The sequence below is a fragment of the Pseudonaja textilis genome, chromosome 1 (assembly GCF_049901715.1).
Source record: "Pseudonaja textilis isolate UNSWEBS1 chromosome 1, rPseTex1.2, whole genome shotgun sequence".
NCBI lineage: Eukaryota > Metazoa > Chordata > Lepidosauria > Squamata > Elapidae > Pseudonaja > Pseudonaja textilis.
The window spans coordinates 4,574,534-4,694,295 of record NC_141990.1 but is presented as its reverse complement, the minus strand read 5'-3'; the positions used below and the strand labels follow the sequence as shown (position 1 = coordinate 4,694,295).

Here is a 119,762-nt window from a genome sequence, read left to right as displayed (position 1 = left end):
AAATATTATAAATATTTATGTAAATATTGATTTTTTTATTTTTTACAAAAGCAACTTTTACCCAAAATCAAGCAAAGCCGGAAGGCAGATTGAGCTGCTCACAGAATCACAGATTCACTCAGAGATCTACCTTTCTGCAATCTGCTACCTGAGTCAGCACTGAAAAATAGAAGCTTCAGTCCTAAGGAAGGTTCAGCTCTGCTTTTAGATTAGCTAGAAAGCAAGAAATCCAAGGATTTCCTGCTTTCTAGCTAATCTAAATCTCCCAGCACAGCAGAACAGCTGATGGTTGGTGAAGAAGGAAAAATAGCAACTTACCAAACGCAGGCAAATTGGATGGCATGTATGCCAGGTAAGGAGTGACTGGGTGGGGAAGGCAGGGGAGGGGCCAGCCAGTGGTGTGATTTGCTGGTTCTCCGAACTGCGCAGAATCGTAACAACTGGTACTATAGAACCGATCCGAACAGAAAATAAATTGACCCCCTCCTCTTTGGGGCAGCCTCTCAAATATTGGAACCACTGCTATTATGTGCCTCCTAGTCCTTCTCTTCTCTAGACTAGCCAAACCCAAAATCTGCATCAGTTCTTCATATGATTTAATCTCCGGGCCTTTAATCATCTTAGTTGCTCTTCTTTGCACTTTTTCCAAAATCTTAACATCTTTTTGTCATGTGGGGACCAAAAGTGGATGTAGTATTCCAGGTGTGGCCTTACTAAGGTTTTACAAAGCGGTATTAATGCTTCACGTAATTTTGATTCTGTGCCGCTGTTTATACAACCAAGGATCGTATTGAGGGTATTTTGGACTGCTGCCGCACACGATTGATTGATGTTTAAGTGATCATCCACTAGGATTCATTGTGTATTGATCAGTGGTGGGATTTAAATATTTTTGCCACCGGTTCAGTGGGCGTGGTTTGGTGGGTGCATACACTTTGCTTGCATGCGTGCGCCAAACACACACTTTGCACAGGCGTTACACAGGAGCAGAGGTGTTCTAACTTGCCTCCTGCAAGATCCTGGTCGCTTCAGCAGCTGATTCTTCTGTGCCGCGCAAAGCAGCTGCGCTTCCAATTCAGCGGATAAAACTGATTATAGGAGCCTGGGCGGGTGGGAGGACCCAACAGCAGAACAGCAGAGAGAATCGATTTGGTCTCCGCTGCTCATCGCTGCTACCGGCTCACCAGAACCGGACAGAACCGGTCGAATACCACCACTGGTCTTGATGAGCAGGCAAATGATAGTTTTCTAACGTCACAGGCAGGGGTAGGATTCAAATTTTTTAACAACCGATTCTGTGGGCGTCGCTTAGTTGGTGGGCGTGGCTTGGTGGTCATGTGACTGAATGGCCGTGGCCAACTCAACATCACTCACATCGAGGCACGCATCTCCTCCCATGGCCTCTCATGACTGTGGGGATGCTGCAACAGTCGTAAGTGTGAAAAATGGTCATAAGTCACTTTTTTCAGTGCCACTGTAACTTTGAATGGTCACTCCACACAAGCAAAGTAACAGCAAAGGAGGGGAAAAAAACTCCAGAGAAGTTCCAGAGACAGGAGGTCTAGTCCTGCCAAGAATGTAATAAGGGTTAACGGAGAGGCCGTTTCTGTAAGCAACCCCAGAATGTTTCCTTCCTGCCTTCCTTACAGGATTAGGCCAGTAATTTCTTCTAACAACCGGTTCTCCGAACTGCTTAAAGTGTAAACAACCGGTTCTAGCGAATAGGTGCAAACTGGTAGAATCCCACCCCTGGTCACAGGCTGTTCTCCAAACTGTAGTTAGATTGGAGAAATATATCCTTGGAAAAGTAGTCCTCGACATATGACTGGTCACTTAACAACCCAATGTCAACTCATAAAATATTTTTCTGGTCTTTTTAGAGTTGCCAAAAGAAAGAGAGGGAGGAGCAGTGAAGCAGTTTGCAAAACCAAAAGTGCATTCCAAAAATGTTTTCAGAGATAGTAACCAGGTGACTGAAGATTCTGCCAGGCAAATATCTAACTGGAGAGCATGATTGATGACTCTGGGCTATGGATGTGTCCCATTGGAGAATATGAATTATGATACACCCAGGGGGTGCAGGGAAAACCAGGGTCAAGGGTGACAATGAATGATGTGTCTCAGAGTCGGCTACACCCAGGCAATGCCGGCAGGTTAACTCCCAATAAATCCTTTTTAAGTTTTGGAAGTTTGGCTGGAGACTCAGGATTTAATTGGAAATAACTGCCGGAATCCTGACTTCCAAGTTAGACATGTCCCCAAAAAAGCGACTTCCACAGGTAATCCTCGACTTACGACTGCAACTCAGCCCAATCTTTCTGTTGCTGAGAGTTGTGAGTTTGGCCTCATTTTATGATTTTCTTTCCATTGTTGTTAAGTGAATCGCTGCAGTTGTTAAGTTAGTAACATGCTGTTAAATGAAGTTGGCTTCCCCATTGACTTGGCTCGACAGATGGTTGCAAAAGCGGATCACCCTGGACACTGCCACCATCATAAATGTGAGCCACTGGTCAAGCATCTGAATGTAAATCAGGTGACCATGTGGGTGCTGAAACGGTCGTTAAGTATGAAAAACGGTCATAAGTCACTTCTGTCAGCGTTGTAGCTTGAACGGTCACTAAGTGAAACTGTCATAAGTCAAGAACTACCTGTACTTTTGATTTCTGCATTCTATTGTTCGGCTTCACACTGGATGTTTGAATCTAAGGCCTTTTCCTGAACACTGTGTCAGGATTCCAGCAATTTGCCCTAATTAAATCATGATTCTCGAGCCAAACTTCAAAAAACTTCAAAGGATTCATTAGAGGCGACATACTGGCACTGCCCTGTGTGAAGCCAACTCTGGCATAGATCATTTATAGCCACCTGTAACCCTGTTTACCCCCTCCCTCCCTTGGTGTCTCCTAAACCAGATTCTCCAATTGAGCACGGTTCACAGGCTGGGTGTCATCAATCACATTCTCCAATTAAGGGATTTTCCCAGGCAGAAGATTCGGTAGCTTAGTTACAATCTTTGTAAGATAAATGTGGAGTGTACTTGCGCTTCCAAACCGCTGCACTGCTCTTTCAGATTTCCTTCCTCCCCCCGACCCCCACTTTTTTTACGACAACTAATAAAACAGGCATAGGAATGTTTTATGAGTTAACACATTGTTGGCGCTCTCCTTTTTGTATGAGGCTAGTCCTCAACTTACGACCGTAATGGCCCCTGCGCATCACAATTGCAAACGGTTTGCAGGGTGTTTGGGGAGGGTGTCATATGATCTCCTTTTGCAACCTTCTTACCAGAAAATTCAATGGGGAAGCCAGATTGACTTAACCAACCGCGTTACTAACGTAATAACTGCAGCGATCCACTTCACAACGGTGGCAAGAACGGTCCTAAAATGGGGTCAAAACTCACTTAACGAATATGTTCATTAGCCATGGAAATGCTGGGCTCAGTTGTGGCCATAAATCAAGGACTGCCTGTACTAGCAACAATAATATGATGCATGTGAAATCCAACACCAGCTGTAGTACTGACAGCTGTGATTTCACATTGTTGGGCATCTATATATATATATAAAAGCGAAATACCACTCACGCGTCATCACAAAATCTCCAGAACTGTAAAGCCTACAAACTTGAAGTCTGGCACATATGTTCCTCTCGGCTTCTAGGTGCTCACTAAGAAAGGATTTTTCCAAATGACCCTCCAAGCATTAGTATTTCCTATATTATTATTATTATTAACAGGGTCTAATGCTAAGGAGTTCTACTCCCTCTCCCCACCTGGAAAAAAATCTCTTCTAAATGCAAAACACAAGCAAGAGAAGAGGAGTTTTAGTTTCAGTTTTAGTTTCACAGCACCAATCAGCTTTGGTACAGAACAGTTGAGCTAAGCCACGCCCAGGCTCCTTGTTGTCTCCTTGCTCACACAGCAAATGCTGTTTCAGTTTCCAAGCAGCCCTCAACTCTCTCACTCCCCACCTGAAAAGAAATTTGTTCCAACTGCAGTTGAGCTAAGCCACGCCCAGGCTCCTTGCTGTCTCTTTGTTGCTCACACAGCAAATACTGTTTCAGTTTCCAAACAGCCCTCAACATTCTCACACACTGACAGGACGCTAGCCAGATGAATACCGATGGATGCTGGTAGGCAGAGGCAGAATTCCGCCCCCCTTATTTTCCTCCAAAAACACTTGCCTGATCACATAGTTTCGTAGTGAAGCATGGGTACCCTGGTAGTATAATAATAGTAATATTTCTGTGCTGAGCAGAGCGGAGGACTTAGCCCAAAATAATATAAATGCCCCCTTTCCGTTTGAAGATTTTGAGACTAAATATCCTCTCTGCCAAATGATTCCTGCTTCTAAACTATAGTTATTTCACCACCAAACCAAGGTCGAGGTTTCTGGCCTGCTGCGTTCAACCAGGCCTAACCCTGCAGTTGCCATGGCAACCTTCATCTCTCAAGTGGTCCCCTTCGGTTACCAGCCAGAATGATGGACAGGGATGTACAGAGGATGCTCATCCTTCTCAGATAACCTATTCAGGGGTTGGTGGAGGGGAGGGTTGACACCTTTTTTGCACCCTTTTGCAACCAATTTATTTCTTTCCACCAAATGGTTTTACTTTCTGGTGTATTTGTGAAGCGTGAAAGAGAATTTGGTGTCTTCCAGTAAAATCTGATTGTTGCTTTACTTTTCAGAGTTGGGGTTTGTTTTTTTTCCCTTTCATTTTAATCCCACCATGGTTCATCTCTGCCAATGAAGATATTTTAATTTGCAGCCGGCCAAGCTTGGCTGAGCTTAAAAAGCTGGTTTTCTGCTTAGATGGGAGACCACTAAGAGATCCTGTGCAATCCACCAAGGATTGTTTAGTTTAGTTTACTTTATTGTCATTGCACATTGTACAACAAAATTAAACACCATATTCAGTGTACTATACAGTAGAATTCAAGAGAGCTACTGCCCTGGGATAGAAGCTGTTTTTCAGCCTATTTGTCCTTGTTTTTTATTATTATCCTGTACCAGTTGCCAGATGGTAATAGTTAAAAAAAAAAGGGTGCCCAGGATGAGATGGATTTTTAAAGATGTTTTGAACTTTCTTAAGGCAGCGGGAGCTATAAAGCTTTTCCAAAGAGGGGAGAGGGCAACCCAAGATCCTCTGAAGGGCAATGACTTTAACCCTCTGGAGCGCTGCCCTGTCTGCCTCGGTGCAATTGGCAAACCCTACAGAGGTGCAGGAAGTTAAAATGCTCTCTATGGTGCAGCGGTAGAAGGTCACCAGCAGTTTTCCATCCAGTTGTTGTTTTCTGAGAAGTCTCAGGTAGTATAATTTCTGCTGGGCTCTTTTGACCAGGGCTGCAACCCAGGTCAGGTCTTCTTTTAGGGTAACACCCAGAAACTTAAAACTGGCCACTTGCTCCTCTCGGTCTCCACTGATAAGCCAGGGTTGGATGTCTGATCTGTTCCTTCTATAGTCCACTATAAGCTCCTTAAGTCTTATTGGTGTTGAGGACCAAGTTATTGTCTCCACCCCACATTGTAGGTCGATCTGGATTATAGGTCCAGAAGGGGATGGGAAATTGGAGTTAAATTATCCAGAAAACAATATTGACGTGTCTGTGAAATTTCTTCCACTAGATTTTCCTTTGTTGGGCCCCCTACAACAACCCTGTGAGGTAGGCTGGTTATAAGGGAAAATGATCATCCCAAAGTCATCCAAGGAGTTTGCCTGCTGAGATGGGCTTGAATCTGGGTCTAATCTCTTCCCTACTCTATTACAGGGAGTCCTTGACTTACAGCCATTCGCTTAGTGGCCGTTCAAAGTTTCAACGGCACGGAAAAAGGCAGGGGTGGGGTGCAAATTTTAAAATTACTGGTTCTGTGGGCATGACTAGGTGGGGGTGGCCAGGTGGGTGTGACTGGGTGGGCGTGTTCCCCACACCACACCCCGAGGCTTCCCTAAGGCCCCGTAAGCAAAGAAAATTTTAAAAAAAATTTGGGGGGGCCTACTGGGCCTCAGGGAAGCCTCCTGGGAGCAAAAACGGGGTGTGGGGGGCCTTGCACAGCACCCCACACACATACCGTTTTTTGTCACCTGGAAGTGAGGAAAGCCACCGGGCAAAACAGTGCAACAGTGGGGTGGGAGGGAAATCAGCTGTGCTGCGTGATTTAGATTAGCTAGAAAGCAAGAAATCTGACAATTTCCCGCTTTCTAGCTAATCTAAATCGTGGGACACAACTGATCTTCGGAAAACAGCTGATCAGTGGGGGAGAGGAAAAGGAAATACCTTGATCTTCTGGAACCGTTTCGCTCCTAGCTGTTTTTCACACTTAATGACCATGGCCAACATTCCCATTGTTTACATTCAGATGCTTGAGAGCTGACTCACCTTTATGACGGTTGCAGTGTCCTGGAGTTACGGGATCCCCTTTTTGCGACCTTATGAACAGCCAAGTCCACAGGGAAGCCCGATTCACTTAATAACTGGGTGACTAATGGAACAACTGCAGCGATTCGCTTAACAAATGTGGCAAGGAAAGTCGTAAAATGGGACCCAAAACTCACTTAACATATTTCTCACTTGGCAACATAAACTTTGGGCTTGATTGTGGTCGTAAATTGAGGACTACCTGTATTTATGAGAGTTCCGGGGTCCGTCCTTCCTTCCTTTCCCTCTTTCCTTCCCCCTTCTTCTTTTCTTCCTTCCTTCTTCCTTTCTCTCTCCCTCAATCTTCTCCATTCTCCTTCCTTCCATTTCTCCTTCTCTTCCTCTTCACTTTTCCTTCCTTCCTTCCTTCCTTCCCTGTTCTCCTTCCCTTTGTTTCTTCCTCTCTTTAATTTTCCTTCCTTCCTCCCTCCTCCCTCCCTCCCCTCCTTTTCCTCCCTTCCTCCCTCCATTCGCCTTTCTTTCTTCCTTCCTTCCCTTCCTTCCTCTTCTCCATCCTCCTTCCTTCCATTTCTCCTTCTCTTCCTCTTCACTTTTCTCCTTCCTTCCTTCCTTCCCTTTGTTTCTTCCTCTCTTTAATTTTCCTTCCTTCCTCCCTCCCTCCCCCTCCCTCTTCCTTCCTTCCTCCATTCCCCTTTCTTTCTTCCTTCCTTCCCTTCCTTCCTCTTCTCCATTCTCCTTCCCTTCGTTTCTCCCTCTCTTCCTCTTCACTTTTCCTTCCTTCCTTCCTTCTTTCCCTGTTCTCCTTCCCTTTGTTTCTTCCTCTCTTTAATTTTCCTTCCTTCCTCCTCCCTCCCCCCTCCCTCCCCTCCTCTTCCTTCCTTCCTCCCTCCATTCCTCTTTCTTTCTCTTTCTTTCTTTCTTTCTTTCTTTCTTTCTTTCTTTCTTTCTTTCTTTCTTTCTTTCTTTCTTCTTCCTTTTCCTTCCCTTCCCTTCCCTTCCTTCCCTTCCCTTCCTCTTCTCCATTCTCCTTCCTTCGTTTCTCCCTCCTTCCTCTTCACTTTTCCTTCCTCCTTCCCTTCCCTCCTTCTTCCTCCCTCCCTCCATTCCCTCCCCTCTCTCCCTCCCTCCTTCCTTCTTTCCTTCCTTCCTCCCTACAGGTCTGAACCACAGAGATGCAGGTGATGGCAGCAGGGTACCACAGAAAGCTCTCGTTCAGCATCCAGTTGATCGTCGCACACCTTTGCAAACCAAATCTGGTAACGTCGCCTGCCTAGTCGGCTTCCCGGCCGGCTCCCAACCCTTCACACGTGTCCTACACAAACTACGGTCTTTTCCCCTCCGCCTCATCGCGTTGCGAAGGTCCCAGCCTCTCCTGCGCGGCGCTGCTGCCCTCTAGCGGCTGTTACCGTTTTCGAGGCAGAGGTGCGACGCGCCTGGCTCGCATTCAGAAAACACGCGGCGGGGAAAATCTACCCTTAAGGAGCCCGGGCCCCTCTTCCCGAACTGGAGCGAACACAGTTTCGAGAGATCCGTGGTCCACATTCCGCTGGTTTGCGAGTTTCACGCTTGGAAGCTTGCTGATTTGGCGTGCGAAGTGCAAGCTTGGAAGCTGCCGTTCACACGACCGGCGCTCACACGACTCATTAGGCGTAGGAGTTTCAAGGTTGGCAGTTGTGTTCACACGGGTTAGGCTTGGAAGCTGCGTTCACACGACTCGTTAGGTGTGCAAGGCTCGGAAGCTGCGTTCACACGACTCGTTAGGTGTGCAAGGCTTGGAAGCTGCATTCGCACTACTCGTTAGGCATGCAAGTTTCAAGTTTGGAAGCTCTGTTCACAGGACTCATTTGGCTTGCGAGGTGCATGCTTGGAAGTGACTTTCACACGATCTGCTAGGCTAGCATAGGGTTGGCTAGTTTTGTGATTTGTGCAAGTGGAGGCAAGGCAGTAACTTGAATAACTGGGTGTGCAATGATGGAAAGCGGTATGCTTCAATGAAGAGTCACAAGAAGTATCCTGGGTAAATGTTGTGTGATTGTGTGTACACACATTGTGTTTGTGTACACACACAGAGAGAGAGAGGCATGGATTTCTTGCCTGGTCTTCATTAAAGACTTTGGACAAGACCTTGCTAGATACTGATACGTGCAACACATTTGTGGTCACAAATCAGCTTATTCAATTTCTTGAGTGGTTACATTCCTATGCTATTGTAGGACACACACACACACACACACACACACACACACACAAATGTTTTGGGGAATATTAAAAGTCTTTTTGTCCTGGTTTGGACAAAATTCAGCAGCACTTTTTGTGCGTTTGTTGATAAAAATAGGATCACCAACATGATCGCCAATGTCTGATGATGGATATGGCAGAAGAAGAAGGAGAAGAGGAAGAGGAAGAGGAGGAGGAGGAAGAAGAAAGAAAGAAAGAAAGAAAGAAGAAGAAGAAGAAGAAGAAGAAGAAGAAGAAGTCTGAATATTATATTTCCCCAAAGAAGAAATGGAGAAACGTGTTCTTAAAGGCAGAAAGCAACACCCAATAGCCTACAGCAGATGCCCAAAGTCTTTAGAGATGGAATTTTTGGCTCCATTAAGAAATCCAGGCCAGTCTATTCACAAACCAAACATCTTCTGCTCCAAATGATGGGATTAAGAATTTACATCCCCCTCCACCCAAATTCTAAGAACAGGACAGGATCTTTAGGACATAATAGGATTAACCCACCACCATTACAATAGCAAAAGGCACAAGACTTAACTACATTGCAAACCCCCTGAAGCATCTCAGAACCCCGTAACAATCCATGTACTCGTCAAGCAAATTTGTCAGCTGTTCCAGAACTACAAGCTGTGGTTGGTTATCCTCATCAGTAAACAGAGTCTTTCATTCCAATCAGCGTCCATTTTATTTCCAGCGCCTTATTCCCACCTTATAACTGAACCGGATTTTTCTTCCAGAACTAATTAATTTTGGTTTATTCCAAAGCAGTTTTGAGGGTCCCATGGCTACCCTTCACCATAAACCCCTCCCAGAGTCGCACTGTGCAACCGCTGAGCTAAAATATTGGTGGTACGATCGATTGCATATGATTAAAAACATGAGGATTGAAATGATCCTAGAGGTCACTTAGTCTAACCCTGTGCCCAACAGAGGAATGTGTAGTTCTAGGGACCAAAATTCCCATTGCTAAGCAAGGCAGTTGTGAAGGGAGTTTTGCCCCGTTTTATGATCTTTCTTGCCATGGTTGTTAAGTGAATCAGTGTAGGTCAGTGGTTCCCAAACTTTTTCAGTCCACTGCCCCCTTGGTGCTACAAACTCATCCTCGGTAAACCCCCCCCAGGGGTGGGATTCAAATGTATGTGGGTGGGGGTCAGCGCATTGAAGGACCTGTATCCTGCATGAGTCAAAAAGAGGGCTGTGAAAATATCTACAGACCCCTCACATCCCAGACATAAACGGTTTCAACTCCTTCCTTCAAAACGATGCACACCAGAAGAACTAGACACAAGGACAGTTTTCCCCCGAACGCCATCACTGTGCTAACCAAATAATTCCCTCAACACTGTCCAACTATTTACAAAGTCTGCACTATTATTACTATTAATCTCATCACTCCTTATCGCCCATCCCCTCCCACTTGTGACTGTATGACTGTAACTTTGTCGCTTGTGACTGTTTCCTAGTATTATTTGATCGCTTATTGTACCCTCTGACTATCATTAAGTGTTGTACCTGATGATTTTTGACTTTGACGAATGTATCTTTTATGAACACTGAGACCATTTGCACCAAGACAATTTCCTTGTGTGTCCAATCACACTTGGCCAATAAAGAATTCTATTCTATTCTATTCGCACCAAGACAAATTCCTTGTGTGTCCAATCACACTTGGCCAAGAAAGTATTCTATATTCTATTCTGTTCTGTTCTGTTCTATTCTATTCTCTGTTCTGTTCTGTTCTATTTGCACCAAGACAAATTCTTGTGTGTCCAATCACACTTGGCCAATAAAGAATTCTATTCTATTCTATTCTATTTGCACCAAGACAAATTCCTTGTGTGTCCAATCACACTTGGCCAATAAAGAATTCTATTCTATTCTATTCGCACCAAGACAAATTCCTGTGTGTCCAATCACACTTGGCCAAGAAAGTATTCTATATTCTATTCTGTTCTGTTCTGTTCTATTCTATTCTCTGTTCTGTTCTGTTCTATTTGCACCAAGACAAATTCCTTGTGTGTCCAATCACACTTGGCCAATAAAGAATTCTATTCTATTCTATTCTATTTGCACCAAGACAAATTCCTTGTGTGTCCAATCACACTTGGCCAATAAAGAATTCTATTCTATTCTATTCTATTTGCACCAAGACAAATTCCTTGTGTGTCCAATCACACTTGGCCAATAAAGAATTCTATTCTATTCTATTCTATTTGCACCAAGACAAATTCCTTGTGTGTCCAATCACACTTGGCCAATAAAGAATTCTATTCTATTCTATTCTATTTGCACCAAGACAAATTCCTTGTGTGTCCAATCACACTTGGCCAATAAAGAATTCTATTCTATTCTATTCGCACCAAGACAAATTCCTTGTGTGTCCAATCACACTTGGCCAAGAAAGTATTCTATATTCTATTCTGTTCTGTTCTGTTCTATTCTATTCTCTGTTCTGTTCTGTTCTATTTGCACCAAGACAAATTCCTTGTGTGTCCAATCACACTTGGCCAATAAAGAATTCTATTCTATTCTATTCTATTTGCACCAAGACAAATTCCTTGTGTGTCCAATCACACTTGGCCAATAAAGAATTCTATTCTATTCTATTCTATTTGCACCAAGACAAATTCCTTGTGTGTCCAATCACACTTGGCCAATAAAGAATTCTATTCTATTCTATTCTATTTGCACCAAGACAAATTCCTTGTGTGTCCAATCACACTTGGCCAATAAAGAATTCTATTCTGTTCTATTCTATTTGCACCAAGACAAATTCCTTGTGTGTCCAATCACACTTGGCCAATAAAGAATTCTATTCTATTCTATTCTATTTGCACCAAGACAAATTCCTTGTGTGTCCAATCACACTTGGCCAATAAAGAATTCTATTCTGTTCTATCTGTGGGTATACTTTCATATTTCCAGTTTTGTGCATATGTGATTCTAGCTGCTGTTATTGACATGTAACCTTAAGTACGCAATTCTTTTTTATTCTATTTCCCCAGCAGTATACCTAATTAAAAAAAAAACCCGTTCTGTTTTACATCTATATGTTGGGCTGTCATTTCTTCTAACCACCTTTTTTTTTAATCTTTCTCGGGCCCGCGTGCGAATCCCCGGGCGTCGAGAAAACAAAAAACAAAAAAACCCAAAGGGTTTGTCTGTCTGCCGGGACTACTTTCTGTCAGTTCCCGCTGCGCGGATGGAGTCTCCAGAGGGCGGTTTCAAAGCCAGACGCAGCACCGTCGCCTTGGAGACGCATCGCCGTGGAGACGCGACGACCCACCGACAGGCGGCGAAAGAGCGCTGCGCCGGCGGAGGAAGGAGAGCCGAGAGGAGGGGAGACCCCCCCCACCCCGCGCGAGCCTGTAATTCCCGCGGGGGGGGGGAAGGGGAGCAGGGGGAGGGGTGGTCTCCGAAATCTTCTAGGGGGGAGGGGGAGGAGAGACGCCCCCCCCGCCTAGGGGGGGGGGGAAGGGAGCCATTGTGTTTTAATCAATAAAAATGTAATCCATAAAATGTAATTAAAAAGCGACGATGGATAAAAGTAATAAACAATAATGAATATAATAATGTTCTGAATATAATAATGAATATAATAATGTATGGTTATAACAATAATGAAGGTTGAATATAAAGAAAGCAATAAATAAAATACAGATTTGATAGCACGAGTAACACAATGACGAATATTTAATTTAAAATGAAAAAAAGTAACCAAAAAACTGTTATTAGCAATATTATTTATTAATTACTACTTTATAACAATTGGAAATTAATACTAATGACTAATATAATATGAGGGCCCAGATTGTTGGGGGCAAGAGGCTGACTCTAAACTGTGAAGACGTATATAAGGCCAAGTGCTACTTATTATAATGATAAAATGTATAATTCGGTTATACGTTTTAAAACCAAACAATAGCCAAGCTTTGTGGGCAGTTTACAGTGGAAGAGGAAGGAAGGAGTAGAGAGGGAGGGAAGAAGGAAAGGAGAGGAAGGGAAAAAGGAAAAAGGGAAGGAGGAAGCAAGAAGTGGAAAGAAGGAAGGAAAAGGGAGGGAGGGAGGAGAGAGGGAGAGAAGAAAGGAAGGAAGGAAAAAAGGAAAAGGGGAAGGAGAAAGCAAGGAAGGGAAGGAGGGAGAAAAGGGAAGGAAGGAAAAAGGGAAAGAGGAAGCAAGGAGGAAAGAAGGAAGGGAAGGAGGGAGGAGATGGAGAGAAGAAGGAAAGGGAAGGAAGGGGAAAAAGGAAAAGGAAGGAAGCAAGGAGAGGAAGGAAAAGAAAGGGAAGGAGGGAGGGAGGAGAGGGAGAGAAGAAGGGAAGGAAGGAAAAAAGGAAAAGGGGAAGGAGAAAGCAAGGAAAGGAAGGAAGGAATAGGAAGGGAAGGAGGGAAAAAAGAAGGCAAGGAAGGAAAAAGGGAAGGAGGAAGCAAGGAGAGGAAGGAAAAGAAAGGGAAGGGGGAGGAGAGAGAAGGGAAGGAAGGAAAAGAAAGGAAGGAAAAAGAAAAGGAAGGAAAAGGAGGGGGAAAAGAGGAAGGCAGGCAGGAAAATGGGAGCACAGAAAAGATAAATGGAAAGAGGGAGGGAAAGGAAGAAGAAAGGAACAAAAATAGAAAAAAGAATGAAAAATTAAAGAAATCTATTTGAATTAAAACCTACCCAGTAAAACCAAATTTAAAAAAAAACAATAAAGACACTAGGCCAATTTACCCACTGCAAAATAGGCACCTAAAAGCTAAAACTTTTAAAACTTAAACCTGAATTAAAATGCAATTTAAAAAAAAAAAGAAAGCCTGGGGAAATTTTAAAAGCCTTCACCAGGCACTGAAAGGGTGCTAATGTTGGAGACCAGGCAGGCCTTTATGGGTCGAAACACCCATCCATGGGTCCTCAGCCCCAGAGAGCTGCTGTGCATAGCCACTGGCTGGCTGTACAGGCCAGTTGCCAAGCATCTAAATTTTGATCACTGAATTTTTGAAGGTCGTAAGCGTGGAGAACGGTCCTAAGTCACTTTTTTCAGTGCCGTTGTAACTTTGAACGGTCACTAAGGGAACTGTTGTAAGTTGAGGACTACCTGTATAATAGCAACAGCGACAATGTCCGCTAGTTGGTGGTTTAGGGGGTGCTTCACCAGTCTACATAATTACTCCGTTCTTGTGCAGATTTTTTTGTAACTTAACGGAATTTGACACCCCATTTCTTTAAAAGAGTTACGGCTACAGCGCCAGAGTTGTGAGAGAGGAAAAATAACCACACATCTGTCCTGGTTGTTTGTCTTGGGTTCAAGCTCAGCGGCCGACAACGGTTTCCCGGAAGGATGGAGGCGGGCCGGCAGGATGCCATGTCTGATGGGGAGGGAGCAAAAGGCAACAAGCTGGCGGTAGCAAAATTGCCCCCATCGCCTAGCAAGAAGAAAGTCAGCAAGAAAAAGAAGAAAAAGAAAACCGTTCCAGGTATATAAAATCTAAGTGATGTTTCAGTCATTGTCTTCCAATATCTTAGGGGTTGCCCCAAAGAATAGGGGATCCACCTATTCTCCAAAGCACCATAAGGCAGGACACGAAGCAACAGATGGAAACTAATCAAGGAGAGAAGCAACCTAGAACTAAGGAGGGATTTAGTCACAATAAGAACAATTAACCAGTGGAACAACTTGCCACCAGAAGTTGTAGGTGCTCCAATACTGGAGGCTTTTAAGAAGAGATTGGACAGCCACCAATCTGAAATGGTATAGGGTTTCCTGCTTGAGCAGGGGGTTGGACTAGAAGACCTCTAAGGTCCCTTCTAAACCTATTATTCTGTTATTCTGAAGGGGCCATTAGCAATCCTGTTTTTTTAGCTCAGCAACCTCTAGGATCGCACAGAGTCGTTGGCTGTACTACCTGCATGGCAGGAAGAGGTAGGCTTCGACTTACGACCCCTGTGGAGCCCAAAATTTCCATTGCTAAGCAAAAAAAAAGTTTTGAAGTGAGTTTTGCCCCATTTTACGACCGTTCTTGCCAGAGTTGTTAAGTGAATCCCAGCAGTTCTTAAATGAGTCACCGGGTTGTTGAGTGAATCTGGCTTCCCCATTGACTTTGCTTGTCAAAAGGTTGCAAAAAGGGGATCACATGACCACCCCGGGACACTGCAACCGTCATAAATACGAGTCAGTTGCCAAGCGTCCGAATTTTGATCATGCCACCATGGGGATGCTGCAATGGTTGTAATTGTGAAAAATGGTCGTGTCACTTTTTCCAGTAACTTCAAACGGTCACTAAATGAATGGTTATAAGTCAAGAAGAATTACCTGTAATTCAGTAATCGGGGACTGGGGGAAATTTATTATGGAAGCTCACAGATCCATCCCTTTGGCATGGTCCAGAGGGATACCTACAGGCTCTGGAAACTGATGGTTGGCCCGGGTGATAAGCGAAACGGATACCACAGAAATGCAGGTATTCCTCCACTTATGACCACCATTGAACCCAAAGTTTATGTTGCTAAGCAAGACAGTTGTTAAGATATTTAAATTTAGTAGCTGGAACAGTGGAGTTGTGCAGTGAGCCAGAACACACAATTGTGATTGATTAGTTGGAGAGCGCTGGCTCCTGTGTTAGGCAATCTGCGCTGTGATTGTTGTGGTAGATGTAAAGGGGGAGTTTCCCTTTTTCCCTGCCTTTTTCTTCTGTGTGTCCTTTTGTGCTCTGTGATTTACCTCAGGATGCTCCTGCTGTGTGGATTTACCTCAGGATGCTCCTGCTGTGTCAATTTACCTCAGGATGCTCCTGCTGTGTGGATTTACCTCAGGATGCTTCTGCTGTGTGGATTCACCTCAGGATGCTCCTGCTGTGTGGGTTCACCTCAGGATGCTCCTGCTGTGTGCATTTACCTCAGGATGCTCCTGCTGTGTGGATTTACCTCAGGATGCTCCTGCTGTGTCGATTTACCTCAGGATGCTCCTGCTGTGTGGATTCACCTCAGGATGCTCCTGCTGTGTGGGTTCACCTCAGGATGCTCCTGCTGTGTGGATTTACCTCAGGATGCTCCTGCTGTGTGGATTTACCTCAGGATGCTCCTGCTGTGTCAATCTACCTCAGGATGCTCCTGCTGTGTGGATTTACCTCAGGATGCTCCTGCTGTGTCAGTTTACCTCAGGATGCTCCTGCTGTGTGGATTTACCTCAGGATGCTCCTGCTGTGTGGATTTACCTCAGGATGCTCCTGCTGTGTGGATTTACCTCAGGATGCTCCTGCTGTGTCGATTACCTCAGGATGCTCCTGCTGTGTCGATTTACCCCAGGATGCTCCTGCTGTGTGGATTCACCTCAGGATGCTCCTGCTGTGTGGGTTCACCTCAGGATGCTCCTGCTGTGTGGATTTACCTCAGGATGCTCCTGCTGTGTCGATTTACCTCAGGATGCTCCAGCTGTGTGGATTTACCTCAGGATGCTCCTGCTGTGTCGATTTACCTCAGGATGCTCCTGTTTGTTTGACTATCTAGTTTGCTCTATATGTGGTTGTAAAATATATTTATTTTGTGTCAATGTCTCTGACTTCATTTGGACACTTACTCTGCAATTGTGAATTTTGCCCCATTTAAGCAAATGAGCATCTGATCCTTTTAAGTTTATGGAGATTCTTAGTGATCCAGCAATATTCTGATTGATTGATCTCCAGGGTCACTTGATCCTAATTCAGGAGCTTGGCAACTGGCGTATATTTACAACAATTGCAGTGTTCCAGAGCCACATAATCACTATTTGTAATCTTCCCAATGGCTTCTGACAAGCAAAGTCAGTGGGGAAGCCGGATTCGCTTAATGACTGCATGATTCCCTTAACAAATGCAATTCTTTCTTTATTCATGTCAGAAGCCCCTACAAATTATAGAGGCATAACATTCAACTCTGAATAAAACAAAAGTACCACAGCGATTTATTTGCTTAATAATAGCCATGCCAAAAAAGGTAAAATTGGGCAGGATTGACTTAACATCCACCTTACTTAGAAGTGGAAATTTTGGTCCCACTTATGGTCGTAAGTTGAGGACTCCTATCCTGTAAAAGTTCAAAATTGCTCCCAATCACTTTTCATTTTGATTTTTTTTTTAAAAAACAAACAGACAAGCATTCCAGCCAAGTCAAGAAAAAATCCATCTTTGCCATATTTCCTCTGGATTTGCTCCAGCGCTGGAAATATGAAGCGCAGGAAAGTCACAGCAAGCGAGGACCAGGCAAAGCTACCAGGAACTCGCTCTCGGCCTGCTCCTCGGCCACTTCGGTCTCTGCTCCAGGAGACACCATCCTGCCCAACGAGAGCCTTCGCTGGGACGGTGTGTTGGACGACCCCATAGCCGAAGAGGAGAGGCTGTGCAACTATCGGTTGAGCCGAAGAAAACGCTATGGTGAATTCTTGCAGCGAAACCCCCGGTTGGATTCTCCCTTTCCGTGCCAGCAGCTGCCCGATCTGGACAAAGTCGCTGAGGCGGAGAAAGAGCGTTCCTTACACAAGAGTAAATCATCTTCTCTTATGGCCTCCAAAAACAAAAAGCGTCCAAGTTCGAAGCAAGGCAGCAAAACCCCAATGCGGCCACTGTCGGCGTCGTCCAGTAAACCTCAGGGTGTTCTGTGAAACACCCCGAATTTGAGCATGGTTTTTATTTTTATTTTACAGCCATAGTGAAAGTTCAGAGTTATTATTTTTGGCCTGAGGGTCTTGCAATGATCCAGGTGTATCTTTCGGTTTTTGCAAATTCTGTGTTGGAGAATAAAACGCTGTGTTTGACAGTCGCACCTGCTCGTGTTTGCATAAAGGGAACGTGTGAAATTCGTACAAAAGGGATATTCTTCACAGGTGTGTTCAGGATGGCAAACAGGTTGGAGGACCCGAACTAACAAATTTATTTGCATAAATAGAGCAAGAGATAAAATCTAAGGGCTCAGGTGCGTATTTTTTTATTCAAAAATGCAAATACTTCCTGGAATTACACAGTAATCTTCGATTTATGACCACAACTGAGTCCAACATTTCTGTTGCTCAGCGAAGCAGCTGTTGAGTTTTGCCCCATTTGATGAGCTATCTTCCCGCGGTTGTTAATGTTAAGTGAATCACCACAGCTGTTAAGTTAGTAACACGGTTGTTAAGTGAATCCGGCTTCCCCGTTGACTTTGTTTGTCAGAAGGTCACAAAAGCAGATCACATGACCTCGGGACACTGCAACCGCCACAAATATGGGTCAGTTGCCAACGTCTGAGCACAGGGATGCTGCAACTGCCGTAAGTGTGAAAAACGGTCATATGTCACTTTTTTCAGTAATGTAATTTTGAACATTCACTAAATGAACTGTTGTAAGTCGAGGATTACTGGTAGTCCTGGGAAGGGGAAGAATAAAAAATCTCAGGACAGGTTTCCCTCAAACTCTCTTTCCCTCTTCTGGGAAATGTTCCTTATACAGGTAGTCCTTCACTTATGACCACAATTGAGGCCAAATTTCCCACTGCTGAGCAAGACAGTTGAGTGAGTTTTGCCCCATTTTACAATTCTTTTTGCCACAGTTGTTAAATGAATCACTGCAGTTATTCAGTTAGTAACACGATTGTTAAGGGAATCTGGCTTCCTCATTGACTTGGCTTGTTAGAAATTCGCAAAATGGGATCACGTGACCCCGGGACACTACAACCGTCATAAATATGAAACCAGTCGCCAAGAATTTTGATCATGTGACCAAGGGGATGCTGCAACAGCCATAAGTGTGAAAATCGGTCATTATGTTACTTTTTTCAGTGCCATTGTAACTTTGAATGGTCACTAAACAAATGACTGTAAGTCAAGAACTACCTATAAACCATGGAATTCTGGGAGTTGAAGTCCATGCTGTTGTGGTTCGCCGGCAGCCTGTGCAGACAGCAGCAGAATCGGACAGTGGGGAAGAACGGGGACCAGTCTGGGAGTCTGGAGAGGACTCGGACGAAGGTCCTATGCCCGATGCGGAGATGGGGCCAGGACTATCTGGGAGTGGGGTGCTAACTCCGGAGCCTCCGGAGTCTGGCAGCAGCGAGGCTGAGGAACAACGGGAGCCTGTTCCCAGTGCGCGTGTGCGCAGAGCTGCCAGAAGGCAAGAGCAGCTGAGGGAAAAGCAACTCAGGAGTAAGGCTGGGAGGTGATTGCCCCTCTCATAAGGTATAAAGGACAGGCAAAGGTGAAGAACCCTTTGCAGGAAGCAAAGTCGTTCATTCTGTTCAGATTAATCCTTGAAGCTCTGTGTGGACTTTGTACTTCGGTTGATTTTTTTATAATTCATTTGGCACTCTAGTTGTTGGCAGCAATTCAAAGGAAAGAAAGGTGGGTGCTTATCTCGAGGGACTGTTTGGGACTCATTCCCGGCAGGGAATGAAAATAATTCCCAGCGTTGAAATAAAACGAGTTGTTTTAACTAAGCATGTGCTTAATTACGGTCTCAGGAAGCCTTGGTCAGGACACACACATCTTAAAGTTGAGTAAGTCGCTAAGCAATTTAACCCACCACCATCACACAACAGCACAGCTCAGGATATTTTCTTCATATAATTTATTATGGCATGAAAAAGAGGAATTTCAAAAGCAAATTATCTTTGGCCTGACAAGCTTTAAATCACACATTCGAAACCTTTAAAAAGTACGCAATTATTTCAAAGCATTCTTGTTGAAAAATGACACAAGTGAGACTTTTTTCTTTAAAAAGAAACAAGGATTTATACAAAGGATTCAATTTTATACATGCAACTTAAAAAGAGCCCAGAGCACACCTACTCCAGAGTACTATTGCAAGACAGACATATTTTTTTTAAATCTACTCTGTATCCTATGAAAACTGATGCTGTCTTTAGGGAAATTCATGCTGGGAAAATGCCAGATTGTGAAAAACCTTGCCAGGTGTGTGTTTTGTGTATGCAAAACGCACACCAGGAGGCCACAGAAGACCATTGTTACAACATGTCAAATGAACATGGATTTTTTTTTATTGTTTTTGTTGCAGGATCTAAGGTCTCTTTCAGATAATTTATGATCCCTGGCTTCCAAGTTTAGCTGGGCAGGTAAACCCCCCCAAGTTCTATTTTTTTAAAGTAATTTGGCAGGACAAAGTATCATGGCAAAGAATTTTAACCTGGGGAAACAACCCAATACAATGAAACGCAAAAGCTGGCCAAGAATGCAACAATTCAAATTTCTTAACATGAAAAGCAAAAACCAACCCTGTCTCCTTTGTATTCCTAAAGTATTCCTTGACCCGCTTTTAAACAATATTTTTTTTTAATAAACTCCCAACCAATCCTGCCATCAGCACAATTTCTTAAACTTGACTTATGGTGGTTTTCAGTTCGGGATATGTAGGTAGTTCTTGATTTACAAAGAATTCCCATTGCTAACCAGTTCTTGAGTAAGCTGTGCCCGATTTTATGACTTTTTTTTTTTTGCCAGGGTGGTTAAGCAAATCACTGCAGTTGTTAAGTGAATCAGGCAGTTGTTAAGTGAATCCAACTCCCTCCCATTGACTTTGCTTGTCGAAAGCTGGATGGAAAAGTCACAAATATCGATCACGTACCGCTTACGACCGTCGTAAATATAAATCCGTTGACGAGTGTCCAAAGTCTGATCACAGTACCGTAAGAATGCTACAACAATCTTGAGTGTGAGAATTGGCCATAAGTCACCTTTTTCAGGGCCGTGGCAACTTCAAACAGTCGCTAAGTGATGTTCGTAAGTCGAGGATTACCCAAAATTCAGAGAAGAGCAACTAAGATGATCAAAGGCTTGGAGATTAAAACACATGAGGAATGGTAGCAGGAACTGGGTTTGGCTAGTCTAGAGAAAAGAAGGTCCGGGGGATGACATGATAGCAGTCTTCCAGTATTTGAGGGGCTGCCCCAAAGACAAGGGGGTCAACTTATTCTCCAAAGCACCAAAAGGCAAGACAAGAAACAAGAATTAATGGAAACTAATTAAGGAAAGAAGCAACCTAGAATTAAGGACAAATTTCCTAACAAGTGTGGGCAATTAATGGAACAGCTTGCAACCAGAAGTTGGTGCTCCAACACAGGAGGTTTTTAAGAAGAGACTGGACTGTCACTTATCTGAAATGGTATAGGATCTCCTGCTAGAGCAGGGGGCTGGACTAGAAGACCTCCAAGGTCCCTTCCAGCTCTATTCTATTCTAAATTTTAAAAAGAAAGCAGAAAGCCATTTTGCTTTTGTTTTTGTTTTTTTGCACAGTGCAAATAATAAGTTTTGCTCTCCCGCAAAACTTGCAGTAGCATAACAAACTGTTATTTTTAATTTTTCCATCCCCGGATCGTTTTACAGATTTTTTTTTTTTAAAAAATTATTATTAAACGTTGCTGGAATGCACCGCAGATGACTTGAGTTATGTTCCTTTACAAGGAACACTGTGCCCTACTAAAATATTCCTTGTTTAAACCCGAGTGCGCGAGAGACAATAGCTGGCGGGTCCCAAACAGGTCCTTTCACAAATTTAAGGAATTCCTTTCTGCTGCCAGATTTTTTTTATTATTATTTTTTTAAAATCAAGGCAGTTGGCTTGAAATATCGCTGGTGTCAGCAATTCAGAGCAACTTTTAAAGTTTTGGCTGATTTACAAAACAGCCCACGACGGTTTCCCTAACATGCTCCTTTCATGAATGTTTGCTTTTCAAAGAATAACTCTATTATTCTCCACTTTGGCAATGTTGAAACCGCACGTGATGGCTAGATGAGATTTCATAATTTAATTGCGCCCTGTTCTGGGTTCGAGGACTTCCAAAAACTGGAGTTCTCTTTCAGCCAAAGACTATTTTAGGAAAACTGCCTGGAGAAATGCAATGTTTGCATAAAGGAATGTGCTTTCCCTATAATGTGCTTCCCTCCCCCTTCTTTCTTTACTTCTCAAGTTTCCTATCCAGCAAAAAAAAACAAAATAAAATAAAAATAAATCAGTTCTAACAAGTTCAAAATCCTCCCGTGAGTGAAACAAATTTGACTCAAAGGTAGAGATTTTCCAGGTTTTGTGACCGGTAAATAGTGTGATTTTGTTAAAAGGCTGACAAAAGATTTTAATTTAAAAAAATGGGCTTAGAAAGTCCTGATTTTTGGTGGGTACTATAGATCAGCATTTTTCAAAGTTGGCCATTTTAACTATGGCCTTGGAAGGCTGGCTGGGGGATTCTGGGAGTTGAAGTCCACCCATTTTAAGGTTGCCAATATTGGAAAAAAAATGGAATAAATTAACACAGCTTCGCTCCAACAAAATCCTCCTCACGAATCAGACTTAACACAAATATCACAAAATACTTCTCCATTCTTATTATCACTTTCAAAGAACTTTCTCAATGAAAGCTAAGCATTGTGTCCCTCTCAACATTTTAGATTATTTATATTCCATCCATTAAATCTGTTTGCGCCAGGTTGTGTTGTTTTTTTAAAAAACATTTTCTTCAAATGTGTGACTACCATTTTTACGGAATATTTTCTGGATTTACCAAAAGTGCCTAAACCATGGCTTACAGTCCAGCGTGCGGTAAGAATGCGTCCACTGTGGCTTCTCTTACAAACCATGATTAACCCAACCTTAACTTAGTTATGCAACTGCCAATGCAAAACCTTGTCTGAATTTTTCTTCCTTTTTGTGATTAAGGATTATTGATCCTGAAAGCACAAAAGCAAATATTTGTTTTTTAACCTGTGCTTAATTTTTCTCTCATTTTATGATTAGGGATTATTGATCCCGAACACATACAAAAGCAAATATCTCTTTTCAACCTTTTGCTGATATTTTTTTCCTCGCATGTGGTATTGATCCTCAAACCACAACTTATTTCACACAGGAAAACAGGTGGAAGACAATAAAATTACATTTAATCAGATGTAAAAACTTCATCCTGGGGGAAATTTGGCTGCTGTCCCTTTCTCAAAGTTAATGGCCAATTCCCCAAAGTGCACAAAATTCCCTACTTTTCCTCTCTTCTGCCTTGTCTATATAAATTATCCCATGATAAGTACATTTTTCTATCAAAAGTGAAGCATTTAATGGTCTCATTGCTTAGAATTAATTATTAAAAGGCCTGCCTGAAACAAACTGCTTTTATTCAATCATTACAAGCAGAACTTAGCAAAAGTCACAGGGAAAGAATGGAGAGGTAATTTTTCAGCAAATAGGATACGTTAAAGTACATCTACTCTATATTCTATAATATCTCATTGGTCTTTTTCTTTAAATGTAAAAATCACTTCAAATAACTGTCTGGAGGCATTCTGAATTCTTCAAATATCCTGAATTGAATCACAGATTTTTTTATTTTTAAATTCTACATCAATCTAAAATTAGGAACTGCTCCAGGCAAAATCTATATATTATACTTTAGTTCTACGTTTTTCAAAGTTGGGAATGTTAAGATGGGTGGACTTCTGCTCCCAGAATTCCCCAGCCAGCCATACTGGCTGGGGAATTCTGGGAATTGAAGCCCGCCTCTTTTAAAGCGCCCATGTTCGAAAAACACTGCTTTAACTTAACAAAGGAAGTGCTGAATTTAGCCATAAAATCACAATAAAAGATGAGATTTTTTTTAAAAAAAGGTTTGTTTTTTAAACTCTCCGAATCAGGAAAACCATTATCAGCCAAAATCAGTTTCTACAATCTGTTAAAAGTTCTTACTTTAAGAGGAAAATTAAGTTAAATTTATTTAAGATGAGTTCCCTCTGGAAAAAAAAAACAAATCCTGATTTTCACCCCATAAAAGAAAAACATCAGAACCACCAATAAAGTGGTTTTTTTTTTTAAAAAAAAAAGGAAAGCAAATAAAAGAAAAGAGAGCGGGGAAATTGCTATTTTTATACATAAAAGAAAAAATGAAGTACGGGAACTTTTAAGCAAAACGGGACATGTTAGAAGGGAACTGACTTTTAATGTGACTGTGGGTGAAACTTGAGATCCTTTACTATTCCATGCTGGTTTAAAGTAGCTCTTGATTTTTATTTTTATTTTTTTCAATTCCACCACATCAGTGGTGGGTGGTAGCTGATTTATTTCTGGCGTTATTCGAGATGTATTTGAAAATCTACATAAAAGTAGTGCTTTCTCTTCCAAAGACTCTGAAATGCCATTTCTCTCTTCTCCCATATTTCCATCCAAGGAAACATTCTTTCTTCCTACCCTTCTTGGCCTTCGGCTAACTTCGCAGATCCTTTCATAGGAATGGCGGCTTGACGGCTTTGCAATCGCGCCCAATCAACCATCCAGATTTTATTTTTTTCTCCCATTGAACTCAACAAGATGAGAAATAAGAACATGGATAAAGGGAGGGAAATTTGTGTTTGTTTGTTTGTTTTAATTTCATTTTTTGGAGCAATCAGAGATTAGAGGATTATTATTTTCTTAACTCCGTGGCTTGTAACAAGTAGCAGGAAGCAAAGCACCCGTTGATTGATGCTCTCCTTTCCTCGTTCCTGTTGCCTGTTGAACCCATATTTGGTGCAACAAGTCCCTCCGATGCTATTTTTTTTAGTTTTGAGCGTGAAAAAAGATGGCGGTGTGTAGAAGCCGCCTGAATTTCAGCAAGAGAGAAATGGAAGTCAGGAGCTTTCCGGGACGTTCTCATTGCCAGACGATTCCAACTCCACGCTAGACAAGAATTTCCGGTTGAACTTTTTGCAATTGTAATCCAGGGTGGTGGTGTACACAGTCTTGGTGTGCTTTGGGTACACAATGGTGGTGCTTTTGAAATTCCCGGGTCGGTTGCAAAGGTGGAATTGCACCTCCGCTTTGTAACTGCGCCACGTGCTGTCGGGAACACAGATGATGGTTTGGCTGCAAGACGACACCCCAAGCCGGACTGGCATGTAAATATTATTAATGAAGTGTTTTTCAGAGTCATACTTAACCGAGGACGTATATCTGGGCAAAGAAGAAAATAAATACTGGTTAACATCGTTCTCTTAGGAGGAAAAAAACACAGGACCTCCTCAACTTACAACAACAATTCACCATCATCATAATCTCATAATCCCTTACAGGGTGAAGTATGAGCAACTGAATGGAGCTAATAGAATGTTTACTGGCCGGATGCCCTTCCTGTCTCCACTGAGGAGTTTTGTTCAGCAGATATATTCTCATTGTGCCCAGAGAGAGCAATATTTGCCTCTACCTAGGATCGAACTCACAGCCTCCTAATTGTGAGGTGAGAGCTACACCTCTAGGCCATCGCACCACTCCTTTACAACCACAACTGAGCCCAAAAATGTTGCTAAATGAGACATTTGTGAAGTGAGTGTTGCCCCATCTTAGGATCTTCCTTGCTACAGTTGTTAACTGAATCAATGAAATTGTTAGGTTAGTAGGATTGTCGTTAAGTGAATCTGGTCAGAAGGCCGCAAAAAGGGGGTTGCGTGACCCCAGGAAAACTACAACCTTCATAAATACGAGTCAAAAGCAGCTGAATTTTGATCACCTGACCACGGGAATGCTGCGGGCGGTCATAAGTGTGGAAAAAACTGTCATAAGTCACTTTTTTCAGTGCTGCTGTAATTTTGAATCTGTACTTAGAGGTAGGGTAGTCCTTCACTGAATGACTGTTGCGAAGTTACAACGGCATTGAAAAAACGAATTACGCCTTTTTTTCACACTTAACGACCGTTGCGTCTTCCCCAGGGGTCACATGATCAAAATTTCAGACGCTTGGCAACTGACTCATCTTTATGACAGTTGCACGATCCCCTTTTCTGACAAAGTCAATGGGCAAGCCAGATTCGCTTAACAGCCATGTTCCTAGCTGCAGTGGTTCACTTAACAATGGCAGGAAGACAGGTGGGAAAATGGCGGGAAAGTCACTGACACCACCACTGTCTCACTTAGCCACAGAAATTTTGGGCTTAATTGTGGTCGTTAAGTCGAGGACTCCCCGTAGTTGAAGATTTCTGTTGTGTCTTTTTATCACATTTTGGGCCGGTTTAACTGACTATTATGGGAGATTTTTTTAAAATGTGGGATTCCATGCGGAGAGACTTTGAAACCAATCCCATCTCCAAAGGCTGACGATTTCAAGGGAGATGTTTAATTCACACAGCTGTTCTTCTAGCAAAGAAATCTGTTTTTATTATCTATTTAAAGCTGTAACGTGAGACGAGACCCATTTCCTTTTCATCCCGACGGAGACTCATTCCACGGCGCTGCTTAATGTTTTTCAAACATGGCAACTTTGAGAATTGGTGGACTTCAATTCCCAGCATTCCTTAGACAGGATGCTGAGTTGGCTCAGTGGGACGTGAAGTCCTGTGTTTTAAAGCAGGGGTCTTCAAACTTGACAGCTTTAAAGACGTGTGGACTTCAACTCCCAGAGTTCCTCCTCCAGTCATGTTAGCTCGGGAATTCTGGGAGTCGAAGTCCACAAGTCTTAAACTTGCCAAGTTCGAAGACTCTTGTTTTAAATCATGCTGGCTGGGGAATTCTGGGTATTGAAGTCCACTGATCTTAAATCTGGTTGACTGAATAATTCTAGGAGTGGAAGTCCACCCCTCTTAAAGTATGCTGGCTAGGGAATTCTGGGAAGTGAAGTCACCTCCTTTACAACATGCTGGCTAAGGAATTCTGGGAGTTGAGTTCCCACATCTTAAAGCAGGTTGACTGAAGAATTCTGGGAGTTGAAGTCCCACATCTTAAAACATGCTGGCTTGGGAATTCTGGGAGTGGAAGTCCATCAATCTTAAAACATGCTGGCTTGGGAATTCTGGGAAGTGAAGTCCGTTCCTTTACAACATGCTGGCTAAGGAATTCTGGGAGTTGAAGTCCCACGTCTTAAAGTAGGTTGACTGAAGAATTCTGGGAGTTGAAGTCCACCCATCTTAAAACATGCTGGCTTGGGAATTGTGGAAGTCTATCCATCTTAAAGCAGGCTGGCTGGGAATTCTGGGAATTGAAGTCCACAGGTCTTAAACTTTGGACACATTCAACAGTCCTTCAGCTATTTCCTTTTCAACCTCGCTTCTTGTTCTCTTTCCAAAGAATTCCCTAAAAAGCCAAAGCAATATAAAAAACAGACAAACTACCTTACATCCTTGGGTGGCAACGGATCAAAGGCCACTCCTTCGCCAAAGGAGAGGGGGCAGAGCCGCAAAGGGTTGGGAGAAGAAGACCAGGACTCCTGCAAAACAACCAATACAAGGAGGTCTTTGAACTCTGAATTCTTTATTGGCCAAGTGTAATTGGACACACAAGGACTTTGTCTTGGTGCAAATGCTCTCAGTGTACATAAAAGAAAGACAAAATATATGTGGAAAAAAAAAACAGACTTAAAAGTAAAAAGTCATGTCTAACTCAAGAGCAAGGAAAACCCAGCCAAACGAAGTATCTGATCCTTGACTTCTGAGCATTTTTCACACTTATGACCATTGCAGCAACCCCATCATCAGGTGGATCAAAATTCTGGGATTCTGGGAGTGGAAGTCCACCCCTCTTAAAGCATCTTGGCTGGGGGATTCTGGGAGCGGAAGTCCCCCCATCTTAAAGCAGGCTGGCTGGAGAATTCTTGGAGTTGAAGTCCACCCCTCTTAAAGCATCCTGGCTGGGGGATTCTGGGAGGGGAAGTCCCCCCATCTTAAAACATCCTGGCTGGGGGATTCTGGGAGTTGAAGTCCACCCTCTTAAAGCATCCTGGCTGGGGATTCTGGGAGCTGAAGTCACCCTCTTAAAGCATCCTGGCTGGGGATTCTGGGAGCTGAAGTCCACCCCTCTTAAAGCATCCTGGCTGGGGATTCTGGGAGCTGAAGTCCACACCTCATAAAGCCTGCTGGCTGGGGAATTGTGGGAGTTGAAGTCTGCCCATCTTAAAGTTGCTGTGTTTAGATCATCTGCTCTCCGAACTAACTAAACCAGTATCGGCAAAATACGTTGAGGTATTACTAGTGGGAATCCCAACCCACGTAGAAAAAGGGTGAGTGAGATGGGAGATAAGTTATTTAGTGTCTTCTGCATGGCCAGCATATTTACTTGCAGGTCATGGGTCAGGACATACCAGCAATACTCCACATCCAACTCAACAGCTGCCTCTAATCCACTTTCTGGGAGAAGAAATAAAATAGCTTTGCAGCATCTCAGGCGGTTTGTATTTCCCAGCAGGCATAATGTACATTCCTTCAGGGAAACCCCAGCCGGAGATGCTCTCTGACTTTTGATGTGCAGCTTTGTAGATTTCCTGTGGGGCTGGCCCATATTTGTCCCAGGTTGTTTGCAGCAACTAAACCAGGGTTTCTCAACTGTGGAAGCTTTGAGATAGGTGGGCTTCCACTCCCAGAATCCCCCAGCTAGCATGCTTTAAGAGGGATGGGCTTCCACTCCCAGAATTCCCCAGCCAGCCTGCTTTAAGAGGGGTGGGTTTCCACTCCCAAAATTCCCAGCCAGCATGCTTTAAGAGGGGTGGACTTCCATTCCTGGAATCCCCCAGCCAGCCTGCTTTAAGAGGTGTGGACGTCCACTCCCAGAATCCCCCAGCCAGCCTGCTTTAAGAGGGGTGGACTTCCATTACTGGAATCCCCCAGCCAGCCTGCTTTAAGAGGGGTGGACTTCCACTCCCAGAATCCCCCAGCCAGCCTGCTTTAAGAGGTATGGATGTCCACTCCCAGAATCCCCCACCCAGCCTGCTTTAAGAGGGGTGGACTTCCACTCCCAGAATCCCTCAGCCAGCCTGCTTTAAGAGGTATGGACTTCCACTCCCAGAATCCCCAGACAGCCTGCTTTAAGAGGTGTGGACTTCCACTCCCAGAATCCCCCAGACAGCCTGGTTTAAGAGGGTGGACTTCCACTCCCAGAATCCCCAGACAGCCTGGTTTAAGAGGTGTGGACTTCCACTCCCAGAATCCCCCAGACAGCCTGCTTTAAGAGGTATGGACTTCCACTCCCAGAATCCCCCAGACAGCCTGCTTTAAGAGGTATGGACTTCCACTCCCAGAATCCCCCAGACAGCCTGCTTTAAGAGGTGTGGACTTCCACTCCCAGAATCCCCAGACAGCCTGGTTTAAGAGGTATGGACTTCCACTCCCAGAATCCCCAGACAGCCTGCTTTAAGAGGTATGGACTTCCACTCCCAGAATCCCCAGACAGCCTGCTTTAAGAGGTGTGGACTTCCACTCCCAGAATCCCCAGACAGCCTGGTTTAAGAGGTATGGACTTCCACTCCCAGAATCCCCCACCCAGCCTGCTTTAAGAGGGGCGGACTTCCACTCCCAGAATCCCCCAGCCAGCCTGTATTAAGAGGGGTGGACTTCCACTCCCAGAATCCCCAGCCAGGATGCTTTAAGGGGGGAGGACTTCCACTCCCAGAATCCCCCAGCCAGGATGCTTTAAGAGGGGCGGACTTCCACTCCCAGAATCCCCCAGCCAGCCTGTATTAAGAGGGGTGGACTTCCACTCCCAGAATCCCCCAGCCAGCAGGCTTTAAAGGTAATCCTCCACTTTCAGCCACTTGTTTGGCAAGAGCATAGAAAAAAACCCCGACTTACATCCGCTCCTTACCCTGATGGCCATCGCAGCATCCCTAAGGTCACGTGATGGAAACTGCGAGTGAACGATGAACTCCGCAATGTTGGACTGAGCCGGCTCTCCGAAGCAGGGAGCCGAAAGGGCTACTGTCTTGGCACGGTGGGGGAGAGGTTGGAACCGGTTGCTAACCACTCCCTGACCTTAATTCGATCCAGTCCTCCAGCTGCGTTAGGAACCATTTTAGTTTCTGCCTGAGCCAGGGCCAAACGCAGCCGCATCCCCACCCGTGCCAGACCGTTCCTGTTTCCCCGATTAGGAAAAACTGCCATTTCAGGAGAAAAACGATGCCTCAAAGAGGGCACCGAAGAGAGCCTGGAAAATCCTCTTCGTCTGCCATTTGGCTTTGCCATTCTGCTAAAAAAAGGAGGCGCTGAGCAGCAGTGGAAGGTTAGGGAGCGAACCACGAGGTCCTCAGTGCTCTCTGAGCTGGGTGGTTTCCTTGCAGATGTTGCATTACCCAACTGGGTACCGTTAGCAATGCTAGAAGGGTTTGTAGGGGTGAAGAGGAGGAGGAGGAGGAGGAGGAGGAGGAAGAGGAGGAGGAGGAGGAGGAAGAGGAGGAGGAAGAGGAGGAAGAGGAGGAGGAAGGAGGAGGAGGAGGAGGATCGTGGCCTCCTTGGTGTTCTCTGAGTTTGGTTGTTTACTTGCAGATGTTTCATTACCCAACTAGGTATTATCATCAGTTCTAGAAAAGGAGGAGGAAGAGGACTGTGGGGACCTTGATGCTCCCTAAACTGGGTGGTTTTCTTGTAGATGTTTCATTACCAAACTAGGTAGCATCAGCAGTGCGAGGAGGAGGAGGAGGAAGAGGAAGAGGAGGAGGGCTGTGTGGTCTTTGGTGCTCTCAGAGCTTGACTGTTTCCTTGCAGACATTTCAGTACCCAACTAGGTAACATAATCAGGGATAGAAGCAAGAGGGGGAAGAAGAGGAGGGGGGAGGAAGAGAAGGAGGGAGAGGAAAAGGAGGAGGAGGAGGAGGAGGACGGTAAAGTCCTTGGTGCTCTCTGAGCTTGGCTGTTTTCTTACAGACATTTCATGACCCAACCAGATAATGTCATCAGTGCTAGAAGGGAAGGAGGAGTGGGGGAGGAAGAGGAAAAGGAAGAAAAGGAGGAGGAGGAGGAGGCCTATGGGGTCTTTGGTGGTCTCTGAGCTTGGCTGTTCTCTTGTAGACATTTCATGACCCAACTAGGTAATGTCATCAGTGCTAGAAGGGAAGAAGGAGGAGTGGGGGAAAAAGAGGAAAAGGAAGAAAAGGAGGAGGAGGAGGAGGCCCACAGGGTGTTTGGTGGTCCCTGAGCTTAGCTGTTTTCTTGCCGACATTTCATGACCCAACTAGGTAACGTCATCAGTGCGATCCACGTTCAGAGAACACAAAAGATCTCTCAGTTCAACCCTAACCTGCGAATATTCCGTTTGACAGAAAGTAAAGTTTAGGGGTGATTCTCCAGCTTGGAATGGGCAGCACGGACAGGGGACGCTCCAAAAGGATTTGGCGGCAGCAGGGGGGGGATGAAGTTGGTGCAGAAAATTATGGGGCGTTGTAAAAGGGGGCATTTGCTAGGTGAACCCCAAACCTTTCTGTTTATAGCATTTGTGGGACGGTGCCTATGTTAGTCGATAAGAGTCCAAAATCAGGAGGAGTCAGAGAGCATCCTCTCAGACCAATATATACATTCATTTATATTAGATTTGTATCCCGCCTTTATTACTTTATAAACAACTGAAGGCAGCAAACATACCTTTCTTCGGAGGAGAAAGATTTTCCGATTTTCCCTGCCTACAACAACAACCTTATGAGGCGGGCAGGGCTGAAGAAGAGAGAGGCTGACCCAAAGTCACCTAGTCAGCTTCCATGCCTAAAACAGGACTAGAATTCACTGTCTCCTAGTGATTGGCCTAAAGTCAATCCCTCACTTTCACAGCTAAAGCAGGACTAGAACTCACCAGCTCCTGGTGATTGTCCCAAGGTCACCCAGCTGCCTTTCATGCCTAAGGCAGAACTAGAACTCACAGTTTTCTTGTGATTGGCTCAAAGTCACCCAGCCAGCTTTCATACCTAATATGAGACTAGAACTCAACATCGCCTGGTGACTGGCTCAAAGTTCCCAATCTGTCTTTCATCCCTAATGTGAAACTAGAACTCACAGTCTCCTGGTGATTGGCCCAATGTCCCCCAGCTGGCTTTCTTGCCTAACATGAGACTAGAATTCACTGTCTCCTGGTGATTGACCTAAAGTCACCTAGCTTGACTTTCAGGCCTAATATGAAACTAGAATTCACTGTCTCCTGATGATTGACCTAAAGTCACCTAGCTGACTTTCAGGCCTAATATGAAACTAGAATTCACTGTCTCCTGGTGATTGACCTAAAGTCACCTAGCGGACTTTCAGGCCTAATATGAAACTAGAATTCACTGTCTCCTTGTGATTGACCTAAAGTCACCTAGCTTGACTTTCAGGCCTAATATGAAACTAGAATTCACTGCCTCCTGATGATTGACCCAAAGTCACCGAGTTGGCTTTCAGGCCTAAGGCAGAACTAGAACTCACCATCTCCTGGTGACTGGCCCAAAGTCCCCCAGCTGACTTTCATTCCTAGTGCGAGACTAGAACTCACAGTCTCCTGGTGACTGGCCTGCTTTCACACCTAGGGTGGGACTAGAACTCACAGCCTCCCAGTTTCTGGCCTGGTGCCTTCCCCACTACCCCAAACCGGCTCTCCGATTAAGCCGTGGCCCACCCGTACGACCATTTTTAGCCTCAATTCATGGCCCCCTCTGCTCGTGGGCGCCTTCGCCGCCCCACTCCACTGTGAAATAAGAAACTTGACTTTGTTGTTGTAATCCAGAGTTTTAACCGGGAAGGGGAGAGGAAGTGGCTACGGTACAATTTGAAATTTGTCTATCTTTCCTTCCTGCCCCCCACCCACACACACCCCACACTCCACAGCTGATCTACAATTGTGGTTGCAACACCCCCAACCTCCTGCAAAAAAACAACAACGAAAAAAAACCCCATCCTACCCCTTTGCAACCGAAATCCGGTTACGCATGTTGGTTGACACAGCAGCTGCCCGCCAAATGTTGCTTGCAGCTGTGAAGGTGACCGAGAGATTGCACAGACATTGTATTTCCTGGTGGGGGAAAGGGGATCGCATGGGTGGAGGGGCTAGAGGCTTAAGGGACAAAGCTCAGGGCCTGAAACTACAGCCCACCCCCCGCTAAAAATTCCCAAAAGAGAGTTTGGAAAAGGCTACACTGACTTGAGTTTTTTTGCACTGTGAAAAAAGTTTTGGATTCTTAAACAAAAATGCACGTTGGGAGACAGGCAGACCTCAGCTTAACATCCCACGACAGAGCTCCAAATTGCTGCTGCTAAGCAAAACTGTTGCTGAGTTAGTTTTGCCCTGTTTTACGACCTTCCACGCCACCGCCATTAAAGTGCATCGCTGCAGTCAGTAACGTGTTTGTTGAGCACATCTGGCTTTGCTAGTCAGAAGGTCGCAAAAGGGAATGACGTGACCCCTGGAACACTGCGGCCGTCGTAAATACAAGTCAGCGGCCAAAGCACCTGAATATCGATCAGGGGGCCACTCAGAGCCACAGAGGATGGACTTTGTAATACTTGAAACATGGTTTTTGTAATACTGTTGCACAGACTAACGCACCTGGATTCTCTTGGATTTTAAATCTGCTTTTCAATTTAAACCCGTGTTCATTAGCCAGTGCAACGGTATTACAAGAACCATGTTTCAAGTATCACAAAGTCCATCCTCTGTGGCTCTCACCAAGGGGATGCTGCAGCCGTTGCAAGAATGAAAAGTGGTCTAACTTTGGTCACTCAACAAGCTGTCAAAAGTCAAGGACTACCTGTTTAAGCTAGGCAGCTGGTGTGGTTTCCTGGTTACAGTCCTGGGAGGGATGTGGATCGCATTATGACCCCCTCTTATATTTGGGGGGTTGAAATCCAGGGGCCTTTCCTGCTTTCTTCCTCTCCGTGCACCCAAGAAAGGTAGATTCATATGATAGATGATTAGGGGACTGGAGGCTAAAACATACGACGGACGGTTGCAGGAACTGGGCCTGGCTACTTTAGGGAAGAGAAGGACCAGGGGAGACAGGAGAGCAGCCTTCCAATATTTGAGGGGCTGCCACGGAGAGGAGGGGATCAAACTATTTTCTAAAGCAAAGGGAAGGAAGGAAGGAAGGAAGGAAGGAAGGAAAAGAAAGAAAGAAAGAAAGAAAGAAAGAAAGAAAGAAAGAAAGAAAGAAAGAAAGAAAGAAAGAAAGAAAGAAAGAAAGAAAAGATGAGAGAGAAAGAGAGAGAGAGAAAGAAAGAAAGAAAGGAAAAGAAAGGAAGAAAGACATCTGAGCAAACCATGGATGAACAGAAGACATGCTTAGTTTAAGGAAAAGAAGGATGGGGTGACATGATAGCAGTCTTCCAATATCTCAGTGCTTGCCGTGAAGAAGAGATGTCAAAAAAGGTGTTGAGACTCTAGAAAAAGTGCAGAGAAGAGCAACCAGGATGATGAAGGGACTGGAAGCTCAAACATATGAAGAACGGTTGCAGGAACTGGGCCTGGAGAGGGGGGGGGAGGGGGGACAGAGAGAGAGCGGGAGAGAAAATCGTAGGAAGGAAGGAAGGAAGGAAGGAAGAAAAGAAAGAAAGAAAGAAAGAAAGAAAGAAAGAAAGAAAGAAAGAAAGAAAGAAAGAAAGAAAGAAAGAAAGAAAGAAAGAAAGAAAGAAAGAAAGAAAGACACAGAGATACAGAACTGGAGAGACAGAGAGAGGGATAGCAGAGAGATGGAGGGATAGATGATAGATGATAGATAGCTGGAGATATATGATAGATTAGATAGACAGATGACAGAGAGAGATTGAGAGAGAGATAGTAGAGAGAGGGTGATAGTTGATAGCTAGATAGAGATAGATGACAGATTAGATACAGATGATAGCCAGGTAAAGAGATAGAAATAAATCGATAGATAGATAGACAGGCAGGCAGGCAGGCAGACAGACAGATAGAAAGACAGAGAGATAGGAATATAGGTGGAATTAGAAAAATGATAGAGACGGAGTGATAGCTGGAGAGATAGATAGCTTGATAGATAAACAGATGGAGAGATAGAGATACATAAATAAGTCCAGAAATATTTCACAAGAAGAGTTCTCCACTCCTCTACTCGTTGCAGAATACCTTATGTCACCAGACTCGAAATTCTAGACCTAGAAAACCTAGAACTACGCCGCCTTCAGTCCGATCTAAGTATAGTATATAAAATCATACATTGCAATGTCCTACCTGTCAATGAATACTTCAGCTTCAACCATAACAACACAAGAGCAAACAATAGATTCAAACTCAAGGTAAACCGCACCAAACTTGATTGTAGGAAATACGACTTCAGCCACAGAGTGGTCAATGTCTGGAATACTCTACCTGACTCTGTGGTTTCTTCCCCAAACCCCCACTTTCTACTATTGACCTCACCCCTTTCCTAAGAGGTCTGTTGGGGGCCTGCGCACCAACGTGCCTATTGTCCCTGTCCTATTGTTTCTTTTTATATTTTTTATTTTTCTTATATGTATCCATGTATTCATAACTATGTTTTTACTTATACCTATCTTCTTGTAAGCAATTGACAAACCAAATAAATAGAGAGAGAGAGAAAGATTGAGAGACAGATGGCAAGAGACAGAGAATTTATAGAGGTAATCCTCCACTTACAAGCACAATAGAGCCCAAAATTTCTGTTGCTAAGTGAGACATTTTTTTTAAGTGGGTTTTGCCCTATTTTACAACCCCTTTTGCCACAATGGTGAAGCAGATCTGGCTTCCCACGTTGAGTTCACTTGTCAGAAGGTCTCAAAACTTTTTCTTGGCTTGTGACAAGTAATCGCACGCCAACCGTCATAAATACGAGTCAGTTGCCTTTGATTACCTGACCAGAGTTAAGGCCGCAATGGGGGCAAGCGAGTAAGACAGACCCAAGTCGCTTTTTTAAAGAGCCGTTGCAACTTCAAACGGTCACTAAACAAACTCCTGTAAGTGGAAGAGAAACTTAGTACACCTATCCCTCAATCGAGCAACTCCAGGAAGTTGACATTACAACACCCTCAAAGCCAACGGGCAAAACATGAAAACAGGTTTAAGTATTGAAACAAAGAAAGATTAAATAAGTGAAAAACCAGAATCCAACCCGGTGGAAGGAAAGTTCTCCCCGGTCCAGTTTCAAGCTGGAAATTTGGATTTGGGTTTAGCCAACCTAGAGAAAAGGACCAGCCAGGACGTGATAGCAGTCTTCCAACGTTTGAGGGGCTGCCCCAAAGAAGAGGGAGTCAAGCCATTCTCCCAAGGGCAGCTCCGGTGGCCTAGAGGTCCCTCCTCACAATCAGGAGGCTGTGAGCTCAATCCTAGGTAGAGACTCATATTTGGAATAGACTCTCCTGGCTCGAGCGGGAGGGTTGGACTAGATGACCTCCAAGGTTCCTTCCGACTCTGTTATTCTAGGATTCAAAAGCACCAGAAAGGAAGGACAAGAAACAACGGAGGAAGGAGAGAAGCAACCTGGAATGACGGAGAAACTTCCTTGCAGTGAGGACCATTAACCAGTGGAACCGCTTGCCACCAGAACTTGTGGGTTGTGCCCCAATACAGGAGGCTCCCACAACTTCCGAAGGGAAATTCTGTTCCATCGGTTGATTGTTCTCACTTTCAGAAAGTTTCTCCTTATTTCCAGGTTGAATCTCTCCCCTTGTTCAGTTTCCATCCGTTATTCCTTGTCTGGCCTTTGGGTGCTTTGGAAAATAGCTTGACCCCTTCCTCCTCTCTGGGGCAGCCCCTCAAATATTGGAAGATGCTATCATGTCTCCCCTGGTCCTTCTCTTCACTGGACTAGCCAGGCCCAGTTCCTGCAACCGTTCTTCATATGTTTTAGCCTCCAGTCCCCTCATCATCCTGGTTGCTCTTCTCTGCACTCTTTCTAGAGTCTCAACATCCTTTTTTATGATGTGGTGACCAAAATTGGATGCAGTACTCTAGGTGCGGCCTTACTAAGGCTTTGTAGAGTGGTATTAGTCCTTCCCTCGATCTTTTAAGAAGAGAACTGGACAGCCCCTTGTCTGGAATGGTGAGCCCCAAAAGTTTCGCCATCCCTGGTAGAGGCTCTCTTGCTTGAGCTGGGGTGGGGTTGGTCTAAAGGATCTCGAAGGTTCCTCCCAGCTCTCTTCTGATTCTGATGGATTGAACTCCTTTCGCTCCGTTTCGCTTTGTTTGTGCCCGGCAAAATCCGGAGGGAGAGCCGTCGCCTCCAACACCCCCCCCAAATCCTCTTCCACGCTTAAATCGGATTAAGATTTCTTTTGGGGGTGGGGGGTTAAATTCACCCCCTTCCCAACCGAGTGCCCCCTCCCCCGTCCCGTAGCATTCCCCCCCATTCAATTCCTCTTCAAACCCGCCCAGCTGTCATCGCTCCCTTGCTGGGAGGGGGGGGGAGGGAGCTGTGCGATCCCGGCTCGATCCCCAGGAGATCGGCTTCGTTGCGGGGATCCGCTTGCCAAGCGCGGCGGCCGGCTCCCTTTGGCTAGTGGGGAAGGGGGGTGCCGATCGGCATCTGGGGTTGCCAAAAATTCCCCTTTCCCCCCTCCAAAAAAAAAAAAAAGAAGAAGCCAGGCTGGATCGCGCGCAAACCCCGCGCAAGGAGCCGCCACCTTCTCCGGCCCCCGCGCGCGCGGCTCTTTCCACCCGTTTCTTCCTCCGCTCACCTTGGTCGTCGGCTTGACGGCTCCCTCCGGCTCCGGCAGCCCCTGAGCGAGCCAGCTGGCCGGGCTGGGGCTGGGAGGCAAGCCGGAGTCGGGACTGTCCAGCGCTCGCTCGGCCCGACGCTTGGAGTCCGGCAGCTCCGGCGCCTCCGGCAAGCTCAGCCGCCCCACCATCTCGCTGCGCGGCGCGGCGCTGCCCTGCCCGGCCCTGCCCGGCTCTTCTGCCCGCTCGCTCAGCCGCTGCAATGCCAGGCTGGTCCCGGGAATGGGGGCGGAGCCTCCCCGGGCCACGCCCCTCGCCAAGAGTTGGGGGGCGGAGGGGGAGGGGGAGGGAATCCCAGGGCTGGAGAGGAGGAGGAGGGGAGGGTCATCCACAAGAGGGATCCCCGATCTTGGCCATTTTAAGACTGGCGGGCTTTTTTAGAGCAGAGTAGGATAGTATTGCATAGCATAGCATAGCATAGCATTGGAATAGGAATAGGAATAGGAATAAGAATAGAATAGAATAGAATAGAATAGAATAGAATAGAATAGAATAGAATTTGGAATAGAATTTGGAATAGAATTATAGGAATAGGAATAGAATAGAAATAGAATAGAATACAATAGAATAGAATAGTAGAATAGAATAGAATAGAATTTGGAATAGAATTATAGGAATAGGAATAGAATAGAAATAGAATAGAATAGAATAATAGAATAGAAAAGAATAGAATAGAATAGAATAGAATAGAATAGAATAGAATTTGGAATAGAATTTGGAATAGAATTATAGGAATAGGAATAGAATAGAAATAGAATAGAATACAATAGAATAGAATAGTAGAATAGAATAGAATTTGGAATAGAATTATAGGAATAGGAATAGAATAGAAATAGAATAGAATAGAATAATAGAATAGAAAAGAATAGAATAGAATAGAATAGAATAGAATTAGATTAGAATTAGATTAGAATAGGATAGGATAGGATAGGATAGAATAGAATAGAATAGAATAGAATAGAATAGAATAGAATAGAATAGAATAGAATAGAATAGTGATTGGAGTGGAATTAGAATAAAATGGAATGGAATGGAATTAAATGGAATAGATTTTGGATAGGATAGGACAGAATATAGAATAGGAAAAAAGGAAAATAGAACAGAAGAGAAATGAATAGAATAGAAATCAGAATAGAAATCAGAATAGAAATCAGAATAGAATAGAAATTAGAATATATTGAGAATAGAACAGAAATTAGAATAGAATAGAAATTAGAACAGAATAGAATCTATTGAAAACATAATAGAAATGAATAGAGTAGAAATGGATAGAATAGAATAGAAATTAATATAGAAATTAGAATTATAATATAATAGAGTACAGTACAATACAATACAATACAATACAATACAATACAATACAGTGAGTTGGAAGAGACCTTGGAGGTCTTCTAGTCCAGCCCTCCAGTTCTCAACTTACAACAATTCATTTAGTGACCAAAGTTACCATGGCATCAAAAAAAAAAGCGACTTACAACCACTTTTAACACTTAATGACTGTTGCAGCACCCCCATGGTCCCATGATCAAAATTCAGACACTTGGCAACCGGCTCATATTTATGACGGTCGCAGTGTCCCAGAGTCCTTGTGTCCTTGTGACCTTCTGACAAGCAAGATGAACGGGGAAAGCCAGATTCGCTTAACAATTGTGTTACTAACTTAACAGCTGCAGCGATTCACTTAACAACAGTGGCAAGAAAGGGCATAAAATTGGGCCAAACCCCCACCTGACAACTCTCGCTTAGCAATGAGAATTTGGGGGCTCCATTTTGGTCATAAATCGGGGACTGCCTGTAATAGCACTTTTGCAAGTTGAACCACTTTAGTTCTGGTTCATAGGAAAAAAAAAATTGTCTAAGTTTAACGTAGCTAGAACTTCTGACTAAGACTGTTTAGGACGCCCGCCAGACATACAGACCTAGATGAAACCATGGCTTGCTTCAGCTTGAGAGAAAAGCATCTTTGCTTGCTCGTATGTCAGGGAGTGCATTGGTGGGAACTAGGACTAGAATCCGATTTTTTTTTCACAATTAGGAACGATCCTGCCCAAAAGCTGAAGAGATTTTTTATTTTTGAAGTTCTTGAGAAAGGTTGACGAATCGTATTTTTACTCAGAATCTCCTTTGTACATTTTGCAAGGAGTTAAAAGAAATTAAAGGTGAGTCGGGAGATTTGAAGATTGTAGTGTTTTGAGATGCAAGAAATAACGCCGAAACACGTTCCCCTTAGAGTCAAAAGTTGAGGTAATTTTTTTTTTAAACTTATATCTTTACCCAGGGAAAGACAGACATTGTTGCTGGTCATTTCGTTTTTTCTCTTTTTTGACTCTTCTTTTCCTTGCTTATCTTTTCATTTTTAAAAACCAATAAATATATATATATATATATATATATATATATATATATATATATATATATATATATATTATTTTTAAAAAGGGGAAAAGGGCTCTCGGAGGAGGACATTGGCGCAAAGGGCAAGCCATCTGAAAGCACAAATAATTCAAATTGAAAACAGGCCTTCTTCACCAGCCAGCTGGGAGCGGTATGGAATTTGCACTTTTCAGTGAATCACACAACCATCCCTCCTCATGGAAAAGGTGGGGTGTGTTTTTTTTTAAAGGTCCAAAGCACTTTATTACTATTCTACATTTTACTAACTAGATGGAGTCACTTTGGTGAAGGTACCGTGCATTCAGGATTTTAAAGTCCAACTATCCTCTCTAAGCTGTTTTTCTGAGATTTTAACAGACAGAATAACAGTCGGAAGGGACCTTGGAGGTCATTTAGTCCAACCGTCTTCCCCTCCCCCCACTCAAGCAGGAGACCCTACACCAATTTCTGATGGGTGGCAGTCCCTTATGAAAGCTCATTTGGTCTATCTATCTATCATCTCTATATCTATCTATCTATCTATCTATCTATCTATCTATCTATCTATCATCTATCTATCTATCTATCTATCTATCATCTATATCTAATCTATCATCTCTATATCTATCATCTCTCTCTCTCTCTCTCTCTCTCTCTCTCTATCTATCCTCTATATCTTTCTATCTATCTATCTATCTATCTATCTATCTATCTATCTATCTATCTATCTATCTCTATCTATCTATCATCTCTATATCTTTCTATCTGTCTATCTATCTATCTATCATCTCTATATCTATCTATCTAGCTATCTATCATCTCTATATCTATCTATCATCTATCTATCTATCTATCTCTCTATCTATCTATCTATCTATCTATCTATCTATCTATCTATCTATCTATCTATCTATCTATCTATCTATCTATCTATATCTATCTATCTAGCTATCTATCATCTCTATATCTATCTATCATCTATCTATCTATCTCTTCTTCTCTATCTATCTCTTATATCTATCTATCTATCTATCTATCTATCTATCTATCTCTATATCTATCTATCTATCTATCTATCTATCTATCTATCTATCTATCTATCTATCTATCTATCTATCTATCATCTCTATATCTATCTATCTAGCTATCTATCATCTCTATATCTATCTATCATCTATCTATCTATCTTTCTCTATCTTTCTCTATATCTATCTATCTATCATCTCTATATCTATCTATCTATCATCTATCTATCTATCTATCTATCTATCTATCTATCTATCTATCTATCTATATCATCTATCTATCTATCTATCTATCTATCTATCTATCTATCTATCTATCTATCTATCTATCTATCTATCGATATATATTATCTATCTATCTATCTATCTATCTATCTATCTATCTATCTATCTATCTTTCTCTATCATCTATCTATCTATCTATCTATCTATCTATCTATCTATCTATCTATCTATCTATGCATATCATAACTTTGTGTTTTACTTCCCTCCTTTTTGCCTTGTGTGCAGTACTTCCCATTCAATCTCTTGCAATCTTTTGTGTCCAGCACAAATGAGGGCTTGAAGAGGGCAAAAGCTAAACCCCGCCCCCCTCTGAACAAGGGTGTGCCATTCCCATGTTCCCCGTTGCCCAGGGAGCTCTTCTGCGTTCAGTCTTGATGGTTTCCAAGCAGAGGCGACGGAGCCTCTCCAGAGGTGAGCATCTCTCGGAGCTGGTTTCCCGTCAGGAACGCTCTCGAGGCCAGAAAGGTTCCCATCGTGGGATTGGAACTCGGCGCCCACACGGGGGACTGGCAGCGGGATTCATACAAAAAGGTCAATCCTTTTCCAATGATATAAAATATATAATTGCTGCAACCAGCCTCCTTTCCCTAGAAGACCTGCTTATTACACAAGTGTACAGGAAAGCTGAGAAAATAACTACAGACCCCTCACATCCTGGACATAAACTGTTTCAATAACTCCCCTCAGGATGGCGCTATAGGGGAGGGGTCTCCAAGCTGGCTAGGGAATTCTGGGAGTTGAAGTCCACAAGTCTTAAATTTGTCAAGCGCCGGCTAGGGAATTCTGGGAGTTGAAGTCCACAAGTCTTAAATTTGTCAAGCGCTGGCTGGGGAATTCTGGGAGTTGAAGTCCACAAGTCTTAAATTTGTCAAGCGCTGGCTAGGGAATTCTGGGAGTCCACAAATCTTAAAAATTGCTAAATTTGAGACTCCTGCTATAGGAGCTATAAGACCCTGCTATAAGGCCCTGCAGGCCAAGACAACTAGACACAGGGACAGTTTTTCCCCCCCTCAGGCCATCTCTCTGCTGAACACCTAATTCTCTCAGTGTTTTCTAATGTCATGTATGCTAACCCATGTCGTATAACTGTAGTATTATTATTTATCCTTATTCTTTACTCCCCATTTTATTGGTATTATGTTTCGACACACACAGTCAAAGATGTTTAGACTGGATTTGGCATTTTTGTCCACCTATGGGGTCCTCCTTCCGAAGGATCTGAGATAGGCAGATGTGGCTCATCATCACCGGAGTTGGAAGGGACCTTGGAGGTCATCTAGTCCAACCCCTCCCCCCAACACGCTCATGTAGACCCTATATATTTCTATAATGGTTGTCCAGTCTCTTCTTTAAGAATCTCCAATGATGAAGCACCCACAACTTCTGGAGACAAGTCGTTCCACTGATTAACCGTTCTGTCAGGAAGTTTCTCCTCAGTTCTAGGTTGCTCCTCTCCTGGATGAGTTTCCATCCGTTGCTTCTTCTCCTGCCTTCAGGGGCTTTGGAGAATAGCTTGACTCCCTCTCTTCTTTGGGGCAGCCCCTCAGATATTGCTATCATGTCATCCCTGGTCCTTCTCTTTGTTAGACTAGACATACCCAATTCCAACAACCATTCTTTATTTGTTTCAGCTTCCTTGTCCTATTTATGTAGTGAAAATTGGAGGCGGTGACCCTTTAAGAGCTGTATGCAACGAAATTTGATTTTTAATGTGTGCCAATTAGTGTACATTTCAAAGTGACAAAGTTATTCTATTCTATTCTATTCTATTCTATTCTATTCTATTCTATTCTATTCTATTCTATTCTATTCTATTCTATTCTACATTCCAATATTCTATTCTATTCTATATTCCAATATTCTATGCTATTCTACATTCCAATATTCTATTCTATTCTATTCTATTTGCACCAAGACAAATTCCTTGTTGTCTTGTTGTCTTCCTATTCCTATTCTACTCTATATACTCTACTCCGATTCTATTCTATTCTATTCTATTCTATTCTATTCTATTCTATTCTACATTCCAATATTCTATTCTATTCTATATTCCAATATTCTATGCTATTCTACATTCCAATATTCTATTCTATTCTATTCTATTTGCACCAAGACAAATTCCTTGTTGTCTTGTTGTCTTCCTATTCCTATTCTACTCTATATACTCTACTCTATTCTATTCTATTCTATTCTATTCTATTCTATTCTATTCTATTCTATTCTATTCTATTCTATTTGCACCAAGACAAATTCCTTGTTGTCTTGTTGTCTTCCTATTCTATTCTACTCTATATACTCTACTTCTATTCTATTCTATTCTATTCTATTCTATTCTATTCTATTCTAATTCCTATTCCTATTCCTATTCTTATTCCTGCCCTGTTTTATTCTTCCTATTCCTATTCCATTCCATTATATTCTATTTCTATTCTATTCATTCCCCAAGAGATGTCAGTCAGCAGAAATTGAAGGGATACGGGTCCTCCTCTGCTTCCCTGGCCAAACTCCCCCACCCAGGATGCAGGGGGCACCCACTTAAGGAAGTCCCCTCTGCCCTTTGCAGGGGAGGCCTGGGGCTAAGGCAAGCAGGCCCCCGGTGCCTGAGCCAGCCCGTCCGATTGGCATTCTGTTCTTCCGGGAATGGAAAAGGGGCCGAGCAAGAGCCTTGGTGTCTGGGATCCCGGCCGGGGATCTTCCACGGACCGGCTCCCAGTTGCTGCCCCCAGTAGAAATGCCACATTCTCTAGCCCGGAAGGATCAGCCCGCCTTGGATGACCCCAGCTTTGCATCCATCAGGACGCCTGAAGAGCAGACGAAAAGCCGCTTTGAGCATTGGAGTTATTTAGTGGGATTTATTTTGCTGGGTGTTTCCATCCAAGACCGAGACAGGTGGAAGCAGGAGAGCCAAAGGAGCCTGGAGCCTAAAATATATCAAGAACAGTTGCAGGATTTGGGTAGGGCCAGTCTAGCGAAAAGAAGTGGTGGTGGGGGGGGAACGTGACAGCAGCGGCCATCCAATATTTGAGAGGTTGCCACAAAGAAGAAGGGGGGTTGGGGTCAACTTATTTTCCAAAGCACCTGAAGGCAAGAGAAGAAAGAGTGGATGGAAACTACTCAAGGAGAGAAGCAACCTGGAACTAAGGAGAACTTTCCTAAACAGTGAGGACAATTAACCAGTGGAACAGCTTGCCACCAGAAGTTATCTCAATGGAGGTTTTTTTAAGAAGAGGCCGGGCAGCCCCTGGTCTGAAACGGTATAGAGCCGTGATGGCGAACCTTATGGCATGCGGAGCCATTTGTGTGGGCACGTGAGACCCAGGCAAACTTACCTCACTGCGCATGCAGGCGCCTCCCAGCTGATTTTGTAGTAAAAACAAAAACGTTTCCTTGTGGGAACCAAGGTCATTCCAGCAAGTAGCTGGGGAGGGGAGGAGCGAAGTAACCAATCGACCGGCCAGCATCTCGATTGGACCATGTGACTGATGACTTGGGGTGGGGGGAAGGGGGAAGAGTTTCTCTTTTAATGAGATAAAAACTGTGGGAACTTTCAATCGGTTTTCACCGGTTTTGCCAATAGGATATAGCCAAAAAATTTGTTCTTTGAGGAATCTACCAAAAATAAGACCCTGTCTTATAAATTTTTTTTGCCACCAAAAACGGTACCAGGTCTTATTTTGGGGGGATGTCATCTACAGACTTTCGTGCATCGCCCCGGCCTCTTTTTCGCGGTCAGAGGCCTTTAGGAACTTCTTCTGCGGCCAGCAAGGCTTTACTGAAGGCCTCTGCAGCCAGTAACAGAGCTCAGGATCGATCCAGAGCTTTGTTATCAGCTACAGAGGCCTTCAGGAAAGCCTTGCCAGCCTTGCTGGCTGCAGAAGAAATGGGCCGGCAAGGCAGGTGTCAGGGTGTGCGAGGCCTGGCTACAACTATCCAAATGTAAGTAGTAGGGCAGCTCCACCCCTGCATCTCCACCCTGGCTTAATTTTTACCTGTGCACCCTGGAGTGGGCAGGATCTTAATTAGGGCTTATTTTGGGGGGTAGGGCTTATATTGGGCTCACATGTAAAAAAAATCAAGCTAGGACTTACTTTCAGAGTATTTTCAGGGGAAGACGGTATGCCTCTCCAAGTTTTGCTTTTGATGGATGCATTACTTGGAACGTTCACACATACACTTATACACACAGTGTCACGGGATCACATTTGGGGGACTTGGCAATGGGGACTGTGCAGCCATTTGGTTTCTTCGGCAGTCAGCTGACCACAATTTTAAATGTTTTTTTTTTTTTTTAACGGTGGTGGTTTCTGGCGTTTCCTTCCTGTGACTGGAAAAAAACTACCCAATGCTATTTGCTTAATGCCCGTCTCACAAAACGCCAAAAAAACTGGATTCAGTCATGTGTGATGATGCCTCGGGCTTATGACCAGAATGACTTATGACCATAATTCCCATCTTAATTATGGTCATAAGTTGAGGGCTACCTGTTGCCGGGTTTATTTCTTATTTTCATTGGCCGTATGGATTGAAACAGCCGCCTGCCCGGCCTGGGAGAGACCAGGACAAGAATAAAAAGGAAGAGAACAAAAGAGCAGAATAAGAACAAATAACAAACAAATAAGAATAAAACGGCCGCTGAGCTCAGTCTAATCTTCCGTCTCCCAACCCAATTTCATCTTTCATGGAAAAACCCGACAAACGGAAACCAAACTCATTAAGAGACTGGAGAATCCACTTTATTAACAGGAAATGTACAACTTGAGGAGTCTTAATTATTAGAATTAATTACTTATAATTAATTACTAGAATTATTTGGGTCTAGTAAATTAGGCAACCGTTTAAAAATCAATGGGAAGGAAGGAAGGGGAGGGAAGGAGGAGAGAAAGGAAAAATAGGAAGAATAGATGGATGGATGGATAGATGGATGGATGGATGGAACAAAGGAAGGAAGGAAGGAAAGACGGAAAAAGGAAGGACGGAAAGGAAAAATAGGGAAAGAAGATAGATGGATGGATGGATGGATGGATGGATGGATGGATGGAAGGAAGGAACAAAGGAGGAAGGAGGGAGGGAAGAAGAAGGAACAATAGAGAAGGAAGAAAGGAAAGAAAGAGGAAGGAAGGAAGAATGGAAGGAAGGGAAGGAAAAATAGGGAGAGAAAATGGATGGAAGGAAGGAAGGGGAAGGAATAATAGAGAAGAAAGAAAGAAAGAAAGAAAGAAAGAAAGAAAGAAAGAAAGAAAGAAAGAAAGAAAGAAAGAAAGAAAGAAAGAAAGAAAGAAAGAAAGAAAGGAAGGAAGGAAGGAAGGAAGGAACGACAGATAGGAAGGAAAGGAAAAATAGGAAGAGAAAAAAGAAAGAAAAAAGGAAGAAAAGAAGAGGAAAGGAACGGAAGAGAAGACAGACAGACATTACTATTCTTACAAGGCAGCAGATTTCTCAAGAGGGCAAACCCTCTTCCTGTTTGTTCAACCTTTCTGCTATTCGATGGCTGAGGGGGGGTGGGTGGGGTGGGGGAGGGGAAGGCCGAGATGCCAACCGGCCAAATGATCTCCTGGGAGGTCCATAAAACCAGGCAGGTCCAGGTTACACCTTCCTTGATTAGACTCTGCCTGCCTTTCACAAGCCAAGCACGGGCAAACATTGCTCACCCAGGAATCGCAACCCATGGGGGCAAAGGGCCAAGGGAACGAACGGCACCCTGCCCCACACTTCCTGGGGACATGAATGGCCTTTGGCTTTGAAGGTGCATGCACAGAGGTGCATGCGTGTGTGTGTGTGTGTCAGCCACTGGCTGTCCCTCAACCCCCCCACCCTCAATTTGCAAACGGGATCCACCTCCGAAGGCCCCTTGTGGAAGAAGAAAACCCCTTGCCTTTTTTTTAAATAAAAAAAAAACCCACTTGCAAACTTTGGCAACCGCAAGAATTTGGGGGGAAGGAGAAACCTCGACCCCGCCCTTGGCATTAAAATGCAAAGAAGCCTGGGTTTTGTAGGAGTGAAATTTGGGGGGTGGGGGTTGTTCCCTAGCATGGAGTGATACCCCAGGCCAAAAACTGCGGAGTGCGAGATCTCAAAAGCTTTTTCGTCTCTGGAAAGCAGAAAGGAAAAACTCGAAACCCAGCAGATGTTGAAAAACACCCGCAGGGCACATTCCAGATCCAGAAATTCTCAGGAAGGAAAAAGGATCTTTTAAAAAAAAATAAAATAAAAATAAAAATCAAAACATCCAGGAATTCAGGAAGTTTTAAAAAAAAAAGAAAAGACAGCCTTGTTCCGCTCAGGGACAAATAAAGGGCAGAGGAAGCAAAATTTTAAATAATCATCATCAGCAGGCGGTTTTGAAAAACACGCACGGAGACACGCCAAGAGCACACAGAGAAAGAACAAGGGCTGTGCACAATCTGAATTTGGGAAAACCTAACAGCCTCCCAAGTGGCTTTTGTTAAAAAATAATAATAATAATAATAATAATGGGGAATGTTTCATCCTGGCAAAGACCAGTAGCTACCGTGCTTCCCTGAAAATAAGGCCAGGTCTTATATTAAATTTTTGCTCCAAAAGAGGGCTTATTAGGGCTTACTTTCTAGTTAGGTCATATTTTCTGGGAAATAACAGTACTAAATGCGTCCGTCTGGCTGACAATCTTAACTGGAGCTTATTTTTGAGGCAGGGCTTATATTACGAGCTTATATTACGATTCTGGAAAATGATGCTAGGGCTGTCATGACGAACCTATGGCATGCATGCCACAGGTGACACACAGAGCCATTTGTGCGGGCACGCGAACCCCAGCCAAAAGTACCACCACTGAGCATGTGCACACCTCCCAGCTGATTTTCGGCCCATTTGAGGCTGTTTTTGCCCTCCCAGAGGCTCAAGGGAAGCCTCTGCAGCCTCGGGAGGCCGAAAAATGGGCCTTCCGGAAAAACAGGCCCATTTCTCGGCCTCCCGAGGCTGCAGAGGCTTCCGTCAAGCCTCTGGGAGGGCGAAAACTGCCTCAAACGGGCTGAAAATCAGCTGGGAGGGCGCGCACATGCGTAGTGCAAGTAAGGGGGCGGGGGTGTTGTACGTGCATGTGGGGGTGGGGTGGGGCGCACTGCATTGTGGGTGCCAGCACGCGCACTTTTGACATATCACAACAAAAAGGTTCGCCATCGCTGTGCTAGGACTTTTCCAGTTGGGTCTTATTTTGGGGGGAAACGGGGTAATAACATTTGGCTGGAGGAGAGAGTTTTCATTGTTTGGACTGAATCCAAGGTAGGTGAGAATCTTGGTGAGGATTTCTGCTTGGGTCAGGTTAGTCAGCAAAAAGGGAGATGTTTAGTTTCTGCTCCCCGATTGCAAAAACATGAGAGGAGGGGTGATGTGGGGTAGAAGGAACCCAATAAGGGATTATTAATTTGTCAAGTGGGTTTATTGAGTGTGGGACTGATGAATGAAATGTAAACTTTGAAGTTTATTTCTCCCATTTAAGGAGTTGTAGCTTTTCCCCCCTGAAACTGACTATGAAATTTTTCCGGAATTGACTCTGAAATTGACTGACATTTCTTCTGGAATTGACGCTTTCTGAAATTGACTGACATTTCTTCTGGAATTGACGCTTTCTGAAATTGACTGAAATTTCTTCTGGAATTGACGCTTTCTGAAATTGACTTGGCCCAATGAGTTTTGTTGTGAGCTAGTTAAAAAGACTGCGTGTGTCACTTTTTTCCAACCTCGGCAACTTTCAACTTTGCGGACTTCAACTCCCAGAATTCTCCAGCCAGCTGGGAGTTGGAAGTCCACATAATTGAAAGTTACTGAGGTTGGGAAACAGTGCTTTATGTAATGAAGCCGATAAAACCATCACAGTGCTACGTCGGAAAACAGCTCGGAGAAAAATACCCATGGAAAGAAGAAAGAGTGAGGGAATCTACGATGAAGGAGGAACCCTCTGTCCCTGGGGGAAAAATTTTTTTGCATTTGGAACACTGCAAAAGGAAATTCCAACATGCACAGAGACAGAGATCAGCCATCTTACAGGGCTACCCCTTAAATATAAAATTAACCCTTGCAAAAATTCCAGGGATCTCATTTTTGAGATAAAGTCCTTGGAAAATATCAACTTCCTGCCAAAAATTAGGACTGTCCTGCGATTTGGGGCATGCTCAAATTCATCGGGGAGACCTGCCAGAGACAGCTGGTGTCTGATTTCTGCTACCCAGAAGGCCCTCGATGGGGGAGGAACGCAACCTGCAACCAACGATTACGTTTGGACCACGATGCCTTCAAACAGCTGGAGAAGAAGATGGCAGCTGGATAACGGCTAGAGTCTCTTCTTGATCAGTTTTTCCAGTTTGCGGATACGGGAAGACTCCTGCTCGGGCGTGGGGGCCACCAGGGAGACGCAGCTGCCGGTTTCGGCGCCCGAGGGAAGAGCCGGGAGCCGCTGACGGAATAAGTCCAACATGCTACTTTGCTCACTTCGCTTGAGACCCTGCGGAGGCGGAGGGAGGAAGAGGAGGCGGGGGTCACCATAGGAGGCAAAACTCGGGAGCCACATTTGGCTTCAGAGCTGCAGCTAAGATGGGCTTTGCAGGATCTCCAAGGCTGTGGTTTTGTCAGGATTCTGGCAGTTACCCACCCCAATTAAATCCTGAGTCTCGAGCCAAACTTCCAAAACTTCAGGAGGATTTATTGGGAGTTAACATGCCAGCACTGCCTGGGTACAGCCAACTCTGAGGCACATCATTCATTGTCACCCTTGACCCTGGTTTTCCCCACCACTCTGGGTGTATCATAATTCATATTCTCCAATGGGACACCTCCCTAGCCCAGAGTCATCAATCATGCTCTCCGGTTAGAATTTTGTGGGGTAGAAACTTCAGTCACCTGGTTACTATCTTTGAAAAACTACTTATGGAGTGCACTTTCGATTTCCAAACTGCTGTACTGCTCTTTCAACCCCCTTTCTGTTGGCAACTCTAAAAAGACCATAGAAATATTTTATGAGTTGACAGGTTTGTTGTGTCATTGTGGATTGATGGAGAAGGCCACACAGAAAGTGAGAGGATGGTAAGGAGGGGTTGTGTTCCTGCAGAACATCTGGAAGCTGTGCCCCAGAGCCTGGAAAACACATCCTAAAACATCTGGAAGATATGTCCCAGAGTATCTGGAAGACATGCCTCCAGCACAACTGGAAGACACATCCAGAGTATGTGGAAGATGTGCCTCTGGAACACCTAGAAGACATGTCCCAGAACATCTGGGAGACATAGCCCCAGCATGTCTGGAAGACACACTCCGTTACATCTGGAAAACACTCCTCCAGAACATCTGGACAATGCCCCAGAGCATCTGGAAGATGCACCTCAGTCTAGACCATCTAGAAGACATGCCCCAGAACATCTGGGACACATACCTCCAGTATATCTGGATGACATACCCCAGAACTTCAAGATAGGTCTCCAGAACACCTGGAAGACACATCTGCAAGACAACCAGACTATCTGGAAGATGTGCCTCCAGAAGATTGCCCATAATATCTGGAAGGTATGTGTCCATAACATCTGGAAGACACAGACCAGAACATCTGGAAGATGTGCCTCCAGAACACAGGGACAACCCCAAAATATCTGGAAGGCACAACCTAGAACATCTGGAAGACAGGCCTCTAGATATATCAGGGAAATTTGCCTGGGAAATTTGACAGCTGTAGTCCTACTTAAGCTACCCAGATATTTAAAGGGATGTCTGGAAGGTTGAATTACAGGGAATCAAAATGTTTGCAAAATGAAGGGCAGGTTTGGACAAGCTGACTTGGTCCCGGATAATTTTAAGTCCTTCAGCACCCATCGACCCAATTTTTTTTTTTACATGCTCCAGAGCAAGTGGAAGAGCTCTGGTCTTTCCCGCTGCCCACCTGCCTGGCTCACCTTCATCTCCAGAACCTTCTGGAACGTGTCAGTGGCGCAGTCAGAGAGGAGTTTGATGTAGTTGTCCACAAAGACCACCGCGGGCTCGTGGGGCGCCATCACGACCTGCAGGGACAGAAGAGCAGCTGATCAGGAGAGCCCATGCCGGCAGCGTGGTTAGAATTTAGGATTGCAGGAAAACTCTGCCCACTGCCAGGAGTTCGATCTTGACCGGTTCAAGGTTGACTCAGCCTTCCGTCCTTTCTAGGTCGGTAAAACAAGGACCCAGATTGTTGGGGGCAAGAGGCTGACTCTGTAAACCGCTTAGAGAGGGCTGTACAGCACTGTGAAGTGGTATATACATCTAAGGGCTTCTGCGGAGGGAGGGAGGGAAGGAGGAAGGAAAGGAGGAAGGAAGGAAGGAAGGAGGGGAGGAGGGAGGAGGGAGGGAGGGAGGAGGAAGGAAGGAAGGAAGGAAGGAAGGAGGGAGGGAGGGGAAGGAAGGAAGGAGGAGGGAGGGAGGAGGAAGGAAAGGGAGGAGGGAGGGAAGGAAAGGAGGAAGGAAGGAAGGAGGGAGGGAGGAAGGAAGGAAGGAAGGAGGAGGGGAGGAAGGAAGGAAGGAAGGAAGGAAGGAAGGAAGGAGGGAGGAGGAAGGAAGAAGGAAGGAAGGAGGGAGGGAGGGAGGAAGGAAGGAGGAGGGAGGGAGGGAGGGAGGAAGGAAAAAGGAAGGAAGGAAGGAAGGAGGAGGGAGGAGGAAGGAAGGAAGGAAGGAGGAGGGAGGGAGGGTAGGAAGGAGGAAGGAAGGAAGGAGGAAGGGAGGGAGGGAGGAAGGAAGAAGCAAGAAAGGAAGGAAGGAAGGAAGGAAGGAAGGAAGGAAGGAAGGAAGGAAGGAAGGAAGGAAGGAAGTCAATCAGTCAGTCAGTCAGTCAGTCAGTCAGTCAGTCAGTCAGTCAGTCATGTTGCTAGAGTGGTTATAATACAGTATTGCAGGCTAACTCTGCTGACAGCCAGGAAGTTCGATCCTGACTGGCTCAAGGTTCACTCCACCTTCCGTCCTTCCGAGGTGGGTAAAATGAGGACCCAGATTGTTGGGGGAAAGAGGATGACTCTGTAAACTGCTCAGAGAGGGATGTTTTTCCAGTGTTGTGCATATACAATTCTTGCTGCTGTCGAGATGTGTAATATTAAATACTAGCTCGATACCCATGCTTCGCTATGAAACTATGTGGTCGGGCTTAGTTTTGGGGGAGAAAAACAAGGGGAAAAAATTCTGCCTACCACCATCCATCGGTATTCATCCGATTAGCATCCTGTCAGTGTGTGAGAAAGCTGAGGGCTGTTTGGAAACGGAAACAGTATTTGCTGTGTGAGCAAAGGGACAGCAAGGAGCCTGGGCGTGGCTTAGCTCAACTGTTCCGTACTAAAGCTGCTTGGTGCTGTGAAACTGAAACTCCTCTGCTTGTGTTTTGCGTTTGGAAGAGATTTCTTTCCAGGTGGGGAGGGGGAGTAGAACTCCTTAGCATCAGAGCGTGTTAATAATAATAATAATATAGGAAATACTAATAGCTCTGATGGTCGTTTCAAAAAATCCTTTCTTAGTGAGCCCCTAGAAGCCAAGAGGAACATAACGTGCCAAATGTCAAGTTTGTAGGCTTTACGTTCATGACGTTTCCCCATCTGATTCCGGCCTCTTTCTGGTTTTTCAGGAGACGCTTCTCCCTTTCGGCATTTGAATCCCGGAGGCATTTGAAAAGGCGCTCTCAAAAGGGGGGTGGGAAATGCAAGGGGCCGCTGTCCTCACCCAGGCACAAAGCAGCTGTCACCAGCCTTGTCTAGGGGCTGACTGGAAATTGCCAAAGGAAAACCCATCCTGGGAAAAGCTGAAAGACTCAACTTGGGAACGGGAGAGGAATTTGGGGGAGGTCTCTGCGCCCGGTTGCCTTTTGAAAGGGAGCGACAGCTCGACAAATGCACAACTGGGGTGGGGACGAAGGGGAAGAGAGGCAGTTTGGTTTAGTGGTTGAAGCTAGAAACTGGGAGACGGTGGGGTCCAGGGTGGCTTTGGGCCAATCACCAGGAGACGGTGAGTTCTAGACCCGCCTTAGCCATGAAAGCTGGGTGGGTGACTTTGAGCCAATCACCAGGAGACGGTGAGTTCTAGTTCCGCTTAGGCATGAAGGCAGCTGAGTAACTTTGGGCCAATCACCAGGAGAGGGTGAGTTCTAGTCCCGCCTTAGGGATGAAAGAAAGCTGAATGACTTTGGGCCAATCACCAGGACAGGGTGAGTTCTAGTCCCGCCTTAGGGATGAAAGCAGGCTGAGTGACTTTGGGCCAATCACCAGGACAGGGTGAGTTCTAGTCCCGCCTTAGGCATGAAAGCAGGCTGGGAGGCTTTGGGCCAATCACCAGGAGATGGTGAGTTCTAGTCCCGCCTTAGACATGAAAGCCGGCTGAGTGACTTTGGGCCAATCACCAGGAGACGGTGAGTTCTAGTCCTGCTTTAGGCATGAAAGCCGGCTGAGTGACTTTGGGCCAATCACCAGGAGACGGTGAGTTCTAGTCCCGCCTTAGGCATGAAAGCAGGCTGGGAGGCTTTGGGCCAATCACCAGGAGACGGTGAGTTCTAGTCCCGCCTTAGGCATGAAAGCAGGCGAATGACTTTGGGCCAATCACCAGGAGACGGTGAGTTCTAGTCCCGCCTTAGGCATGAAAGCAGGCTAAGTGACTTTGGGCCAATCACCAGGAGACGGTGAGTTCTAGTCCCGCCTTAGGCATGAAAGCTGACTGGGTGACTTTGGTCCAATCACCAGGAGACGGTGAGTTCTAGCTTCACTTTAGGCATGAAAGCTGACTACTCGCAGGATTGTTGTTATGGGGAAAATAGGAGCAGGAAGGAATATTAGTTATGTTCACGACCTGATTTGTAAAATCAATAAGGGAACCAAGCAAACAAACAAACAAATAAAATCTGTCCTACGAGATGGCTTCAGGCAGGTATCAGTCCCTTCCCTCCTCAAAAATTATTTGGAGGGCAGGCCTGCCTAGAAGCCAGGACAAGGTCTACCTTCAGGATCATCTCGGCTCGCGTCATGCCCTTGACCACAATCTTCGTGTAGCTGGCAGGCGCCTTCCTCACCACCTGCGAGCCGATGGATGGCAGGTCGAGCAGGACCATTTTCAGGGAGTGCGTGTCCAGCAGCAGCTGAAGCGGAAGAACAATACGCAGGTTTTAATATAAGATATAATGTAATAACAAGAGGGAGGTTTAGAAATCGAATGGCGGTAGTATCGGGTGTGTTTAAATAATATGAAACGACGAAAACGAAACGTAATAGTCATGAGTGATAATATTATGTTTATTTGTACCAAAATATACAATACCCAGATTAACAGTGATAACAGATAATCAGAGTTGCAAGGGACCTTGTGGGTCATCTAGTCCACCCTCCCGCCCAAGCAGGAGACCCTACACCATTTTTGACAGACGCCAGTCCAATCTCTTCTTGAAAGTCTCAAGTGATGAAGCTCCCACAACATCTGAAGGCAACTTCTGTTCCAGTGGTTGATGGTTCTCCCTGTCAGAAAATTCCTCCTTATTTCCAAGTTGAATCTCTCCTTGTTCAGTTTCCATCCATTATTCCTTCTCTGGCCTTCTGGTGCCTTGGAGAATAGCTTGACCCCTTCCTCCTCTCTGTGGCAGCCCCTCAAATACTGGAATACTGCTATCATTGTCTGCCCTGGTCCTTCTCTTCACTAGACTAGCCAGGCCCAGTTCCTGCAACCATTCATTGTATTCATTTCATTGTATTCATTCATTCATTTTAGTCTCCAGGCCTTTGATTATCTTAGATAGATTCAGATTAACAGAGTTGGAAGGGACCTTGTAGGTCATCTAGTCTAATCCCCTGCCCGAGCAGGAGACCCTACACCTTTGCTGACAGACGGCAGTCCAATCTCTTCTTGAAAGCCTCCAGTGATGGCGCTCCCACAACTTCTGAGGGCAACTTCTGTTCCATTGGTTGATTGTTCTCATTGTCAGAAAATTTCTCCTTATCTCCAGGTTGAATCTCTCCTTGTTCAGTTTCCATCCATTATTCCTTGTCTGGCCTCCAGGTGCTTTGGAGAATAGCTTGTCCCCTTCCTCCTCTCTGTGGCAGCCCCTCAGATATTGGAAGATGCTATCATGTCTCCCCTGGTCTTTCTCTTCCCTAGACTAGCCAGGTCCAGTTCCTGTAACCATTCGTTGTATGTTTTAGTCTCCAGTCCCCTAATCATCCTGGTTGCTCTTTTCTGTACTTTTTCTAGAGTCTCAATATCTTTTTTATAGTGTGGTGACCAAAACTGGATGCAGGACTCTAGGTGTGGTTTTACTAGATGTTCAGGTTCACGCATCGATATGTATAAGCAATATAAAATACAATAAAAAACTTGACTAATAAAAAAGAAACTTTGGAATGCAATAAGAAAAGAAAAAAAAGAACATTCTTTGTCTCCTGTACTTGTAAGCCACAGCCCCGGGTGCCTGTACATGCACAGATCAATGTGGATAGTAAAACTATTAAGAGATTATAAATATAGCTAGCTGTTGGGAAACCGAAAGTGCTTTTCACTATCTTTTAAGTTAAATAAAAGAAGGAATACTTAGATGAGAGGTGATACACCCTCTTTCAACAGGTAGCCAGATCTAGATAGTGTCGGTTTAAATCCCTACCATACCTCTGACTTTTATCTTTTTTTAAAAAAATAATTTTTTATTAGACAAACACACTAAAAAAGAAAAGAACATTAAAAACAATGAACATGGTGCAATCCTCCAACCCACATAGTTGTCTTACACTGCTAAGTCACATATAAAAATAGTACATATTTACATTCTATATACATAGTATATATTATATACATGTAATCATTTCTTATTATCATGACCCTTCCTCTTTTCTAGCCAAAAATAAAACTTATCCCATATTTCGTAATAATCCGATTCATCCTCATTTTTTAATTCTTTTGCCAATTTGTCCATTTCTGCACACATCCCAGTTTTCCTGATTACTTCTATTTCACTTGGAGTTTCTTTGCATTTCCACTGTTGTGCATAGGCCGATCTTGCAGCAGTAATTACATGAATTATTAGGTATATCATATCTTTATCATATTTTCCCACATTAATTCCTAACGAGAAAATTTCAGGTCTGAATTCTATTTTAATCTTACACATCTCTTCTAACCATTTCTGAATTTTCTGCCAAAACTTTTGGTCTTGACTTTTATCTTGTCTGAGTGTGTAAGCAGGATTTCGAGGTGAATTTGATGCAGGTAGTTCCTCGACTTACGACCGCAATTCAGCCCAAAACTTCTGTGGCTAAGCAAGATAGTTGGTAAAGTGAGTTTCGCCCCCACTTTACGATCTTTCTGGTCGCCGCCTTTAAGTGAATCACCGCTGTTGCTAAGTTAGTCACACAGTTGTTAAGAGAATCTTTGCTTGTTGGAAGGTCGCAAAAGGAGATTGCATGACCCACCAGGACATGGCGACCGTCGTAAATACGAGTCCGTTGCCAGGGATCTGAATTTTGATCCCGTGACCACATGAGTGTTGCGATGGTCGTTAAGTATGAAAAACGGTCATAAGTAACTTTCTGCAGTGCCGTTGTAACTTCTGAGTGAACGGTTGTAAGCGGAGGACTACCTGTATTATAGCTTTTCACGGTGTTTCTCAGCTTTCGCAACATTAAGTGGGTTGGACTTCAACACCCAGGATTGTCAACAAATTTTGGATGCGCCACCCAAAGCTTTCATGGTGACGTCGTCCCAGCACCAACCTGGCCTGAGATGACAGGCTGATTTAATTCAACCCTAGGAGTTTCTCTTGATGCATCTACAATCTCCCTAATCAAATACAAGCAAACCTAATCAAGTTTTTTTTTTAACAACAAACATAACACAGCAAATAAAACCTTCTTTCCATTATACAGTGTGTCGGTTGGTGCATATTTCTTGTGCACAGAATCTATTACTGTTAATCTTCTCATCACTCCTTATCGCCCATCCCCTCCCACTTGGGATTGTAGGACTGTAACTTTGTCACTTGTATCCTTACGATTTATACCTTGATTGCTGATTGTACCCTATGACTATCATGAAGTGTTGTACGTTGTGATTCTTGATTCTTTTTTTTTTTAAATAAATTTTATTGAGTTTACAATTAAAAACATATCGACATTACATATACAAAAGGGGAGAAAAAGAAAAAAAAAAAAACGCCGTCTACGAACCAAAAAGAAGAGAAAAAGAGATATAAAAGAAAGAAAGAAACAAAGAAACGGAAGAGAAAAGAAAATACATTTAAAAACAGACAGATATCCTTTTGACAGTCTGCAAGATCCAATTCTCCTACCTTACTTTAAATACACACATCTTGTCAATATCTATGCTTAAATTACCCATTGTTCATTAAGCAGTTTATCTCTGAAATAACCAATTATACCACGAGTTCCAATTATCATAAAATGTTGAAGACTCTTTATTTTTAAGTGCTATAGTTAATTTGTCCATTTCTGCACAGTCACATATTTTCTGGATGACCATTTGTTCTGCAGGTATATAGGATGATTTCCAGCACTGTTAATCTACCCTATGACTATCATGAAGTGTTGTACGTTATGATTCTTGATTCTTAACGAATGTATCTTTTCTTTTATGTGCACTGAGAGCATTTGCACCAAGACAAATTCCTTGGGTGTCCAATCACACTCACCTGTTCGGCCCCCACCATGCTGATGGGCTTGCACTTGAAAAGGTGGTTAATAAACTTGGGGATGAAACAGCTGCAAGAAAGGAGGGAACAAATTTAAGCTTTTCCATGAAGCTTAAAGGAAAAAGAGATTTCTCTCATCCAGTATTTTTCAGTCTTGTCCACTGCAAAGTGAGTGGACTTCAACTCCTAGAATTCCCCAGGGCCGGGGGCATCTGACAGTTATCAGCTGCCTTCGGAGTCGGAGATCAGTGAGGCAGAAGAACAGCTGGAGCCTGTTCCTAGTGTGCGCATGCACAGAGCTGCCCGGAGAAGGGAACAGCTAAGGAACAAGGGTTGACTCGGGAGTAAAGCCACTAAAGGTGGACGGTAAAGGGCCCCTCCCATAGGGAATAAAAGAGAAGCGAAAGGTGTTTTGCAGGAGACAATTAGTTCATTGGGACGAAGATCTGTTCCTGCCTTCTTGCCTGCTACAGTGTGGCGTCTAAAAGATAAATGGCCTGGCAACTCTCCAAAGGTCTGTAACTGGGAATTCTCTTGAAAGGCTTTGCTGGAGAGGAATTAAATTTAAAATAAATAAAAGGGTTTTTATTGGGACGAGGAGTTGGCTTTGTGTTGCTGAAGGCGAGCGAGGGACTTACTTGGCAAACTTGATGCAGAACTGGGTGAAATATTTCCGGGTGGAGGCCAGGTTGTCCCGGATGATGGGGACATTCTGCTTAATGTGCAAGATGACCGACGTCACGTAAGGACTCTGATCCCCGACGTGCTCCACGTTTTGCCACTGCATCTGTCGAGGTCCGTAACAACGATAAGACAACAATATTTTGCAATACTTTATAATTCAGTAAAAAAAAATCTTGACTGTCAAATAATTATAAGAAAAGAAAGAAAGGAGACAGCTCGACCCAAGCCGCGACAGTGAAGAGAGTTACAGCAGGTATCCCCAGGCTGTCGCTGTCAGGGTTCCGATGGATGCCCTAATTCAGTGGTTGCCAACCAGTGGTCCACGAGAAATGTCACCCCCAAAGCAATTAATCCAGGCTGCGCAGGAACACAAGATTGCGCTGCCCACATGGCCTGCGGGAACACAAGGCTGCGTTGCTTGCATGGTGAACAACATGAGGTAGTGAGGGGAGGGGGGAAAGGCCAGAGGGGGGGAACTTGCCCCACGCGGCCCAAGTGCCTGTCCTGTCCACCGGGCTGCTTCTTTCCGCTTCTTTCTTCTTCTGCTTTTGGCTGCACGCAAGGAAAGCAGCCAAAGTCTTTCTTTCTCTCCCCCAAACTCCGCCAGAAATGAGTCTTTGGGACCCTGCAAGACAACCTGCTCCAAGAGGCTCCGCCGGCGCAACGAGTCTCACAAAGACTCATTTCTGGCAGAGTTTGGGGGAGAGAAAGAAAGACTTCGGCTGCTTCTGCTGTTTTCCTTGCATGAAGCCAAAAGTCTCTCTCTCTCTCCCATTGAGAACGGAGCTGGAGACGGTATCCCGCAATCCCAAATAAAGAACGATCAATCGGTAGGAATAAAGGGGTGGGGAATTTTCCTGCAGACTTTTTCAGGGATTTTCCCAGGGGTCTCTCTGCTGCTTTTTGCAGAAACCCCGAGAAAACATCAGCAAGCCACCGTTGGTCAAAATTCATATTACTGGTCCGTGGGATATAAAATTGTGAGTTTGGTGGTCCCTGAGGTCGAAAAGGTTGGCGACCCCTGCCCTAATTAATTCATGAGACATGAGCATTCCCAGACTGCTCTTGAATTGCCAGCTGCATATTGGGTATAAACGATTATTATACGTATTAATGTTATTACAGTTCTCTCTTCACAACCATGTGGCGCCACAGATGCCTGTGCCTCCGCTGGCCCTAGCCTCCCTTTACATCAAGGTCTTCCTTAAAACTTAGGATGTTGTAAGGTAGCTGCATAGTGTTGTTTATTTATTTGATTTTATTACTTTCATAAGTAACTCAAGGTAGAAAACATATCTAATACTCTTTCCTCCTCCGATTTTCCCCAGAACAACAACCGTGTGAGGTGGGTTGGGCTGAGAGAGAGTGACTGGTCAGAGTCACCCAACTGGCTTTCATGCCTAAGGCGGGATTAGAACTCACCGTCTCCTGGTGATTGGCTCAAAGTCACCCAATCGGCTTCCATGCCCAAGGTGGGTCTAGAACTCACCATCTCCTGGTGATTGGCCCAAAGCCTCCCAGTTTGCTTTCATGCCTAAGGCGGGACTAGAACTCACCATCTCCTGGTGATTGGCCCAAAGCCTCCCAGTTTGCTTTCATGCCTAAGGCGGGACTAGAACTCACCATCTCCTGGTGATTGGCCCAAAGCCTCCCAGTTTGCTTTCATGCCTAAGGCGTGGACTAGAACTCACCATCTCCTGGTGATTGGCCCAAAGCCTCCCAGTTTGCTTTCATGCCTAAGGCGGGACTAGAACTCACCATCTCCTGGTGATTGACCCAAAGCCTCCCAGCCTGCTTTGATGCCTAAGGCGGGACTAGAACTCACCGTCTCCTGGTGATTGGCCCAAAGTCACCCAGTCAGCTTGCATGCCTTAAGGCGGGACTAGAACTCACCATCTCCTGGTGATTGGCCCAAAGCCTCCCAGCCTGCTTTCATACCTAAGGTGGGACTAGAACTCACCATCTCCTGATGATTGGCTCAAACTCACCCATTCAGCTTTCCTGCCTCAGGTGGGTCTAGAACTCACCATCTCCTGATGATTGGCTCAAAGTCACCCAATCGTCTTTCATGCCTAAGGCGGGATTAGAGTTTACCATTTCCTGCTTTCATTCATAAGGCAGGACTAGAACTCACTGTCTCCTGGTTTCTAAGCTAACACCACCACCACACCACACTGGTTCCATGTGCAGATCCAGGCACTGTGGCCTTTTGCAATTGACAGATAAAAATTTGATCAACACCCAGGCTTCCCATGCACCATCCAAGATTTTTTTGGTATGGCACCCAGTATGCGAATTCACCCCTGGGACCTCCACAGCCAGTTTATGTCACAATCTTCCAACTCTCATTTTCAGATCTTGAAGCATTTTGATCTTCTCCAATTCATTTTCTTCTCTTCTACAATCCCTGGTTATTTCCACATCAATTAATTACACCAATTATTATTATTTTTAAAAACCTTTTAAAAGTCCCTTGTTAAGCCACGTTAAGCCTATTCACAGCAAACCTGTGGAGGAATTGAGGTGAGGTGGGCCAGAGGTTAAACTTTTTAAATATTCTAAATTTAAATGGGCATCTTAATCTCCTTACAGGTGGTCCTCAACTTACGACAGTTCACTTACTGACTGTTTGAAGTTACGATACTGAAAAAAGTGACGTGATCATTTTTCATGCTTATGACTGTTGCAGTTTCCCTGCGATCCCATGATCAAACTTCAAATGCTTGGAAACTGACTCATATTTACGACAGCTGCAATGTACCGGGGTCACATGATCTCCTTTTGTGACCTTCTAACCAGCCAAGTCAATGGGGAAAGCCAGATTCATGTAACAACGGGGTTACTAGCTTAACAACTGCAGCGATTCACTTAACAACGGTGGCAAAAAAAAAAGGGGGCAAAACTCACTTTAACAAATGTCCCGACACAAATTGTGGGCTCAATTTTGGTTGTAAGTCGAGGACTCCCTGTGATTCCTAATTTAACCTCCGCGCAACCGTAGAAAAAGTTTTTCCCACGGTGACCAGATAGCTGCCTGCTTTAAAAAAAGGGATTGAAATCTCACTGTGTGGGGATTCTCACACCTGAAAAGCACTTGACTTTGCGTCAAGAAATCAAACTGCCCTGCTAATCTTATTGAAGCGTGAGATACTCACCCCTACGTGTCGACAAAAAAAAACCAGGTGAAAGAGCCAAGGGCTGGGAAAAGTAAATAAAATCAAATCTTATCTTTAAAATAGGTATCGTGCATGAAACCAGATTTTCACCCAAATACGTGCAGCTTCGTGCGCGCTCACCGAGCCAGGACAACCAGAGGCAATGAAAGAACAAAAGTGGAAAAAAAAAAAAAGGCACAGCTACCCTGTTTCCCTGAAAATACAACCTACCCTGAAAATAAGTCCTAGCTTGATTTTTACACGTCCACCCAATATAAGCCCTACCCCCAAAATAAACCCTAATTAAGATCCCGACCACTCCAGAGTGCACAGATAAAAATTAAGCCAGGGTGGGGATAGAGGGTGGAGCTGCCCTACAACTTACCTTTGGACAGGTGTAGCCAGGCCTTGCACACCCCGACACCCGCCTTGCCGGCCCAGTTCTTCTGCAGCCAGCATGGCTGGCAAGACTTTCCTGAAGGCCTCTGGAGCTGAGAGCAAAGCTCTGGATCGATCCTGAGCTCTGTTATCAGCCGTATAGGCCTTTAGGAAAGCCTTGCCGGCTGCAGTTCCTGAAGGCCTCTGACAGCGAAAAGGAGGCCAGAGGCGACGCCCACAAGTGAGGTTAGTCAGTGGATGACATCCCCCCCAAATAAGACCTGGTGCCTTTTTTGGTGGCTAAAAAAATTATAAGACAGGGTCTTGTTTTTGGAGAAACACGGTAAAGTACATTAAGTCCTGTGTTTTACAACTTTGGGAACCTGAGGATGGGTGGACTTCAACTCCCAGAATTCCCCTGCCAGCATGGGCTTGTGCGTTTGGCCCCTTCTATCTGTATTTGTAAGGGAAGAAGGGGGTTTGTTGTAACCCCCTCTCCCGCCAAAAGAAACAGAAGTTTAGAACAACCCTTTTAAAACTCTGCCAAAGAACGAGGGGGAGTCTAAGAAAAGCGGTGGGAAATTTAAGAACAAGACGCTAAATTTAAAAACTGATAGCAACTGCTGAGATGGGAAAACTGATTGTCCCAGTGAAAGAGAAGGGAATATCTAGTTTATGAAATATTTTAAAATGCTCTATTTGGCTTTCAAAATTCGCCTTTTGAAGATGATATCAAGTCAGGAATATTTTTGTGTGGGTTTGCATTTGAAAGAGGTGAAAAGTATAGAAAGTGAAGAGAGGCAGTTTGGTGTAGGGGTTATGGCACGAGGCTGGAAAGTGTGAGATTGAGAGTTCTAGTCCCACCTTAGGCATGACAGCCATTGGGTGACTTTGGACCAATCATCAGGAGACGGTGAGTTCTAGTCCCACCTTAGGCATGACAGCCAGCTGGGTGATTTTAGGCCAATCAGCAAGAGACTGTGAATTCTAGTCCCACCTTAGGCATGACAGCCAGTTGAGTGACTTTGGACCAATTATTAGGAGTCAGTGAGTTCTAGTCCCGTCTTTAGCATGAAAGTCATGTGAGTGATTTGGGGCCAATCAGAAGAAGATGGTGATTTCTAGTCCCGCCTTAGACATGACAGCCAATTGGGCCATCCCTCTCTTTACCCACCTCACAAGGTTGTCGTTATGGGGAAAATAGGAGGAGGAACGTGTGTTGGATATATTCGCTGCCTTGAGTTATTTGTAAAATAAAAGACGGGATACAAATAAATAAATATTTGCCAGTATCTTATAAATAACCTGAGAAGATTATTTGTTGATAAAGCTGTCGGAGTTGGTGAAACCAATCGCTCTAATTAAAGAGAACAGATGTGTTGCCATTGGGAAAAACACTTCTGGATTTTGTATTACAGACTGGGGGAAAAAATATATGAAACTTTGATTTTAGATTGTGAGGACCAGAATAATTTTATTGTTATAGAAATAGCTCAAAACCTTTAGCAATGTACAGCTAAAGGTTGAGGTTGTAACTTATTTTTATATTTTATTGCACACAAAAAAGTTGGAAGTCATATTATTATATATTATATTATATTATACTATATTATACTATATTATATTATATTATATTATATTATATTATATTATATTATATTATATTATATTATATTATATTATATTATAATTTATTAGATTTATGTGCTGCCCTCATCTACCAATTTTTCCCCTTTCTGCACTTTTTTCCTTCTTTTCAAAACTTTCTTCTTTAACTTTCTCCATTTTTGCTCATATTCGTATTTCTCTAGTTTTGTTGCTATTCCTATGATCGACTTGAATAAAATACACTGCTCAAAAAAAAATAAAGGGAACACTTAAACAACACAATGTAACTCCAAGTCAGTCACACTTCTGTGAAATCAGACTGTCCACTTAGGTAGCAAGACTGATTGACAATCCATTTCACCTGCTGTTGTGCAAATGGAATAGACAACAGGTGGAAAGCAGAGGCAGGTAGCAAGACATCCCCAATAAAGGAGTGGTTCTGCAGGTGGTGACCACAGACCACTTCTCGGTTCCTATGCTTTCTGGCTGATGGTTTGGTCACTTTTGAATGCTGGCGGTGCTTTCACCCTAGTGGTAGCATGAGATGGAGTCTACAACCCACACAAGTGGCTCAGGTAGTGCAGCTCATCCAGGATGGCACATCAATGCGAGCTGTGGAAAGAAGGTTTGCTGTGTCTGTCAGCGTAGTGTCCAGAGCATGGAGGCGCTACCAGGAGACAGGCCAGTACATCAAAAGACGTGGAGGAGGCCATAGGGGGGCAACAACCCAACATCAGGACAGCTACTTCCACCTTTGTGCAAGGAGGGAAAGGAAGAGCACTGCCAGAGCCCTGCAAAATGACCTCCAGCGGGCCACAAATGTGCATGTGGCTGCTCAAATGGTCAGAAACAGGCTCCATGAGGGTGGTATGAGGGCCTGATGTCCACAGGTGGGGGTTGTGCTTACAGCCCAACACCGTGCAGGACATTTGGCATTTGCCAGAGAACACCAAGATTGGCAAATTTGCCACTAGTGCCCTGTGCTCTTCACAGATGAAAGCAGGTTCACACTGAGCACATGTGACAGATGTGACAGAGTCTGGAGACACCATGGAGAACGTTCTGCTGCCTGCAACATCCTCCAGCATGACCGGTTTGGCAGTGGGTCAGTAATGGTGTGGGGTGGCATTTCTTTAGGGGCCGCACAGCCCTCCATGTGCTTGCCAGAGGTAGCCTGACTGCCATTAGGTACCGAGATGAGATCCTCAAACCCCTTGTGAGACCATATGCTGGTCCGGTTGGCCCCGGCTTCCTCCTAATGCATGACAATGCTAGACCTCATGTGGCTGGAGTGTGTCAGCAGTTCCTGCAAGACGAAGGCATTGATGCTATGGACTGGCCCGCCCGTTCCCCAGACCTGGATCCAGTTGAGCACATCTGGGACATCATGTCTCGCTCCATCCACCAACACCACGTTGCACCACAGACTGTCCAGGAGTTGGGGGATGTTTTAGTCCAGGTGTGGGAGGAGATCCCTCAGGAGACCATCCGCCACCTCATCAGGAGCATGCCCAGGCGTTGTAGGGAGGTCATACAGGCACATGGAGGCCACACACACTACCGAGCCTCATTTTGACTTGTTTAAGGACATTACATCAAAGTTGGATCAGCCTGTAGTGTTTTTTTCCGCTTTAATTTTGAGAGTAACTCCAAATCCAGACCTCCATGGGTTGCTAAATTTGATTTCCATTGATAATTTTTGTGTGATTTTGTTATCAGCACATTCAGCTATGTAATGAAGAAAGTATTTAATAAGAATATTTCATTCATTCAGATCTAGGATGTCTTATTTTTGTGTTCCCTTTATTTTTTTGAGCAGTGTATATCTACAGTTATAGACGTGCAGATTATCATCAATAATTCCTCTGTAGAACTGTATTTACATCATAGATACGTATATCTCTATTGTATATCTATAGCTAGTCTATATTGTATCTATTATATTGTATCTATATCGTATCTATATCTACTGTACATCTATATCTGTATTCCCTTTATTTTTTTGAGCAGTGTAGTTAAAAAAAACAGAGGAACTAAATACAAAACTCAAACTTTACAAACCCGATCTCTCTTTCACTCGAAACCTTTCGTATTTGTCTCCCTTCCTTTTGACAGACAACCCCGTGTTCGCACCCCACCCACCAAACACACACACAATTTAAAAAAAGAAAAGCTTTCAGGCACGGCGACAATTCCCTCAGGAAGGAGTGTCAATCTAGCAAATGTTACACCCTTTCCTGGGTTTGAACGTGACAATCATCCTCTTTTTAAAAAAAAAAACCGTCCAAACCCCAATTCTCAAGTTTCAAGTTTTCTCAGCAACTGTGACGGCTTCCCAGGAGCGCAAAAAAGGGAAGGGTTTGAAACAAGAAAGGAACTGAGTATTTCTCTCCACACCCCTCAATAAGACTGGGGCCCTTTTTTCTACACAAAAATGGCTCCTTAAAAGATAAGTGAGAAGAAATTATTTCCCAAATGATAAATATGTTCCAAGCCAAGGAGCAGCAGGCAAAAAAACAGGGGTGCAGAATTGGTTAAATTTCTGCACGGAGGAAAAAAAAAAAAATCGGTTAAATTTCTGCACCGAAAAAAAAAATCGAGGTTGGTCTGCGACCAGTTCGCTCCAGTTTGGGTGAATCGGTTGCTAATTTTATGGCGGTTCAGCGAACAGCAAATTCCGCACCTGTCTGGCCCCTCCCACCTGCCCCTCCCCTCCCAAGAGTCTTCATGTGGCCCGTTTTGGGTGCAAGGTAAGTGCAGGGCCCACGCGGAGGGTCGGGGAGAGCAGAAAACGGGCCTCGCGGAGCTGCCGGAAGGCCGGAAACAGTCCCGTTTCTGGCCTCCAGAGGGCCTCGGGAGCCCAGGGGGGGCAGTATTTCCCCTCCGGAGGCTCGAGGAAAACCTTTGGAGCCCAGGGAGGACAAAAATGCCCTCCCCCCGCCACCGTGGTGCAGAAGGCCGCCTAGGCCATGCCCATCGTGGCCCCACCCACCCAGCAACCGGGCAGAGAACCGGTTGCTAAAAATTTTCGAAGCCCGCCCCTGCCCCGAATCCTTCTGAAATTCCTTAAAACGTTTTACTTTGCTCATGGCGGTGAGGGCTGGATCACAAGCGCCGTCCAAATCCTGCACCAGAAGCTGGATGCTGCTAGAAATCACTCTGAAAGAAGAGGGAGAAAAAGGCACCGGTTTTAGTTTTGGTGCCAGACCAACAGTGACGCGGTAAACAAGATGCCACAAATTAAGACACCACAAATTCAGACCATCAAAAACAACAGTCTCATCAAGTGTTGGTATTTCCTTGGTAATCGAGGAAATAGCCAAGGAGGAAAACACACTCCTACCAACGACAGGACGAGCCACTACAGATGTATATGAACAGAGAGGAAATCCTGCACCCTTCTAGCCCTGATGCTGTTACCTAGTTGGGTCATGAAATGTCTAGAACAAAACAAACAAGCTCGGAGGGAAACTTAAGGTCCCACAGTCCTCCTCTTTCTCTTCCTCCTCTCTTATGGGTGACTGTGAGTCATAATCCTGCCTTTGCCATAAAAGCCAGCTGGGAGACTTTGAGCCAAATACCAGGAGACGGTGAGTTCTAGTACCACCTCAGGCATGGAAGTCAATTGGGAGACTTTGGGCCAATCACCAGGAGATGGTGAGTTCTAGTACCACCTCAGGCATGGAAGTCAATTGGGAGACTTTGGGCTAATCACCAGGAGACGGTGAGTTCTAGTACCACCTCAGGCATGAAAGTCAATTGGGAAACTTTGGGCCAATCACCAGGAGACGGTGAGTTCTAGTACCACCTCAGGCATGGAAGTCAATTGGGAAACTATGGGCCAATCACCAGGAGACTGTGAGTTCTAGTACCATCTCAGGCATGAAAGCCGGCTGGGAGACTTTGGGCCAATCACCAGGAGACGGTGAGTTCCAGTACCACCGTTAGGCATGAAATCCAGCTGGGAAACTTTGGGCGAGTCACTTTCTCTCAGCTCAACCCGCCTCACAAGATCGTTGTGGGGAAAACAGACAGAGGAAGGAACATTAAGTTTGTTCGGCACCCTGATGTTTTTATAAAAACCATAAGGAATAGGAATCAAACGCATAAAATTAAATTACTTATCCTGCCCCTGGGGACTTACGTGCTGAAGGTATCCATCTCTCCCATCAGGGTGATTCTTTCAACCAAGCTGTCATCCACTTTCTCCTTGAGTTTTTCTTCGAGCTGGAAGACCAGGGGAGAAATTATTTTGCAATGCCAGTCCCTAAACACCGATGATGTCACCTAGTTGGGTTATAAACATCTATAACAAGAAAATAGCCCTGTGCGGAAATGGACGGACTAATGCTAAAATTAAAAAATAAAGGAGATGCAAAATACTTTTTAACATGGAATAGGTTTTATCAGTGGTTTAGAAACACGAGGTAGAAGTTGGAAAATGAAAGAATCAGGTTAGGCGGACATGGAAAGAGAGATGATTTTTAATACCGATTTAGGAATGTAAGTTCTTTCTTGGCTTCTAGGTGCTCACTAAGAAAAGATTTTTTAAAATGACCATCAGAGCACTAATGTTTTGTATATTATTATTATTAACACGCTCTGATGCTAAGGAGTCCTACTCCCCGTCCCCATCTGAAAAGAAATCTCTTCCAAATGAAAAACACAAGCAGAGGAGTTTCAGTTTCACAGCACCAAGCAGCTTTAGTACAGAACAGTTGAGCTAAGCCACGCCCAGGCTCCTTGCTGTCTCCTTGCTCACACAGCAAATACTGTTTCAGTTTCCAAACAGCCCTCAACTCTCCCATACACTGACAGGACGCTAGCAGATGAATACCGACGGATGCTGGTAGGCCGAGGCAGAATTTATTTTTCCTTATTTTCCTCCCCAAAAACTAAGCCCGACCACATAGTTTCCGTAGCAAAGCATGGGTATCAGCTAGTCTATATTAAAATAATCTCCCGCAAATTTACAACTGCCCTTCTTTGCCTTTTAAGCATAGTGACTTGTAAGTCAGGGTTCTTTCATTTCCTTACCCAAGAGCTATGAGGGTTAGAAACTTATATAAATTACAAAAATAACCTGATATACATGCATTAGTATGTATCAATCCATCGATTTATTGATTGTTTTGACCACAAGACGTAACAAGATAAAAACCTGCAAAATGTTGATAATATATGTTGAAATGTACAAAAACGAGTAAAAATGTTGAAACAGTGTTGGAAAAGCTATGAAACGTTTGGAATCATTGATAAAATATTCTGTTTAGGAGCAGCCTTGTTAATATCCCCAACAATGCCTCCTTGTCTAATTTACATATACTTACTTGGATATTGATATTATTTATGCTGCATTGTATATAGAATTTTCACTATTAACTCTCATAATGGTAGATTATTATTTTTCTTGCATTTTTTCCACTTTTCAAGCACGTTACGCATTTTTCAGAATGTATTTCCACCCCAATTATTTTTTTCCTCCTGCGTTTTTTTTTTCCTTTTTCTATTATTATCTAAAAGCATTTAAAAAAAAAAAAAGTGCTTGAAACGTGATGGTTTCCTTTTGCAGATGAAATGATATTTCAGCACTCTTTTTGACCTAAGGAAATGAGGCCGTGGAACAAGACTAGATAGCAACAGCAATAGCACTTATATCCTGCTTCTCAGAGCTTTGCAGCCTTCTCTAAACTGTTTACAGAGTCAGCCTCTTGTCCCCAACAATCTGGGTCCTCACTTTACCGACCTCGGAAGGACGGAAGGCTGAATCAACCCATGAGCCTGTGAGGATCAAACCTCTGACAGTCGGCAGAATTAGCCTGCAATACCGCATTCTAACCACTGCGCCACCGTGCCTCTTATAAAAAGCTGCGATACCACCATCAAAGGTGGTATGGTATCCCCCCCTTTTCCACCAGAAGTCAGAATTGGCATGTTGCAAAGCCCCAGGGATCTGTCTCGGAGGATGGCTGAAGTGTCCTTACCTGTTGGGTGGTCGCCAAACAATATTCGGCCGTGCTCAGGATGCTGCAGATCAGGCAAAGCTCCTCTAAGGTGAATTTGGCCACCTCCGAACCGTCCTTCTCTTTTAGTAAGCTGGTGATGGTCAGGCCGCTGCTGCTGGTGTTTGTCGTCCTGTTGTGGTCGCAAACAAAAACAATAATTTATCCAACCTGCATGCCGCACGACTCCCGATCGCTCTGCATCAGGGGTGTCAAACTCGATTTCATTGAGGGTCACATCAGGGTTATGTTTGACCTCAGGGGGCCAGGGTGGGCATGGCCAGGGTGGGTGTGGCCAGCATGTCACTCATGGGGTGCCTATGGTGGTCTGAGATCTCTGCCAGTGAAAAAGGCTCCCGAGCTTCTTTTTCGGCTGCGACAGCCTCCTGCAACCCTCGGTCAATGAGAACAGAGCTCGGGGAGGTCCACACGTGGCCTGAGCAAGCTCCATTTTCAGCTAGGATGGCCTCCTGCAACCCTCTGCCAGACAACATGCTGGCAGAGGCATCGTGGGCCAGTCTTCTGCTGTTTCCAGGGTAGCCCCACGGTCAGATCTAAGTACTCCATGGGCCGGATCTGGCCCCCAGGCCTTGAATTTGACACCCCTGCTCTAGATGTCAGGGTTCCAAGTAATACACCCATAGCAAAGAGAACTCCGAGGCAGACCGACTCCTCAAAGAACAGTTTTATTGGACGGATCATATTGACACAGACTGGTAAAAACCGACTCTTGAAAGTTCCCACGGTTTTCACTTAATTAAAAGTTTTCCCCCTTTCCCAAACCATCAGTCACATGGTCCAATCAAAGTACCATCCGGCTGCTCTCTCCAGTCACCTGTGGGAATGCCCTTGCTTCCCAGGAGTAAATATTTTGTTTTGGCTACAAAACCCCAGCTATTTCTATTCCCCCCTCTCTATCTCTCAGCTCCAGTATCCAACGTTAAAAACACTGCGGGTCGGTCATCCTCGAATTATGATCTTACAACAGTCATATTAGCTTAACGCTCTGTTGAATACCTAATTCTCACAGTGCTGTCTAATGGCTATGTGTAGTTACCCAGGTAGTGAGACTGTAGTAATATTATTTATCCTTCTTATCTTCTTTATTACCCTTTTTATTGGTATTATTATTATTTTATTCTGTTGCTTTTTGTGTACACTGTGAGCTTCTACACCGGGCACAAATTTCTTGTGCGTCTAATTACACTTGGCCAAATAAAGTACAAGTAGACCTTGGCTTAACACCCCAACTGAGCCCAACATTTCTGTTGCTAAGTGAGAAATTTGTGAAGTGAATTTCACTCCATTTGGCCACCTTTGTTGCCACATTTAGGAAGTGAATAACTGTTCTGACCTAAACCCTTGTCCAATAAAACAAACATGAACCAAAAGGGAACAGAAACCTTTTAATGATTCTTACGAATCCCCAGTTAAAAGGCTGCTTATCACTAATTAACTTAGATAAGCACGAGCCTCACCAAAACTGTGCAAGGCTGCCAAGAATAACAGATGAAGTTACCTAGAAATAAGTTACCTAATGCTGACATGTTGCTCCTAATAAATCTTTTGAATTCTTTTGAAGCTTGGCTCGAAGCTCGTGATTTAATTAGGGCAATCGCCGGAACCCTGACACCAAAACTCACTTGGGTAAATTTCCGGAGAGGATCTTCCAGGCGTATTCCCGCAGGTATTTCTGGAATATGGTGGTCAGGGCGATCATGGGCTCCCCGGTGCTTAGCTGCGAGCACTGGACCATGCATTTCTTGTAATAGACAAAGAGGTCGGCGCAGCTGGGCAGAACGGCCCCGCCCTCATCCACGTTCGGCTTGGGAGGTCCCTGGGCTTTGAAGTCCCCCACAAAGCGGTCAATCAGCTCTCCGAGGTTTCTGATGACCCACGAAAGCAAAAAAACAAATGTGTTTAGGAAACATCTCTGCATATATAAAAGCGAAATGCCACGGACGCATCATCACAAAATCTCCAGAACCGTAAAGCCTACAAACTTGAAATTTGGTAGGTTCCTCTTGGCTTCTAGGGGCTCCCTAAGAAAGGATTGTTCGAAATGACCATCAGAGCATTAGTATTTCCTATATTGTTATTATTAACACGCTCTGATGCTAAGGAGTTCTACTCCCCCTCCCCACCTGGAAAGAAATCTGTTCCAAATGCAAAGCACAAGCAGAGGAGTTTCAGTTTCACTTTCACTTTCACAGCAGCAACCAGCTTTAGGACAGAACAGTTGAGCTAAGCCACACCCAGGCTCCTTGCTGTCTCCTCCTTGCTCACACAGCAAATACTGTTTCAGTTTCCAAACAGCCCTCAACTCTCTCACACACTAACAAAGTGCTAGCCAGATGAATACCAATGGATGTTGGTAGACGCAGGCAGGATTTATTTTTCCTTATTTTCCTCCCCCAAAACTAAGCCCGACCACATAGTTTTGTAGCAAAGCACGGGTATCGAGCTACTACAGTATATGGTTAGGACTTAGGAGAAAATCCCACCCCTGTCCGGTTTATGTATTTGTTCCTTTTTATCCTTTTTATATTTGCTAACTTTTAGCGTTTCGCTGCCCAACGTTTTTAATGTTCTGATTGTTTTATTCTGTACTTCTATGAAGTCATACATGTTCTGACCCAGCTCCCCAAACACAACAAACTCTCTGAAGTTAATTCAAAAGATTCCTTTATTAGGAGCGCCGGCAGCCCCGGCAAAAGGTTTCTCTCTCGCCGCAGGCTAACAGGTCCGTCCGGCAGGGAGGTGGTCTGCCACACCTATTCATCTCCGCCCCCTGCCTTTTATCCCCAGAACTAGGGTGGGGGCTTCGCTAGCAGCGGTGGCTCTTCCGTCCCGAGGACCGGCCCATGGATTTCTACTGCTCTCCTCTCTTCTGCCTTCCATACATCTGCATGTCAGGCACTGGGCCTGGCTGTTCCTCCTCTTCCTTATCAGCTACCTCCAGACCTGGAGGCTGTTCATATTCTATTCTATTCTATTCTATTCTATTCTATTCTATCCTATTCTATTCTATCCTATCCTATACTATTTTCTCTTCTCTTCTCTTGTTTTCTATTCTGTTCTATTCTATTCTAATCTATTCTATTTTTTCTTCTCTTCTATTTTCTCTTCTCTTCTATTTTCTATTCTATTCTATTTTCTCTTCTCTTCTCTTCTATTTTCTCTTCTCTTCTCTTCTATTTTCTATTCTATTCTATTCTATTTTCTATTCTCTTCTCTTTTCTATTCTGTTCTATTCTATTCTATTCTATTTTCTCTTCTCTTCTATTTTCTATTCTGTTCTATTTATTCTCTTCTATTTTCTATTCTGTTCTACTTCTATTCTATTTTCTATTCTCTTCTATTTTCTATTCTGTTCTATTTATTCTCTTCTATTTTTCTTCTGTTCTATTCTATTCTATTTTTCTCTTCTGTTCTCTTCTATTCTATTTTCTCTTCTGTTCTCTTCTATTCTATATCCTGTTCCATCCCATTCTATTTAAATTCTATTCCTATATCCTTCTGCTCTATTCTATTGTACCTTATGACTATTATTAAGTGTTGTGCCTTATGATTCTTGACGCTTGATGGATGTGTCTTTTCTTTTATGTACACTGAGAGCATTTGCACCAAGACAAACTCCTTGTGTGTCCAATCACGCTTGGCCAGTAAAAGAATTCTAACTCTAAATGAACTGTTGTAGGTAGAGGACTACTTGAAGCATTTTGTCAATTCTTCTCAAACTCTTATGTCTAGCTTTATTTTTTTTCTTTTGTAAGTGAGCCATGCTTTCTTATCCGGCTGTGTCCGCCCACATTTCCCCCCCCCCCACCATGGAAATAATTGTCACTCACCTGTCCTGAGATTCAATGTAGACATACAGGTGGGGCTCAAAGCACTTGGAAATAATCCCATGGAACGGATTATTTGGAATTTTTGGCTTTTGTGGCTAAGATACAAAAAAAAACAAAAAAAGATAAAGAGAGGTTATAAAACCCAGTAAAGATTCACAGGAAAAGAATGCCACTTACAGGTAGCCCTCGACTTACAACAGCTCATTTAGTGACCCATTCGAAGTTACTAAAAAGTGACTTACGGCTATTTTTCACACCTACGACCGCTGCAGCATCCCCGGGGCCACCTGATCAAAATTCGGATGCTTGGCAACAGGAGGACCCCCCTCCCACCCAAAAAACAGAGCAGGGGGGAGGTGCTGCACAAAAAAGAAGCCACGCCTACCCAGTCACATGGCCACTCCCACCTAGCCCCACCTACAGAACTGGTAGTAAAAAATATTTGCATCCCACCCCTGGCACTAGCTAAGAAAATTGCAAGAAGAAAGACTGCAGCCAGAAAGGAGAAGAAGAAACCCTCTAGCATCCTCCACCCGGAGGGTCTCCAGCCCAGCAGGGAATGATGGAGATTGTAGTCCAAGTGGATATCAATGTAGGGAAGAGAGAGAAAGGAGGGTGGGTGGGGCGGGGGAGAGAACGTGGAATCTCAGAAACAAAGACATTTACCTTGTCAATATCAAGCCTTTCTGATGGGGTTTCCTCCTCATCCGTCGTGGATTCTTCCTCGAGAAAAGGGTTGGTGGAAACCGGTGGAGGATCCGGCTTTTTCTAGTGGGAGAAAAAAAAAACGGGAAGTTTGAGGGAAAAGGCGATCACTTAACAGATAACAGAGTGGGAAGGGACCCTGTAGGTCATCTAGTCCAACCCCCTGCCCGAGCAGGAGACCCTACACCACTTCTGACAGATCTCTTCTTGAAAGCCTCCAGGGATGAAGCTCCCACAACTTCCAAAGGCAACTTCTGTTCCATTGGCTGATTGTTCTCCCTGTCAGAAAGTTTCTCCATATTTCTAGGTTGAATCTCTCCTTGTTCAGTTTCCATCCATGATTCCTTCTCTGGCCTTCGGGTGCTTTGGAAAATAGCTTGACCCCCTTCCTCCTCCTCTCTGGGGCAGCCCCTCAAATATTGGAAGGCTGCTCTCCTGTCTCCCCTGGTCCTTCTCTTCCCTAGACTAGCCAGGCCCAGTTCCTGCAACCGTTCTTCGTATGTTTTAGCCTCCAGTCCCCTCATCATCCTGGTTGCTCTTCTCTGTACTTTTTCCAGAGTCTCAACATCTTTTTTATAGTATGGTGACCAAAACTGGATGCAGGACTCTAGGTGTGGCCTTACTAAGGCTTTATAGAGTGGTATTAGTACTTCCCTTGATCTTGATTGTATCCCTCTGTTAATGCAATTTAGGATTCCATTAGCTTTTTGGGCTGCTGCTGCGCCCTGCTGGCTCCTATTTAGCTAAGACTAAGACTCCAAGATCCCTCTCACAGTTACTGCTACTGAGCCTTGGTTTCACCCAGTGTGTATGAGCTAGCCATGTGCAGCCGCCGCCAAAAAAGCAAATACGATCCTTGGTTGTATAAACAGAGGCACAGAATGAAAATCAGGCTTTATAAAGCCTTAGTAAAGGAATACAGGGTCCAGTTTTGGTCTCCACATTACAAAAAGGATGTCGAGACAAGTGCAAAGAAGAGCAACTATAAGATTATTATAGGCCTGGAGGCTAAAACATATGAAGAACAGCTGCAGGAACTGGGTTTGGCCAGTCTAGGGAAAAGAAGGAATATGATAGCAGTTTTCCAATATTGGAGGGGCTGCCATAAAGCAGAGAGGGGGGTCAATTTATTTTCCAAAGCAGCTGAAGGCAGAAGAAGAAACAACAGGTGGAAACTCATCAAGGAGAGAAGCAACCTGGAATTTAGGAGAAGCTTCCAAGCAGTGAGGACAATTAACCAGTGGAACAGCTTGCCACCAGAAGTTGTGGGAGCTGGAACTGGAAGTTTTTAAGAAGCGACTGGACAGACACCTGTCTGAAATAGTATAGGTCCGTGATAGTGAACCTATGACACGCATGTCACAGGTGGCACGCAGAGCCATTTGTGCCGGCACGCGAGCTGCAGGCAAACTTACCTCACTGCACAAGCATGCGGCTCACAGCTGATTTTTTTGGCTGGTCTGAGGCCTTTTTCGGCCTCCCAAAGGCTTGAGGAAGGCTTCTGCAGGCCGAAAACTAGCTTTATCACTTCCTGTTTTTCCGAAAATACTGGAAGTGACAAAACGGGGCTGGTTTTCAGCCTGCAAAGCCCGCAGAAGCCTTCCTCAAGCCTCTGGGAGGCCGAAAAAGGCCTCAAACCGGCTGAAAATCAGCTATGAGGCGCAGTGCAGGTATTAATTTATTTTCCTCCTCAAAAACTAAGCCCGACCACATAGTTTCATAGCAAAGGACGGGTATCCAGCTAGTAGTGGAATAGAATAATTAAAGGAGACCCAAATGAAATGTGAATGGCAAAAAATTAAAACAATTTTTTTAAAAATTATTTTAAATATTGAAACTGAACTGTTGAATTGTCTCGCGGTGAGTTGGCCGTGGTGAATTGGTTGTGGTGAGTTGTCGCACTCTGAGCTTTTGGGGGGCGCCATCATAACGTCAAACAGAGCGATGTTATGTGAGAAGAAAATCCCTTTTTTTTCCCACAGGGTCACTTGGCTCTGGGACCAGAAGGCGCGAACGTGCAAATGGGGGGAAGGATGATACACAGGGATCCCCCTCCCTCTCTAACCACAGGAGGGAGGGGAAACCTATAAAAACACGGGGTCCTTTTTTTACCGTCACCGTCTCTGTTAGCGTGGAGCCGGAGAAGCGTTTGGCCAACAGCCCTTCGAAGTTGGTCGTCCTCTGGATTGAGAAAAGTAGCAGCTTGACTTCGATCTCTCTTGCCCGGGTGCGCATGATTTTCCCCAGTTCCATCCTGCAAGGAGAAGGAGGCAAAATCTGTCACGCTGGTACAGGTAGTCCTCGACTTACGACCACAATTCAGCCTGGAATTGATGTCGCTGAAAGTGAGAGATTTGTTAAGTGAGTTGTGCCGCATTTTACGACCTTTCTTGCCACCTTTGTTCATTGCAGTTGTTAAGTGAGTCACACGGTTGTTAAGGGAATCCAGCTTCCTCACTGAGGTCACAAAAGGGGATCGTGTGATGCCAGGACATGGCAACCATCATAAATGGGAGTCAATTGTCAAGCACCTGAATATAAATCATGTGACGTTGGGGCTGCTACTGCAATGGTCATAAGTGTGAAAAATGGTTGTAAGTTACTTGTTTTAGTGCCATTGTAAATTCAAACGGTCACTAAATGAACTGTTGTAAGTCGAGGACTACCTGTGCTCATCCCAACATCTGGCATTCACAACGGAAATGCTGGAAAACCACACAGCCTTTTTATAAATCATCACATTGCTTGGATTTTACAGGTAGTCCTTGACTTACAACAGTTCATTTACTGACAGGTTGTCATGCCCTTGTTAGAGTCAGACTCCGAGGGAGAGGAGGAACAGCCAACAGGAAGTGGAGGTGTGGCTCCGGAGGTTGTGGAGGAGGCTGGGGAAGGGCTGAGGCCAGCTGAGCAGTCAGAGGAAGAACCAGACCCATCCCCTCTGCATCCTAGAACACGGAGGGAGGAATGGAGAAGGAAACAACTTGGCTTATGAGAGAGGAAGTGGCCATGATCCCCAGTTGCAGCTGGGGAGAATAGTATATAATCGAGACGGTTAAAACACAGCATTGCTAGAAGCAAAGTGTGTTTTATTTTAGGCTGAAGTTATCTTGGTTGGCATCCTTCCAACAGACTGTGCCTTGTTATCTCCTTGAAATTGGTAATTACTTATCCTGGTCTGTTGTGGAAATTCCTTCATTGTAGTTTGTTTTAGTTTTTTATTTCACCTCTATCTGCTCATTAAGTTCGGACTGTATTGCTTCCTTTTGAAGACTATTTTTGAGTATGTTTTATCTCCAACTGAGAATTATTGAACAGTGCGGCCAGGTTGGAGGTATTAAAGGACATTTATTTACCTTTTGGATTTTGTTACGTTTGTGTTACACTCTGGGTTATCACACAGGTAATCCACATTTACAACGTAACAGAGCCTGCCCATCATGGACGCAAATCGTGACAGTTGTAAAACCGGTCACTCGTGTGATTTTAATCAAAGGTCATGGTTAAGCAAATCAATAGTTTGCTACGGGCCAGTTTTGCCTAAAACCTGAACAAAATGCTGATTTTCAGTGAAACTGTCCTAAAATACGGTCATGGGATTATGGGATGCTGCCAGCAGCCATGTATGCAGTGTAGTTACTAAGCAGCTGATGTGCAGTCGTGATTGTGACGCATGTGTGAGAACTTCAGGACCCGATTGCAAATACGCAATGCCCCTTGGTAGGTCCATTGACTTAACTGCAATGATCCACTTAACGACCATGGCAAGGAAGATCATAATAATAGGGGCAAAGCTCACTTAACAACTGTCTTATTTTGCGACCTAAATTTGTGACTCCATTGTGGTCAGAAGTCGAGAACTACCTGCGTAGGTTTGAGCGGTAAGTCACTTGAATTGGAACTTGTGTGCGACTCTGATCGTTGGCGCCCTACAAAAAGAGAATTATTATTTTTTGCAATAACACAGAAAGAAGAACCTTTTGGGCTCAGCTTGTGCAATTCAGCCTTCAAAATGGGATTTAGAAGCATGACAGGGTCAAGGGAGACAATGAATTATGTGTCTCAGAGTTGGCTAGCTGTCAGGATTCCGGCAGTTACCCCCAATTAAATCATGAGTCTCAAGCCAAACTTCCAAAATTTCAGAAGGATTTATTGGGAATTAACATGTCGGCACTGTCTGGGTGTAGCCGACTCTGAGACACATCGTTCATTGTCACCTTTGACCCCAGTTTTCCCCCATCCCTCTGGGTGTATCATAATCCATATTCTCCAATGGGACGCATCCATAGCCCAGAATAATCAATCATGCTCTCCAGTTAGAATTTTGTGTGGCAGAAACTTCAGTCACCTAGTTACTATCTTTGAAAACATTTATGGAATGCACTTTCGATTTCCAAGCTGCCACACTGCTCCCCCCTCCCTTTCTGTTGGCAACTCTAAAAAGACCATAGAAATATTTTATTGAGTTGACATTTAAGCTTTTAAAATGAAAGTTTAAAAATTAAGTGCCGTTTGCACTTTTTAATGATGTGGGTGAAAAGGACCCAGGACAAAAAAAACATTCCTAAAAACGGGAGGAGGGTGATAGTATTTTAGAATCCCACCTTGTAATGTGACAGAAATCCACCGCGATCCGTTCTGTCATGCACCACTCTCCTGGGAACATCCGGCCGTATTTCTCCTCGTAGTCTACCAGCTGACGTTTGATCCAGGCGTAACGCCGGTCGATCTTGTCTAGCCAAGCCACCTGAGGGAGAACACAAGAGAGTTCAGCCATCTTTCTCCTCAAGATGTACAACGCACGTCGTGAAGCGTCCTTTAAGAGGGTGGGTGGGTGGGGGCTAAAGGATGCGAATCACTCAATCCCTGAAGGAACCCCACAAAAGTGCTTTTTTTCAAAAGGCAGCTGGACTTTATTGGTTTTTCTTTTTCCCGTGAAGACATTTTGCTTCTCATTCCTAGAAGATTCTTCAGTTCTGTCTCTTAACTCCAATTAAGTAGTTTCAGCTCCAATTAAGGGCAGGCGTAATTTTCTTTTCGGCATCCATCAAAATGAGAAAGAAGAGCTTTTGTGTACAGCAGGAAAACACAGGGCCTCTGCCAAGACCGAAAGGATTTCTGAGTGAATCTTTTTCGAAGTGCGTGTCCGGCCAAAAGGAATCGCAGAGTCCAACTCACGTCTTGGTTTTCCTGGAAAAGCACCAGATATTCCGAGAGGTGCTGCTTTATAAACTTCTTGATGATTTCCTGCTTGATCCGGGGATCTAAGACGTTGGCGACCAAACAGGCATCGCGGAGAACGTTGCTCGGACCGGCTGATCTCTGCTGAGAACAAAGAAACCCAGAGAATTAAGCTGGCCAGGTCTTTTGCTGCCCTTGGGAGTTCTAGTCCTGCCTTAGGCACGAAAGTCAGCTGGGTGACTATGGAAGAAAAAAAAAACACCAGGAGATGGTGAGTTCTAGTCTTGCGTTAAGTATGAAAGTGACTGGGCGACTTTGAGCCAATCAACAAGAGATGGTGAGTTCTAAACCCGCATTAGGCACAAAAGCCGGCTGGGTGACTTTGAGCCAATCACCAGGAGACTGGGAGTTCTAGTCCCACCTTAGGCTCAAGAGCCACCTGGGAGACTTTAAGCCAATCACCAGGAGATGGGGAGTTCTAGTTCTGCCTTAGCCATGAAAACCAGCTGGGTGACTTTGAGCCAATCACCAGGAGATGGAGAGTTCTAGTCCCACCTTAGGCTCAAGAGCCACCTGGGAGACTTTAAGCCAATCACCAGGAGATGGGGAGTTCTAGTTCTGCCTTAGCCATGAAAACTGGCTGGGTGACTTTGAGCCAATCACCAGGAGATGGGGAGTTCTAGTCCCACCTTAGGCTCAAGAGCCACCTGGGTGACTTTGAGCCAATCACCAGGAGACCGGGAGTTCTAGTTCCGCCTTAGCCATGAAAACTGGCTGGGTGACTTTGAGCCAATCACCAGGAGATGGGGAGTTCTAGTCCCACCTTAGGCTCAAGAGCCACCTGGGTGACTTTGAGCCAATCACCAGGAGACCGGGAGTTCTAGTTCCGCCTTAGCCATGAAAACTGGCTGGGTGACTTTGAGCCAATCACCAGGAGACTGGGAGTTCTAGTTCCGCCTTAGCCATGAAAACCGGCTGGGTGACTTTGAGCCAATCACCAGGACACTGGGAGTTCTAGTTCCGCCTTAGCCATGAAAACTGGCTGGGTGATTTTGAGCCAATCATCAGGAGATGGGGAGTTCTAGACACACACACCCCTTAGTCACAAAAGCTAGCTGAGAGTGACTTTGTGCCAGTCACTCTCTCTCAGTAATCCCCACCTTACAGAAAGGAGTATTAAGTATGCCTTGAGTTATTTACAATATGAATGGGTGGGATAAAATTCCGATAAATAAAATCTGCTCTGCTTGCCGATCACAGCGCTCAAAAACTGCAGGCCCCTTTTCCATTGGAGTGTCTACTGCAGTGTTTCTTATCCTCGCTAACGTTAAAATGAACGGGCTTCAACTCCCAGAATTCCCTAGGCTGCCATGCAGGTGGGGGAATTCTGGGAGTTGGAAGTCCACCAGTCTTAAAGTTGCCAAGTTTGGAGGCGCCTTGCTCATTAAAAGCCGGCGGCGCCTCAGTTTTCCTTGCTAGTGGCTTCTTGCCATTAGCAGTAATTTTGCAAACAGAAAAGATCAAGGGTATTTAAAAAAATAATAATAATTAAACACCTTTGTGCCTTGGGAAGGAAAAGCCTCTTCAAAATCAGCCAGGATCTGTTGTCCCAGCTCGTTCTGGGCTGCCTTCACCCTGTCAAGGAGAAAATATGGAAACTCCTGTCATTCTTTGGCTGCAGGGCTGCAGAAGAAAACATGGGGCTGGCCCTCAGCCAAAAAGAGGGTGCTTGACGAGCCAGGGATCGCGAGGCGGATCTGGTGTCCTTTCATCCAGAGCGATAATTGAAAGCTGAAAGAATACCAGAGCCCTGTTTGCAAACAGGCGATACATGTAGTTGAAGTTGTGGACTTACGACCACAACGGAGTCCAAAATTTCCGATGCTAAGAGAGACAGCTATTAAATATGTTTTGTCCCGTTTTACGATTGCAACCATCATAAATACGAGACACTTGTGAGGCATCCGAATTTTGATCAGGTGACTTTGGGGACGCTGCAGTGGTTGGGAGTGTGAAAAATGGTCGTAGATCACTTTTTTTCAATGACATGTAAACGCTCCAACATTGGAGGTTTTTAAGAAGAGATTGGATACACATTTAACTGAAATAGTATAGGGTTTCCTCCTGCCTGAGCAGGGGGTTAGACTAGAAGACCTCTAAGGTCTCTTCCAACTATTCTATTCTATTCCATTCCATTCCACTCCACATTCTAACTTTGAACAGTCAGTCACTAAATGAATGGTTGAAAGTCAAAGATTACCTGTAGTCCCATTTGTGCTCCATTTTACATTACATTCAAAATTACTTAGAATTATAGAATCATAGGGCTGAAAGAGACCTTGGAAGTCTTCTAATCTGTCATTTAAATTTAGTACAGGTAGTACTCGACTTACGACCACAACTGGGCCCCAAAGTTATGTTCTTAAGTGAGATGTTTGTTAAGTTAATTTTGCCCCATTTTACGACCTTTCTTGCCAGGGTTATTAAGTGAATCATTGCAGTCATTAAGTTAGTAATATAGTTGTTAAATGAATCTGGCTTCCCCATTGACTTTGCTCGTCAGAAATTTGCAAAAGCTGATCACATGACCCCGGGACATGGCAACCGTCATAAATATGAACCTATTGCCAAGCATCCAAATTTTGATTGTGTGACCATGGGAATATTGCAACCGTCATGTGAAAAATGGTTGTAAGTCACTTTTTTCTGTGCTGCTGTAACTTTGAACAGTCACTAAACAAATTGTAAGTCAAGGACTACCTGGAGCAGTGGGGTTGTACAATGAGCCAAAACACAGCTGACTGGTTGAAGAGTGCTGGCTCCTGCGTGAGGCAATCTGTGCTGTGATTGGTTGCTGTGGGTGTGGAGTGAGCATTTCCTTTTTCCTGCCTTTTTCTTCTGTGTGCCACCTGTTTGCTCTGTGATTTACCTCAGGATGCTCCTGCTGTGTTGATTTACCTCAGGATGCTCCTGCTATATTGATTTACCTCAGGATGCTCCTGCTGTGTTGATTTACCTCAGGATGCTCCTGATGTGTTGATTTACCTCAGGATGCTCCTGCTGTGTTAATTTACCTCAGGATGTTCCTGCTGTGTTGATTTACCTCAGTTTGCTCCTGCTATGTTGATTTACCTCAAGATTCTCCTGCATGTTGATTTACCTCAGGATGCTCCTGCTGTGTTGAATTACCTCAGGATGCTCCTGCTATGTTGATTTACCTCAGAATACTCCTGCTGTGTTGATTTACCTCAGTTTGCTCCTGCTATGTTGATTTACCTCAGGATGCTCCTGCTGTGTTGAATTACCTCAGGATGCTCCTGCTATGTTGATTTACCTCAGAATACTCCTGCTGTGTTGATTTACCTCAGTTTGCTCCTGCTATGTTGATTTACCTCAGGATGCTTATGCTGTGTTGATTAACCTCAAGATTCTCCTGCTTATTGATTTACCTCAGGATGCTCCTGTTGTGTTGATTTACCTCAGGATGCCCATCTGCCTATCTACTTTAGTGTACACAGGTAGTCCCCAACTTACAACAATTCACTCAGTAACCATTCAAGTTACAACAGCACTGCAAAATGTGACTTGTGACTGTTTTTCACACTTATGAATGTTGCAGCATTCCCCATGGTCACATGATTTACATTTGGATGCTTGACAACTGATTTGTCAGGGTTCCGACGATTGGCATAGGAATGATTTAGAAACTGACATGATTCACATTTATGACAGTTGCAGTGTCTCAGGGTCATAAGGAATTGGAAGTCATCTTTTTCAGTGCCATCGTAACATCGAACGGTCGCTCAATGAATGGCCGTAAGTTGAGGACTAGTATGGGTAAAAGAAACTAAAGAAACTGGCTGTTAAGAGGGGCTTTTTTGTACCGTTGTACTAAAAAAAATACTGGAGCTGGGACAAATGCTGAATTTAACTCCACTGAAATTTAAGTCGGTTAATTAAATACCGTTAACATAGCTGCCTGCCTTTCTCCACGCATTTGATAATTGACTTTATGAAAGCATGTCAGGACAGCCCTGCCAAGGTCTATCTTGGTCTATTGTCTTGTGGTTCACCACATACTCTTGGGAGAGGCCCACTCCCTTTTTAACCGTTGCTTGGTAACAACCCCAACACTTCAAAGACAAAGCCCTTCGTAGATCTGTCCTCCAGAACATCTTCCAATTTCCCTTACAAACCATAACCATTAGCAGACACCACCATGTCCTGTCACCGTTCTATAGATACCAGTGCTAGCTCTGGATGAAGCACTGAAGAAAGCTCAAGGTCTGAGAGGTCCCTGGTGCGCTCTGAGCATGGTTGTTTTCTTGCAGACGTTTCATAACCCAACTAGGTAACACCATCAAGTTTGGAAAGGAGGGGAGACTGTGGAATGAAAGGGGAGAAGGAGAAGGAGAAGAGGAGAAGGAGAAAGAGGAGGAGGAGAAGGAGAAAGGAGGAGGAGAAGAGGAGAAGGAGGAGAAGAGGAAAAGGCGAAGAAAGAGGAGGAGAAAGAGGAGAAGGAGAGAGGAGGAGGAGAGGAGGAGAAGGAGAAAGAGGAGCAGGAGGAGAAGGAGAGAGAGAAGGAGAAGAAGAGGGGAAAGAAAGAGGAGAAGGAAAAAGAGGAGGAGGAGGAGGAGGAGAAAAGAGAGAGGAGAAGGAGAAGAGGAGGAGAAGGAGAAGGAGAAAGAGGAGCAGGAGGAGAAGAGGAGAAGGAGAAGGAGAAAGAGGAGAAGGAGAAAGAGGAGGAGGAGGAGGAGGAAAAGAGGAGAAAGAGGAGAAGGAGAAAGAGAAAGAGGAGGAGGAGAAGAGAAGGAAAAGGAGAAGGAGAAAGAGGAGGAGGAGGAAAGAAGAGAAGGAAAAGGAGAAAGAAGAGAAGGAGAACGAGAAGGAGAAGAGGGGAGAAGGAGAAGAAGAGAAGGAAAAGGAGAAGAGGAGAAGGAGGAGGAGGAGGAGAAGGAGAAAGAGAAGGAGAAGGAGAAGGAGGAGAAGGAGAAGAGGAGAAAGAGAAAGAGGAGGAAGAAGAGGGGAAGGAGAAGAGGAGAAGGAGAAGAGGAGGAGAAAGAGAAAGAGGAGAAGGAGAAGAGGAGAAGGAGAAAGAGGAGGAGAAGGAGAAAGAGGAGGAGCAGGAGGAGAAGGAGGAGAAAGAGGAGAAGGAGAAGAGGAGCAGAAAGAGAAAGAGGAGAAGGAGAAGGTGAAGGGGAGAAGAAAAAGGAGAAGGAGAAAGAGGAGAAGGAGAAAGAGGAGGACTGAGACCTCCTTGGTGCTCTCGGAGCTTGGTTGTTTTCTTGCAGACGTTTCCTGACCCAACTAGGTAACATCATCAGGTCTGGAAAAGAATGGAGCTTGTGGTGGAATGAAAAGGGAGGAGGAAGAGAAGGAGGAGAAGGAGAAGAAAGAAAACAACCCAGCTCTGACAGCACCAAGGAGCCCACCATGAAATTCAGCTCATGCTTTGTACCGAGAGTCCACCTTCCTCCCCTGGCTGCACCTTGGAGACTATACTTACCTTTCGGAAAGCTGGCGGATCTGTGGGATCCCCATATATTTGTTGAAATGTTCCAGCACGTTGACAACACCTTGTAGAAGGTTAGCAAGCTCTCCGTACTGCCTCCTCCTGGTCATCGCCCTAGGGTAAGCAGAAAAGGAAGGGTAGTGACGTGAGTGAGGCCGGTGCCCACGCTCAAATCATGCACGGGGGTCCCCACCAGAGACCAAATCACTAACCACCTAACCCCATGAAACACCACGAAAACTTTCAAAAAAATGTACAGGTACTCCTCAAAATTCCTTCTTATTTGAATTCTTCCTATCATCATCTTCATTGAACAACTCCATAATCCCTTGCATCGGGGTGGAGTCTGGGCAACTGAATGGAGCTGAGTGTTTACTGGCCCGATGCCCTTCCTGTTGCTAATGAGGAGTTTCGTTCGGCAGATATATCCTCATTGTGCCGAGAGAGAGAGAGAAATATCTACCTCCACATTAGGATCAAACTCACAGCCTCCGGATTGTGAGGTGAGAGCTCCGCCTCTAGGCCACCGCACCATTTTGAACTCTTCCTATACAACGGTATAAGGCCGCGACGGCAAACCTATGGCGCGCATGACAGTGATTCAACTGTCAGGGCTCCAGCAGTTACCCCCATTTAAATCATGAGTCTGTAGCCAGATTTTCATAACTTAAAAAGATTTATTAGGACTAAAACATGCCGGCGTGGCCTGGGTGTAGCCGACTCTGAGACGCATCATTTACCGTCGCCCTTGACCCTGGTTTTCTCCCACCCCCTGGGTGTATCATAATTCATATTCTCCAATGGGACATGTCCATAGCCCAGAGTCATCAATCATACTCGCCTGTTAGAATTTTGCGCGGCAGATACTTCAATCACCTAGTTACAATCTTTGAAAAACTATTTATGGAATGCACTTTCAGTTCCCAAGCTGCCGCACTGCTCTTTCAAACCCCTTCCCTCCCCCCCTCCCTTTCTGTTGGCAACTCTAAACAGATCACAGAAATATTTGATGAGTTGACATCAACTTCACAACGGTGGCAAGAAAGGCTGCAGTAGGGGGCAAAACTTAACCAAGGTCTCCCTTAACAACAGAAATGTTGGGGCTCCAACTGTGCTCGTAAGCCGAGGATCACCTGCATAGGTAGTCCTCGACTTGCGATGAATCACTTGGCCAACCCTTAAAAGTTATGACAGATCCCAGATAACTCACTCCAGGGAATCCACTCCTCCGGCTAACATGTGGAGGTGGTTCAGCGTTGTGATGGAGGTGGTCAGGTGGCGTTTGGCGTGGTCCAGCTGCTTGATGTCCCGCGTGATTTCTTTAACCTGTTAGAAGACGGAAGCACACACAGGTATTTAGCAAAAGATTCCAGAGACAGGATGACCCAGGGCGTGACACAAAAATAACAAAGTCACCAAAGTAGAATAAATTCTCTTTAATGCTTCCAACTTGGTCCCCAATGTCCAATTATCCTCGGGTGGATATCAAACTCTTCCAAAAAAAAAACAGTCTAAGAAGGGCAGAAATGCAATCCGAACCCAAAGTAAAGATAATTAGAAATTAAAAAAAAACACGCAAACTACACTGAAGTAATTAACATGGCAGGCTAGGATGATAAATTGCAGGCTTCCAACAGATAACGCATCACCCACAGTTGGGAGGACGCCAAAACCCAGATAAGCCTCAACAAAGATAGGTGCTGTGTGCAAATGCCCCACTTATATCCTGTTCTCCCAGCTGCAACTAATGAAGGGAATCAGGGCCCTTTCCTCTCCCGTAAGCCACGTTGCTCCCCTCTCTGTTCCTCCCTGTGTGCCCTAGGATGAAGAGGGGGTGCGCCTGGGTCTTCTTCTGAATACCCAGCTGGGCTGTGCCCCTCCCCCGTTTCCTCCACAGCCACCGGAGCCACACTCCCACTCCCTGTCAGCTTGTCACTCTCACCCTCAGAATCAAGACTCCCAACAAGGGCATGACACCTCCTTTCTAACTGTGGGCTTTGGTGAAATGAAAAAGAGAAGCAATCCACAAAATAAGGGAAGGGGACTTCGGAGATCATCTAGCCCTGCCCCAAGTTATATGCTGGGGTGGAAGTACAGTAGAAAAATCAGGCTTTTAGCTCCTGTTTTCTCAGAAGTGTTGATGTTCAAAAAGTTCTGGTACCATCCAACTCACCCTGGGCTTCAATGTAATAAATCATATAAACATCAAATACTGCCTACAGTTTGTTATTCCTTTACTCTTTCCTCCCTCCCTCCCCTCCAATATCCCTTTTTTCTCTTCCTTTCCCTTATTCTTTCTTTCCTTCCTTCCTTCCTTCCTCTTCCTTTCCCCAATTCCCTCTCCCTTCATTTCTTGTCCTATCCTTCCCTCTTCCATTCTTTTTCCTTCCTTCCTTCCTCCTTCCCTGCCTCTCACAATTTTCCTTCCTTCTCTTAACCCTTCATCTTTCCCTTTCTCTTCCTTCCTTCCTTTCTTCCTCCCTCCCATTCTACCTATCCCCTCCTCCCTCCTTCCTCTTGTAATCATTCTCCCTTCCTTCCTTCTTTCTCTTAACTCCTCCTTTCCTTCCTTTTTGCGTTTTCCCCTTTCTTCCTTCCTCTTCCTCTCGCCCTCCCTCTCTCTCTCAATTTTCCTCCCTTCTGTTATCCCTTCATCCGTCCCTTCCTCTTTTTCCCTTCCTTCCTCCCTCCTTCCTCCCATTCTCCTCCCCCTTCCCCTTGTTTTCACCATTCTCTCTTCCTTCTTTCTATCATTTCCTTCCTTCCTTCCTTCCTTCCTCTGCTTCTTTTCACCATTCTCTCCTCCTCCTTCTATCGTTTCTTTCCTTCCTTCCTTCCTCTGCTTCGATCCATAGATTCCTAAGCAACAAAGACCATTCGTACAGCAGCCAAGAGTTATCAATCGCACCCTCTATAAGCCTCAAGGAGAAACAATACAGCGCTCACCATCTGCTCCGATTTTTCGGCTTTATCCTTAATGTCTTTAATCTTGCCAAAGAGCTGCTGGATGGCTTTCTGGGCCTCTTCAAGAGCCTGGCGAAAGATTTGGGATGGGGGAGGGGAGAAGAAACATATTGAACACTGAGGATCCCGCCAATTGAGCCATCCTCTTGCTGGGTACCTAGAATTCAAGTTGGCCAGGCCAGGATGAGCCATGCAACAAATTTCCTGAGTCAGGTGGGGGGAATTACATCTTTGCATTCTTCCTTTATCACAGGAATGGAGAACCTGGGCGCTTTTATGACTGGTGGACTCCAACTCCCAGAATTCCCCAACCATCATGCTTTAAGATGGATGGACTTCCACTCCCAGAATTCCCCAGCCAGCCTGCTTTAAGAGGGGAGGACTTCCACTCCCAGAATCCCCCAGCCAGCATGCTTTAAGAGGGGAGGACTTCCACTCCCAGAATCCCCCAGCCAGCCTGCTTTAAGATGGATGGACTTCCACTCCCAGAATCCCCAGCCAGCCTGCTTTAAGAGGGGAGGGCTTCCACTCCCAGAATCCCCAGCCAGCCTGCTTTAAGAGGGGAGGACTTCCACTCCCAGAATCTCCCAGCCAGCCTGCTTTAAGAGGGTGGGCTTCCACTCCCAGAATCCCCAGCCAGCCTGCTCTAAGAGGAGGGCTTCCATTCCCAGAATCCCCAGCCAGGATGCTTTAAGAGGGGTGGACTTCCACTCCCAGAATCCCCCAGCCAGCCTGCTTTAAGAGGGGAGGACTTCCACTCCCAGAATCCCTCAGCCAGCCTGCTTTAAGAGGAGGACTTCCACTCCCAGAATCCCCCAGCCAGCCTGCTTTAAGAGGGGTGGACTTCCATTCCCAGAATCCCCCAGCCAGCCTGCTTTAAGAGGGGAGGACTTCCACTCCCAGAATCCCCCAGCCAGCCTGCTTTAAGAGGGAGGACTTCCACTCCCAGAATCCCCAGCCAGCCTGCTTTAAGAGGAGGACTTCCACTCCCAGAATCCCCAGCCAGCCTGCTTTAAGAGGGTGGACTTCCATTCCCAGAATCCCCAGCCAGCCTGCTTTAAGAGGAGGGCTTCCATTCCCAGAATCCCCCAGCCAGCCTGCTTTAAGAGGGGAGGGCTTCCATTCCCAGAATCCCCCAGCCAGGATGCTTTAAGAGGGTGGACTTCCATTCCCAGAATCCCCCAGCCAGCATGTTTTAAGAGGGTGGACTTCCATTCCCAGAATCCCCAGCCAGTATGCTTTAAGAGGGGTGGACTTCCATTCCCAGAATCCCCCAGCCAGCCTGCTTTAAGAGGGGTGGACTTCCATTCCCAGAATCCCCAGCCAGTATGCTTTAAGAGGGGTGGACCGCCACTCCCAGAATTCCCCAGCCAGCCTGCTTTAAGAGGGGTGGACTTCCATTCCCAGAATCCCCCAGCCAGTATGCTTTAAGAGGGGTGGACCGCCACTCTCAGAATTCCCCCAGCCAGCCTGATTTAAGAGGGTGGACTTCCATTCCCAGAATCCCCAGCCAGTATGCTTTAAGAGGGGTGGACCGCCACTCCCAGAATTCCCCAGCCAGCCTGATTTAAGAGGGGTGGACTTCCATTCCCAGAATCCCCAGCCAGTATGCTTTAAGAGGGGTGGACCGCCACTCCCAGAATCCCCCACCCAGCCTGCTTTAAGAGGGGAGGACTTCCATTCCCAGAATCCCCAGCCAGCCTGATTTAAGAGGGGTGGACTTCCATTCCCAGAATTCCCCAGCCAGCCTGATTTAAGAGGGGTGGACTTCCATTCCCAGAATCCCCAGCCAGTATGCTTTAAGAGGGGTGGACTTCCATTCCCAGAATCCCCAGCCAGCCTGATTTAAGAGGGGTGGACTTCCATTCCCAGAATCCCCAGCCAGTATGCTTTAAGAGGGTGGACTTCCATTCCCAGAATCCCCCAGCCAGTATGCTTTAAGAGGGGTGGACTTCCATTCCCAGAATCCCCAGTCAGTATGCTTTAAGAGGGGTGGACTTCCATTCCCAGAATCCCCCAGCCAGTATGCTTTAAGAGGGGTGGACCGCCACTCCCAGAATTCCCAGCCAGCCTGATTTAAGAGGGGTGGGCTTCCATTCCCAGAATCCCCAGCCAGCACGCTTTAAGAGGGGTGGACTTCCATTCCCAGAATCCCCAGCCAGCCTGCTTTAAGAGGGGTGGACTTCCATTCCCAGAATCCCCAGCCAGCCTGCTTTAAGAGGGGTGGACTTCCATTCCCAGAATCCCCCAGCCAGTATGCTTTAAGAGGGTGGACTTCCACTCCCAGAATTCCCCAGCCAGCCTGCTTTAAGAGGGGTGGACTTCCATTCCCAGAATCCCCAGCCAGTATGCTTTAAGAGGGTGGACTTCCATTCCCAGAATCCCCAGCCAGCCTGCTTTAAGAGGGGTGGACTTCCATTCCCAGAATCCCCCAGCCAGCCTGCTTTAAGAGGGGTGGACTTCCATTCCCAGAATCCCCAGCCAGCCTGCTTTAAGAGGGGTGGACTTCCATTCCCAGAATCCCCCAGCCAGCCTGCTTTAAGAGGGTGGACTTCCATTCCCAGAATCCCCAGCCAGCCTGATTTAAGAGGGTGGACTTCCATTCCCAGAATCCCCCAGCCAGTATGCTTTAAGAGGGGTGGACTTCCATTCCCAGAATCCCCCAGCCAGCCTGCTTTAAGAGGGGTGGACTTCCATTCCCAGAATCCCCAGCCAGCCTGCTTTAAGAGGGTGGACTTCCATTCCCAGAATCCCCAGCCAGCCTGCTTTAAGAGGGTGGACTTCCACTCCCAGAATCCCCAGCCAGCCTGCTTTAAGAGGGTGGACTTCCACTCCCAGAATCCCCCAGCCAGCCTGCTTTAAGAGGAGTGGACTTCCACTCCCAGAATCCCCAGCCAGCCTGCTTTAAGAGGGGTGGACTTCCACTCCCAGAATCCCCCAGCCAGCCTGCTTTAAGAGGGTGGACTTCCACTCCCAGAATCCCCAGCCAGCTGCTTTAAGAGGGGTGGACTTCCACTCCCAGAATCCCCAGCCAGCCTGCTTTAAGAGGGTGGACTTCCACTCCCAGAATCCCCAGCCAGCCTGCTTTAAGAGGGGTGGGCTTCACTCCCAGAATCCCCAGCCAGCCTGCTTTAAGAGGGGTGGACTTCCACTCCCAGAATCCCCAGCCAGCCTGCTTTAAGAGGGTGGACTTCCACTCCCAGAATCCCCCAGCCAGATGCTTTAAGAGGGTGGACTTCCACTCCCAGAATCCCCCAGCCAGCCTGCTTTAAGAGGGGTGGACTTCCATTCCCAGAATCCCCAGCCAGTATGCTTTAAGAGGGGTGGACTTCCACTCCCAGAATCCCCCAGCCAGCCTGCTTTAAGAGGGGTGGACTTCCATTCCCAGAATCCCCCAGCCAGCCTGCTTTAAGAGGGTGGACTTCCACTCCCAGAATTCCCCAGCCAGCCTGCTTTAAGAGGGGTGGACTTCCATTCCCAGAATCCCCAGCCAGTATGCTTTAAGAGGGGTGGACTTCCACTCCCAGAATCCCCAGCCAGCCTGCTTTAAGAGGGGTGGACTTCCATTCCCAGAATCCCCCAGCCAGTATGCTTTAAGAGGGTGGACTTCCACTCCCAGAATCCCCAGCCAGCCTGCTTTAAGAGGGGTGGACTTCCACTCCCAGAATCCCCCAGCCAGTATGCTTTAAGAGGGGTGGACTTCCATTCCCAGAATCCCCCAGCCAGCCTGCTTTAAGAGGGGTGGACTTCCACTCCCAGAATCCCCCAGCCAGCCTGCTTTAAGAGGGTGGACTTCCATTCCCAGAATCCCCCAGCCAGCCTGCTTTAAGAGGGTGGACTTCCACTCCCAGAATCCCCAGCCAGCCTGCTTTAAGAGGGGTGGACTTCCACTCCCAGAATCCCCCAGCCAGCCTGCTTTAAGAGGGTGGACTTCCACTCCCAGAATCCCCCAGCCAGCCTGCTTTAAGAGGGGTGGACTTCCACTCCCAGAATCCCCAGCCAGCCTGCTTTAAGAGGGGTGGACTTCCACTCCCAGAATCCCCAGCCAGATGCTTTAAGAGGGAGGACTTCCACTCCCAGAATCCCCCAGCCAGATGCTTTAAGAGGGGTGGACTTCCATTCCCAGAATCCCCCAGCCAGTATGCTTTAAGAGGTGGACTTCCACTCCCAGAATCCCCCAGCCAGCCTGCTTTAAGAGGGTGGACTTCCACTCCCAGAATCCCCAGCCAGCCTGCTTTAAGAGGGGTGGACTTCCATTCCCAGAATCCCCCAGCCAGCCTGCTTTAAGAGGGGTGGACTTCCACTCCCAGAATTCCCCAGCCAGCCTGCTTTAAGAGGGGTGGACTTCCACTCCCAGAATTCCCCCAGCCAGCCTGCTTTAAGAGGGTGGACTTCCACTCCCAGAATTCCCCAGCCAGCCTGCTTTAAGAGGGTGGACTTCCACTCCCAGAATCCCCAGCCAGCCTGCTTTAAGAGGTGGACTTCCACTCCCAGAATCCCCCAGCCAGCCTGCTTTAAGAGGGTGGACTTCCACTCCCAGAATCCCCAGCCAGCCTGCTTTAAGAGGGTGGACTTCCACTCCCAGAATCCCCCAGCCAGCCTGCTTTTAAGAGGGTGGACTTCCACTCCCAGAATCCCCAGCCAGCCTGCTTTAAGAGGGGTGGACTTCCATTCCCAGAATCCCCAGCCAGATGCTTTAAGAGGGGTGGACTTCCATTCCCAGAATCCCCCAGCCAGCTATGCTTTAAGAGGGGTGGACTTCCACTCCCAGAATCCCCAGCCAGCCTGCTTTAAAGGGGTGGACTTCCATTCCCAGAATCCCCCAGCCAGTATGCTTTAAGAGGGTGGACTTCCACTCCCAGAATCCCCCAGCCAGCCTGCTTTAAGAGGGTGGACTTCCACTCCCAGAATCCCCCAGCCAGCCTGCTTTAAGAGGGGTGGACTTCCACTCCCAGAATCCCCAGCCACCTGCTTTAAGAGGGTGGACTTCCCTCCCAGAATCCCCAGCCAGCCTGCTTTAAGGGGTGGACTTCCACTCCCAGAATCCCCAGCCAGCCTGCTTTAAGAGGTGGACTTCCACTCCCAGAATCCCCAGCCAGCCTGCTTTAAGAGGGTGGACTTCCACTCCCAGAATCCCCAGCCAGCCTGCTTTAAGAGGGTGGACTTCCACTCCCAGAATCCCCAGCCAGCCTGCTTTAAGAGGGTGGACTTCCCTCCAGAATCCCCCAGCCAGCCTGCTTTAAGAGGGTGGACTTCCACTCCCAGAATCCCCAGCCAGCCTGCTTTAAGAGGGGTGGACTTCCCTCCCAGAATCCCCCAGCCAGCCTGCTTTAAGAGGGGTGGACTTCCACTCCCAGAATCCCCCAGCCAGCCTGCTTTAAGAGGGGTGGACTTCCACTCCCAGAATCCCCCAGCCAGCCTGCTTTAAGAGGGTGGACTTCCACTCCCAGAATCCCCAGCCAGCCTGCTTTAAGAGGGGTGGACTTCCACTCCCAGAATCCCCCAGCCAGCCTGCTTTAAGAGGGTGGACTTCCACTCCCAGAATCCCCCAGCCAGCCTGCTTTAAGAGGTGGACTTCCACTCCCAGAATCCCCAGCCAGCCTGCTTTAAGGGGTGGACTTCCACTCCCAGAATCCCCCAGCCAGCCTGCTTTAAGAGGGTGGACTTCCACTCCCAGAATCCCCCAGCCAGCCTGCTTTAAGAGGGGTGGACTTCCACTCCCAGAATCCCCAGCCAGCCTGCTTTAAGAGGGGTGGACTTCCACTCCCAGAATCCCCAGCCAGCCTGCTTTAAGAGGGTGGACTTCCACTCCCAGAATCCCCCAGCCAGCCTGCTTTAAGAGGGTGGCTTCCACTCCCAGAATCCCCAGCCAGCCTGCTTTAAGAGGTGGACTTCCATTCCCAGAATCCCCCAGCCAGTATGCTTTAAGAGGGGTGGACTTCCACTCCCAGAATCCCCAGCCAGCCTGCTTTAAGAACTTCCCTCCCAGAATCCCCAGCCAGCCTGCTTTAAGAGGGTGGACTTCCACTCCCAGAATCCCCCAGCCAGTATGCTTTAAGGGTGGGCTTCCACTCCCAGAATCCCCCAGCCAGTGCTTTAAGAGGTGGACTTCCACTCCCAGAATTCCCCAGCCAGCCTGCTTTAAGAGGGGTGGACTTCCACTCCCAGAATCCCCAGCCAGTATGCTTTAAGAGGGTGGACCGCCACTCCCAGAATTCCCCAGCCAGCCTGATTTAGAGGGGTGGACTTCCACTCCCAGAATCCCCCAGCCAGCCTGCTTTAGAGGGTGGACTTCCCTCCCAGAATCCCCCAGCCAGTATGCTTTAAGAGGGGTGGCTTCCACTCCCAGAATCCCCAGCCAGCCTGCTTTAAGAGGGGTGGACTTCCCTCCCAGAATCCCCCAGCCAGCCTGCTTTAAGAGGGTGGACTTCCATTCCCAGAATCCCCAGCCAGCCTGCTTTAAGAGGTGGACTTCCCTCCCAGAATCCCCAGCCAGTATGCTTTAAGAGGGGTGGACTTCCACTCCCAGAATCCCCAGCCAGCCTGCTTTAAGAGGGGTGGACTTCCACTCCCAGAATCCCCAGCCAGCCTGCTTTAAGAGGGGTGGACTTCCACTCCCAGAATCCCCCAGCCAGCCTGCTTTAAGAGGGGTGGACTTCCACTCCCAGAATCCCCAGCCAGCTGCTTTAAGAGGGTGGACTTCCACTCCCAGAATCCCCAGCCAGTATGCTTTAAGGCTTTAAGGGTCCCAGACTTCCTTCCCTCCCAGAATCCCCAGCCAGTATGCTTTAAGAGGGTGGACTTCCATTCCCAGAATCCCCAGCCAGTATGCTTTAAGGGAGTGGACTTCCACTCCCAGAATCCCCAGCCAGTGCTTTAGAGGGTGGACTTCCATTCCCAGAATCCCCAGCCAGTATGCTTTAAGAGGGGTGGACTTCCACTCCCAGAATCCCCAGCCAGCATGCTTTAAGAGGGGTGGACTTCCACTCCCAGAATCCCCCAGCCAGTATGCTTTAAGAGGGTGGACTTCCACTCCCAGAATCCCCCAGCCAGCATGCTTTAAGAGGGTGGACTTCCACTCCCAGAATCCCCAGCCAGCATGCTTTAAGAGGGGTGGACTTCCACTCCCAGAATCCCCAGCCAGTTGCTTTAAGAGGGGTGGACCGCCACTCCCAGAATCCCCAGCCAGCTTGCTTTAAGAGGGGTGGACTTCCACTCCCAGAATCCCCAGCCAGTATGCTTTAAGAGGGTGGACTTCCACTCCCAGAATTCCCAGCCAGCCTGATTTAAGAGGGTGGACTTCCACTCCCAGAATCTCTAGCCAGTATGCTTTAAGAGGGTGGACCGCCACTCCCAGAATCCCCCAGCCAGCCTGATTTAAGAGGGTGGACTTCCACTCCCAGAATCCCCAGCCAGCCTGCTTTAAGAGGGGTGGACTTCCATTCCCAGAATCCCCCAGCCAGAATGCTTTAAGAGGGGACTTCCACTCCCAGAATCCCCAGCCAGTATGCTTTAAGAGGTGGACTTCCATTCCCAGAATCCCCAGCCAGTATGCTTTAAGAGGGTGGACTTCCATTCCCAGAATCCCCAGCCAGCCTGCTTTAAGAGGGTGGACTTCCATTCCCAGAATTCCCCAGCCAGCCTGCTTTAAGAGGTGGACTTCCATTCCCAGAATCCCCCAGCCAGTATGCTTTAAGAGGAGTGGACCGCCACTCCCAGAATTCCCCAGCCAGCCTGATTTAAGAGGGGTGGACTTCCATTCCCAGAATCCCCCAGCCAGTATGCTTTAAGAGGGTGGACTTCCATTCCCAGAATCCCCCAGCCAGCCTGCTTTAAGAGGGTGGACTTCCATTCCCAGAATCCCCAGCCAGTATGCTTTAAGAGGAGTGGACCGCCACTCCCAGAATCCCCAGCCAGTATGCTTTAAGAGGGGTGGACTTCCATTCCCAGAATCCCCCAGCCAGTATGCTTTAAGAGGGTGGACTTCCATTCCCAGAATCCCCCAGCCAGCATGTTTTAAGAGGGGTGGACTTCCATTCCCAGAATCCCCAGCCAGTATGCTTTAAGAGGCGTGGACTTCCATTCCCAGAATCCCCCAGCCAGCATGTTTTAAGAGGGGTGGACTTCCACTCCCAGAATTCCCCAGCCAGCACGCTTTAAGAGGGGTGGACTTCCACTCCCAGAATCCTCCAGCCAGCATGTTTTAAGAGGGGTGGGCTTCCACTCCCAGAATCCCCCAGCCAGCACGCTTTAAGAGGGGTGGACTTCCACTCCCAGAATCCTCCAGCCAGCATGTTTTAAGAGGGGTGGGCTTCCACTCCCAGAATCCCCCAGCCAGGCATGTTTTAAGAGGGGAGGACTTCCACTCCCAGAATCCCCCAGCCAGCAGGCTTGAAGATGGATGGACTTCCACAATTCCCTTGACGGCATGACTTGAGAAGGGTGGACTTCAATCCCCAGAATTCCCCAGCAGGAAGTCTTTAAGCAATATGGAAGTCCCCGCGGATTAAAGTATGCCGGCAGAGGAATTCTGGGAGTTGAAGTCCACCCCTCTTAAAGGAGCCCAGATTGAGAGACGCTGGATTATGGTATTCAAAATGATCCACCGAGCAACTTAAGAGCCAACGCATTTCGAGCAAAAAATGATACCTCTCGCCCAATTTCCCCAAGGCTCAGTCGAGGTGAACCCGAGCGCCTCCGGATCCATTTCCCAGAATTCCTCCGCTCTATCACAGGGCATCATGGGAGACCAAAGAGGCTTTGAACCAGCTGCCAGCATGCCACCGAGGGATTCACCTGGGTAATTTCCCATCTGAATGGAAGTGAAATGGAAACCCAGGGAGGGTTTTTTGGGGAAGGAGGGAACACCCTCAGCTGCACTAGCTACAAATTCTGGCCCGGCCAACCGCCGCTGTAAGGGGATCTGTTTTCCGCAACCCCTGCCAAGGCATCAGGCCCAGCCGCCGTCTGGAACTGCGAAGGAAAACCCGACATGACACCCCGTTCTGGAATGCTATGGCGCTGATATCTCCTCCTCGCTTGGGAAGGGGCCACCAGACACGCAGGTTGGCGGAAATTCTCCCTCTTTTTCTTTTTGTCCCAGTGTCTTCTGCAAATTTTGTGCAAGCCGAAACAGAGCCTGCCCCCTGCCCCCCCCCCAAAAATGAATAAAATAAATGCAAAAAGGGAGCGAGGAGTGTTGAGGAGAAACACACTGAAAGCAAGGAGCAGGCACTATTTGGAATTACAGGTAGTCCTCGAACTTACCCCGTTTCCCCCAAAAATACAACTTACCCTGAAAGTAAGCCCTAGTTTGATTTTTTTTTCACATGCTCCCAATATAAGCCCTACCCTCAAAATAAGCCCTAATCCCCCCTAAGATCCCAACCACTCCAGACTGGACAGGTAAAAATTAAGCTAGGGTGAGGATGAGAGGTGGAGCTGCCCTACTACTTACCTTTGGACAGTTGTAGCCAGGTCTCGCACACCCCGACACCTGCCTTGCCGGCCCATTTCTTCTGCAGCCAGCAAGGCTGGGTAAGGCTTTCCTGAAGGCCTCTGGAGCTGATAACAAAGCTCTGGATCGATCCTGAGCTCTGTTATCGGCCGCAGAGGCCTTCAGGAAGGCCTTGCCGGCCGCAGAAGAAGTTCCTGAAGGCCTCTGACCGCGAAAAGGAGGCCGGGTGCGACACGCGCAAGTGAGGTTATAGTCAGTAGATGACATCCCCTGAAAATAAGACCTGGTGGGTTTTTTTGGTGGCAAAAAAAAATTATAAGACAGGGTCTGTATAACAATCCATTTGGCGACGGTTCTAAATTATAACAGCACTGAAAAGAGGGGAATTTGACGTTTCAACAGTATTAGGGAAAAAGTTTTTCACGCTTAAAAGCATTGCAGCATCCCCGTTGGTCACGTGATCAAAACTTAAGAGGCTTGGCCGCTGACTCATATTTATGATGGCTGTGGTGTCCAAAAGTGGTGTGATTTCTCCTTTTGCAAACTTCTGACAAGCAAAGGCAATGAGGAAAGCCGGATTCACACAACAGCTGTGTTGTTAATTTAACAACCGCAGTGATTCCCTTAACAGCTGTGGCAAGAAAAGGTTGTAAAATGGAGCAAAATCCACTTAACAACCATCTTGCTTGGCAGCAAAGGGTTTGGGCTCGATTGCGGTCGCAAGTCGAGGACTAACTGTGCATGGCCGGCTGGAACGCTGAATCGCACGGCCATGTTTTCTTATTAAGTAATATTTTTGAGGGTTCAAAGATGATGTAGAGGAAAGATATACCCAAAGAACTTGCTGTGACTAAGGACTGTGAACAGATCAGATCAAAAGAAGCAATTCATCATTATATCTTTTACTAGCTCGATATCCGTGCTTCGCTACAAAACTATGTGGCCGGGCTTAGTTTTGGGGGAGGAAAATAAGGAAAAATAAATTCTGCCTCTGCCTACCAGCATCCATCGGTATTCATCAGGCTAGCGTCCTGTCAGGGTGTGAGAGAGTTGAGGGCTGTTTGGAAACTGAAACAGTATTTGCTGTGTGAGCAAGAAGGAGACAGGAAGGAGCCTGGGCGTGGCTTAGCTCAACTGTTCTGTACTAAAGATGCTTTTGTGCTGTGAAACTGAAACTCCTCTCCTCTGCTTGTGTTTTGCATTTGGAAGAGATTTCTTTCCAGGTGGGGAGGGGGAGTAGAACTCCTTAGCATCAGAGCGTGTTAATAATAACAATATAAGAAATACTAATAGCTCTGATGGTCATTTGGAAAAATCCTTTCTTAGTGAGCCCCTAGAAGCCAAGAGGAACATCCGTGCCAAATTTCAAGTTTGTAGGCTTTACAGTTCTGGAGATTTTGTGATGATGCATTTTGCCTTTATATATATATAGAAAAAAGAAGATGAAGATAGAAGAAGAAGGAGAAGGAGAAGAAGATGATTTCACGCAGAGATGAGAACTTACCTCCCGGCCATCTTGTCCCACATTGGTCTGGGCTCTTACCACCGTCCGAATATTATCATCCAATCGTCTGGAAAGGAAAGGAAATATATAAAAAGGCTAAAAATAATTCAACAAATCTTTTTTTTTTTTGATTCAGCAAAAGGTTGTCGAGATATTCTTAAATCTAATAAGACTCTGAGACATTTCAAGCTTTAACAATAATTGCCCTTGGCAATGCACTTTTAAGATTGGAAGTTTATTCCAGGAGACTGAGCTAATCCGAAAAGGAGAACTGGAATAATCTCTTGACAAGGTCAAGTAATCCTACGGCATTGATAAAAAGGCAATAAACCGTTATCAACTTTAAAATGTGTGAACTTCAATTCCCGGAATTCCCCAGCCTGCATGCTTTAAAGATGGGCGGACTTCCACTCCCAGAATCCCCTAATCAGCATGCTTTTGATTCGAAGGATTTCCACTCCCAGAATCCCCCAGTCACCCTGCTGGAAGACGGGTGGATTTCAACTCCCAGAATTCCCCAACTAGCATGTTTGAAGGTGGCTGGAATTCAAATCCCAGAATTGTCCAGGCAAAGCAGCTGGCTAGGGAATGCTGGGAATTGAAGTTCACACAACTGTGTATCGTCTCTGGTGTAGATGTTCCATTTTAAGGGAATAAAAAAATTGTTTCCCTCTTTCCTAGAAGGGAACGCAAACCCACCCTCGCTTACCTTATTTTCAATCTGATTTTGTTCACTACATCGTCGATATTGGCCAGAGACTGTAAGAGAAAAATCAGGACTTATTTTTTTTCCATTATGCACCATCGACTGAATCGGATTCCCAGTCTGCATTCGTCAAACATATAGTATTTATCAGAAATTGTTCTGTCGGGAAATTTCACCTTAATTCTAGGTTGCTTCTCTCTTTGATTCGTTTCCAAGATGCAACTGAACAACTTGCTTCTAAAAGTTGTGAATTCTCCAACGCTGGAAGTTTTTAAGAAGAGATGTAGGGTTTCCCGCCTGAGAAGTGAGTTGGACTAGAAGACCTCTAAAGTCCCTTCCAACTCTGTTATTCTGGTACTCTGAAATATTTATTAGTCCATTTTACAAGGCTTAGGGGCAGCTCCAATTAATCAACTCTGAGCAGCCTGCCTGTCCCCCAAACCATTCGTGGGTCCAAAACTAGATAAACCATCAAAATCCAAATTTTGCCCCGATTTATAGTATTATAAATAATACAGTCAATTAACATAACTTCTTCCTAGCACTATGACACGATTCGCTTGCAGTCAATACTGTGCATTAAATATTAAAACCTTAAAATAGCATGTCATTCAGGAAGCATCCAAATTGCAATGAATTGGCTGCAGGGTGACGTTAACAGTTTAACAGATAATCAGAGTTAGAAGGGACCTTGTAGGTCATCTAGTCCAACCCCCTGCCCAAGCAGGAGACCCTACACCATTTGTGACAAATTGTGAGTATAGGTGTGAGTATAGGTCACAAGTCACTTTTTCTGAGGCTGTCATAACTTTGAACCATTGCTAAAAGGTTCAAACCCTGAGCCCTGGTGGCGCAGTGGGTAAACTGCAATATTGAAGGCTAAACTCTGCCCATTACCAGGAGTTCGATCCTGACCGGCTCAAGGTAGCTTTCCATCCTTCTGAGGTCGGTAAAACGAGGACCCAGATTGTTGGGGGCAAAAGGTTGACTCTACAACCCACTTAAGAGAGGGCTATAAAGCTCTGTGAAGCGGTATATAAGTCTAAGTGCTCTTGCTATTCCTGTTTGAAAGGTCACTAAACGAATGACTGTAGGTCAAGGAGTACTTGTATACAAGAATCAAGTCAACTAACGGTCAGCACCAAATGGGTGCTAGATAAGAGTCAATGGAATTGAAGAAGGGTTGAACTTAGACCATTTGTGGGAACGTAACAATTCCAGGCTGATTCCTCTCTTGACTCCGCCCACCCACCCAGGCTCCCTGTCCTTCTATATGAAGTGATAGTTCCAGTATTGTGCCTTTAGAAGCCCTGCTGGTTAGAATCCAGAATTGCAGCCTGACTCTGCCCACTGGCAGCAGTTCGATCCTGACTAGGCTCAAAGGTTTACTCAGTCTTCCATCCTTCCGAGGTCAGTAAAATGAGGACCCAGATCATTGGGAGCAAGAAGCTTTACTTTGTAGACTGCTTAGAAAGGGCTGCAAAGCAATACGGGGCGGTATGTAAGTCTAAGTGCTATTGCTACTTAAACACTCATTAGCCTGCTTGTACTTTCTGATAGGCCTCATTTGCAGTCTCAGAATTGCACCAATAAAGACAACCGGACTTTCTGGTTTTTCTTTTGACAACGTTTAGCTTCTCATCCAAGCAGCTTATTCGGCTCTGACTGGATGGTGGGGAATGGAAGGATTTACACTCCTTGCAGACAGCTGGTCATTTGCATCTTTTTAGAAAGTCGTTGAGGCCGCTTGGAGGTTTATCTGTGTCCTCAGAGGTCAACCTGAGTGGTGCAAATGGGTGTGGAGCCTTCTTGGAACTGTTGAAAGGACTGTGTTGTAGGCTAGAGATACATGATGTTGTATCCCTCCCAGTCTTGTTGACAGAGGGGTGTTCAATTTGAAGATAGATGGCCTCTTTGACCCCTCTTTCAAACCAGCAGAACCTCTCTGTCCAACATGTGGACTTTGCTGTCTTCAAAAGAGCGGCCTTTGTCTTGTAAATGCAGGTGGACTGCTAAATCTAGTCCTGATTAGTTTGTCCTAAGGCTATGTTAGCCTTAACGACTTGCCAAAACGATGACCAGCTGTCTGCAAGGAGTGTAAATCCTTCCCTGTCCCCACCATCCAGTCAGAGCTGAAGAAGCTTCTCGGATGAGAAGCGAAACATCTTCAAAGAAAAACAAGAAGTCCAATTGCCTCCTGAAAAAAGCACCTTTGGGACAACCATGACCCGGAGGACTGAGAATCTCCACAGACAAAAGAATATGAAAATCAATCAAAATCCCATGGTATCGTACAGCGATGTAGATTCAACTCACTTGCTCGGTTGGGAAAAGAGTATTGATGTATTCCACGGCGTTGAAATCAGCCCTGTCCAGTGGATCTTGGCTGGGAAATACCTACCGATCAAGGAAGGAAGAAAAGTTACTAATTGAATGGCGCGTACTGCAACTGCAAACATTAAATGGCACACAGATTCTATCATTTAAGCCGCTTAGCAACATTATATTTTGAATATTTTGGGTTCCCCCCCCCCGTATGTATCTTGGATTTATGTTAATGTAGTTACCTGGTATTGTTAAAAATCTAGTAAATATGGAGCCCTTAGTGCTCTCTGGGTTCCATTGTTTTCTGGCAGACATTTCATGATCCTACCAAGTAACATCATCAGTGTCGCAAGGGACCAACAAGGCAAGTGTTGTGGTTCGCCGGCCGCTGGTGCGGGCGGCTGAGGTCTCAGAGAGCGCCGACTCGAATGAGGGGCTTGCGTGTGATGCAGGGATGGGGCCAAGGACTATCAGGGAGTGGAGTGCTGCCTTCGGAGCTTATGGAGGCTGGCAGCAGTGATGCAGAGGAGCCCGAGGAACCTTTCCTTTTTCAAAGGAAAGAGCAACTGCAGCAGCACGGGCGACTCGGGAGTAAGGCTGCAAGGTGATGGCTCCTCCCTTTAAGGGATAAAAGTCAGCCCTCAGAGGTGGGGTTCTTTGCAGGAAGCAAAGAAGTTCTTGCACTTCAAGTCTTGTGGAAGTCCGGGCAATCCTGGTTTGTGTTTGGAGACTTTTGGTTTTGATTATATCCTTGCAATTTAATCTAGTGTTCTTGGCAGCCTTGCACAACCTTGGCAAGGCTTGTTCTTATCTGGGACAATTAGTTTTTAATAGAGTTTTACTGTGAATGAGCGGAATTCACTGAGAAGCATTAAAAAGGTTTTGCTTTTATCTCTATTTGGTTTGTTGGCTTGGAAGGAGGCTTGGGTCAGAACAGCAAGCTATTTGTATACAAAGAAACAGCATGCGTGGCTGGAGAATTCTGGGAGTTGTAGTCCACATACTTTCAGGTGGTCAAGACTGAGAAACACTTATGGTATCTAAGACTGATAGAGATGATAAAAATATTTTTGTTTAGTTTTATATAACTCTTCTATGACTTGGTTAAAAATAAATTTAAGTCACCACTATGTTTATTGTTACATTTAATTGACAAACATATCAACATTTACATTTCAAATTTTCCATGCCTAGTTCCCTCGAGTTCCTGGACCCGCTACCTACATAAAATGGAATGGTGTGGATTCAGGTAATGTGACCATTATGTGGGATTCAAAAATCACATAATAATAATAATAATGAAATGCCACCTGTACTGTTACGTGAAAAGGCAGCCTGGTATTTTCTTCCACAATAACCACAAGAGCAGAAAATATAACATGCTTGACAATTAGATTGGGATAGAGGAATGTAAAATTGAAAAGAAAATACAAAAGGATTGATGATTTTATATCAGGGAGGGAATCTAAGATAACTTTTTGTTGTCTATTTGTCTGTCTGCCTGTCTGTCATCCATCCATCTATCCATCAGCTAATACAATCCTATAAACAGAGGCATAGAATCAAAATCACTTGAAGTATTAGTACTGTTTTATACATCTTTAGTAAGGTCACACCTGGAATACGGCATCGGTTTTGGTCACTATATTACAGAAAAGATGTTGAGACTTGGGAAAAGTGCAAAGAAGAGCACTTTTCCCAAGTCTCAACATGTTTTTGAGAGCAACTAAGATGATTAAAGGCCTGGAGATTAAAACATATGAAGAATGGTTGCAGGAATTAGGTATGGATAGTTTAGAGAAAAAAAAGGTGACTAGAGGGGACTTGATAGCAGCATTCCAGTATTTGAGGGGCTGCCACAAAGAAAAGGGGGCTCAACTTATTTTCCAAAGCACCTGAAGGCAGGACAAGAAACAATGGAGGGAAACTAATCCAGGAGAGAAGCAACCAGGAATTAAGGAGAAACTTCCTAACAGTGAGGACAATTAGCCAGTGGAACTACTCGCCACCAGAAATCGTGGGTGCTTCATCACTGGAGGTTTTGAAGAAGAGACTGGTCAGCCACTTGTCTGAAGTGGTATGCGGCCTCCTGCTTGAGCGGGAGGTTGGACTAAATGACCTCCAAGGTCCCTTCCAGCTCTATTCTGATGGAGATACCTACCTTTATATCTACCTTGCTGGCTTGAGGGCACCTAATCAGTTAAGCTTTTTGGGGTGCTGCCCCCCACCCATACATTTTATCCCTTGTGGAGGACCCCAATGGATTCCCCTGTACAACCCCACCTCCAAAGGGACCCCCCCAACTCCATCTGGCTGTGCCTTCTGGGAACTGGAGTCCAAAGCTCCTGGGGGTCCAAACCCCACGGGGTCCCTGTCCCCTTATTAAGGGTCACTTCCAGGGTCCCCTCCCTAAAGAGGGAGCGCCCCCCACTTAAATATGGGCCCTCTCAGTCACCCCCCACCCCACCCTTCCACTGGTTTAAATTAGCTCCGCCCTCGCCCAAGCCACGCCCCCTCGTCCCTCCCGGCCACGCCCCTCGTCCCCTCACCTGCTCGATGGCCAGCTGCACCTCCGGAGCCAGCTGCAAGGCGGCTTCCAGCTCGTCGCCCAAATCCAGCTCTTCGTCCTCCATCCCGGCTTCTCCTCCTCCCCGCACAGCGACGGCGGCGGCGGCGGCGGCGGAGGAGGAGGAGGAGGAGGACGAGGAGGCGCGGCTTCCGGGTGCAGCGGCATTCTGGGATGCTGGAGGACCGGCAAATGGCGCACGCGCGCTCGTGGGATGGAGCGCCGTCAAATGAGCGCCGCGCCCTCTCGAGGTTCCTGTCTGGAGAAAGGGGAGCCGCTAGGTGGCGCTGGCGCTGCGTTCGGGTTTTGTTAGTGAGAGTTGTTTATTTTTTTATTTTTATTATTATTTTTATTATTATTGTTGTTGTTGTTGTTGTTGTTGCCATATTTTATTATTATTTTTATTTTTAATTAAAGCTTTAAGTTTCTGGCCCCAGTGTCTCTGAGCAAGTACAGAGGACTTTCTGTTTAAAGAGTGCCAGGGTAAAAAAAGGCACAGTACTGCATTGTAAGTGGAGCAGAGTCTCTTTGGATAGGGACTGACAATTAGCATACATACGTTTAATTTGGTTGTAAATGCTCCAATACTGGAAGTTTTTAAGAAGAGATTGGATGGTCATTTGTCTGAAATGCTATAGGGTTTCCTGCCTGAGCAGAGGGTTGGACTAGAAGACCTCCAAGGTCCTTCCAACTCTGTTATTCTACTTTCCTTCCTTCCTTCCTTCCTTCTCCAAATCTGGAGGCTTTTAAGAAGAGGCTTTTAGGAATTTGTCTGAAATGCTGTAGGGTTTCCTGTCTGACCAAGGGGTTAGACTATAAGACCTCCAAGGTCCTTTCCAACTCTGTTCTTCTATTATATTCTAATAATCAATTAATAACTACCAGTATTTAATAAACAATTTAAAAAAATAAATGAAAAGCACAGTCCAATGCAAAGAAGAGCAACAAAGATGACCAGGGGACTGGAGGGTAAAACATACAAAGAAAGGTTGCAGGAATTGGGTAGGTCTAGTTTAATGAAAAGAAGGACTAGGGGTGATATAGCAAAGTTCCAATATCAAAGAGGCTGCCACAAAGAAGAAATGATTAGAAATAGATTAACAGAGTTGGAAAGGACCTTGTAGGTCATCTAGTCCAGCCCCCCGCCCAAGCAGTAGACCTGACATCATTTCTGACAGACGGCAGTCCAATCTCTTCTTGAAAGCCTCCAGTGATGAAGTTCCCACATCTTCTGAAAGCAACTTCTGTTCCGTTGGTTGATTGTTCTCACTGTCAGAAAATTTCTCCTTATTTCCAGGTTGAATCTCTCCTTGGTCAGTTTCCTTCCATTATTCCTTATCTGGCCTTCCGGTGCCTTGGAAAATAGCTTGACCCCTTCCTCCTCTCTGTGGCAGCCTGTCAAATATTGGAAGGCTGCTCTCCTGTTTCCCCTGGTCCTTCTCTTCCCTGGACCAGCCAGGCCCAGTTCCTGCAACCGTCCATCATATGTTTTAGCCTCCAGTCCCCTCATCATCCTGGTTGCTCTTCTCTGCACTCTTCCCAGAGTCTCAATCTTTTTTTATAGTCTAGTCACCAAAACCAGGTGCAGTACTTTAGGTGTGGTCTTACTAAGGCTTTATAGAGGGGATTTGACTTATTCTGTGATGACCCAGGGTGGCATAAACACAGTCACAAAAAACAGGTGAAGCCCCTCTTATTCTTTCACTTTGCTTCCAAGCTCCAAATATCCTTGATTGGAGACAAAAAAAACTCCCACACAATCGGTTACAAGAAGGAGGAAATGCCGTTTAAATTATAAAGAGTAAAAAAACAACACAAACCAGGCAAGATAAAGGCTTGAAGACATCCAGATATCAGAACACACCCTGGGAAGGACGCTAAACTCAGAGAGGAACAATAAACTAGAGATATTTGCATGCTTTCTTTCCAGCACTGGCCAGTATGCATGTCCGTCCTCTTATCCAGTTGTCACAGCTGCAGCCCATGAAGAGGATCAAGGCCCTGTCCTCCCCAGTAGACCAGTTTCTTCCTTATCCTCTCCTCCCTGCGTATCCTAGGATGGAGAGGGGATGGGTCTGGGTCTTGCTCTGACTGCCCAGCCAGCCTCTGCCCTTCCCCAGCCTCCTCCACAACCTCGGGAGCCACACCTCCACTCCCTGTCAGCTGTTCCTCCTTTCCCTCAGAGTCAGTCTCCAACTGGGGCGTGACATATTCTCTAAGGCATCAGAAGGGAGAACAAGAAGCAATGGATGGAAATTAATCAAGGAGAGGAACAATCTGGAACTAAGGAGGAATTTCCTAACCGTGAGGAGAATTAACCAGTGGAACAACTTCCCTCAAGAAATTGTGGGTGCTCAAACACTGGAGGTTTTTAAGAAGAGATTGGACAACCACGTGTCTACAACAGTACAGCGTCTCCTGCTTGAGCGGGGGGTTGGACTAGAAGACCTCCAAGGTCCCTTCCAACATTGTTGTACTGTTCTATTCCTTTCAGTCCTCCTCATTAAGCTAGACATACCCAATTCTGGCAATCGTTCTTCATATGTCTTAGCCTTCGGTTCCCCTAACCATCTTTGTTGCTCTTCTCGGTACTCTTAGTGGCCAGCCACTTGAATGTACAGGAATTCATATCTTGCTGAGCTTCACTAAATATGTTATTTATTTGCCTTTGCTCCACCTGTGCAAACCAAGACATGTATAAAAGATGTCTGGGTGGCTGACATACGGTAGGATGTAAACAATGTCCCAAGACGGCTAAGCCTTTTCCTGATCTGCCGTGTTTGAAAAGTCGGGCTGTTGTTGCCTGAACTTGCAAATCAAGTTGCACAAATTATATTGCAAGGAACTGCAGAGCCATGTCTCTTTTGTCACACAGGCTAGCCCTAAAAGTCCCGGGGCATACATGTCCAGACAAATTTATTTCCTTGTTTGCTTTATTTGTTTGATTCAATTCAAATGACTAGGAGGCTGGTACATTTAGGTTCTGTTTGCTGTGTTGACCTGAGACAGTCCTCCAAACCATTCATGGAAGACAAGAAGGAGGAGGAGGAGGGGGAGGAGGAGGGGAGGAGGGAGGAGGAAGAAGAGGAGGAGGAGGAGGAGAAGAAGAGAGGGGAGGAAGAGGAGGAAGAAGAGAAGAAGAGGAGAGAATGGAGGAAGAGGAGGAGAGAGTGGAGAAAGGAGGAAGAGGAGGAGAAGAAAAGGGGAAGAGAAGAGGAGGAGGAGAGTGGAGGAAGAGAAGGAAGAGAAGGAAGAGAAGAAGAGGAGGAGAAGAGTGGAAGAAGAGGAGGAGGAGGAGAAGAGAGGGGAGGAAGAGGGAGGAAGAGGAGAAGAAGAGGGGAAGAGAAGAGGAGGAGGAGAGTGGAGGAAGAGAAGGAAGAGAAGAAGAGGAGGAGAAGAGTGGAAGAAGAGGAGGAGGAGAGAGTGGAGGAAGAGGAGAAAAAGAGGAGGAGGAGGAGAGAGTGGAAGAAAGGAGGAGGAGGAGGAGGAGGAGGAGGGGGAAGAGGAGAAGGGGAGGGGAGGAAGAGAAGGAGAAAGAAGAGGAAAAGAAAGAGGAGGAATGGGAAAGAGGGAGCAGGAGGAAGAGAATGATGACTTCTAGTTCTGCCTTACGCATAAAAGCTTAAGTTGGCTACTTTGGGCCAATCACAAGGAGACTGTGAGTTCTAGTCCCACCTTAGGCATGAAAGCCAGCTGGGTGACTTTGGGCCAATTCCCAGGAGATGGTGAGTTCTAGTTCCACTTTAGGCATAAAAGCCGGATGATTGACTTGGGGCCAATCACCAGGAGACAGTAAATTCTAGTCCCGCTTTAGGCAAGAAAACTGGCTGGGTGACTTTGGGGCCAATTACCAGGAGACTGGGAGTTCTAGTCCCGTCTTAGGCATGAAAGCCGTCTGGATGAGTTTGGGTCAGTCCCTCTCTCGGCCCAACCCACCTCGCAGGGTTGTTATAATTGGGGAAAAAAGGAGCAGGAAACAGGATTAGGCATATCCCCCCCCCTTGAATTTACTTATAAAATAGTAAAGTTGGGATAAAAATCTAACCAATATACAAGCACAAACTAGGCAGTTGTCAAGCTCTTTGATGTCTCCCTGTTAATATTTTTTCCCGGTGAGATCTTCTGCTCTCTGTGTTGTGGGGAAAAAAGCAGAAACTGGGTGATTTGGTGCAGAGAAATGTACTTTAAAAAAAATAAATAAATAGCAGTTTAGATGATACAACAGTGATTGGTCTCATTTGAGAAAACGATGACTCCGCATACAAACAGGAGGTTGTACAACTTGCCTCGTGGTGTAACCGGAACAATCTGGAACTGAACACACTCAAAACCGTAGAAATGGTGGTAGACTTTAGAAGAAACCCTCTTATACTACTACCTCTTACAACACTAGACAACACCGTATCAACAGTAGAGACCTTCAAATTTCTAGGTTCTACCATATCACAAGACCTAAAATGGACACCTAACATCAAAAACGTCATCAAAAAAGCACAACGAAGAATGTGCTTTCCGCGCCAACTCAGAAAGCTCAAACTGCCCAAAAGGAGCTGCTGATCCAGTTCTACAGAGGAAGGATGGAGTCTGTCATCTGCACCTCTATAACTGTCTGGTTCGGTTCTGCAACCCAACAGGACAGACACAGATGCCAGAGGATAATTAGGACTGCAGGAAAAAATCATTGCTACCAACCTGCCTTCCATGGAGGACTTGTATCCTGCACGAGTCAAAAAGAGGGCTGTGAAAATATCTATACACCCCTCACATTCCGGACATAAACTGTTTCAAATCCTACCCTCAAAACGACGCTATAGAGCTCTGAACACCAGAAGAACTAGACATGAGGACAGATTTTCCCGAATCGCCATCACTCTGCTAAACAAATAATTCCCTCAACATTGTCCAAATATTTACAAAGTCAACTATTACTATTAATCTGCTCATCACTCCTTTTCACTCCTCCCCTCCCACTTATGACTGTATGACTGTAACTTTGTCGCTTGTATCCTTACCATTTTTATTGACTGTTTCCTAGTATGATTTGTTTGCTTATTGTACCGTATAACTATCATTAAGTGTTGCACCTAATGATTCTTGACTTTTGATGACTGTATCTTTTCTTTTTATGTACACTGAGAGCATTTGCACCAAGACAAATTCCTTGGGTGTCCAATCACACTTGGCCAGTAAAGAATTCTATATCCTATTCTATTTAAGTCTACTCAATGACTTTAGATAATTAGCTCCATCCTTCCAAGAGGTGAGGAAATTCCTTGGAAATTCTGCTTTGCTACTTAAGGATTTGCATGTCTCTGGGTGGTGTGTGGTGACCTGGTTCAAGCATTGTCCTAACTTCCTTTCTGCTCCACCATTGGAGTGTAATTATGGAGCTATTTTGACCCTGTTTTAAATCCAGGCTTAAGAGAAATTCCTTCGGCCTTCGATTTTGCAATCTTTGCCCACAAGCCTCTACAATCGGCGTGGCTGCTTTAAAGCAGGCGATGCAATAAAGCAAAGGTGTCAAACTGGATTTCTTTGAGGGCTGGATCAGCATTGTAATTCTCTGTGGGGCCGGGGTGGGAGGGGGCGTGAGCTGGCCTCCTGCAGTACTTTGCCGGCCAGTGGAGGGATTCAGCCAGTTCGCACTGGTTCAACAGAACCGGTTGTTAACTTTCTGAGCAGATTGGTCAGTGGTTGGATTCAAAATGTTTTATCACCAGTTCGGTGGGTGTGGCTTAGTGGACGTACTTTGCACGTGTGCACACACTTTGCATGCACGGACGTACCCAATGTGCACTTTGTGCAAGTGCAGAGGCATTCTAACTCACGTCCTGCAGGCCTGCAGTCTCCCGGTCGCTTCAGCAACTGCCGCGCAGCACTCTACTGTGCCGCGCAAAGCAGCTGCGCTTTAAAACCAGAGGATAAAGGTGAGTATGGTAGCCCAGGCGGGCGGGTGGGCCCAACAGCAGAGCGGTGGAGAGAACCAGTTCGGGCCCGGCAGAACCAGTCCGGTAGAATACCACCACTGAATTTGGTGAATTGTTGGTTGGAAGAAATCATTAGGGCAGAGAACTGGTTGTTAAATTATGTATATGTAAATAATGTAGTTGGGTTGACAATATATAAACTACAAATATATATGTTTCTACCTTTAAGGAAAAATACTGTAAGGTATTATGCTGTGTACTGGTTGGTTAATTATGCTACAAGTTGCCATAAGAGGGAGCTATAGATCGTGGTTTAATTCTCTTTCTCTTTTTCACTGATGATCTCCCTTAATACTGATACTGAGTGATTATGGACCAATACTGACTAACCCTGTTTATTTTGTTATTCTGTTGATATAGAAGGTTATCTGTCGTATTATGGTTTGATATTTGTCTGCTGTAAAAGACTTGAAACCAGTAAGAAGACTTTATAAATGGATAGTTCTGGACTGTTAAAAACGTGTATGACATGGACTGTTTATTGGACTGTGCTATTTCATCAAGTAAACGTTAACACAACTTGTTTAACTCTGTGTGGCTGTATATTTATTCATAACTGTTCTCATAAACTATTTCTGTGTGCATATCCTTTTTATACAAGGGTTACTCTGCACATATCCTAACAAATTAGTTGAATCCTATCACTGTTGCCGGCCAAAACGGAGCACGGTGAGGGGGCAGGGTTGTTTTCAGCCTTCATGGCTTACTGCAGTGCTGTCCCGGCCAAAAACGGGCTGCGTGGAGGCCCCACAAGGCCTCCGCACAGCAAGTATTTGGTCGGCAGAGTGCTGCTGGAGGCTATGAAGGCCAAAAACAGGCCACGCAGGGGCCACAGAGGCACTGCCACACAAGTGGTATTCAGCCACTTCTGACCAGTTCTGGAGAACCGGTAGTGGAAATTTTGAGCAGTTTGGAGAACCGGCAAATACCACCTTCTGACTGGAGATTTTACAGGATCCTTCCCCTACCACACCCACCAAGCCATACCCACAGAACTGGTAGTAAAAATTTTTTGAATCTCACCACTGCACCGTGGGCCAGTCCTTTTCCAGGCCAGCCCTATGGGGCAGATTTAAGCACCCCATGGGCCAGATTTGGCTGGCAGGTCTTGAGTTTGACACCGCTGCATTCAAGCATTAAAGCAGGGGACTATATAAATCTATATAAATGACCTTTGGGATCACCTTACAAGCAACTGTGCCCTCTTCACGGATTCAACACCACCGACAATGCTACTGTCCTTTGAAACGACCTTGATTATGCGTCGGAATGGTCAAACAATTGGCAACTCCAAATCTCGATCAACAAGTGCTCTGTCCTACACATTGGTAAAAAAACAATCAGTGCATCAAATACAAACTAGGCAGATCTGACCTCGTTGATGATCCTCACTCTGTCAAGGACCTTAGAATATTCATATCTAATGACCTAAGTGCCAGAGCTCACTGTAACAGCATTGCCAAAAAGGCATTAAGAGTTGTAAATCTAATCTTGCGAAGCTTCTTCTCTGGAATTATAGAATTGCTAACTAGGGCATACAAAACCTTTACTAGACCAATGCTCAAATACAGCTCACCAGTCTGGAATCCACACTGTATATCAGACACTAATACAATTGAGAGAGTCCAGAAGTATTTCACGAGAAGGGTTACTACACTCCTCTGCTCGCAACAGAATACCTATAGACTTGAAATTTTGGCTTGGGCAATCTTGAACTATGGTTGGACTTAAGCACAATACACAAAATTATCTGCTACAATGTCCTACCAGTCATTGACTTCTTCAGCTTCAACCGCAATAATACAAGAGCACACAACAGATACAAACTCAATGTTAACCGCTCCAAACTTGATTGCAGAAAGTACGGCTTTAGCAACCGAGTGGTCAATGTCCGGAATGCACTACCTTGACTCTATTTTTACATCCTCTAACCCCCACTCCTTTAGCCTCAAACTATTCACTATTGACCTCACCCCATTCCCAAGAGGCCTGTAAGGGGCGTGCATAAGTGCACAATCATGTCTACCGTCCCTGTCCTATTGTCCTCATTTATTCGTACCATTTCCTGTATTCTTACTCACGTTTATCCTTATGCCTATTTTCCTGTAAGCCATTGACAAATCAAATAAATAAATAAAATGTGTCTTACTGGAGAATATGAATTATGATACATCCAGAGGTCTAATAACCAACTGGAGAACATGATTGATGACTCATGGCTATGGAGGTGTCCCATTGGAGAATACGACTTATGATACACGTGGGGGTGGGGGAAAACCAGGGTCAAGAGTGACAATGAATTATGTGTCTCAGAGTCGGCTACACCCAGGCAGTGCCAGACATGTTAACTCCCAATAAATCCTTCTGAAGTTTTGGAAGTTTGGCTCAAAACTCATGAATTAATTGGGGGTTACTGCCGGAATCCTTACAGCTAGATTTAGAGACCAGCCCTGCATACCGGTCCTTTGCTGACGTATTTCAAAATTCCCCTGCATTTGCTTCCCAAAATCCTATCCTAGCCCTACTCTCAAGTCTTTAACAAGGTTTTGAGGAGCTAGGCCGATACAGGTACTCCTCAACTTACAGCGGCACTGAAAGAAGTGACTTATGACTGTTTTTCACACTTAAGGACGGTTGCAGGATCACCAGGGTCAGGTGGTTCCCCTTTGGCGACCTTTGGACAAGGAAAATCAATGGGCAATCCAGATTCACTTAAAAGGGGGGCAGGAAAGGTTGCAAAACGGGGCAAAACACTCCCTTAACAACATTCTCAGTTAGCAGCATAAGTTTTGGGCTCCATTGTGGTTGTAAGTTGAGGACCACACAACTAATCACAAGCTGTATCCCGGTCCTTGGTGGCATATTTTAAAATTCCCCTGCATTTTGCTCCGGAGTCCTATCCTAGAGCTAGGCTGATAATCACAAGCTGCCTTTAAAAAAAAAATAGATAAGGCTAAGGAGACTGCAGTGCAAATGGCCAGAGGGCTGTTTTGTCTTTTTTTGGGTAGACAAAGTTTTGTCTGTTGATAGTGTCAGCTACGATTGCGTCAAGAGCAGATTGCGAAGAAAGGCACCAAGTGGGAAGCATGGAAAAGTCCAGTTCAGCCATGCAAATCAAACAACCCAAAGGAGGGCAAAAGTGTTTTGTTTTGTTTACTTTATTATTCATTTCATTATTTCATTTCTTTTCAGTTCATTTTTTTAATTTTTATTTATTTTATTCTATTCTTTCTTTGTTTTGTATTTTTTATTTTATATTATTTGTGTTTATTTTATGATTTGATTTGATTATTTTTATTTATTTTATTTTATTCTTACTTGTTTATATTTATATTTATATTTATTTAATTATTTTACTTTTTCTTTATTTATTTATTTCAGTATTTTTGTTTATTTTATTATTGATTTCTTTTATTTTTTATAAAAAATAGAATTTGATTTGATTTGATTGTATTTTATTTTATTCTTGTTTATTTATATTTATTTTATTTGTATTTATTTTAGTATTTTAGTTTATTCTTATTTATTTTGGTTGGCTCTTTTTTATTTTATTTTTCTTTGCATTATATTTATTTATTGATTGATTACTTTCATTTAAAGATAGTCCTTGACTTGCAAGGGTTCATTTATTGACTGTGCAAAGTTACAACAGCGGTGGTAAAATTGACTTAGGATTGTTTTTCACACTTACGACCATTGTAGCATGCCCCGTGATCACGTGATCAAAATTCAGGTGCTTGGCAACTGACTCACATTTATGATGGACGCAGTGTCCCAAGTGAGTCACCTAATCAACCTTCTGACAAGCAAAGTTCAGGGGGAAGCCAGATTCACTTAATGACCGTGTTCCTGACTTAACAACTGCACTGATTTGCTTAACAACAATGGCAAGAAAGGTCATAAAATGGGGCAAAGCTCACTTAATGACTGTCTCACTTAGCAACAGAAATTTTGGGCGGTCATAAGTTGATGATTACCTGTAATTCTTTTTCACACTTACAACCATTGCAGCATCTCCACGGTCACATGATCAAAATTTGAAGGCTTGGAAACTGACATGTACTTACAATGGTTGCAGTCTCCCAGGGACATGTGATCCCTTTTTGTGACCTTCTGACGAGATTCAGAAGTCAGATTCACTTAACAACCATATTACTAGCTTAACGACAGCAGTGATTCACTTAACAAGTGGCAAGAAAGATCGTAAAGTTGAGCAAATATTACTGAATGGCTGTCTCGCTTAGTAGCAGAAATTTTGGACTCAGCTGGGGTCATAAGTTGAGAACTACCTGTACAGGAGTGGGATTCAAACATCCCAGTGACCGGTTCGCTGCCCGGTTTCTGGGTGGGCGTGGCCATGGTGGGTGTGGTCCACCAGAACTCCCATTTTTTGCCTTCCCAAGGGTCCAGAGGCTTCCCTTGGGCCTCCGAGAGAGGGAAAATGGCCTCCCCCCGGCTCTGGAAGCCAGAACCAGGCCCGTTTTCGGACCATATTTAACAAAATGAAATTCAACGTAAAGTCTTACCCTTAGACAAGAAAAACCAAAAGGACACATATAGACTGGGTGAAACCAGACAAATTTAACTTCCGGTTTGCTTGAACTGGTCTGAACCGGCTGAATCCTACCCCTGCACTGTACTTATCTTGCATATTACAAAAAGAGAATTAAGGCTTGTGGGATTTTCTTATCATCCAGTCTGAAATAAACCTGAATATCCGATCAGGCGGACTCGCATCTGGGGCTCTTTGCATCGAACAGGTTCAGGTTCAGGAGAGGCGAGGAATTTGAATGCAGGTGGTGATCGAGAGGCTGGGTGTTTCCACGCTCAGCAGCTTTTCCCGCCCCCCGGGAGGCTCTGGCAATGATTTCACAGCTTTGCAGCGGTAAGTTCTCCTCGCGTCCTGGGAAATAAATTCAGCTGTGGATTGGCCTGTTAAGACCAGAGAGACTGAAACAATTGACTTTAGTCACAAAAGGGTTGGATGAGAGGGTGATTATAACAATTAGCACAGCTGGAAAACAGGTCCGGTGGCCCAGGAGGCCAATTGTTCATCTGTATTTCTAAATCTATATGTACATATTGTATCTATCTATATCTATATTTCTACATCTCTAAATCTAACAGATAATCAGAATTGGAAGGGACCTTGTAGGTCATCTAGTCCAACCCCCTGCCCAAGCGGGAGACCCTACATCATTTCTGACAGATGGGAGTCCAATCTCTTCTTGAAAGTCTCCAGGGATGAAGCTCCCACAACTTCTGAAGGCAACTTCTGTTCCATGGGTTGATTGTTCTCCCTGTCAGAAAGTTTCTCCTTATTTCCAGGTTGAATCTCTCTCCTTGTTCAGTTTCCATCCATTGTTCCTTCTCTGGCCTTCAGGTGCTTTAGAAAATAGCTTGACCCCTTTCCTCTCTGTGGCAGCCCCTCAAATATTGGAAGATGCTCTCCTGTCTCCCCTGGTCCTTCTCTTCCCTAAACTAGCCAGGCCCAGTTCCTGCAACTGTTCTTCATATGTTTTAGCCTCCAATTCCCTAATCATCCTGGTTGCTCTTCTGTGTATTTTTTCTAGTCTCAACATCTTTTTTATAGTGTGGTGATCAAATATATCTATATCTATCTACATCTATCTACATCTATCTATCTATCTATCTATCTATCTATCTATCTATCTATCTATCTATCTATCATCTGTCTGTCTCTGTCTCTGTCTCCGTCTCCGTCTCCCTCTATATCTATATCTATATCTATATATCTATATCTATATCTACACTGCTCAAAAAAATAAAGGAAACACTTAAACAACACAATGTAACTCCAAGTCAATCACACTTCTGTGAAATCAAACTGTCCACTTAGGTAGTAACACTGATTGACAATCAATTTCACATGCTGTTGTGCAAATGGAATAGACAACAGGTGGAAAGCAGAGGCAGGTAGCAAGACATCCCCAAGAAAGGAGTGGTTCTGCAGGTGGTGACCACAGACCACTTCTCAGTTCCTATGCTTTCTGGCTGATGGTTTGGTCACTTTTGAATGCTGGCGGCGCTGTCACTCTAGCGGTAGCATGAGACGGAGTCTACAACCCACACAAGTGGCTCAGGTAGTGCAGTTCATCCAGGATGGCACATCAATGCGAGCTGTGGCAAGAAGGTTTGCTGTGTCTGTCAGCGTAGTGTCCAGAGCATGGACGCGCTACCAGGAGACAGGCCAGTACATCAGGAGACGTGGAGGAGGCCGTAGGAGGGCAACAACCCAGCATCAGGACCGCTACCTCTGCCTTTGTGCAAGGAGAGACAAGAGGAACACTGCCAGAGCCCTGCAAAATGACCTCCAGCAGGCCACAAATGTGCATGTGGCTGTTCAAATGGTCAGAAACAGACTCCATGAGGGTGGTATGAGGGCCTGACGTCCACAGGTGGGGGTTGTGCTTACAGCCGAACACCGTGCAGGACATTTGGCATTTGTCAGAGAACACCAAGTTTGGCAAATTCACCACTGGCGCCCCGTGCTCTTCACAGATGAAAGCAGATTCACACTGAGCACATGTGACAGACGTGACAGGGTCTGGAGATACCATGGAGAATGTTCTGCTGCCTGCAACATCCTCCAGCATGACCGGTTTGGCAGTGGGTCAGTAATGGTGTGGGGTGGCATTTCTTTAAGGGGCCGCACAGCCCTCTATGTGCTCGCCAGAGGTAGCCTGACTGCCATTAGGTACCGAGATGAGATCCTCAGACCCCTTGTAAGACCACATGCTGGTGCGGTTGGCCCTGGGTTCCTCCTAATGCACGACAATGCTAGACCTCATGTGGCTGGAGTGTGTCAGCAGTTCCTGCAAGACGAAGGCATTGATGCTATGGACTGGCCCGCCCGTTCCCCAGACCTGAATCCAATTGAGCACATCTGGGACATCATGTCTCGCTCCATCCACCAACGCCACGTTGCACCACAGACTGTCCAGGAGTTAGGGGATGCTTTAGTCCAGGTGTGGGAGGAGATTCCTCAGGAGACCATCCGCCACCTCATCAGGAGCATGCCCAGGCGTTGTAGGGAGGTCATACAGGCACATGGTGGCCACACACACTACTGAGCCGCATTTTGACTTGTTTTAAGGATATTACATCAAAGTTGGATCACCTGTAGTGTTTTTTTCCACTTTAATTTTGAGAGTAACTCCACATCCAGACCTCCATGGGTTGCTAAATTTGATTTCCATTGATAATTTTTGTGGGATTTTGTTATCAGCACATTCAGCTATGTAATGAACAAAGTATTTAATAAGAATATTTCATTCATTCAGATCTAGGATGTCTTATTTTTGTGTTCCTTTTATTTTTTTGAGCAGTGTATATCTACAGTTATAGAAGTGCAGATTATCATCAATAATTTCTCTGTAGAACTGTATTTACATCAGAGATACGTATATCTCTATTGCATATCTATAGCTAGTCTATATCGTATCTATTATATTGTATCCATATATCTATATCTACTGTACATCTATATCTGTATTGTATCTCTATCTATCTGGAAGATAGATAGATAGATAGATAGATAGATAGATAGATAGATAGATAGATACCGTGTTTCTCCAACAATACGACCTCCCCCAATAGGAAGACCCAGCATGTTTTCTAGGCATAAAATGAAATTAAGCCCCTCCCCCCAAATTTAGGCCTATTTTAAAACAAAGTGGGGGGAAGGGCGGGGGGACTTGCCGTTAGGAGCGCCCTGTGGGCAGCAATTCCTCGCCACTAGCTGCTCCTAATGGGTGATCACGGCAGAGCGCGGAGAGCTCCCTACTCCCGCCAAGCACCTTTGCGGCAGACCCAAGACCTTCAGCGCCCACCGCTGTTGATTTCCCTTCTGCCCATGCCACCGCCGCGTTTGGAGCTGCCACTTCCACATTTGGAGCACTGCCGCTGTTTGGAGCACCGCTGCCGTTTGGAGCTGCCACTTCCCCGTTTGGAACCCCACCGCTGTTTGGAGCACTGCCACTGTTTGGAATTGCCATGTCCGCATTTGGAGCTGCCGCCGCATTTGGAGCTGCCGCTTCCGCGTTTGGAGCACTGCCGCTGTTTGGAGCACCATCGCCATTTGGAGCGCCGCCGCCACTCCAAACACGGCAGCAGCTCCAAATGCGGAAGTGGCAGCTCCAAACATGACGGCGGTGCTCCAAACGGCGGTGGCACTCCAAATGGCAGCGGCACACCAAACACGGAAGCGGCAGCTCCAAACGTGGCGGTGGAATGGGCAGAAGGGAAAGCAACAGCAGCGGGTGCCAAAGGTCTTGGGTCTGCAGCAAAGGTTTTTGGTGGGAGTAGGGAGCTCTCTGCGCTTCGCCATGATCACCTGTTAGGAGCGGCTGGTGGCAAGGCTGCCCGCGGGACGCTCTAGATGAGGATGCGAGTAATTAAGTCACCCCCGAAGAGACGGCCTAGCCGTTTTTTCGGGGCTCAAAAAAATATAAGACCCGGCCTTATTTTGTGAGAAACACGGTAGATGATAGATAGATAGATAGATAGATAGATAGATAGATAGATAGATAGATAGATGATAGATGATAGATGATAGATGATAGATAGATAGATAGATAGATAGATAGATAGATAGATAGATAGATAGATAGATAGATGATAGATAGATAGAAAAATATAGGTAGGTAGGTAGGTAGGTAGGTAGCTAAAAAGAGAGAGAGATAGAAAAATATAGGTAGGTAGGTACGTAGGTAGGTAGGTAGATAGATAGATAGATAGACAGACAGATAGATAGATAGATAGATAGATAGATAGATAGATAGATAGAGAGAGAGAGATAGAAAAATATAGGTAGGTAGGTAGGTAGGTAGCTAAAAGAGAGAGAGATAGAAAAATATAGGTAGGTAGGTAGGTAGGTAGGTAGGTAGGTAGATAGACAGATAGATAGATAGATAGATAAAAAGAGAGAGAGAGAAAAAATATAGGTAGGTAGGTAGGTAGATGGATGGATAAATAGATAGATAGACAGATAGATATGGATGGACGGACAGATTGACAGATGATAGATATGGATATGGGGATATGGATATATGGATTTGTTTATGTATATATGTATATATAAGTTTGACGGTATATACACACACACACACATACACACACACATATATAGATATATGGACACACCCACACCCACACTCACACATACACACTTTGTCCCTTTTTTCATTTATAGGTAGTCCTCAACAGAACAATTCTGAGAACTGAAGTCCACTCCTCTTAAAGTGGCCAATTTGAAAAGGCTGAGTTGAGAGGATGGTCGAACGCGGAGCTAAGCAAATGTACTCACCACTTTTTAAGGCAACAATGGAAAAACCTTTTGTGTGCAGATGATGTGTAGGAGGAACATAAACTTTTGTCGAGATGTGTAAGGAGATCTGTCATCTTGACTGACACGCCTAAGCAATTAAAATGTTTTTAATCGTGATGGTTTCACACGGTAGCCAAAGGTATCATTTTAACACAGATTATCCAGCACGTTGTAACCAAAATAATGTCTCGAGCCCTCCTTTTCCTTCTGGTATTTGATTCAACATGCATACCGTTATCTCTTTTATTTGTCCTGACAACCGCATTCCTGTGAAGTAGGCAGGCAAGAGAGAGTGACTGGGCCCGGTTGATTTGATGAGGTTTTAGAAGATCACTTTGAACATGGTTGTGAAGATAGTAGGAACATTGTGATGACCCAGAGTGTAACACAAACGTAACAAAATCCAAAAGGTAAATAAATGTCCTGTAATACCTCCATCTTAGCCCCACTGTTCAATAATTATCAGTTGGAGATAAAACATACTCAAAAATAGTCTTCAAAAGAAAGCAATACAATCCAAATTTAATGAGCAGATAGAAGTGAAATAAAAAA

The 119,762-nt window shown here is 45.3% G+C and overlaps 3 protein-coding genes across 4 annotated transcripts; 1 reads left to right on the top strand and 2 right to left on the bottom strand.

The window, feature by feature from the left end:
* Nucleotides 1-13,134: 13,134 nt before the first annotated feature.
* On the top strand, nt 13,135-17,371 carry LIAT1 (ligand of ATE1). Its single transcript, XM_087925048.1, has 2 exons — nt 13,135-14,055; nt 16,705-17,371. The coding sequence occupies exons 1-2, from the start codon at nt 13,920-13,922 to the stop codon at nt 17,211-17,213; spliced, it is 645 nt and encodes a 214-aa protein (XP_087781174.1). The 5' UTR covers nt 13,135-13,919; the 3' UTR covers nt 17,214-17,371.
* Nucleotides 17,372-23,394: 6,023 nt separating this feature from the next.
* RFLNB (refilin B) lies at nt 23,395-37,188 on the bottom strand. The gene is made up of 3 exons (XM_087924833.1): nt 36,909-37,188; nt 26,652-26,746; nt 23,395-24,504 (listed from the first exon to the last, which is right to left on the bottom strand). Exons 1-3 carry the CDS (start codon nt 37,077-37,079, stop codon nt 24,183-24,185), a joined length of 588 nt encoding a protein of 195 aa, XP_087780959.1. The 5' UTR covers nt 37,080-37,188; the 3' UTR covers nt 23,395-24,182.
* Nucleotides 37,189-45,342: 8,154 nt separating this feature from the next.
* On the bottom strand, nt 45,343-104,031 carry VPS53 (VPS53 subunit of GARP complex). 2 transcript variants are annotated; one of them, XM_087924937.1, is made up of 22 exons: nt 103,858-104,031; nt 101,300-101,380; nt 98,987-99,036; nt 98,278-98,344; nt 87,299-87,385; nt 85,563-85,678; nt 84,347-84,466; nt 80,397-80,475; nt 78,838-78,984; nt 78,264-78,406; nt 75,772-75,913; nt 73,621-73,722; nt 72,955-73,049; nt 70,747-70,989; nt 69,086-69,236; nt 67,246-67,328; nt 66,182-66,260; nt 57,915-58,063; nt 57,277-57,346; nt 53,590-53,727; nt 50,546-50,650; nt 45,343-49,107 (listed from the first exon to the last, which is right to left on the bottom strand). In XM_087924937.1, exons 1-22 carry the CDS (start codon nt 103,939-103,941, stop codon nt 48,937-48,939), a joined length of 2,502 nt encoding a protein of 833 aa, XP_087781063.1. In that variant the 5' UTR covers nt 103,942-104,031; the 3' UTR covers nt 45,343-48,936. The 2 variants fall into 2 exon arrangements, with proteins under 2 accessions (XP_087781063.1, XP_087781066.1); XM_087924940.1 differs by having other exon boundaries at nt 78,838-78,981.
* Between the last annotated feature and the right edge of the window lie 15,731 nt (nt 104,032-119,762).

Bases quoted from the DNA above. Each gene is read 5' to 3' on its own strand.
- VPS53 (XM_087924937.1), bottom strand. From the start codon at position 103,941: ATGGAGGACGAAGAGCTGGATTTGGGCGACGAGCTGGAAGCCGCCTTG. The intron at 58,064-66,181 runs GTAAAACGTTTT...GGACCTCGACAG, and splicing joins CCCTCACCGCCATGAGCAAA to ATGCAGTGGCAAAACGTGGA. The intron at 49,108-50,545 runs GTGAGCCAGGCA...CCGCCTCCGCAG, and splicing joins AGAAGGTTCTGGAGATGAAG to GGTCTCAAGCGAAGTGAGCA.
- RFLNB (XM_087924833.1), bottom strand. From the start codon at position 37,079: ATGGTGGGGCGGCTGAGCTTGCCGGAGGCGCCGGAGCTGCCGGACTCC. The intron at 26,747-36,908 runs GTGAGCGGAGGA...GTTGTTTTGCAG, and splicing joins CCGTCAAGCCGACGACCAAG to GAGTCCTGGTCTTCTTCTCC. The intron at 24,505-26,651 runs GTAGTTTGTCTG...TTCTTTGCCCAG, and splicing joins TTGCCACCCAAGGATGTAAG to ATATACGTCCTCGGTTAAGT.
- LIAT1 (XM_087925048.1), top strand. From the start codon at position 13,920: ATGGAGGCGGGCCGGCAGGATGCCATGTCTGATGGGGAGGGAGCAAAA. The intron at 14,056-16,704 runs GTATATAAAATC...AAAAACAAACAG, and splicing joins GAAAAAGAAAACCGTTCCAG to ACAAGCATTCCAGCCAAGTC.